The 134,314-nt window shown below is 47.0% G+C and overlaps 1 protein-coding gene, 1 long non-coding RNA gene and 1 pseudogene across 3 annotated transcripts; 2 read left to right on the top strand and 1 right to left on the bottom strand.

Moving 5' to 3' along the window:
- Positions 1-13,909: 13,909 nt before the first annotated feature.
- Positions 13,910-20,686, top strand: LOC122688444. The gene is made up of 2 exons (XR_006339458.1): positions 13,910-16,546; positions 19,088-20,686. It is a non-coding gene; the product is annotated as an uncharacterized LOC122688444 (long non-coding RNA).
- On the bottom strand, positions 19,954-72,267 carry STEAP3 (STEAP3 metalloreductase). Of its 2 annotated transcripts, none has more exons than XM_043894433.1 (5): positions 72,142-72,267; positions 41,250-41,749; positions 39,075-39,602; positions 30,076-30,240; positions 19,954-22,783 (listed from the first exon to the last, which is right to left on the bottom strand). In XM_043894433.1, exons 1-5 carry the CDS (start codon positions 72,230-72,232, stop codon positions 22,502-22,504), a joined length of 1,566 nt encoding a protein of 521 aa, XP_043750368.1. In that variant the 5' UTR covers positions 72,233-72,267; the 3' UTR covers positions 19,954-22,501. The 2 variants fall into 2 exon arrangements, with proteins under 2 accessions (XP_043750368.1, XP_043750369.1); XM_043894434.1 differs by lacking the exon at positions 72,142-72,267 and adding an exon at positions 66,965-67,081.
- Positions 72,268-133,278: 61,011 nt separating this feature from the next.
- Positions 133,279-134,216, top strand: LOC122688584 (annotated as a pseudogene).
- Positions 134,217-134,314: the final 98 nt, after the last annotated feature.

The raw sequence follows: 134,314 nt of genomic DNA, 5'->3' as shown, positions 1-134,314 counted from the left end.
GCCTGGTGGACTACAGTCCATGGAGTCACAAAGAGTTGGACAAGAATGAACGACTAACACTTTCATATTCAAAATTTTCCATTGTATCTATGTACCACATCTTTATTCATTCATCTTCTTTTCTTTAACCTGTGTTATCTCTTTAAATGTTCTCAACAGCCTCTGTGGTGGTTTTCATCCCCATCCCAGGACGAGGAAGCTGAGTCTGGGGTATGCTATGGAACTTTTCCAGGCCACCCTGCTGACAGGGGTGGACCTGGGCTGGGAGACCAGGCCAGGCTGCTCCTAAAACCCAGCAAGGTCTCAGCCATGGCGTTACACTCTCAGTCACTTATTCCTTAAAGGTGAACTCAGGCTTCCTACATTCTCTTTCAGCAAAAAAATGCTGGGTCTGAACATAACTCTTGACAATAAGTCTCAGACTCCGGTATTTAAATAAAAAATGACTTAAGTCTTAGAGATTGATTGAATTTGTCAGCTCTTTATTTCATCAGGTAAACACATTACTTCCCTAAGTAGTAGCAAAGTTCAACAACGCTCCTTTAACATTGTCAATACACAAATGAAAGGAGATCGTGACAAGAAACGCAGGGAGGACATGAGCTCGGGATGATCTGTGTGTGTGTGCGTGTGTGCAAACGTGTGTACATGTGTTTAGTATGTTTCTAAGACAAATGAAAGCTCCTTCATGGAGCCGAGTTGGTAGCATTGGGGAACCACTGTCTTAAGAGTTCCTGCCTAGTGTTTCTGCTGTCTTCTGTTGGCTGGTAATTAGACTATCAAATGTGAAACAGATCGTCAGCCCAGGCTGGATGCATGAGACAAGTGCTCTGGGCTGGTGCACTGGGAAGACCCAGAGGGATGGGATGGGGAGGGAGGTGGGAGGGGGGATCGGGATGGGGAACACATGTAAATCCACGGCTGATTCATGTCAATGTATGGCAAAAACCACGACAATATTGTAAAGTAATTAGCCTCCAACTAATAAAAATAAATGAAAAAAAATTTTTTTTAAATTGAAGTATAGTTGATTTATAATGTGTTAGTGTCAGGTATATAGCAAAGTGATTTGTTATACATATGTGTGTGTATATATATGTGTGTGTGTGTGTGTGTATCTTTTCTTTTTCAGATCCTTTTCATGATAGGTTATTATAAGATATTGAATATAGCTGTACTATACAGTAGGACCTTGTTTTTTTTTTAATTTATCTATTTTATATAAGTAGTGTGTACATACTGATCCCAAACTATGAGTTTATCCCTTCCCACTCCTCTCCCCTGTGGTAACCATAAGTTTGCTTTCTCTTTTTATTTATTTGTTTTGGCTGCACCGGGTCTTCATGGCTGCACACGGGCTTTCTCCAGCTGCAGAGAGAGGAGGCCACTCTCTAGTTGCGGTGTGCAGGCTTCTCGTTGCGGTGACTTCTCCCGTTGCCGAGCACAGACTCGAGGCGCGTGGGCTTCAGCAGTTGAGGCATGCAGGCTCAGTAGCTGCAGCCTGTGGGCTCTGGGGCATGTGGGCTTCAGCAGTTGAGGTGTGTGGGTTCACCACCAGGCTCTCGAGCATAGGCTTAGCTGCTCTCCAGCATGTGGAATCCTCCTGGACCAGGGATGGAACTCGGGTCCCCTACGCAGGCAGGTGGATTCTTACCTACTGCATCACCAGGGAAGTCCAATAAGTTTGTTTTCTGTGTCTGTGAGTGTTTGTGTTTGGTAAATAAGTTCATTTGTATCATTTTTTTAATTCCACAAAAAAGTGATATCGTGATATTTGTCATTGTCTGACTTACTTGACTTAGTAGCTTAGCTGCTTCAGTCCTGTCCAACTCTGAGCGACCCCATGGGCTGGAGCCCACCAGGCTCCTCTGTCCATGGGATTTTCCAGGCAAGAATACTGGACTGGGTTGCTGATTCCTTCTCCAGGGGATCTTCCTCACCCAGGGATGGGACTTGTGTCTCTTACATCTCCTGCATTGGCAAGTAGGTTCTTCACCACTAGCGCCACCTGGGAAGTCCATGATAATCTCTAGGTCCATCCATGTTACTGCAAAGGATATTATTTCATTCTTTGTAATGGCTGAGTAATATTCCATTCTATGTGTGCACCACATTTTTAAAAACCCGTTTGTCTGTCAATGAACAGTTAGGTGACTTCCACGTCCTGGCTATTGTAAATGTGCTGCTATGAACATTGGTGTGTACGTATCTTTTCAAATTGAAGTTTTCATCTTTTCTGGATGTATTGGCTGGTTACTTTTAAAATGACCTCCTTCAAATGATGCTAAGAAGGTGTCTCCCAGTTATCCTGAAATTAATTGCTCTGATTATGGATTGTACTGGCTCTTAGTTTGTAGATTTTTAAAAAGCTGCTTCATAATCATCACCATCTCCAGTGACATGATAAATCCTAGAAAGTGGTGAGCTATGAGAGGGGAATAGCAGTGTCTGTTTTTTTCACTAATCCATCCTAGAACTTAGCACAGTGCTTGGCATAGAGTGGGTGCACAGTAACCATGAGTTAAGTAACTGAATGAATGAATGGTGGATGAAAGAGATAATTACATTTAAAATTTCTTATTCTTTGTGTCCAGAGCTGATAAATTCTTAATGTAAACGTATTTGTAAATTATGAAACAATAATGGGAAAGTACACTATTAACCCACTACTGAGCTTACAAAAAAAGCTTGTGGGTACCTTTCCTATCCCATCCTTCTTGCTTCCTTCTAAATAAAAACCATCCTGAAAAAAAAAACAAAAAAAACAAAAATAAAAACCATCCTGAATTTTGGGTTTCCATTCTGTTGCTTTTTAAAAGAGTAGTTAAAAAAATCCCATATGTGTATTCCACCCTAAATCTCATGTTTACCACCCTTGCTTCCTTAAGATAGTTTTTAAAATCACATATGTATGTAATCTAATCAGAGTGTTGTTTAGTTTTTGCTTGGTTTCTGAAGTTTATAAAAAAATGCTATCATATAGCTTATGGTATTTTACTATTTTTTTTCACTCCATATTATGTTTCTAAGCTTCATTGGAGCAATAGGTGGTTTATTTTCATTGCTGAATAATAAACAGGCCATCATCTGAATAGTACAATTTATTCATGAATTCACCTGTCAATGGTTATTTCTAGTTTGGGTCAATTGTGAACAGTATGGCTATGACCATTCTTTAAAAAAAATGTTTTGGTTGTTAACATAACAGTATACACATATATTCATGTATATGTAGCATAAAAAATGAAAAGTTCATGAATTAAAAGCTGAACACTTTAAATACCCCCATGGCAAGATGACTTACTCTGACCTCAAAGCCCAGGATAGTCACCGCGCCCTCCTCCAGTTGGACTTTGTGCTAATCACCTCTTCACTCTTCTTTGTTGCACGGTCATCATTCCTAAGCACTACAGCTTAGCTTTGCCTGTTTATCTTTTCTTTCTTAAAATGTCTTTTCTAGATCTCCTTTCATCTGTACGCCCCCATCCCATTTCCTATCCCTCCTCTTGCCACTTTGAATTATTAGGCTTTTGTTTTCATCGATGCGTTTCTCTGGCCTGCTTTTATGATCTACAGGGATGCTTTTCTGCTCCTCATTTTTCTTTGAATAACTGTACAGGATTTGACTTCAATCCTTTTCTCTTACTTATGCATACATGATATTAGGTTTCCCGAACTTATAGGAAGGAGGTATAATTTAAGAGTTGTTCTAATTTTACAACTTTGGAGCATCCTCTTCTGTAGTTTTTGTTAAGTATTGAAGAACTCTGGCACCTCACTTCCTGCGATCCCCAGATTACTTTTATCAGGCTCTTCTCCCCACCCCCTTTACTCTATTTCCCTGATCTGCTCCCTGCGGATTCTGTTTCTGGCAGTTCCTCCTCAGTTGCGATTTTTAAAAAACAATTTATTTTTATGTTTTTGGCGGTGCAGGGTCTTCATTGCTGTGCAGGTTTTCTCTAGTTGCGGAGAGTGGGGACTACTTTCTAGTTGCAGTGTTCTGGCTTCTCATTGCAGTGGCTTCTCTTGTTGCAGAGCTCGGACTCAATATTATCAATTTGCAAATATTATTGCCCATACTGTGAGTTTTTTTTTCACTTCTTGGTGATGTTCTTTGAAGTATAGAAGTTTTTCATTCCAATTCATCTATTTTGTCTTGTGTTTCTATGCTCTACATGTCATATTGAAGAAATCATTGCCTAATCCATGGTCATGAAGATTCATACCTATGTTTTATTTCAAGACTTTTATCATTTTAGCTCTTAAGTTTAGGTTTTTGATCCATTTGTGTTCATTTTTATATGTGGTATGAGGGAGAGGTCTAATTTCTTTCTTTAGTGTGTGACTATCCAGTTGTCACACCATTTGTTGAAAAGATATTCTTTCACCATCAATTGGCACCCTTGTTTAAAAGCAATTGACCATAGGTATATGGGTTTATTTCTTAAGTCCAAATTCTATTTCATTGACCTATATGTCTATATTTATGCCAGTCTTATTTCCTGTAGCTTTGTAGTAAGTTTTGAAATTGGGGAGTGTAAGTCATCCGAATTTTGTTCTTTTCAAAATTGTTTTGGTTGTTCTGTGCCTTTTGCAAGTCCATATGAGTTTTATGATCTGCTTATTAATTGTTGAAAAAAAACCCCACAAAAGCCAGATGGAATTTTGATAGAGATTGACTGAATCTGTAGATCAATTTGGGGAACACTGTCATCTTGACAACATTAAGTGTTTTAATCCATGAAGATGGGGTGTCTTTCTGCTTACTTAGAACTTATTTAATTTCTTTCAGTAATGTTTTATAGTTTTCTGTGTACTTAAGTGTACTCACACCTTTTTGTTAAGTTTATTCTTAAGTAAGTTAGTCTTTTTGGTGGTATTATTAATGGAATTATTTAATTTTTATATTGTTTATTGCTAGGACATAGAGCACAACTGATTTTTACATATTGATCTTATATCTTGTAACCTTGCTGGATTGGTTTATTAGTTCCAATTTTTTTAGTGGATTCTGTACAATTTCATATATATAAGATAATGTCATCTCCAAACTGAGATAGTTTCACTTCTTCCTTTCTAATCTGAATGCCTTCTCATTTCTTTTCCTGCCTAATTGCCCTGGACAGAACTCCAGTAGAGTGTTGGGAAGAGTGGATATACTTGTTTTCTTCCCGATCTCAGGAGAAAATCAAGCAGTCTTTGACCACTATGTTAGCTATGGATATTTCATAGATGCCCTCTATCAGGGTGAGGAAGTTCCCTTCTTTTCTTAATCAGCTGTGTTTTTTTTATTTTTAATAGGAGAATAGTTGTTTTACAATGTTGTGTTGGTTTCTGCCATACATCAACAGGAATCAGTCATAGGTACACATGTGTCCCCTCCTTCTTGAACCTCCCTCCCACCTCCTACCCCATCCCACCCCTCTAGGTTGTCACAGAGCACCGACTTTGAATTCCCTGCTTCATACGGCAAATTCCCACTGGCTGTCTGTTTTATATATGGTAATGTATATACTTCAGTGTGACTTTTTCAATTCATCCCTCCTCTCCTTTCCCCACTGTGTCCACAAACTGTTCTCTATGTCTGCATCTCTATCTTCAGTTCAGTTCAGTTGCTCAGTCTTGTCCGACTCTTTGCAACCCCATGGACTACAGCACACCAGGCTTCCCTGTCCATCACCAACTCCCAAAGCTTGCTCAAACTCATGTCCATTGAGTTGGTGATGCCATCCAACCACCTCATCCTCCGTCATTCCCTTCCCCTCCTGCCTTCAATCTTTCCTAGCATCAGGGTCTTTTCCAAGGAGTCAGTTCTTCGCATCAGGTGGCCAAAGAATTGGAGTTTCAGCTTCAGCATCAGTCCTTCCAATGAATATTCAGGACTGATTTCCTTTAGGATGGACTGGTTGGATCCAAGGAACTCTCAAGAGTCTTCTCCAACACCACAGTTCAAAAGCATCAATTCTTTGGTGCTCAGCTTTCTTTATAGTCCAGCTCTCACGTCCATACATGACTACTGGAAAAACCATAGCCTTGACTGGACGGACCTTTGTTGGCAAAGTAATGTCTCTGCTTTTTAATATGCTGTCTAGGTTGGTCATAGCTTTTCTTCCAAGGAGGAAGCGTCTTTAATTTCGTGGCTGTAGTCACCATCTGCAGTGATTTTGGAGCCCAAGAAAATAAAGTCTGTCACTGTTTCCATTGTTTTCCCATCTGTTTGCCATGAAGTGATGGGACCAGGTGCCATGATCTTAGTTTTCTGAATGGTGAGTTTTAAGCCATTTTTTTTCACTCTCCTCTTTCACCTTCATCAAGAGGCTCTTTAGTTCCTCTTTGCTTTCTGCCATTAGGGTGGTATCATCTGCAAATCTGAGGTTGTTGATATTTCTCCTGGCTATCTTGATTCCAGCTTGTGATTCATCCAGCCCAGTATTTTCACATGATGTACTCTGCATGTAAGTTAAATAAGCAGGGTGACAATATACAGCCTTGATGTACTTATTTCCCCAGTTTTGAACCAGTCTGTTGTTCCATGTCCAGTTCTAACTGTTGCTTCTTGACCTGCATACATGTTTCTTAGAAGACAGGTAAGGTGGTTGGTCTGGTATTCCCATCTCTATAAGAATTTTCCACAATTTGTTGTGATCCACACAGTCAAAGGCTTTAGTGTAGTCAATGAAGCAAAAGTAGATGTTTTTCTGGAATTCCTTTGGTTTTTCTTTGATCCAACAGATGATGGCAATTTGATTTTTGGTTCCTCTGCCTAATATGTTACACACAACTATAATAGGTGATACACACACATTGGATTAGGGCCCACCCTGATAACCTCACTTTAATTAATTACCTCAGTAAAGATACACTCTCCTAGTAAGGTTATATTTTCAGGTCCTGGGGGTTAGAAATTAAACATGTGAATTTCAGGGGGGACTCAGTTCAACCTCTAATAGCAAGTGTACACATATTTTTTTCAATATCTGGAAAGAGTTTGTGAAGGATTATTGTTAATTTTCTTTAAACATTAGGTAGAATCCATTTAGTGATGCCTTCTTGTCATGGCCTTTTTTTGGGTAGAAAGTAATCAAAACAATTTTGATTATTAATTCATTGTTTTTTACTTGTTATAGGTCAGATTTTGTTTCTTCTTGACTTGGTATCAATAGCTTGTGACTTTCTAGGAATTTGCCCTAGAAGGCTATCTAATTTGTTGGTGTATAGTTGCTCATAGTATTCCTTTATAGTCTGTTTTATTTCTGTAAAGTTGGTAGTAATGTCCTCCCTTCATTTGTGATTTTACTGATTTAAGGCTTCTGTTTTTCTTGATCAATCTTGTTTATCGATTTTGTTGATTTTTTAAAAGAGCCAATTTTTTTGTTTTGTTGATTCTATTGTTTTTCTATTCTCTAGTTTATTTTCACATCAGTCTTTATCATTTTCTTTCTTCTGCTTTTTTATTTTGGTTTGCTCTTGCTTTTCTAGTTTATTCAGATTATTGATTTGAGGTCTTTAGTCTTTTTAAATATAAGTATTTACTGCTATAACTTTCCTCTAACCACTGCTTTAGTTATATCCTAAGCTTTGGAGAAGGAAATGGCAACCCACTCCAGTATTCTCTCCTGGAGAATCCCATGGACAAGGAGCCTGGCAGGCTACAGCCCACGGGATTGCAAGAGTCAGACATGACTTAGCGACTGAACCACCACAAGCTTTGGTATGTTTCTGTTTTCATTCATCTCAAAATATTTTCTAATTTTCCTTGTTATTTCTTCTTTGACCCATTGCTATGTTGTTTAATTTCCAGATATTTTGAATTCATAAAATTTATTTTTGTTATTGATTTCTAATTTCTTTCCATTGTGAAGAACATACTTTGTATGATTTTAGTCTTTTAAAATTTATTGGAACTGGTAAATTTTATTGGAAGTAATGTATAGTCTGTCCTGGGGAATATTCCATGTGTGGTTGAGAACAAGGTGTACACTGATGTTGTTGGAGTGTTCTACAGATATGTGTAAGTCTGATTGGTTTATAGTGTTCGAATCTTGGATTTTCTTATTGTTCTTTTGTCAGGTTTTCTACCCATCACTGAAAATGAGCTATTGACGGCGCCAGCTATTATTTTTGTTTTTTTTTGGTTTTTTTTTTTTTGCAGATAGTGGAGTGCAGTTTATCACACCGGCGGGCCCAAGGCAGAGTCTCCTCTTAGCCAAGGGCCCTGACCAGCATTTGTGAAAATCTTTTATACCCCATGTGTATGTGTCCAAACCCACCAGCCCAATCCCTTGATGCTTACAAAGGAAGGGTAAATACAATCACAATATCCCCATCATTCACGTGTTATGTGTTTAAACAGATAATAATCAATAAGCCCACGGTTACGTTCCAACCAGTTAATAACCGATAAGCCTGTGCTTACATTCTGATAGACAGTGTCCGGAGGCAGGGGTGATTAGTGTCTGTTTTCTCTTAGGTGATGAGTAACCTGGATGTGATCTTCAAGATTCCCCTGTCTGGAGGGGGTCTTATCCTTCCATTGTCGTTCCCACGGGCACTAAGCAGAGAGTTCAGAGTCCACTGGAGAGGTGGCCGAGCACGATCAGCACAGACAGGCCTGAGATGGAGTCCAGGCCCTATGAATTCCTTCTTCATTCCCCCCTCTTGATGCTCTTAACTCATATTATGAGCATCATTCATAGGGATATATTACAGCCTGGCTCTCCAACTGCCAATTAGGGAGAATGACATCAACCTTCAGGTTACAAAGTTCACAATACATTGTAAAACTCAGGGTCCACAAAGCAGAACTATCAAGGCAACTATAACAGTGGTAAATATAGTTTTCCACCAATCGCTCTTCACCCAAGATAGGACCGAAATCCAGAAAGGAATGTTCTCATTTGACATTGCTTTTACCTGGTTTTTCTTGTCATCTAAAGTAGTCGATACATTGTCAGATAAGTCAGGAATGTATACACAACATTCAGCCTTAGTTATAGCACAGGTCCCTCCTTGAGCAGCTGTGAGTATGTCCAAAGCCATTTTATTATGAATTACCGCTTTTCTCATTTAGATTTGCTCTTCATTTAAGGCTTGGATGGCTTCTGTTCTATCTAGGAGGGCCTGTTTGTGAAATTAGTCAAGGCCTCTACTTTAATCATAATATATTTGTTGTCCCTACAGAGGGTACGAAAAAGGCAGCAATATACTCATACCATTGAAACACATATCTTGTCCACCTAGCATGTAAATAAGGTAGATTTACTGGGGCTTGTTGTAGGTTAGGCTTTTGCTACACTAGCATTTATATCAAATGTAACCCCATGACCCGAGTCTATTGACTGTAGGTCTTACACCAAGAGAGCAAGGAGAGGTTATGATTGACAAGAGAGGAAAGTCTCTTTGTCATCCCAGAAAAGAACAGAGTGGTTTAAAATCTGCTTGGCGGAGCGGTGACACCCACCAAGGAAGTCCATCCTTCACAGACAGAGGCATAGTCCTACATACCCAGAAGTTGTAGGTGTTGTGGAAGTCCGTGTGGGAATGTGCCCATGAGGTGTAAACGTTGTCCTGAGTTGAGACAGAAGTTAAATTCAAAATCACGTTGGTGAGGCCAAGCAGCAGGAGTTGACTGTGCGGCTTCATCCTGAAGGGGCTCGTCCGGGATCTTCTTTTCCTTCTTCTTAAGGATGGTCTTAGTCTCTCGAGGGTCAGTGGGGTCCCTCTGTGCAGTCCACTCAGCGTTTTCTGGGTCTGCGTGGTATGCTCTCTTCACCCTCGTATGATGGATCAAGGGACAATACCTGCAACTTTAACTGCAGTAGGGGTAGTTAGAATAACATAAGGGCCCTTTCACCAAAGGGCTAGCAAATCATGTTTCCAATCTTTGACCCATACTTGGCCACCAAGTGTAAACTCATGAATCTGTTCCCCAACGGGGAACGGCACCCTTTCTTGTACAAACTTAGTTACCCGATTTATTACCTTATCCAGTTCCATCTGCTGTGAAATCCTATCCCCCCTTACCTGAGGCAAATTTGTTGACACCTATTTTATTATGGGAGGAGGCCTCCCATACACAATTTCGTATGGAGAATAGCCTTGGGACTGTGGGGTCATCCTGAGTCTGAGCAGAGCCGTCGGAAGCAAGTCCACCCAGGAGCAGTCAGTCTCTCTGATCCACTTGGAGAGTCTCTTTAAGTGTCCGGTTGGCTCATTCCACCATCTCAGAACTCTGGGCCTATATGCAGTGTGCAGTTTCCATTTGATGTTTAAAGTTTTGCTTACTTGTTGTACTAAATCAGCTACAAAAGCCGGGCCATTGCCTGATCCAATGCTGGTAGGAAATCCAAATCTGGGAACTATTTCCCTAAGCAGGCACCGGGCTACTTCTGATGTTCTTTCAGTCCAGGTAGGAAAAGCTTTTACCCATCTCGGGAACGTACATACCATGACCAGCAGATAATGGTAGTGTCAGTGAGGTTTCATTTCAGTGAAGTCCACTCCCAGGTGGTCAAGGGGCAGCGTGCCTTTCAGCTGAATACCGGAGGATTTTGTCTGAATCCCCAAGAGGCAGCATTCACCTGTGAGCAGGCAGCATGGCCTAGGTGGGTCGCTTGGTGTGTCTGGCTTACCAGAGTGTGTGCCAGCTCCTCCGGTACCAATAATTTGCCACTTGGCAGTTCCCACCCTCTCTTTTCAGTCTTGATGGCCCCTTCTGCTCTGGCTAACCCAACAGCTGTTGTCCTTGTTTTATCAGGCTAGTGCCATCAGTATATAGGACCCAATTAGGGTCTGGAACCTTGAGTCCTTCTTTAAAACAAACCCCAGATACCTTACCTCCTCTTTGTAGATCTGTGCCTTCTTCGACACCCGGTAACCTGCTTCCATCAACAGCTAGAGCAGTGCATTTGTCCCTTTCCAGCATTTTTCCTCGGTCTCGGCAGCCAGCAGCAGGTCATCCCCGTATTGTAGGAGCCGACATCCATACTCTTCTGGATGGAATAAGTCCAGGTCAGAAGCCAAGGCTTCCTCAAAGATGGCTGGGAAGTTTTTAAACCCTTGTGGGGGAGTCCAGATGAGCTGTTGTTTGGTGCTCCCCACTGGATCTTCCCATTCAAAGGCAAAGATGGGCTGTGACGCTGGGGCGAGGCATATGCAGAAGAAGGCATCCTTGAGATCTAGGCAAGTGTAAACTTTAGTCCTTGGTGGGAGGAGGCTAAGTAAGGTATAGGGGTTTGGAACAGTGGTGTGTAAAGTCACAGTAGCCTGGTTGACTAGCCTGAGATCTTGTACAGGCCTATAGTCCTGTCCTCCTTCCCTTTTGACTGGCAGGATTGGCGTATTCCAAGCCGACTGGCACTCTACTAGAATGCCTGCTTGTTTCAATCTATTGATGTGGGGCAATATGCCAGTTCAGGCCTCCATCCATAGCAGGTACCGGCACCCTCTAACCGGGATGGTGCCTGGTTTGAGTTCCATTATCACTGGGGCGTGATGTTCAGCCAGCCTGGGGGGAGGGGGGGTTGTCTTCCACCCAGACCTCAGGGAATAATTGAGTTAGCTCTCTCATGCTGTCCGGCCCACCCGGTTCTGCCTTCAGAGGCTCATGCAACCTCCACTCATCTTGGGTTGGTATTGAGAGAGAGGGCAAATAAGTCATAGAGTCCATCCAGAAGGTGGGCCTCTCCTCAGGTGAGAAAGTCACCTGTGCTCCTAGTTTGGAGAGCAAGTCTCTTCCCAACAGGGGTACTGGGCACTCAGGAATGTAGAGGAATTCATGAATCACTTGGTGCCCGCCCCCCCATCTGACATTTTCTGGGCTGGCAAAACGATTTAGTCATCTCTTCTTCTGATACCCCAGTAACAGCGGCAGTCTTTTTGGACAGAGGTGCCATAGGTTTTGTTACTGCCGACAGTTCTGCTCCTGTATCCACCATGAAGTCAATGTTTTGGTCCCCAACTTTTACGGTTACCATGGGCTCTCAGGGACCTGATATCTCTGAGCCCTGGCAGCCCTAGTTAATTTCCAAGTCAGTAAGCCCCACAACTGCGGGAGCTTCCTCTTCCTTCCTTGCCTTAGGGCATTCATTCTTCCAGTGGCCAAAAGCTCGGCGCCGGGCACACTGGTTTGGCTGTACGGGCCCAGGGCCTCCCTTGGGACTGGCTGAAGGACTGTCCTGTCCCTGGGGCAGATGAGGTTTTCCGGAGGGCCCGAGATAGACTTTCCCAGAGCAGCAGCTTGCACTGGAAGTCTCTTGTCTGTTCTCTTTCGTTCCCTCCAGCTCTCTGGCAGAGCGTGGTCTCTGCTTAATTCCAACGTCTCCCTCCCCCTCTTGTCAGTACTCACCGGGAGAGGCGGGTATAGCTTGGGCGGTTCAGTTGGAGCCGGATCCTGGAAGTGTTGGCCAGAGGCTTCTGTCACCGGGATCGGAGCCTGCCCAAACAGCGGCTCTACGAACTCTGGGAAAGCTGGCGGAGGAGCAGTGGCTGTTGCAGAAACTTCACCTGGCCCTGGATCGGGCATTAAGGCGGCCTCCGGTCCTAGTGAAGCACTGGGAGGCAGGCGTGTCATTATCCAGCACAGGGGAGGGGTCAGGTCATCTCCGTCCAAATCCTGTAGAATTTCCTTTTTTATCATCAGTCAATTTTTGTGCCCTTAATATTTTTCCCTTTCCCTTCTGGATACAGAACCTTGTCCAAGTAGGAGGGTCTCAAGCTAACACTAGGCATGCATGAGTCAATAGATGGATATTGATCCAGGTGTCCTGGCTCTCCTGTGACTACTGTGTAGATTGCTTCCACTATTTTTAAGTTCACGGTGTTCTCTGGTGGCCATCCTGCTCCCATAGGGGGCCATTTGACCTCACAGAGTATGTGGAGGCAGTTAGGCTTCATCTTCACCCCATAGTCTCCTCCTAATCCCTTCTTTAAAATTTTCACTCCAATACAGTTGCCTTAGATTCACTTCCCCCCATCTTGCTTACCTTCTCAGACCTTCTTGTACTTTTCCTTTTCTTTCTGTCTACGAAGTTCTCAGTACCCTATGTACTTCTCACATTTCCACTCAGTGACACTTAAATTACCATTCTGCCTCCTTCCTAATTGGGGTGAGAAGAGCCTTACCTGCCAGACCCCAGAGGGAGAAGGGGGATCAGCGTGTCTTCGCCTGCCGGTCAGCATAGCTGAACCAGAACATCACATGGTCCAAGACTGTTTCTCCCTTAAAGTCCATTCTGCCTTGGTGGGCTTGATCAGGTGTGGATGAAAACACAGATGGGTTAAATATCCCATGACCCAGGCCATCTCAGGAAAAGCCAATTCATACTCACTTCTGTATCCCCCTCCTTCTAGCCTAACAATTCCGAGGGGGTCAAGAATTTCACAGCAGACAGGACACCTCCTGGGGGAGGGCAGAATACGAGCATACAAGGACCAGTTTCCTATCCTAAAAATCCCCTGGTGATCGCTTAGTAATAATTTTCCCCGAGACGGCGTGGAAACACCTCCTAAATGACCATCACAAATTTCCTTCCTAAACCCTAGCATGCTCGTCAACCTGTGTACCAAGCAATCGCCGCCTGCCTATTCCAGGCTCCTGTGGGTCCCCGCTGCTTCTGGTCCCTCCCAGGGGGGTGATCAGGCCCCCTCTTCCACCCTGCTGGGTGGGCTCCTCCTCACCTGAGCGCTCAGTTCCCCTGCTGCCGTCCACTACCTGCCAAAGTGAAGAAACCGGGCTTTGAAAGGCTGAATTCTTCCAGAGGGGCGAGGCGCCTTCCCCCCTCTGGGAGATTCAAGCCACAAAGCCTCGGGGTGGCCTCAAATGAGACCTGTCTCCTCAAAGTGAGGAGCTTCCCGGCCAATGCACCAAATGTTATAGCCACGCGTTCCGGGAAACAAACTCACTCAGAAGGACAATGCAGATAGTGGAGTGCAGTTTATTACGCCGGCGGGCCCAAGGCAGAGTCTCCTCTTAGCCAAGGGCCAGCTATTATTTTTGAATTGTCTAGTTCTCTCTTCACTTTTGACAATTTTACTTCATGTATTTGGGAGGTTATTAGGACATTTATGTTTATAACTGTTATATATTCCTGGTATATTGACTCATTTATTATTTTAAGATTCTGACTCCATTAAATTATTTTGTCTTAAGTCTATTTGTCTTTTTTCTTATAGTCATGACAGTTCTCTTTTGGTTATTGTTTGCATAGAGTATCTTTTTCTATCCTCTTACTTTCAACCTATTTGTGATCTTGAATCTGAAGTGTTTCCCTTGTAGCCAACAGATAGTTGACTCATTAAAACAATCCATTTTGCCTTTTAAATAGAGTGTTTGATCTTTTTACATATAATGTAATTATTTATAAGGTAGGTCTTATGTCTCCCATCTTGCCATTTGTTTTCTATATATCTTCTCTTTTGTGCCTCAACTTCCCCATTATTTATTTTTTTGTGTTAAATGGACATTTTGTAGTGTACCATTTTAATTCCCTTGTCATTTCTCTTCCTATATATTATTTTCTTATTGGTTGTCTTTGAAATTATAATTAACATATTAACTTATAACAATTTAAGTTGGGGTTAACACCAACTTAATTTCAGTATTATACAAAACTTTGCCCCTACATATATATTAAATTCCATCCTCTCTCCTTTGTGTTGTTTATTGTTGTACAAATTACACTGTTATACACTGTGTGCCCGTAAACTAAGATTATAATGATTGTTTTATGTGTTGTCTTTTAAATCAGATGGTAGAAAATTACAAATAAAAAATACCTTTATGTGTTCACCTCTGTCCTTACCTTTATTGGTGTTCTTTACTTTTCATCTGAGCTTGAGTTACTGTCTAGCGTTCTTTTAATTCGGTCCGAAAAAAAAAAAACAACCCTTAGCATATCTTGTAGGGTTGGTTCACTAATGATGAATTATCTCGGTTTTTGTTTGTGAATATCTTCATTTTTCTTTCATACTTGAACACATTTATAATGGGTATTTTGAGGTCCTTTCTGTGAAATTTGATATCTGGTTGTTTCCAGAGACAGCTTTTGTTGTTTTTTATTCCCAAGGTGTATGGGTTACATTTTCCTGTCTCTTGCATGCCTCATAATTTTTTGTTGGAAACTGGACATTTGAGATGATATAGTGTAGGACTCTGGGTACTCGTCTCCCTTCTTCCCCAACCAAGATCTGTTATTTTTGTGTGCCTGTTTGTTTTTTAGTGACTGGATGATTTTAGCAATATTTATTTTCTCCATCCTATAAAGTATGAAGTCTCTGATGTTGTTCCTCAGGGAGTGAAACCAAGCAAGACCCTGTGGGCCTCCCGGGTATAGAAGCATTTCTGTGTCCCCATTCCTTGCTTGTAGGGAACAAACCCCACCCTCCATGACCTTCCCTGTGTCCCAAAGAGCAGATTCAAACAGTTGCTAATCAGGGAAGGGAGGAGATTCAGAGACAAAGAAAGCACAGCCAAGAAACAACAGTGCAGTCTTGGGGCAGGGTCCTGTTTCTACCTCCAGATACACACAGCAATATCCGTAAGCTCTTTATAGAACTAAAACGCCCAACAAATGCAAGATGTCAGCAGTTCTTCATTCTAGAGAAGACCATCTGAAGTCAGATGAAAGGAACCAGAGAAGCTCATCAAGAGATTAGCTGAGAGCAGATGAAAGGAATGCAGGCCCCGCACACACCCTGATCCTTATCAGCAGCCCCACTCTTGAACTATTGCTATGAAACTCCTCACCAAATCCCCCCAGGTTGGGACAGTTTTCAAGGGCAGGAGCCTGCTGTGTCTCCCTTTGCCTGGAAAAGCAGTAAAGCTCTTCTTTTCTAATTCACCCCAAACTCCGTCTCCAAGATTTGATTTGGCATCAGTGCATAGAGGCTGAGTTTTCGGCATCAGAAGACCCAGCTTGGATACTTCCACACTCACCTTGGGATGATGGTGGTATTGGTCGTGCTGTTTCTTTCCCTGACCACACTCAGTTGTTAAACCCCACTAATTGCAAGCTTATTGCTCTATTGTTTCTAATAATGCTCTAGGGCATAAATTGTCCTACAAACTAATCCAATCAAAGTGTGGCTCCTTTGGAAGAATAGTTTCTGAGGTATGTTTGATATTCTGACTGGAAGAGGATTCCTCCCAGCAGTCCTACTCTTTGAGTCTCTCATAAACTAGCTATCCTACAGTTTAGGTTGTGTTTTCTTAAAAATCCATGAATCTCTTTCTCATTGTCTTTCACCAAAACCTTCACTATTCTTGATAGTGCTCTTAGATTTGAAGTTTTCCATGCCCTACTGAAAATGAAATCAGTTCCTTTGGGGGGAGATTAGGAACTACCTATTTTACAGTCTGCTTCTCACCCAGCCGAAATCACTGAGCCAGGGCTCCAGAGCTGCAGGCATGGACAATGACAAGCTTCTCTCTGAATCATACCTCTTCTCTAGGAGCTGAGTGATCACTGGAATGTGCTGGCAACAGCCTGTAGCCGCTTTGGCTTGTCTCTCCTGGCATGAAGCCTTCACATAGGATGGTGCAAGGCAGGTGGGCCCCAGTATTTTCAGCATGCCACATCTGGGCAATAACCTCTATTCTAAATGTGGGGGCTGAACATAAGAAGGGAGCCTCCACCTCTCAATGACACTTGCTTAGAATTAGCTTTGCTGAAAAAGGTCCATCTAGTCAAAGCTATGGTTTTTCCAGTAGTCATGTATGGATGTGAGAGTTGGACTATATAGAAAGCTGAGCGCCGAAGAATTGATGCTTTTGAACTGTTGTGTTGGAGAAGACTCTTGAGAGTCCCTTGGACTGCAAGGAGATCCAACCAGTCCATCCTAAAGGAAATCAGTCCTGGATATTCATTGGAAAGACTGATGCTGATGCTGAATACTTTGGCCACCTGATTTGAAGAACTGACTCTTTGGAAAAGACCTTGATGCTGGAAAAAAGTGAAGCCAGGAGGAGAAGGGGGTGAAAGGATGAGATGGTTGGATCATCTACTTGATGGACAAGCTTTGAGAGCTGGTGATGGACAGGGAAGCCTGGTGTGCTGCAGTCCATGGGGTTGCAAAGAGTCGGACATGACTGAGTGAATGAATTGATAGGCAGCTAGGTATAGGATGTGAAACACTGAAGTTCTGCCTCTCCTAGGAATAGGACCCTTTCAATGGTAGCTTGAGGAGAGGGAGTCCTATGTCCTTGGCTGCAGAAGTCTGGAGTCTTCACTAAGCTGGAAGAGTGAGGAGGGTAGTCTCTGTTCAAAGACTGCCTACTTGTGCCTTTGTTACCAATTTTGGGGTGTGTGTGTACTTGCTAAATCGCTTGTCATGTCTGACTCTGTGTGACCCTACCAGAGGTCACACAGAGGAGCCCATCAGGCTCCTCTCTCCATAGGATTCTCCAGGCAAGAATACTGGAGTGGGTTGCCATGCCCTCCTCCAGGGGATTCTCCCAACCTAGGGATCAAACCTGTGTCACCTGCGGCTCCTGCATTGCAGGCAAATTCTTTACTGCCGAGCCACTGGGGAAGCCCAATTTTGGGAGTTCGGTTTTCTCAAATACATGCACTAAAGCCACCTATGCTCTAGACCTTATCTCTTCTTATACCCTCCAGAACTTTGACCTCTTTCTCTCTCTTCATGAAAGACTCCAGTTCATCTTGTTATTTTCCAGAACATTTACAACATATTCAGATCAGAACCATGGGAAAAAATAACCAACTCTCCTAACCCTCCATTTCTCCAACCCTTTCTCTCCCCTACTTCACAGCCAAATCTTAAAATAGTATCTAGAATAGCCTCCATTTCCTTACTTCTCACTCATTCCCAGACTTTGCTTTATCCCCAACATTCCATTGAAATTCTCACCCTAAAATTTCCATATTTCCAGATTCAGTGGACATTTACTGCTGTTTACCCTACTTGACTTCTCCATAGGATTCAACACTGTTTCCAACATTCACATGAGCACACACACACTCTCTTTCTCTCTCTCTCACACTTCTTTAGCCCTTATTTTAAAATGTTAGTTTTAAAGAGGGTCAACAGTGTTTAGTTGAATATCATTGTGTTTCTCTCAATACCAACTTACTCACTGTAAGATCATTACTTATAATAATTTCTACTCATTATTAGTATTGTATATATATATATGTACACACACACACATTTATATATATCAGTTCACTTGCTCAGTTGTGTCCAACTCTGTGACCCCATGGACTGCAACATGCCAGGCTTCCCTGTCCATCACCAGCTCTCAGAGCTTACTCAGACGCATGTCCACCGAGTTGATGATGCCATCCAACCATCTCATCCTTTCACCCCCTTCTCCTCCTGCCTTCAATCTTTCTCAGCATCAGGGTCTTCGCATCTGGTGGCCAAAGTATTGGAACTTCAGCTTTAGCATCAGTACTTCCAATGAATATTCAGGACTGATTTCCTTTAGGATTGACTGGTTTGATATGTTAGTGTAAATTACTTTGGATTTGTTTCTACTTTATATTTCAGTTAAGACCTTATGTTGATTTAAAGGGCTTCCCTGGTGACTCAGATGGTAAAGAATCTGCGTGCAATGCGGGAAACGTGGGTATGATTCCTGGGTTGGGAAAACCCTACATGTAGTAGTTTATATTATTTCTGAATTTCATTCATAGAAAGGAATTTTCAACATATTTGTTAGAAAAAGTTGGTGCTCGTCTGGTGAGATTGAGAGTTTCTGCTGTAGCAGTCCCAATTTCCTCTTTCTAAAGAGATCCAGTGCAAGTGAGCTTCTGCACTTCCCAGTGTCCCCCTTCATTACTTTTGAAATACATTCAGCTTTTCAAGTAGCTGAATGATAATTCTCTTTAACTAATATGAGTTATTTTGGTTGCTCCCTAGTTCTTATGTGAGCTACCAAAATAATGGATATTTTTTTTCATCTACTTTATCCCTTCTTTTTAAACCTACCTCTCCCAGCCTTATGCGTGGGAAGATGCATGCTTACAAACCTCCAAGTACAAGATTTTGTTTTTCTATTGAAAATTATTTGTAGTGAAGTTTTTTTTCTGGCCGTGGTTCTTATTTTGGAAAACTCTTTTCACAGGCTCAAAATGGCAAGGCCATCTCTTGGTTATTGTTCCCAAGAAATGGTTTTCAACCACTAGATTGCTTTCTGCACATGGGTTTCTTTTTTATTCCCTGGTACAAGACAATTCTGGTGGCTTCAGGAGAAAAGCTTGACTGCGTGACAGGTGGGTGTTCTGTGAACAGTTCCTGTTTGCCTGATGGACCCGGAGGCAGTGTGTGGGCCCACCTGGGAGCACCCTACAAGGAGCACATAGAGGGCGAGACTGAGGCTGGGGGGGTGTTGTCCCCCGCTACTTCGAAGAGAACAGGGTTTGCAGCAGCATCAGCAGTATCTCAGCAGGGCAGCCAGGGAGCTGGAGCCCAGGGGAAGCTTAACGGAGCAGACACACACGGGCTGTGGGCTGTAGACTGTAGCACAGCAGAGTCTAAGAGAGCCATCGAAGCCCCTGTCACTCCGTCCGGGGATCGACACTGTGTGCGGCACTTGGGAACTTATTAAGAAGCACAGCCCTCATTCCCGACCCGCGGATCCAAACCGAGGTGTGGACGAGATCCTGACGCGACTCCTGTGCACATTACAGTTTAGGAGCCCTGCTGCTCTAATCGGACCACAGCACAGACACCGCTTCCTCCAGGAAGTCTTCCTGGTACTCCCTTCACCACCCCGGCACTCTGTCACCTGGATCTCATCTGTGTCCTCACTGGCCTTCTTGCTGCAGGTCTGCATGTCCCTTCTTCAGAGGCGAGTGCTAGCCCAGATCATTCTGTGCTCACCTTGCACACGACCTGACTCAGAGCATATTCCAATCAGAAGGCCCACTACTGGGCCAATGAACCAATGAATGGGCAGGTGATCAATGAGACAGAAATAACAGCCTGAAATTCATGGAAGGCTAGGTGTTTATTTTTGCTGCTTCTCAGACAAGCTCCTCAAGGTAAAAACAAAACACACAGTTTCAATAGCATAGATTTTAAACGTTCAACCTCATACCATGGCATTTCAGGTTTCCAGAGCACTTTGGTTCAGGCACTTTTGTACCCAGAGGCACAGAGAATTTCCCAGGCTGGAAGGGAGTGACTTACTCTCATGGGGGTGCGGTTGTCAGCTGCCTGATGAGGTACGGAAGAACAGCAGATGACACCAGGTCAAGGCCAAATGCACAGCCCACCCTGCCTTTCATGAGCTGATTGTCCGGTTGGGGTGTGGTCAGGCCCTCTGCTGCACCTGCCCCACCCTGAGGAGCCCCTGCAGCGGAAGGTGGGCAGGGAAGGGGAGGGAGCATGTTAGACTTGGCTCTGTGTCAGCGTCTTTGGTGTAAGGAAACACCCCAGGCCCAGGGAGGGCCGGAGAAAAAGGGCAGCCAATACTGAGTGGGGCTGACAATCCTTGGTGAGTCCCAGCTGCCCGTGTTCTCCCTGCTTCCTATCAGCAGGAAGTTGATGGGCATTTTTGTCAAGCAAATGCTGAAATCTGTGCTTCGCCCACTGCCTTTCCAGCGAGCTTCTCTGAGGCCAAGGCTGCCGCGCCATCAGGGCCCATCTGGGAGGCAAGCTCATGCCGCCCGGCTCTTGAGCAGCAGACGGAAGACATCCACAGGAAGCAGGCAGTTTCGTCTGCACTGCTTTCCCTCCATCAGTCACTGGCCTAATGAGATATGCTTGCACTTGGCTCCTTTTTTTTTTTTTTTCTTTCCTTTTCACTCAAGGACCCTAATGCGCTCCACAGACATGAGCTCATGCAGTCTCCATGGGGAGGCAGGAGCATTCGTTCTGTGGCACTCCTGGGTCAGCTTTTGCCAGCTGACTTTCTTTATTTCATGAGATGGTTAGATACCATCACCAACTCAATGGATGTGAATCTGAACAAACTGGGAGATAGTGAAGGACAGGGGAGCCTGGTGAGCTGCAGTCCACAGGGTCGCAAAGAGTCGGACACGACTTTGCGATAGAACGACAGACAACGGGATGCCCCCTGGCCTGGGAGACCTAAGAATATAAGCATGACCAACACCCCCTTTCAGGGTACATCTCACTGATGTCTTCCATCAGGACCGCACCCCTTTGTGTTCAGAGATGACACGTCATCCCGATGCTGCCAGGGGTTGGGGGCTTAGCCGAGAAGAGCTGTTTCTCTCCACAGGGGAGATAAAAGGTTTCAGTATCAATCAGTGAGGGACAGCATACAATCCAAGGACACATGTCCTGTGACCTCTCTTGTGCTTTGGGGCAGCAGTGTTTCCAGTTTGTAGCTTTGGTGGAAAAAAGACCTCCCACCTGACCCCCCATAGCTATTTTGAAATATAACCCTGCATTAGGAGGAACTTGGAGCCAGTATAGCTTTGGGGTGTTCAGAAGGCAGGTTCTCTGCCTGGTGGCAGCAGGAAATTTAAAGAGTCCCCAGTGTCCCTCCACAGGACAATCCAGTGAGGACTATCCATCCTTCAGCCCTCTGGCTGGGGCCCTGAGAAAGGCAGGCCTTGTTTCCCCCTCCCCCTTGAACCAACTTTTAGAGGGTCTGCTCCTGGGGAGACGTTCACACTAATGATTTACAAGCTGAGAAGGCACACTGGTTTAAATAACAGTCATCACCAACTTAAAGAAAAAAAGGTACACTTGTTCTCAAGACGGGGTTCATTAGTGGCTCTGCTAAGGAGGTGACTTCACACTCCCACAGGAGGATCAATTTGCAGCTGGTGGGGTGATTTCTGACTTTTAGGAAAAAAAAATCTCCCCAGCTCAGGGAGGATTAGGGGTAGCAGCCTCAGCCCCAGTCGCTCCCCCTTCCCACCTCCTAACCTGGCAAAGGATGAAGCTTCAGGTGGCTCTCTGGGCACAGACCTGGGCTCACCCCCACTGCCCTCAACCCCACCTGGCCTTCTGCTGCAGCCGAAGGAAGGGCGGCACCCTGCCCCCTGGTGACTGGTCAGCCCTGTGCACTTGGATTGGGCTCCAGGCAGAGCCCCTGTCTGCCCTGCCACCAGAGAGCCTCAGCTCTGCAACCCCTAGGGAAAGGAGCAAAATGGGCGGGGAGCAGGGAGGCGCACACATGGACGGAATCAAAGTACCAGCCTATCATTGCCTGTTCTGTGCCAAGTCTGCTCAGCTCTCTGCAGATGTCCCAGGTGTGAGCTGCCCTTCTCCTAACGTCTGGCACTGGCTTTCAAATCTACAGGTTGAAATCTCAGGGACTCAACTTTTGAGCTAAGTAAGTATAATTGTAAATTTTTTTTATCTATATGAAATACATGTGGACACATATATATCACACACAGGCGTGTCATTCTGAATATTACCGCACACATCCCAGGAATCCAGACCTCGGCCCACCAACTTGTGTGTGATTCTGCTGTCCTGCATGATCGAGAAGTCCTGGCAGACTCCGGGCACTCTCCCGCCTGCGTCTGGTTCCCCGGAGCTGGGTGCAGGCCCGTCACACGTGGCTTGTCTTCTGGGCCAGGGCGCGGTCCACTGGCAGTGTGAGCCTGACGGAACCATCCTTCTCCCAGCCCCTCCGGATCTTGGTGAGTCTGCGGCTGACGCACGGCAGGAGAAACAGGCCTTTGGCCAGGATGACAACGCAGGGCACCAGGAGGGTGAGGGTGAAGGTCGGCGGCAGGAAGAACTTGTAGCGGCTCTCCTCGAAGGCGCGCGTCCAGCCGTAGGTGAGCGTGTGCAGCGTGCTGAGGACCAGAGCCACGAAGCCCAGGGTGGACTGCGGGGGAAAAGAAGGCTGCAGTAAGGGGGCGCATGGACACAGCGATCCCGCCAATGACAGAGGGCAAAGACGCAGGGTGGCTTTAGTGGGGGTCTGGGTTCAAATCCCAGCGCCGTCGCTCACTCTCTGCATGATCTTATTACTACCCAAACTCCCTGAACCTCGGTTTTCCCAACAGAGAAATGGGAACAATGCTCGTATGCCAGTGTGTGTAAGAACCGATCGACTCGTGAGGATTCAATAAAACAACAATGCTTTTCCCCAAACTGTATTATTCATACCTCCAGTGGCTGCCAAAGGACTTAAGATGGAATTAAATTCAAAGAAGTTTAAAAACACGTTAGCGGTTTTGTGTATATATTCATACATGTAGAGTAATAAGTGTCTGCTAGCATATAAAAATCATAATTTCACAGATAATATTTGGCATAAGATAAGGCCAGGAAAAAAACAAGTGGATTTTAAGTTGATTTAAAGATAAACACAGGGTCTTCCCTGGTGGTCCAGTGGTTAAGAATCTGCCTTGCAATGCAGGGGACACCGGATCGATCCCTGGCTGGGCAGCTGAGATCCCACGTGCCGTTGGGTGGGGTATGGCCAAAAAAAAAAGAAAAGATAAAATAAAACACAATGGAAAAAGTTCCCTTGGCACTAACAGTGAAGATGGCTCTCAGGAGCCTCTAGGCTAGGTGTCTTCACAGTGTATACAAAGCCCATAGCACCACAAAGATGCTGTCTGTGGGTACTGGTCCCTTACTTCCTGCCCGTGCTCTGAGCTATGAACACCCCAGGTACAAACCCTACCAGGATTAGTCTCCTGCCTGGACGGAGACAAGTGATGTTGAAGAGATCAAGACCATCACAAATCCGAATGGACACGGTCCAGGCCACCTTACAGCAGAGCATCCCACCCTTGAGCCAGGTGTGGGCTTTTGTGGGTCAGTTCCAGCCGCGAGCAGCTCATCACCCCAAGTGCTATACAAACATGACTTTCTATGGGGACCATAATGTGAAAATAGTCAAGAAGTGCTGATCTGTAACTCCAGCCTCTGGGGATCTTTTTGCAGGTAGGGTTTCTTGCAAACTACAAATGACGCCTTCCAGATTTACTGTTGGTGCCAGTCTCAACTGACACCGTGACCCTCGGCAAGTCTCTTCATTAGCCTCAGAGAGAAGGAAGTGATTACAAACGCTGAAGTCAGAATTGTGGGGAAAGCGCTGTATTGATGCAGCATTCTGCAGCCCCCAGACCTGGCAGACAACAGTGCAGAGCAGAGGGCACCTAGCATTAGGGCTTTGTAGACGTGGGGAGGAGGGCACGGGGTGCTGAGAGAGTGTGGTGGGAGAGACCTGTGTTCACTGCATAAGGAAGATGCAATGACCCATCAAGCGATGAACACACATGCACTTTCTCCAAGGAGACACTGCAAGGGTCTAATTGAGATGCGGCGGCTTGATGGTACCTGAGAGTGCTTTTTACAGGTTGGCTTTGAGCTTTCCACGGAGAAGCTGTAATTGGCCTCCTGGATTTCCTTCCAGCCCAGCTTGTCAGCATCAATCCAGGGGCTTGGCTGAGAGATGCTGTCTTGTTTGCAATGCCCTCAGACATGGCTCTAAGTGGGTCTGATTTTACTACCGTACCTCATGCTTACCCCTCCCTGGCGTGGGCGGCGCTTTGCTTATACCGGCTCCAGTGTAAACCCAAGACGGTGAACCTCAGTGACTGGTTCAGAAGAATTGCTTGTAATGCTTTCACTAAAAATAGTAATAATAAATATTTTCTAATGGCTATACATACAAGTTCGTAACTAGGTTCGCAAGTATAACATTTTAACCCTAAGTAAAATACTAGCTGGGCTCCCCTTGCAGCTCAGTGGTAAAGAACCCACTTGCCAGTGCAGGAGACGTGGGTTTGACCCTGATGGAGGAAGATCCCACATGCCTCAGAGCAACTATGCTGGTACACAACAATTACTGAGCCTGTGTTCTAGAGCCCAGGAGCAGCAACTACTGAGCTCGATCCCTGGGTGGGGAAGATCCCCTGGAGAAGGAAATGGCAGCCCACTGCAGTATTCTTGCCTGGGAAAATCCCATGGACAGAGGAGCCTGTCAGGCTACAGTCCATGGGGTCGCAAAGAGTTGGACAGGACTTAGTGACTGAACAAGAAAAAAAATACTAGCTGCCAAAAGATCCCATCTCTATTCTTCCTTAGCCAGCTCTGGTTCTTCTTGGCTTTGTGACCACTTCAAGGATCTTTTTGTCACATCCTTGACAACTTCTTGGCTCAGTAGAGCCTGTTGGGAAAGACCACGGTTGGCTCTGTGCTACCCACAGCTACTTCAGGTGTCACATGAAAAAGTTGGCCCCCAAATGGGAGGCTTCTTGACTGTGAGTTACATGTAACCAGAGTCACTTCCAGACCTGTCAAGAATTCCAAATCTCCTAGCAACTTCTGAACCACACTAGCTTTTTCTAAGTTCTGATCTATTGATAATGAAGACTCGGGTTAAAGAAGTTCCCAGCATTGAGAAAATATTTGGGATTAATATCCAGAATACATAGAGAACTCTTGAACTCAACAACAACAAAAACAAACAGCCTAATTAAAAAATAGGTAAAGGACTTGAACAGAAATTTCTCCAAAGAAGATATATGAATGGTCAGTAAACACATGAAGAGATGCCCAACATCAGGAAAATGTAAATCAAAACCACTCCACATCCATTAGGAGGGCTATTATTCAAAACAAAACAAGAAAAGTGTTGGTGAGGATGTGGAGAAATTGGAACACTTGCTGCTAGTGGGAATGGAAAGAGTGCGGCCACAGCAGAAGATGGTAATGGTGATCCCTCAGTGAATTAAAAAACAGTCACCATGTGCTCTGGAAATTCCACTTCTGGTATATGTCCCAAGTAGCTGAAAGTAGGGTCTTGAAGAGTGCTAACTACAAGCACAGAGTCCTCACCACTAGACCACAGAGTAAGTCTCCATCAGGAATAAATCTTCAACTAGCCTTCCAACCACCCCGATATTTCCCAAACAACTTCCAAGTCCCAAACCAGTGCTCTCCTCACTCAGATGAACTCACTGGGTTTTGCTGAGATGGCTGGGATGTGCCTTTTCACAGCCGGAGACTGTTTTCAAATCTGGCTGCATAGTAACATCACTTGGGGAGCTTGGGGAACATCTTAATGCCCAAGCGTCAGTCCTAGGAATTCAGATTAAATTGGTTTGGGATGGGGCTCAGACATTGGTAGCTTTTACAAGCTCAGCAAGGATGCTGTTTGCAGACAGGACTAAGAATCACCAGTTTGGGAGACTTTCCTCACCTGAGACCGTCTAGCTCCAGGCTGAGATGTCTTTGTGGCCCCTCTGCTCAGGCTATTTGATGCAGGTGGACCCGGTCCTCTCTGTTCCTTTGACAAAGACCTACCCAGGGCCTGAATGGGCTCACACTCTGCACTGTGATGCCCTCCCAGATGCTGCAGCAGTGAGAATCCACCCTGGCCCAGGAGCGAGTCCTGGCAGGCCCAGTGAGGCCTAGACACCTCCCTTGGTGACATGTCCTGGGGCTCCAGTGTTTCGCCCATGCTCTCCACTGTCCCTGGCCCTGATTTGGAGAGTGATGGACTGTGCTGGGCAAACAAGACATGCCCTGGGAGACAATAAAGACCTGCTCCCGTTCAGACATCCTCTTCCCTTCACCATCCAGAATCCCACGGTGACGGATGGCAGGAGGGCCCAGCCTCGGGCTGATGGCTCACAGGGAGGGCTGACAGCCAAACACCGGCCAATGACAAAGGGCCTTTTGACATTCCAATCCCAACGAGAAGCCTGGATGACTCCAGCAAGTTTGTTTCCCTAAAACTCACTCTCCTTGGGAACAATTTAAAAACCCCAGAACAACCAAAGGGAGGCATGGTCTTGCGGCAATTAATGACTCCCACAACAAGCTAAGGCCATTTCTATTAGATGTAAGCTTGTTAGTGGGAAAGAAACCACCAGGGTGTTGCTGGCTCCTGCCAGTGCCCAGTTACTGTGGTGGGCAGGGGCTTTGGACCGTTGCTCACAAGGCTGGGATCAGAGCAGGCCTCCGCTATTATCTCAGGCAAGTGGCTAGAGGGGCAAGGCCACAGGAAGCTCCTCTAACTATGGGGCAGAACCGAGGTGCTAAGAGCTGAACCCTAGTTCCTTTTCCAGTTGAGCTGCACTGACCTGGTATTCTGCAATCTGACCATGTTTAACTGGCTTAATTAGGAGCAGTTGGCACAGCCCAAAACAACAGCAACAAAAACATCCAAACAAAACCCCAAATTAAAAACTTTGAAAACAGTGTCAGGAACGTACACACAGGTCAACTTGTTGCATCCACACACTGTTCTGATGGCTTGCAGCTCAGTAAATCATTACAGACCCAGGGGTCAGGCCAGGCCCACTGGGAACCACGTTGTCTCCACAGTCAGTTTCCAGGCCGTGGTGACAGTCATTCTTGGCTGGGGAAGGAAATGTGGTCGGGGTACTCCTCGTTATAAAGCAGTGTGTACCTTACGGAGAAGCTCACGTCAAAAACTAGACAGCCACCATTGGAGGCATGTGTCATGCACTATACACGTCCTCAACACAGATTCTCCCAATGACTACAGGAGGCGGACACAGACAGTCAGGACACAGTCTGGATGCTCGGAGAGGCTCGGAAACTGTCTAGCGGTGCAGGGCTGGTAAGTAGTGGTCTTGGGACTGAAACCCAGGTCTGCTGGCTCCACCATCTCAGACTGTCACACACCACATGGCATGCACTCAAGTCACTCAAAGAGCTTATAAAGACAGATTCTAGAGCCAACCCATAGGTCGGGGTAGTCCTGGGTATCTGCATTTCTAACTTTTTGATGTCAGCTCACCATAAGAATCGCATTTTCATTACCGCCCAGTACACAATGACATCTATCCACATATGTATCTATAATTACTGAACTGATACAACTGAAAAAAAAGATGTCTGTGCTTAGAACATGTGAAGTGCCCTGACATTTTGGGAGACATTCTACTCTATTTCATATTTAAAAAGCTTGTTGTAGACCAAAAATTGATTTCATGACCCATCAATGAGTGTCCACTGCAGTTTGCAAACCTGCCTTGGACCATTCTAAGGCCCTCAGGGGAGTCTCTTGGCCTCCCCTGAGTGCTGAGTGACTCAACTGTTCAGTCTTTTCCTGCTTCCTACTGGGCTCAGAAATGGGCAGTTGGTGGCTTAGTGATCATGGAAATGTGGCCACATGCCCTGAGAATAATGGCGAATCACTTTGTATGTGTGTTTTACACATAGTCTTGCACAGTGAGTCGCAGTATTCACTCTGGAGGGAATTCACTTCACTCCACAAGAGTGTAAGGTAAGGCTTAGGGAGCGCACATGATCTGCCCATGGTTCCAGAGCTGGAACAACTCTGTTCCTTCTCCATGTCAGCCCTTGGGAGATAAAGCATTTGAGGACAGAATGTGGGCACTGGATTTCCACAAGTAAAACCCTGCCTTTCCACCCCTCTCTCGGCCTTCCACCCCCCTCTTCCTGCAGCATCAGCAGGACTTTCCTATTTGTATTTCAACTCTTCAGCATGTAAAGCAGAGCGGCTGCTGAGGTCCCTGTCAGCTTTTGTTAACAAAACCAAATCCCCCGGCTTTCTCTGGCAGCAGGAGCCGGGGCTTGTAATCTATGGCTGCTTAAGGAAGCAACTTTCTGGTGAGGGGAGCAAACTGCAGTCTGTTTTAATTGTGGATAAACCATGTACCCCGGCAGACTCCAGGCAGGAACTGGAAAATCCCAGATTTGGGTGTTTGACACATGAGGATTAGTGGCAGATAAACAAAATTCTTTCTTCCCCTCTTTTGCCAGCATGTCGTCAGGCCTGAGCATTCCTCCAGAGACCTTCCAAGATGCGCAGAGCTAGTGACAGTCAGAAACTGACATATAAAACACTGCAACTCCGTCTTGTTCTAGGCTGTGCACGCGTCCCCAGTTAGGGAACAATTAACTTGGATTACATAAGAGTACCGCACCATTGGTGTCCCTGTTGGAATCTCATGCTGTGTCCTTGCTGCACAGAGAAGATATGCAACAGATGTTTGTCGGCAGTGGGGGTGGGAGTGATAGCTGTTCCCTGCCCTGATACCACGTCCATGTTAGAACCCGGTATTAATCAGCACTCTTCACTGGAGTGGGTGAGCTAGCGTGTCAGTACCGGGGGCTGACCACGTGCTCTGTATAGAGAACAGTGGGCGATGCCAGAGGAATGCAAATGTCCCTTCCCAGTTGTCCTTAAAATTAAAATATGGCTATGCCTGGCTTTAGAGGATGAAACAGCAACCCACTCCAGCATTCTTGCCTGGGAAATCCCACAGACACGGGAGCCTAAGGGGGCTACAGTCCATGGGGTCACAGAGAGTCAGACATGACTGAGCATCTGGGCATATGCACACGTGCATGCCTGGCTTGTTCGCAGGTCTAGCACAATGCTGGGTGCAGAGTGTGTGTTCAGTAAACACTGAGAGAATAAATGCATGAAGAACCTTCGCCACTAGTAGCAGATTCCTAAGTGTGTTCTGTAGAGTGTAGATAGCTGTTATGTGGGTGGTGGTGGGGGGGGGGGAAGTGGGGTAGGGAGGGTGCTACGACTCAAATAAGTCGGCTGAACAGGGTTTGCTTGTGGTAGACATTAATTTGATGTGCCAAAGTGCATTGTGACTAACTCAGGGGCAGCGGATCTTTTCCCAAATGTATTTGACCCCACATGTCCTTTTCCATAGAGCGGTGTCCTTTAGAAAATGCTGTGGTTTATTTCTTATAAATTGGAGACCCTCATGCCCACTTCCTATCCATTGTGCATGACTCAAGAGGTCAAAGGGAATAACAGGGCCCGGTTGAGCAGAGGGTGCTGGGTGGGCCGCTAGATTCACTCAAGGGCTCGCTGACTCCCTGGCCAGATCAGCGACATGTCCAGTGACTCCATGTTATGGGATTTTGTTTCAGAAGCCCAAGAATTGCAGAAACTGAGAATGTGTAGTCCAGGGTTCAACGTTCTGCCATCTGTTTTTTTCACATGCCTAAATCTGGCTTCCCCAGATGTGGTGAAGATGAGCTGGTCCCAGGCAGCCCCTTTCTCGGGAGACCCGGGTGAACCTGCCAGGCTCCCGGGACACCGGACTGAGCGGTTCTGTTGCACAGATTATGAAAACCCAGGCAGCATGGGGATGGGAAGGCGCGTGCGCGGGAGAGGCAGGGCCCAGGCTCCCTCACCTGGACAAGGTTGAACTCCCTCCAGCTGAGTGAGTTCGCGATGGACGGCAGTGAGGTGACAGCCAGCAGGGACAGCATGCCGAGGGCCAGCACTCCCAGGGACACGTAGATCTCCATCCGCCACACTTCCTCCTCATTCCAGAGGTGACTTTTATTGGTCAAGACCTGGTACAGATGGAAGGAAAACCATGAACACTGTGGCCAAGGTCGATGCCCTGGGATTTGGGCCAGTGAGGAATTTGGGATGGGAGAAACACAGTAACAACCAACATTTCTACTTTCCACCTCATGTAATGTGTGTCTAGCTCTGTTTGAAGCGCTTTGCAGGTATCAGCTCACCTGATCCTTAGAACGACCCTGTGAGGGAGAGTTCATTACTGTCCCCGTTTTTCAGATGAGGGAAACGAGGCACAGAGATCAAGTTACCTTGCCGTGGTCACACACACCTCAGGAGATGGCAGAGCTGAGCTTAGGAGCCAGGCAGCGGGCTCCGAAGACATGGCTCCCTTCCCACAGCTTTCACAAATTTGCCTGGGGCCAGTCAACCAGAGCAGCCACGAGAGCCAAGAGTAAGGAGCCAGAGAATTTGACAAGACACAAAGAACCTCCAAACACGACCATCTCTCAAGGTTTTCGGGTGCCCAGGTCCCCCAGAGGAGGGATGAGCTCTGCGAGCTCAGAATCCCATCAGCGAGGCGGGCTGCTGCCCCTGCTGCCCACCTCCCCTCCCAGCCTTCTCACCCGGACCCTTGGTCCCCCAAGCTGCCCCCATCACTGGTTCATACTCCAGACACACAGACACCAAACCCCTCAACGTTTCCTAACTAGCCCCCAGCTCCCATCTTCCCACCCAGCTCCTCATTTCTGGCTGAGGAATATAGCTTTGACTCAATTGTGGAGTCCCATACTGAAGTCACAGGTGTGAGGCCTCTGATGCAGAGCCCAGATCCAAGGTCACCTCTGGAACTGACTGAGCCTCATTGTAACCATTGCCAAAACCCGCCCTGATCCTTACTGGCCAGATTCCTGACTCCAAATTAGGCAAAAATGCCCCTCCTCCCAACCCCTCCCCACTGGTACTCACCCTATTGTGCCCAAACCAATCACCTGATGCCACCCTTCCAGCAGGAATTTTCTTTGTCTTGAGGCCATAAAAATTGGCTACCAATCCATGGAAAGCATCAGCTCTCCCTTGAGCTGACCAGCTGTTCTAACAGCGTCCCATCCTCTCTCCCTGGTCTGTCAGGAGGTTGGCCCACTGTGCTCACCGCCCCCACACTACCTCAACTCTTTGTTCTTAATAAACTCACTCCCATCTGAAATGCTCTGTGTCTGGAAGTTCTTTTCCAACCTGCCCTCGGACTGCCATGACATCAACCACTGCTACACAGCAGAGGCCAAATCCACTCACCAAGCAGACCCATGAGCACTAAGGAAGCACCTACTGTGCCAACATCCATCGGATCATCAAAAAGCAAGAGAGTTCCAGAAAAACATCTACTTCTGCTTTATTGACTGCACCAAAGCCTTTGACTGTGTGGATCACAACAAACTGTGAAAATTCTTTAAGAGATGGGAATACCAGACCACCTGACCTGCCTCCTGAAAAACCTGTATGCAGGTCAAGCAGCAAGAGTTAGAACTGTACATGGAACAACAGACTGGCTCCAAATCAGGAAAGGAGTACATCAAGGCTGTATATTGTCACCCTGCTTATTTAACTTATATGCAGAGTACATCATGAGAAATGCTGGGCTGGATGAAGCACGAGGTGGAATCAAGATTGACGGGAGAAATATCAATAACCTCAGATATGCAGATGACACCACCCTTATGGCAGAAAGCAAAGAAAGAACTAAACAGCCTCTTGATGAAAGTGAAAGAGGAGAGTGAAAAAGCTGGTTTAAAGCTAAATATTCAGAAAACTAAGATCATGGCATCTGGTCCCATCACTTCATGGCAAATAGATGGAGAAACAGTGGGAACAGTGACAGACTTTATTTTCTTGGGCTCCAAAATTACTGTAGATGGTGATTGCAGCCATGAAATTAAAAGACGCTACTCCTTGGAAGAAAGGCTATGACTAGCCTAGACAGCATATTACAAAGTGGAGACGTTACATTGCCAACAAACGTCCATCTAGTCAAAGCTATGGTTTTTCCAGTGGTCATGTATGGATGTGAGAGTTGGACCATAAAGAAGGCTGAGTGCCGAAAAATTGATACTTTTGTACTGTGGTGTTGGAGAAGACTCTTGAAAGTCCCTTAGACAGCAAGGAGATCCAACCAGTCCATCCTAAAGGAAATCAGTCCTGTATATTCATTGGAAGGACTGATGCTGAAGCTGAAACTCCAATACTTTGGCCACTTAATGTGAAGAACTGACTCATTTGAAAAGACCCTGATGCTGGGAAAGACTGAGGGCAGGAGGAGAAGGGGATGACAGATGAGATGGTTGGATGGCATCACTGACTCAATGGACATGTTTTGATTAAGCTCTGGGAGTTGGTGATGGACAGGGAAGCCTGGCGTGCTGCAGTCCATGGGGTCACAAAGAGTCAGACACGACTGAGCGACTGAACTGAACTGAACTGATCTGTGTGCTAGGCCCTAGGCCACAGACAGCAAAGACACCTGCCCTCATAGAGTTCCAGATCCCCCACTGAGCCCCAGGGATGCACCCATTGACGAGCCACTGCAGGCCCAGAGGTGTCCACTCCCTTCCTCCCCACGGGGAGTGCCCTTGCACCTGAGCCCCCTCCAAGCCAGGCTGACAGATCCTCCTATTAAAAATATCATTTCCCAACTAGACCAGGTAGCAGAGTTCCTGGAGGTCAAGGTGTTCTCTCAGAACACTGGGAAATGCTGGTGCTTCGGTTCTACCCACAGGACAAGGAACAGCATTTCCCTTAAGAAACATGACCAGGCTTTAGCAGGCATGTCTCTGCTTTGCAAAACAGAGTCAGTCAGGTTTTTGAGAAACTATTTCAGCAGACGGAAAAAAAAATAACCCCAGTGCAGCTAGGAGATGTAATAATAAAAATGAATCTAGTGGGCTGAGCAAAAATGGTTGAAAAGCTTATGAGAAAAAGTTGAAAGAAACTGAGCCAATGCCATCCATTGAGTACTTTTCCTGCCATTTGTGAAAAACGATGGACTCTGTTCTATTTCAGGGCAGGCTGGCTCTCGCTGGTGTCATTAAGCCACAAAAGGACCAGGAGTTTGCATACCCAGGTTCTCACCCTGACCACGAGTCCTGTGAAACTCTGGGCAACTCCAGCTCTGGGCCCCCATTTCTCCAGTGACAGAGCAGGAAGAGCTCGTGTCTGAAATCCCAGAATTTTACTCCCTCACCAAACAAATGTCATCACTAGCTAGGGAAGGCGGGGCCGGATATTACCCTGAAGGGGGCTGGGAGGTCTCCCTCCTACCTGAGCCTGGTGGAGGCTTACTCACACCTTCCCATGACTAATGACTGCTGCTTGTAAGTCATTCCCATGTTCCGAGTTGTTTGCTCTTCAGATATACTTCATTATTCACTCCCTCCTGCATTTTGGTAAGATTAGGCAGTTAATGTCACAAGAGTCTGGATGATGACACACACCACATTTGCTTGCAAAATGTCTTGTTTTTTCCCTAATATTTCCAGTCAGCAGTGATGCTGGGAAGGGTTTGGGTGAGGCAGGCGAGGGAGTCGTGGGTGGTGAGGAGCCTGTGTGAGCATCTGGACAGTAGGCCGTGGGGGTCTCCTCCAACCACAGCGCTGTTCTCAGGGCTCCCAGCGACCAGGGTCACACGCGGCTAACCGGGACATAGATTCGATGGCTCTCCACTCCCCTAGGGATTCTCCCACGTTCAGAGCTAATCAAGCTGGCTGCCTTGACACGATGAGGACAGCGCGCATCAACAAGAGATGGAACGCTGGCATCCACGCACGACATTTCCTTTCCCTGTAGGTTTCAGGTTAGAGGCAGAAGGGCTCAAGGACAGGAGACCAGAAAGCTCACCATGTCCCAAGAGTGGGTGGTGGTTGGCAAGAGGGTGATGCTGACCTCCAGCCAAACCCAGAGAATATGGTAAGGTGGGAGAAGGGTAAGTCTAGGGTGCTGGTGAGAATGGCTTCGCTGTCCCAAGGCCCGGGTTCCAATGCTGGCTCTGCTGCTGGGGGGCAGTCCTGAGATCCAGGCAGTCACTTTCCAGAGTACCGGCACCTCTCTCTGTTATTGCAAAGACTAAATGGATGATGTGTGTGAAGTGAGAAGCATGTGACTGGCACATAGTAGATGATTAATATAATAAATGGCTGGTGCTGTTGGTCTTAATGGCAGCTGGAAAGTTAGGCTAGTTCTTTCCCCAAGCTCTACCCAGACTTCTCTTGAGAGATGCCTGGTGTTAGCTTCATGGTGGCCAAGCTAACAGTCACTCAGTGAACATGCACTGGGACTCTGTGTTAGGAACCATGGACCTCAAGGGGTGGAAGACCCACCCAGTCATGGGAATCTAGGCTGGGCAGACATGTCAATGAGTGATTACACAGTGATGCAAAAGAAATATCATAGATATGTGGCCCAAACACAACAGATTACGGAGGTGGGAATGGGAAATGGGAGAATGGCTGGAAAGGCTTAATAGAGGTTGGGTTTTGAAGGAGGAATAGGAGTTTGTCAGACTCCCAGGGTGTCCCAGGTTGGGGCATCCAAGCTGGAGGAATGAGCTCTGCCCATTCAGAGAACAATATGGGACCTCATTGTGACGTGTCAAAGAAGCACTGGGGAGATGAGGCTGGGGACAGAGCCCAGATGCATTGTGAAGGGTCTGTCCTTATCCTGGGTCACCGAATGCTTTTCAGCAGTGACGTGATCACATGTGAGATCTAGACAGTTCTCTCTGACAGTTTAGACTAGATTTGGGGTGAGGGGAAGAAGAAGACAGTGTGTGCATAAAAACATTTTCTTTGATATTAATTTTGATCTTAAAATATATTTCTAAGGCACCATACAAGTAAATCAGAAAGCACTAATAAATGAAATGTGATTTACCATGGAAGTAAGTCAGAAAGTGCTAGTTACCGCTGGTAATACTGTTAATACTGTCGATAAACATGGTCTCAGAGGTCTTCTCTGCGGCTGGTATACAGCTGCGTCTCCAAATCTGGGGACTTGGGGTTAAAGGAAATCTGTGTTTCCTATGCCCAGACTAGCGTGCTCCTGTCCCTCCAGTCGGGCAGCCAAGGTGGTGAGTGCCTGCCTCCTGCAGGCCCTGAGAGGGCAGCCCGAGGGCAGACTGGGAAAGTCACCGGTCACAAACTGCCCCCAGAGCCCTGCTGTTAGGGGCTGAATGCAGAACAACCTCAGATGCCCAGTCTTGGAGCCTGAGGGCACGGTTGACCCGCGGACTATCCAGTATCTGAACCTCCAGGTTCAGGCAACTCATCATTTCTTGGGTGTGCCTCCTACTTCTGGGCTGCTCTGCTGTTAAACGCCACCCCCACCCCCCCGCCCCCAACCCCGACATACCCACAGCAGCCCTGGCTCTGCCCTTCAGAACACTGCAGAACAAGGTTCGGCCCCTTCGCGTGACTTTGCTATCTGTCTCTGATCCCATCCTGTGGGAGTGATGGTTGCCTGGCAACCTCCACTGGGGCCTGCAGCCTTACAGGGCTTTGAAACTCAGGGAAAATGACCTTGTACTTGCCCCTCTGTGCCTTGGTATTTGCATCATGGCAAAACTATATTAACATAATATCAAGAAGAGATGTGGGGACGTCCCTGGTGGCACAGTGGATAAGAATCTGCCTGCAAGACAGGGGACATGGGTTTGATCCCTGGTCCAGTCGATTCCACATGCTGCAGGGCAAAGAAGCCCGTGTGCCATAGCTCCTGAGCCCACACTCTAGAGCCTGCAAGCCACCGCTGAAGCCCATGAGCCCTAGGGTCCGGGAGTGACAACTACTGAAAACGGAGCGCCTAGAGCCCGCGCACCGCAACTGCTGAGCCCGTGAGCCCAGAGCATGTGCTCAGCAACCAGAGAAGCCACTGCAATGAGAGGTCTGGACACGGCAACAAAGGGTAGCCCCCGCTTGCCTCACCTAGAGAAAGCCCACGCGACAACAAAGACCCAGCACGGCCAAAAATAAATACATGAATGAACCAAAAACAAAACTAGAAAGCGCCTTTGCAGGGCAGAGAATCTGGAGAGTGGCAGTCAGAGGTGAGCGGGGGAAGGGGCAGCCAGGGGTTTGCCTCATGCTCTGCTGGGAAGGGGGCATCACCTTCTTCCCTACCCGCTGCCTGGAATACCTGCCACCCAGATCTCCCACCTCCTGGGCAGCAAGCACTGTGCCATACCCCAGGGAGCTATGCAGGACCTCCTGCCCAGGGGAGAATATCAGAGCGCATCAAAACCACCAGCACTGGGGAAGTCCTCCATCTCCACCGGGGTGCTGAGAACCGAGGAGGGTCTATGACTTGCTCAAGGCCAAGCTCTTTGTTCCCATCAGTGATGCTAGAGGACAAGAGTCCAGGGTTCTGGGCCGCAGGCCTGCATGCCACCCTGTGCCAGCTAAGGGGAGGATGAGACTGTCTTATTTCATCCTGTGGCCTTAGGGCCTGGTAGAGTAGAACTCAGTGAATGAATGAGCTCTGGGATCACTTACTCAACTGGTAATTTGGACGTGTTTTCCCTGTAGAAATTACATGGGCATGAACTTGGATCTGGAAGAGAATGGCTGGATCTGCATCCCACCTCAGCCCCTTACTGGCTGTGTGACTTTGGCCAAGTAACTTAAGCTCACCATGCCTCAGTTTTAGCACTTGTAAAACAAGGGTAGTACAGCATCTGCCTTATAGAGATAAAGGCTAAATGAATTCACACTGGGTATGTAAAGCTCTTAGAATGCTACTTAGAACATTGTAAGCTCTTTTTAAAGAGTGTGTGACCATTATTTTTCCCTTTTTTTCTCGTTCCCAGCAGGTGTCTTGCTTTTGCACCTGAAGTCTGGGTTCCAACTTTCTCTTATGAAAGCCCAAGCCTACAGATGCAATGATGCCAGGTGTCCATGGGTGGAGAAGGACAAGGGCATTTGAGAAGCTGCAAGCAGGGAAGCAGGAACCCATGTGAGTAGGGCTGAGGTCTGTGGTTCCCAGGAAGCGGGCCCACCTTGCCCCACAGTCCTGCTCTGGGAAGAGGCCAGACCTCTGAGCAGATGGCTGCATGGCAGAGGTACCTGGGGAGGGCACAGCCTCCGTAGGACCCCTGCTTCCCCAGCAAGAACAAAACTGCAGTTGGAACCACGGGTGGATGAGAAGGGTCTCATTGGATGACTTAAGTGTCCTGGAGTGCGTAGGACCCACACACCAGGCCAGAGGCTGAGGGCTAGAGGTAGAATCAAGCAGGTTAGGGAAAATAAAGAAAAGCAGTGTTGCTTGCAGACCTGAGCTTTGGAGTCAGAACCAGGCCCTGTGAGTTTGTAAACCAGGAGGAAGCATCTGGGGGGCCTATTTCTGTGGGTACAGGTACCAGGGGAGGCTGCCTGTGGTGCTGTCTGGCTTGGCCTGAAGGCCCTGCATTCCCAGGAATCCTGATGGCAAACGAGCACCATCTGCCTTTCCTAAATGCATAATTAATGTGCCCACCCCTCCAAAAAAAAAACATATTTCTGCAGCCTTCCCCATCTCAGATGACGGTAACTCCATCCCCCTAGGTATTCAGGCTAAGAACCTGAGCACCTCATTTATCCCAAGTCTATTACAGCAATCCTGTGACTCAGGCTTCAAAATATGCCTTCAGTACGTTCTTGCCCCTCTGCTGCACCCACCCCATTCCAAGCCTCCCTCGCCTCTCGTCAGGGTTCCTGCATAGCCTCCTAACTGATCTCCCAGCATCTTCATCTGATCAAGTTAGAAGATCTTCTATCTTCTCCACCTGGCAGCAGAGTGAGCCAATTAAAACCCCGGATGGATCATCAGTCCTCTACTCAAAACCTTTCGTTGGCTGAGAGTCTAAGGCCAAAGCCCTTCCTTGCCTTCAAGGCCTCCCTGGTGTGGCTCCAGCCTCCCAGGTCTCACCCACCACTGCCTCCCTGGGCTCCACCAAGAGGTCCTCTTTGCTGTTCCTCAAAGGTGCCAGGTAGCTCCTCTCCTTCCAACCGGTGCTCACATATCACCTGCTCCAGCACTCCTACACCACCCTTTAAGGGTGCACCCCACCCTTCTCCCGTTTTCTTTTCCTCCTTAGCAATAGGCACGTGTGCTCAGTTGTGTCTCTTTGCGACCCCATGTATATAGCCCGCCAAGCCCCGTGTCCATGGGATTCTCCCGGCAAGAATACTGGAGTGGGGTGCCATTCCCTCCTCCAGGGAACCTTCCCAATCCAGGGATCGAACCCACATCTCCTGCATTGGCAGGCCGATTCCTTACAACTGTGCCACCTGGGAAGCCCTCCATAGTGATAACTACCTTCTAAATACCCTCTGTAACTTATAGCTACACTTTAAGTCTCCCTGACTTGGGCGCATAGAGACTTTGATGCTTTGTTCACCGATACTCAGAATCTTGGACAGCAGGGTGTGGACACGGCCCCGTCTGGCAGGATGGTGCTGTGTGCTTAGTCATGTCTGACACTTTGCAGCCCCCGCCAAGGTACTGAAGGCCCACTTTGAAGCTGGAGTACAAAGAATCACTGTAATAGACGTGGGATACCTAAGGTGGTCGAGGATGACACTGGGAACCTAGAGGGATGGAGCTGCCCTCAGTGTGGCCCACCAGGCCCCTCTGTCCGTGGGATCCTCCAGGCAAGACTACTGCAGCGGGCAGCCATTCCCTCCTCCGGGGGATCTTCCCAACCCAGGGATCAAACCCCCAACTCTTGCGTCTCCTGCATTGGCAGGCAGATTCTCCACCGCTGTGCCACTGGGCAGAACTGGCAGATGACAAGTGGCGGGGTGTCCCTAGGGGACAGCCGGCACCATGACTGGCAGGAGACGACTCCCAAGGGCCGTACCTGCTTGAGGGCCAGGTTGACCAGGTCGTAGCGGTGGGAGCGGCGCAGCGGCAGGCAGAGGCTGTAGAGCGCGTGCAGGGCCGCGCAGAGGAAGCTGAGCAGGCCGATCTGCTTGCGGTGCTGCAGCCAGTGGTCCAGCCAGTCGGGGAAGCGCTGGTATTTGGTGCCCCGGCGCAACTGCAGGGCAGCGGCCAGCACGCCGGGCAGATAGACCAGCGACAGCAGCACGTAGGCCACGCAGGGCAGGGTCGTGTTGACCACGAACACGGGCAGCTTGTAGAACTTGTTCTTGCCCTCCTGCACGTAGGGCTCCAGCACGTCCCGGACAAAGTTGTAGGCGTAGAAGAAGATGAAGAGCCCCAGGGCCAGGAGAGCGGGCACCTTCCAGCCTGGGAAGAGGCGCAGGGGCATGGCCTCCACCTCCCGGGCTGAGGCCAGGGACCCCATGTCCACAGGGGTGAAGCCCATGGCCCGCACCATCTCCAAAACAGTGTGCTTGGCTTCCGGCTGGTCACTGCAGACGGGCACCTGTGGGGAGGGAGGTGGGAGGCATCAGATGGGGTCCCTGGGTGGGGCCTCAGAGAGCCTCCTGGCCAAACTCCTCTCTATGTAGCCGAGGAAACTGAGGCCCAGCAAGCTGCCAGGTAAGGTACAGCTGGAGCAGAAGGTGGCCCTGACTCCCAGCCCAAAGGCCTTTCCTCGGGTCCCTGTGGTCTCCCTGTCTCTGACCCAGCAATGCCCACTACTCAAGGATAATGGCCAACACTCATTCAACAGTGAGCATCTCACCCAGCTCATAGCCATCAGCACCCACAAGCAGAACGCCCATCTAGGCAGCCCCCAGGAGCCCTTGGAAGAGGCGCCTCGAGGACTCTGGCCTGCCCTGGGGGTTGCTCAGCAGCTGGGCTTTGCATGTGGCCCAGAACGTGCTGCTGTGGCTGCGGCTGCATCCCTCAGGCCACAAGTGTCCTCTCTGACCACGTCCTCTTGCCCCTTGCAGCTCTCAGCCAACACACGAGGCATTCCGCAAGCCAGCCCCCGCCTTGCAGCCCACTGCTCCCCTCTGTGAGCCCCCAGGCAGGTCCGCTGGTGTCCTCTGACCCCAGACACTCCATGTGTCTTGCTGACACTGCTGTGGTCACCCGCTCTACCCACACTGACTCAGGACCTACCGTGTGCCAGGCTTAACACGTGTGATCCCTCAGCGTTGCCACAAGCCTGAAAGTAGGCACTATTGTCACATTTTTCAGGGGAGGAAACTGAAGTTTGGGGACATCATTCTCACCTCTGTGCCTCAGAAGGAACGCGTTTCTGTGCCTGATGGCATGAGGCAGGGCCAAGGCCAAAGCTGACCTCAAAGGCTTCCCCAGCCAGCTGCTGGTTCTGCTCCCTCCAGGCCCTGCTAGTCTACATTCAGCCACTGTCCCTTGTCTGTCCACATATGAGAGTCCCAAGATGCAGGCTGTAAAGAGGACCCTCCAGTTAAAGGGGCTGGGGACCTGTGGGCTCACCCACTGCCTGGCATGGAGTTGGCAGAGGAACTGTCTGAGCTGGACTCATTGGAAGAGGGCATCATACACATGCGGAGCCTGGCATCCTTCCTCCAGGAAACTGCAGGTGGCCTCTTGACATTAAAAAACCATCTTGTCTTGGTTACAGCCTCTCTTGCCAACAACTGTATGTAGCAATGGCTGTTTTCTGGAGCCATTTCCCACTTCCAGAAAAACCTGCTGTTAACTATTCTGAGAAATCTACTCAGTTCTGGGAAGCCCTTGGAATAAACGGGATAAAGTTTGGGACTTGCCTGCTTCCTCAGGACCTGCAACAGGTTCTTCTTTCTAAGTCCAACCCTAAAAGCAAAATCTCTCTTCTTCTTGACTCCAGATAGTAAAAAGAAAGCCATCAACCTTTTCCTCCTTACCTTCTTGGAAATCAAATTATCATAGAAGAACATGGAGTTCCGGTTCAAACCCCAGCTCACCAAGCTTTAGGACTCGGTGTAAGTGAACCCATTAACAACTCTGCACCACATGTCCCTACTCTGTGGAGTGGGACTTTGCAGTCCTGTGAGATGAGCTGAGATAAGGTACACGAACAGCCTGGTACTCCAAGGGCCTTCAGTGACAGTTAGCCATTTACATTTTTTAGTATGGCTGGCATTCTTCCAGCACTCACCTGCCTATTTCCATCCCTCGGACCAGACTGCAGGGTCCAGGCAGAGATGACATTGAAGGCCTTGACCACTGCGCAGGTGGGGAAAAGGGAGGCCAGGTACTCAGCATTGGACTCATGATGCTGAAGGTGCTCCCGCTCCGTGGGATTGCTCACGTCCACCAGGATCTTGCCAGCCAACTGGTCACTGAGGCCACACAGTGTGGAGTAGTGTTCCCGGAACATAGCCACGAAGATGACCTCCGGGGAGCCCACCGCCTCCTCCTGGAAAGTCACCCGCGCTGCTGAGGGAAACAGCCCAGCCATGCGTTTGGGGTTGCGGCTCCCCACCACCACACTGAAGCCGGAGCCCAGCAGGCGGGTGGCCAGGGAGCGGGCAAAGTCCCCGCTGCCCAGGATGCCCACTTTGGGAACCTCACTGGGGGCCTCAGCAAGGCTGCCATCACTGTCCACCAGCTGGTGGCTGATGAGCGGCTTGTCCATCTTTCCTGATGTCCTGGTGGCTAGAAGAGAAAACAGGAAGTTGGTCAGCAGAGGGCTTGTGGACTGCCCCTCCTACCAGCTCCCTCTCTTGTCCATCAGAACTGCATGATGGTCCAACATCCACCCAACAGGCCTTTCAGTGTTAACATGTGCCAGCATGGGGCCACAAACTGAGTAAGTCCCAGCCCCTTCCTCAGGAGCTCACAGATTCCAGAAAAGCAGAGGGAAGGACCTCTGCGTTCCACTCTGTCCTTTGTCCTGAATTATTTCCTTGGTACAAATTTGTGAGAGCGAGCGTGCTGAGAAAGAAGGGTATGGAATTTCTATGATCAATGCTATGCATGTCTTTTCAAAACTATTATGCAATAGTCAGTGTTACTATCCAGGAGTGACCCCAACCTCAGCATCATTGGGTTTATCAGATTACCAGGAAGGGTAGATGATATGTTCCTGTGCTTATTTACATTCTGCACTTTGGAATGGTATCTCTGATGCTCTTCCTTAAGTGAGCAGCTTAAAGGTAGTGACCTCATCTTATTTGACTGTGGATCTCACCATTTATCACAAGGCCTGGCTCAGAGCTGGTGTTCAGTGTTTACTGAACAAATGAACGAACACCCGAATTCTACTCTCTGAGGGTAGGACTGGAGTGGGACTTGACAGGGGACGGGACCTAAGATTGGGCCCCTGAATTTGGGCTACAAATTTACAGTAAACTTGGGTGGGAAACTTATTTAATTGTCACCAACTTCTAACTGTAAGTTGCTATTTTCTTCGGTAGAACATAAGCAGCAACACACTAGTATTGGCCTATCTGCAGCTTTGTTACCAATAATGACCAATGTAACATCACACGTTTAATTGTGAAAGAGCTCTCCAAATATGATCTAAACTCATCATTAATTTAAAATTATGGTAGATAGAACACCTAAATACATAAAGCAAATATTAATATACCCAAAGGGAAAACAGCAACAACAAGAGTAGGGGACTTCACTATCCCACTTTCAATAATGGATGGATCAGACAAAAACAAAGTCAGCAATGGAAACATTGAACTTGAACTATACTTTAGACCAAATGAACCCAACAAATATATAGAGAACATTCTATCCAACAGCAGCACAACAGACATTCTCCTCATATGTCACAGAACATCCTCCAGGACAGAGCATACGTTAGGTCATAAAACACATCTTAACAATCTTAAAAAGCTGAAATCACATCAAGTATTTTTCTGACCACAATGGTATGAAACTAGAAATCAATAACAGGAGAAAAATTAGAAAATTCACAAATATGTGGAAATTAACATACTCCTGAATGACCAATGAGCCAAAGAAGAAATCAAAAGAGAAATTAAAAAAAAAAAAACTATCGGAAGCAAGCAGAAATGGAAGTATAACATACCAAAAAGTATGAAGTGAAGCAAAAGCAGCTCTAAGAGGAAAGTATAGCTTAATGCCAAAATGAAGAAAAAAGAAAGATCTCAAACAACTTAATTTACATCTCAAGGAACTAGAAAAAGAACAACAAAGTCCAAAGTTAACAGAAGGAAGGAAATAATAAAGATCAAAGTGGAAATAATTGAAATAAAAGCTAGAAAAACAATAGCTCTTTTATATTACTGATCAAAGGTTAATATTATAATACCAAAAAAAAAAAAAAATCAATGAAGACCTGGTGTTCTGAAAAGATAAAATTGAGGAACCTTTAGCCAGATTCACTAAGGAAAAAAAACCAAATAAAATAAAAAAGAAAGAGACATTATAACTGATACCACAGAAATACAAAAGATCATAAGGGACTATTACAATTATATGACAACAAATTGGACAACACCAAAGAAATGGATAAATTCCTAAAAAAATACTATCTACCAAGACTGACTCATGATGAAATAAAAAGTCTGAACAGGCCAGTAATGAGTAAGGAGATTGAATCAGTGATTTAAAAAACTCTCTGACCTAGCTGACTAGATAGATGTTGAATCAAAGAAGAATATCTGTAATGATTTTTTTTCCATTTATTTTTATTAGTTGGAGGCTAATTACTCTACAGTATTGTAGTGGTTTTTGCCACACATTGACATGAATCAGCCATGGATTTACATGTGTTCCCCATCCCGATCCCCACTCCCGCCTCCCTCCCCATCCCATCCCTCTGGGTCTTCCCAGTGCACCAGCCCAGAGCACTTGTCTCATGCATCCAACCTGGGCTGGTGATCTGTTTCACCCTTGATAGTATTCTTGTTACAATGCTCTTCTCTCAGAACATCCCACCCTTGCCTTCTCCCACAGAGTCCAAAAGTCTGTTCTGTACATCTGTGTCTCTTTTTCTGTTTTGCATGTAGGGTTATCGTTACCATCTTTTTAAATTGCATATATATGCGTTAGTATACTGTATTGGTCTTTATCTTTCTGGCTTACTTCACTCTGTATGATGGGCTCCAGCTTCATCCATCTCATTAGAACTGATTCAAATGAATTCTTTTTAATGGCTGAGTAATATTCCATGGTGTATATGTACCACAGCTTCCTTATCCATTCGTCTGCTGATGGGCATCTAGGTTGCTTCCATGTCCTGGCTATTATAAACAGTGCTGAGATGAACATTGGGGTGCATGTGTCTCTTTCAGATCTGGTTTCCTCGGTGTGTATGCCTAGGAGTGGGATTGCTGGGTCATATGGCAGTTCTATTTCCAGTTTTTTAAGGAATCTCCACACTGTTCTCCATAGTGGCTGTACTAGTTTGCATTCCCACCAACAGTGTAAGAGGGTTCCCTTTTCTCCATACCCTCCCCAGCATTTATTGCTTGTAGACTTTTGGATAGCAGCCATCCTGACTGGCGTGTAATGGTACCTCATTGTGGTTTTGATTTGCATTTCTCTGATAATGAGTGATGTTGAGCATCTTTTCATGTGTTTGTTAGCCATCTGTATGTCTTCTTTGTAGAAATGCCTGTTTAGTTCCTTGGCCCATTTTTTGATTGGGTCATTTATTTTTCTGGAATTGAGCTGCAGGAGTTGCTTGTATATTTTTGAGATTAATCTTTTGTTGCTTCATTTGCTATTATTTTCTCCCATTCTGAAGGCTGTCTTTTCACCTTGCTTATAGTTTCCTTTGTTGTGCAAAAGCTTTTAAGTTTAATTAAGTCCCATTTGTCTATCAAGCTACCAACAGTATTTTTCACAGAACTAGAACAAATAATTTCACAATTTGTATGGAAATACAAAAAACCTCAAATAGCCAAAGTAATCTTGAGAAAGAAGAATGGAGGAATCAACCTGCCTGACTTCAGACTCTACTACAAAGCCACAGTCATCAAGACAGTATGGTACTGGCACAAAGACAGAAATATAGATCAATGGAACAGAATAGAAAGCCCAGAGATAAATCCACGAACCTATGGACACCTTGTCTTCGACAAAGGAGGCAAGAATATACAATGGAAAAAAGACAACCTCTTTAACAAGTGGTGCTGGGAAAACTGGTCAACCACTTGTAAAAGAATGAAACTAGAACACTTTCTAACACCATCCACAAAAATAAACTCAAAATGGATTAAAGATCTAAATGTAAGACCAGAAACTATAAAACTCCTAGAGGAGAACATAGGCAAAACACTCTCCGACATAAATCGCAGCAGGATCCTCTATGACCCACCTCCCAGAATATTGGAAATAAAAGCAAAGAAGAATATCTATAATGATTTAAAGAAGTTTCTAAGACACTCCTCCCTTTCCTAACTACATGCCTCTGTGAGGCTGGATTTTCTTCATACATTTCACCAAAATATTGCCCCACACTGAATGCAGAAACATGAGAATCCAGCTCTTTCATATTAAGCCAGCCCTTAAGGAGATATTAAAAAACATAAGACAATGCTCTGTTCACATTACTTTTTGTTTTGGAAAATCTCATTTTCATGAAAATATCTCACTATTTTAAAATAAAATGTATTTATTGTCACTATTTTAAAATAAATTAATAAGTAAAAAAACAAAAAAAATCCCCAAAGCCTCTCCCAACAAAGAAAGGCCTAGGACTGGATGGCTTCACTGGTGAATTCTTCCAGAGATTTCCTGACAAGTTAATGCTAATTCTTTCCTCACTCTTCAAAAAAACTGAAGAGAAAGGAACACTTTCAAGCTCATTTTATGATGCTATCATTATTCTGATACCAAAGCCAGATAAGGACACTACAAGAAAAGGAAATTACAGGCCGATATCCCCAATGAACATAGATGCAAAAATCCTCAATGAAACACTAGGAAAGTGAATTCAGCAGCACATTAAGAGGACCCTACACCATGATCGAAGTGGGATTTATCCCAGGGATGCCAGGATGGGTCAACATCGGCAAACCATTAAATGTGATGTGCCATAATGAAAGACTGAGGGATGAAATTAATATGATCATCTCAATAGATGCAGAAAAAACATTTAACAAAAGTGAACATTCTTTCATGATAAAAACTCTCAACAAGTTAGATACAGAATTAGGAATGTACTTCTGTATAATAAAGGTATATGACAAGCTCACACGTAACATCATACTCAGTGGTGAGAAGCTGAGAGCTTTCCCTCTAAGATCAGGGACAATACAAGGATGCCCGCTCCTGACCACTTCTATTCAACATAGAAGTGGAAGTCCTAGTTAAAGCAATCAGACAAGAAAAAGAACAAAAGACATCCAGATTGGTAAGGAAGAAATAAAATTGTCTTTATTTGCAGTTGACATGATCTTATATATGGAAAACTCTAAAGACACCACCAAAAAATTATTAAAACTAAGAAATTAATCCAGTGAAGCTGCAGGATACAAAATCAACATGCAAAAATAAGCTGTATATATACCAACAATGAACTATCTGAAAAAGAAATTCACTAAGCAATCCCATAGTGAAGTCGCTCAGTCGTGTCTGACTCTTTGCTACCCCGAGGAGTATAGCCCACCAGGCTCCTCTGTCCATGGGATTTTCCAGGCAAGAATACTGGAGTGGGTTGCCATCTCCTTCTCCATACAGTACCATTAAAAAGGACTTCCCTGGTAGTCCAGTGGTTTAGAATCTGCCTTCCAGCAGGGGGTGCTGGTTTGATCCCTGGTCAGAGAACTAAGATCCCACATGCTTTGGGCAACTAATCCATTTTCCACAACAAAAGATCCCGTGGGTGCTGCAACTAAGACCCAATGCAGCCAAATAAAACAAATAAATAAATATTTTTTTAAAAGAATAAAATACTTCGGAATAAATTTAACCAAAGAGGGGAAAGATCTGTACACTTAAAACTATGGAACACTGATGAAAGAAATTGAAGAAGATGCTAATAAATGAAAAGACATTCAGATTCATAGCAATCTATACAAAAATTCCAATGACATTTTTTAGATATAGAAAAAAAAAATACTAAGATTCATACAGAACCACAAAAGATCCCAAATAACTAGAGCAATCTTGAGCAAGAAGAACAAAGCTGGAAGCATCATACTTCCTAATTTCAAATTATTTTACAAAACTTCAGTAATCAAAACAATATATTACTGACATAAAACAGACATAAATCAAAACAGAATAGCCAACCCAGAAATAAACCCATGCATATATGGTAAAGAATACGCAATAAGGAAAGGATAATCTCTTCAATAAATGGTTTGGAAAAACTGACATCCTCATGGAAGAGAATGAAAGTGGACCCATATCTCATATCATATACAAAAATCAACTCAGAATGGATTAAAGACTTACACTCCAAAAAAAAAAAAAAAAAAAGACCTGAAACTGTACTACTGTCCTAGAAAAAAACTTGGGAAAAAGCTCTTGACATTGGTCTTGTCAATGACTTCCTTTAGATTTGACACCAAAAGTACAAAGATCAAAAGTAAAAACAAACAAGTTCAGTTTGACTACATCAAACTAAAAAGTTTTTGCACAGCAAAGGAAAAATCAACAGTCAACAACATGAAAAGGTAATCTACGGAATGGAAGAAAACATTTGTAAATCATATATCCAATAAGGGGTTAATTTCTAAAATATTTAAGGAAATCATACAACTCAATAGTAAAAACCCAGTATCCAATTAAAAATGCAAAGGAATTAACAGACATTTTGCTAAGGAAGACATACAAATGGTCAACAAATATATAAAAAGATACTTAACATCACTAATCGGGAAAATGTAAATCAAAATCTCACACCTGTTAGGATGACTAGTGTCAAAAAAGCCAAAAGATAGTCAGTGTTGGCACACATGTAGAGAAAAGAGAACCCTTGTGCACTGCTAGTGGGGATGTAAATTCATACAGCCATTGTGGAAAACTGCACAGTGGCTCCTCAAAATATTAAAAATAGAACTACCATATGATCCAGCAAACCACTACTGAATATTTACCAAAGGAAATGAAATCACTATCTTGGAGAGATCTGCACCCCATGTTTATTGCAGCATAATTCATAGTAGACAAGATACAGAAGCAACCTCAGTGTCTGTCTGTGGATGAATGGATAAAGAAAATATGGTGCATGAGTACAATGGAATATCATTCAACCTTAAAAAAAGAAGGAAATCTTGATATTTGTATCAACATAATGAACCTGGAGGACATCATGCTCAGTGGAATAAACCAAATACAGAAGACAAATACTGCATGGCCCCACTTATACGTGGTTCTGAAAAACCCCAACCTAGAAGTAGAGAGTAGACTGGTGACCAGGAGAAATGGGGAGATATTGGTCAAAGGGTAGAAACGTTCAGCTATGAGTGTGTGTGGGAGGTCTAATGAACACTGTGGTGACTATAATTGATAATGGCACACGTCACGGGGTATTGTGGGAATGAAGAAACCAATGTGTGTTAAGCATCCCGAACAGTGGTCTCTCAGCGCTTAGCCAGCACTGGGCGATGGCGGCTCTGGTGATGAAGCAGACCCTGGATGCCACGCTGTCCCGGCGGCAGGGATGAGGTGACAGAAGGATGCAGTGACCCTGCCCGTGCCTTTGCACCCAGGGGAGAGGGGCGAGTGGTGACTGGGGCTTTGCAGGCGGCCTGAGATTCCCAGGCCAGCATCAGGGATTTGGGCCAAGATAACTGTACATCCCTCCCTAGGGACCCCAGCCTTCCCCATGGCCAGTCGGAGCTGGGACAGGTACCCCGGGGTCTCCCCAGTCCCTGCCCCAGCCACCAGGAGACACCAGTGCCAGAGCAGGCTGTGTTCCTACGGGAGGGAGAGTCACACGCTGAGGCCTCCAGGTCACCTTCATGTTCGCTAATGATTTGGAGGATCCCAAGCAGGTCCCCTCATGAACAGAAGCCTCTCCTCTGGCTTTGCTCTCCCCTTCTCCTTCCCATCTCCTGAGCAACTACCACATGCTGAACACTCCTCAGAGCATAAAGATGAGTAAGAAATGCTCCCCACTCCAGTGGTTTATAATTGTGTGTGTGTTGGGTAATGTAGGCAAAGAAGGGATAGGGCTTCCAAAGGGGCAGCCAAGACAACTTCATGGCACACACAGCCTCTGCTGGTCCTTGAAGAGCCCCAAGTGACCTACAGCCTCACAGTAAACATGCACCGGCCCAAAGAGAAGTCAGTGAGGCCTGGACTTGGAATCCTGTCTGTGTTTATCCCCAGACTTAGCATCACGAGGTGGGAGGAAGTGTTCAGGGCTGACACTCAAGCTTCACTGCTTGGAACCTCATTTGTATTTGCTTCCCGTCAGGGATCTGAGGTGACACAGCGGAAGCTGAGGGAAGCCACAGCCCCAGACTGGGGGACCTGGGGCTGGTCCCCGTTTTGCCCTGAACTGACCCTGAGACACTGGAACATCTAGGGACCTATTAAACATCCCAGACTGATCGTCCTCAGGGGCCCTGCTTTGAGCCTCAGGGTAAATGGAAACTAAACATGAAACACCTCCAAAGCGCTTCTTGCTACCAAGATTTGGTCCTTGGGACAGGAAAAGGCCAGCCACCTGGGCGGAGGTGCTAGGTTCTGCTCATAGCCACGCCGAGTGCTCACTGCCCAGGTGCTTCTGCACTTTAGTCCTCTCACCTTTAAAATGGGGACACAAACTGTATCTTTCTCCAAGGATTGTTGTGAGGGTGAGACTAGTTAACAAGAGCTCAGAGCCACCTTTTCTGACTGGTGCTGTGTGTACATGTATGTGTGTGTGTATCCATGTGTACCACCCTCTGAAGTGCTTCATGGGCCTCTCAAAATTCTTCAGCCTTCCCAGTGCCCAGCCTGAGGCCTGCAGCTGGCATGATGCGGGCAAGGGCAGGACATGTGGTAGGATCCTGGAGGCCCCAAAGGTCTAGCGGAGTCCTTGCTGCCTGTCCCTGGGACCCAAAGGTGAGAGGGCCTGACCCTGCCTGGGCCCTGGCTCCGCTGCTATTCTATTTACAGATCTGGGGGGTGGAAGGGAGGGGATCAAATTGCAGCTGGGTTGCAGCTGGGGCCTGCTGCCCGCACACACACACCTGCCCGCCTCCCCCTTCAAACTGTGGACAGAATGACACGCGGGCCCGGTTGTGCAGGAACTGGCACAAACCACAGTTCCCAGTCCCCTCTGGGTCTCTGCCCTGCTTGCTGGGCCTCTCCTCCTTCCTGGCAGGGCCACAACATGGGTTGTTTGTGGCTGGGAGCCAGGCCTGGCCCACAGGCCTGCCCGCCAGCTTCTGTCTGCTCTCGGCCAGGCCTTCAGAGGTGGGCACTCAGGGCCTGGACGGCCCCTTCTACACGGGCTGCACACACCGGTCAGACCCCGGGGGTTGGAGCAGGCTGCCCACGAAGGCGTCGCCTTGGGGCTGGATGTGGGTGGGGGCAGGGCTGCCAGCTTGGCACCCTGCAGCTGGAGGCTCTGCAGGCCAACTGGGATGCCAGCCCCTCCACCCCCAGGGCAGAGGCTGACTTAGCTAACAATTCTGACCTCATTGACTGCAAGGGGAATATGCCACAATTCTTGCCCTCAAGTGGCCCACCGTTGTGTTCAAGCTTTATTTTTAAATTTTAGCATTAAATCTGGGGGGTGCACATTCCTGTAACTCTGTGTGTGTGTGTGCTAAGTCACTTCAGTCATGTCTGACTCTTTATGACCCCATGGACTGTAGCCTGCCAGGCTCCTCTGTCCATGGGATTCTCCAGGCAAGAATACTGGAGTGGGTTGCCATACCCTCCTCCAGGCAATCTTCCCAACTCAGGGATCAAACCAGAACTGCTCTATTTATTTATAAATTAAGTATATTTTAGTATGATTTGTGCATGCTAATGTTATATACAGAATAAGTCATATATAAACACACATAAATGTAAAGACATAAGGCTAAAAATTTAAACACAAACAGAAGCTCTAAGTTTTCTTCCCACTCCCAGGGATGATCCCTGACAACCCTGGGGAAGTTCACACCCTCCAGACACTGGGGTCCAAATGGAGTGACAGGCACAATAAATATGCAACTGAACACGGCCGCCTGGGAAAGGGCCCTGCCTACAGACAGGGCAGCTTGGCAGCTTCCTGCAGGAGGTGGGCCTGAGCTGAGCCTTGCAAGATGTGCAAGTGAGCTCAGAAAAGCCTCTTAGAAAGATGAGCCTGTGTGAGAAAAGGCCCAGGAGCTGAAGAACAGGGATCCACAGACAGCTCGTGGCCCTGGGTCAAAGGGAGTATGTGCTCACAGCCAGTACCCAGGAGTTGGCAAGACATAAATGAAAATGCAAATTCTTGCCCAGAACTTAAAAAAAAAAACAAAAAAAAAAACCCTAAAAAGCCATAGAGATGAACAGCATGGCTCTCAGAGGCTGAAACTCTAGGCTCCATCCTGACAATCTCCTCATCAGGAGACACCGGACAAGTTCCTTCAGCTTCCTCATCTGTGAAATGGTGGAGGGCTGCCTGGCTTCCCCCAGTGGGCATGGGGTGGTTGAACCTGGTACACACCTGGGACCTTGCCTGTGGTTAGGGACCTAGGGGGCTTCTCTAGGTCCTTGTCTGTTGGCGTCCCCATGCCTTGCCCCAGTCAACTCTGGGAAGGTAGAGATCACCATGCCTGTTCCATGGCCCGACTTCTAAACCCAGCCTTGTGTCTGACAGATTGCAGATGTTCCACGCATATTTGTGCCGAGAGATACATATCACAGGAGCTTCCAGCTTCAAAGCTTACTCTGTCTCAAAGGACAAAAATTTGTGCTTTGGGGGCAGAAATCCCTCCAAAATGCAGTGCCTGTTTCAAGAGAAGGCAAGCACATCCTCACCCAGAACCCAGAGATCAACCTGAGCCACAAGAAGAGATGTTCTTGAGTCTCGTCTTGCTTTTATAGAACTGTGTTATAGGCTTATCTCCCCCCTCACTGGCAGGACATTTATCACAGCTGTCAGCCTGCTTGCCTCTTAATTAAAGCCCTCCCAGACCCTGCTAATTGGCTATGGACAAGAAATACAGACGACACACTATCAAGAAAGTGGAAGGACAACCCGCAGAATGAGAGAGCAATTTTGGAAGCCATATATCTGAGGCGGGACTTGTTTCTAAATATATAAAGAACTCTTACAACTCAATATTAAACAGGAAGCCTATATAAAATTGGGCAAAGGATTTGAGTAGACATTTCTCCAAAGAAGATTCACTGGTTTTCAAGAAACACAAGAAGATGCTCAACATGATCAGCCCCCAAGGAAATGCAAATTATCAAGAAAACCATGAAGTATCACTTTATACCCACTAGGATGGCTTAACCAAAAAAAAAAAAAAAGAGAGAGAGAGACAAAGATAAAAATTGTTGGTGGGGATATAGAGAAATCAAAACCTGCATCCACTGCTATTGGGAAAGTAAAATGGTACAGACACTGGAGAAGAGAGTCTGGAAGTTCCTCAAAAATTTAAACATAGAGTTTCTATATACTCAGCAATCCCACTTCTAGGAACACAGATACCCTAGAAAAATGAAAGCATATATACACACAAAAATGTGTGCACCAATGTTCCCAGTAGTGTTTTCACAATAACCCCAAAGAGGAAACAACCCATGACCACCACTCATGAATGCATAAACAAAATGTGGTTTATGCACACAATGGAATAACATTCATAATACAAAGGAATGAAGTACTAATACACACTACAACATTATGAACTTTGAGAATATTATGTTAAATGAACGGAACCCGTCTCAAAAGGCCACATATTGTATGATTCCATTTACACGAAATGCCTAGAAACAGGCAAGTCTACAGAGACAGAAAGTAGATGAGAGGCTGCCAGGAACTAAGGATGGGGGTGGGGGGGGGAAGGGGTTGGGGAAAATGCAGAGTGACTGCTCACTGGTGCAGGGTTTCTTTCTGGAGTGATGAAAATGTTCTAAAGTTGACTGTGGTGATGGGTGTACAGCTCTGAGCATATACTAAAATCCACCGGGGGGCTTACTGTAAATGGATGAATTACATAGTACATGAATTATAGCTCAATAAAGTTGTTACAGAAAACCCTGAGACGCTACCCAGCCTGTCACTATGCGTAAACTAAGAGCAAACGTGCTTTGGTGAGGGTTTAAGGACACCTCCTGAGTTAATGCATGGATTTTGTGACACCAGTGTTGGTGATTCTGCAACCTTCCCAAGTTATCTCCTAGTTGTTTTCAAAACTTGAGGTTTCTAGGCCCCAGGACATCTAGAAAAGTGAGGCTTGTGTAATCAAAACTATTCACTATTGCTGTAGGGGAGATGGTTGCTGTTGTTTAGTTGCTCAGTTGTGTCTGACTCTTTGCTGTAGCCCACCAGGCTCCTCTGTCCATGGAATTTTCTAGGCAAGAATACTGAAGTGAGTTGCCATTTCCTTCTCTAGGGGATCTTCCTGACCCAGGGATCAGACCCATGTCTCCTGCATTGCAGGCGGATTCTTTACTACTCAGCCACCTCGGAAGCCCCAAAGGCAGATGGTACCATGGGCTAAACGGCCCTCTTGGCTTCTGAATGGGCCTTGCAGCTTTTGCCCACACGGCTACTTCTCTGCATTCCACCCCATGTCAGCAGACAGCTGTTCCAGAGCCACAGTGGATGGCTGGCAAGGAAGGGCGCTGGGGCCTGAGGCTCACCTACCAGCTCCTGGGATGGGTCAGCAAATAGGGCACATGTGTTCCAGTGAGAGGGGACAGGCAGGCATCATCTGCTCCTCATCCAAGTAGCTGAGGGTCTATATAAGGACCTACAGTTGCCAATCTGCCTGCATTAGGTCCAATACATTCATCTTTCCCCACCAAACTCATCCCTTCCTTAATTAGGCAGAAGATCGGCCCCTGAGAGCCATCAGTGGTCACTGGGAGGTTGCCTAGCAGAATGTGGTCTCCTAAAACATCTGGATTTACTCAGGATCAGTCACCTTAGGAAAATGCAAAGTGGGCCAGCAAGAACACAGGCAGTTATGGAGTCATATTTCAGCTGCGCCACTTATGAGCTGGGTGGCCTTGGCAAGTCTTTACCTCTCTGAGCCTCAGTTTCTTCATCTGTACAATGGGGTGATGTCACTTACTTTAATGAAACAAAGTAAGGATTACAGGAGGTAGCAAAGTACAACGATCTGAGCCTGTTAAAACTCACACAAGTTTCATGTTGTTCCTCTCTGCCTAGGATTTTTAAAAACCTTTGATCTGTGTAAAGCAGAAATAAATGCACCTAAATCAATAAATGGTGTTCTCTGCTGAATGGAAAATTTTACTCTAAAATTTTTCTAAAAATACGCTCTGAGATAATGGTCTGGATATCTGCACACACTTCTCACTAAGACAATTGGAGGAAAAGTCATGCTGCTCTTTGGGGCTCAGGAAGAGGGAACGGGATGGTCGAGCAGGGAGGGGTACAGTGGAGAGAGGCTGGCGGTCAGGGGCAGGGCCCCAAGGGTGCTCTGGGACCGGGCTTTGCTAGTCTCAGCACCAGGCTCCCTCCCAGGGATGGAGCTTAAGCCACTGGTGTTGACAGGCCACCAGCAACCCTTACCAGCAACCCCAGCTCCTAGATCAAACCCCGCCAGCAGCCACTCTGCCTTCATGCTCTTTGAGAACAGCCCTTTCACACTGACAGGATCTCTCTTTCCTGCCTTTGCCCTCCCTAGACTCCAAGGGCAAGAACAGTCAAATTCACTTCTGTAATCGCAGCACTTAGCCCAGTGCCTGGCATGTACTGGGTCAAGCCTGAGCTACACTGGAGTCATCTGGGGGGCTTGGTAAAACATACCGCTGGGTGGGATTTCCCCGGTGGCTCCGTGGTGAAGAGTCTGCCTGCCAATGCAGGGAACGTGGGTTTCAACCCCTGATCCAGGAAGATCCCACATGCCGTGAGCAACCAAGCCCATATTCTGCAACTACTGAGCCCACGTGCTGCAATTACTGAAGCCTGAGCCCTAGAGCCTGCGCGCCTCAGTGAGAAGCCGCCTCAGTGAGAAGCCCATGCACCACAACTACGGAAAAGCCAGTGAACAACGAAGACCTAGCAAGGTCAAAAATAAATACATAAATAAAATTATATAGATAAACCATACTGCTGGACAGGACTTCCCTGGTGGTTCAGTGGTTAAGAATCAGTCTTTCAAAGCAGAGGACGCGAGTTCAATCCCTGGTCAGGGGAACTAAGGTCCCACATGCCAAAGAGGAAAGAAGCCCGGGAGCTGCAAACTCCAGAGCCTGCATGCCACAACTAGAGAGTCCGTGCTCTGCAACAAATGGTCCCAAGTGTCACACAGCCAAAAAAAACACCCACGGCCGGACTGCGTCTCCAGGATTTTTGATGCTGCTGGTCCTAGGACCACAGGCTGAAAACACCGCAGCAGATGCTCACAAAAGTCTGGGTGACAGGTGAGTGAATTAACCAATCACTCACACGTAAGAACCACTCCTGATCTGACTTCTTCCTTGAATTCTTATGGTCAGGCCTAGCCTTTAGGCCACTCCTTCATAAAGCCTCCCTGACTCCTGAGACCCCAGGTATCAGTAACTCTCCTATACTCCTCTCAGTCTTGAGGGCCAGGTGCGCCCCATCCCTGCACACATTTTGGCCTCCGAAAGCTGGCTCCTTCTGGTAAAGAGAAGGCAGTCAAGGCTATGGTGGCGTTGCCCACTCAGTCAATGAGGCAAACTCTCCAGGCAAACGGCTCCCATGGCCCCCTGCCTGTCCTGTGTGCGGGTCACCAGGCCCACTGCAGGCTGAGGGAGAAGACAGTAGTGAAACCAGGAGACCACACAGATCCTGTGGACCCAGGAGCCCCCAACACATCGACGGGGGTGATCTCCCCAGAAGACTTAGTTTCCTGAAGGACCAAGAATTCAGATGGCCTGAAGTCATATCCATATCCATGTATTCTTTCACTAGGATTTGACAGCCAGGCCTGGAGGGAATGCTCACTGGCACAGTTCATCACTACCCACCGTCAGCACAGAGGCAGGAGGGTGGTCAGCGCTGCTTGCAAGGGGGAGGGAGGAAGTCCCGGTGGTCAGCACCAAGGTCAGTGGCCTGAAGCAGGGACGATGCTAGCTGGGGCCTGTGCCGCACGACCCCCATTTATGGGGGTACCCCCCATTATGATGGGGCCCCATTTACACCGTCATCCATGTGAGCAGTGCCCTTGGAGCTGAGCAGTGCACATCATGTGCGGACATAAAGGTTGGTCCTGCCAACCCTGGTCTGAAAAATTTCCTCATTTGTCATTCCCTGAATACCCACTGCGTACCCAGCAGGTGTCCTGGCTGCTGCTGCTGCTAAGTCGCTTCAGTCGTGTCCAACTCTGTGTGACCCCACAGACGGCAGCCCACCAGGCTCCCCTGTCCCTGGGATTCTCCAGGCAAGAACACTGGAGTGGGTGCCATTGCCTTCTCCAATGCATGCATGCATGCTAAGTCGCTTCATCGTGTCCGACTCTGTGCGACCCCATGGACAGCAGCCCACCGGGCTCCCCCATCCCTGGGATTCTCCCGGCAAGAACACTGGAGCGTGTTGCCATTTCCTTCTCCAAGTGTTCTGGCAGGTGGCTAAAAAGACGGTTTGTCCGCTTGAGGCTCTTAGGGGAAAGGTCGGCTACGCCCCGCAGCCAGGAGAAAAGTGCTTGAATGAGGGCATGCCCAGCACTGTGGGAGCCAAGGAGGAAGGCCTGCCTCTGCCCAGTGAGGCCAGGGTGCTGGCACGTGGAGGCAGCCAGTTCCCTATGGACTGGTTAAGCCAGCCAGGTTGGAGGCTGTCAGGCAGTGGCAACTGAATCCGCCACCTCAGCGATGGGGGCTGGATGGCTTCTCGCTTTCCAGGGACACTTGGTGCTGCAACTCCTGGGGCCAGATGGGTCTTGGGGCTGGTTGCTGCCTCCACCCTTTCCCCTTGCCATGATGCGCATCTGCACATCCAGAAATGGGCCCACCTGGCCCTGGAGGCTCCCCTGCCCCTGCGGAGGATAGAGGAAGGGAAGGGGCAGGTCCCCAGACTTCCGCCAAGCAGCTCAGCCTGCCTCACATGGCCAGGTTCTCAGGTTTGGGGTGCATGTTTCCTGGCTTTGCCCAGCTGATGGGCCACCTTTTCCAGGAAGCCTCTGGGGTGCCTGACCCTGACCCTCAGGGGCCTCATCCTCTGTACTCTTAGGGACTGTGGGACTCAGCCTCCACTCTCCAACTGCTGTGTGTGGGGACGGTCGTCACGCCACTCCATCCCAACCACCTGCCACAGGCCAGCTTCACACAGAACTCTGACTTTTGTTAGAGGTCTCTGAGAACTCAAAAAACTGGTCCAGGCAGTCCTGGGAGCACCTCCTGGCTTCCTCCTGGGCCCTGAAGGATAGAGATCTTGGCTCTGTGACTCAGTCTGCACTCCTGTCACATCACCACTGACTACACATACCGGTTTGCTGTCTATCACCCCACCTGACTAGGGGCCACTCTGGACTCATTTCTGGGTCTCTAGCATCTGGTCTGGGGCCTAGCACCACGGAGGTGCTCAATCAGTGTTTGTGGTTTGGATGACTTCACTGCTAGATTCTGTGCCCGAGGGCATGTGCTTGGGAGTGAGCCCTGGCTGTTCACCCCAGAACCTAGCTGGGGTCCTCCTCCACCCGGAGGGGATTAAATCATACGATGAGTTTTGAATTCCTACTGTAGCTTGCTTATACTGTTAGAACTGGCCAGACATTTCACTGTTTGATGAACTTAGTCACACAGAAGACTAATGCATGGCTGCACTCAACCACTGCAGAGAGACAGAATGACACAGTTTGACTCATGCAACTCTGGCCAAAGTAGGAAACCAAACACCACATCTGAGGCACATCAGGGTGCAGCCTGGTAAGGACAAACCCAGGGAAGGAGGCTTCAGGTATGCTGGGCCAATGGCTCCAGGGTCCATGAATCTCTGAGCCAGGAGGTAGCAACTGTTCAGAGCGATCTGCCCAGTCTCCATCAGGGAACAGTACCTGGGGCAGGTGAGGCCCAGCTGTGGCTTCTGGCAGATGAATTCCTTGGCTTTTCCCAATCAAGACCCACCTGGCCCATGGTCTTGACTCTGGATATCCTTCCTTATGCTTTTTCCTGATCAAGTCACAGGCTTAATCTCTGTGCCTGAAAAGTCTTTTCCTTCCAAACGACAAAATTCAAGGTCCAGCAGAAAGGCCAGTCCTCTGTGAAGCCCTCACCCTATCTCCTCTTCCAGGCGGGATTAACCTCCCTCGCCTGGTCCCCTTGGCTCCCTGCAGCATGCTAACAGGATGGAACCAGCATATAATGGTAGGAACTTTCTCTGAGAGGCCCAAGGGGTGGATGGTGGCAGAGTTCCCAGCCTCCGTAAATCTCCATCACCCTTGCCCATGTGCTAATGTTAATATTAAAATGAATACACTTTGATATGAATAATTCACGTTTCCCAGTCTGGTAAAGTGAATAACAGCTCCTACAAAATCTTTCCCATTTTATAAATCTGAAAGAGACAATCTAAGTACCAAGCTGGCTACTTGTTATGCAAACAGATACGGTTTTCAGGGAAGTCCCCTAGTTCCTCCTTCCCTCCACATGACTGCCCCTAAAGCCACGTCATGTAGAAATCCCGGTCTCCCGGGGGCTATGAGGTCCGCCAGCCCTTCCCTACTGAGATGCAGTTCGGAGGTCACAGCCCAGCAAGTGTCTGGCACATGCCACATCAGCAACAATCAGGAGTCAAAGAAGAGACGATGAGGTGGGTTCTGACTCACACGCTGGAGAGACTTTAACTGTGGACTTGTACACTCAGGGTATCACTGCTTCCATTTCACAGGTGAGAAAACCGAGGTCAAGTTAGGACTTCCTGAAGGCCCCTAGATGGCTCTTGCCTTGGCCCCATCCAGTCTTGCTCGTGGACATGGGCATGAGTAATAGCCAGTCATCTGGTCTACACGGGGCTCTGAGGTGGTCTTGGCTTCCTCTTTGCTCTCCCTCCGCCCAGACTCATACTTTCCAACCTCTCATTCTGAAGTTGCTTCTGCAAATCCAGGGCTGCGCTCTGTCCTCAATTCTAAACCACAGCAGCGCCGGCCCTCCCTCCCTCATCTCAGGTTGAGGGGTCCAGGGGGCAAGAAGGAGGTGCTACCTGTGTCCATTTCCCCCCCTCAACCCCTCACAGCTGACCTGATAGGAGATAGCATAGAAGAGGCCATCTCAAATACAGGTTTAAAAGCTGGGTCACAGACACACACATCTAATTGGTGCATTTCTATTTTTTTCTGTGGGCATTTTCCCTTTCTGATGGACTCTAACAAACATTTTACTGTTATATTTCTTGTAATACTGCCTGGAATCATTATTTAGACGTCATTAAAAAATCATTATATTTTTAAAAGGACGGCTGAGCAGTTCCTACAGAGGAGAATAACAGTAAGCAGGGGTGCGTGCACATGTATACACACACCACCCTGTCCACACACAAAGACACATATGTGCAAGTTTGGTTGGACAGAAAAGAGAGGTTTATCACCATACCGCCTGCAAAACAGAAGTGAATGAATAATTTATAGGGCTTTTTACAAACATTTAGATTTTTGAAACATTCTAAAAAAAATCTGGTTCGACTACTTACAGCCGCAGTTCTCTGATAAACCAACCCAGAAGTGGTTCCTAATAAGTAAAATTTACAATTCCCAAATGGACCTGCCTTCCACAGAAATATATCATAAACATTAACCTTTTTTTTTCTTTAACACACCAGAGCCCACAAAGCCGGTGCTCATATTAACTGAAGGCATTGTATGTGATAACTCCTTGAACCCTTTACTCTGAAAAGGCTTCTGGCTTCCTGTGCAGATGATAAGATTTCCCATTGTGGCAAGAACATCACCAGATGGTGCTCTTGGTGCCAGTTCTAAAACGGGGGCTCCCCGAGACGCTGGGGCACAGTCCAGCCGACCAGGATTGGAGGGGCTGCCGCGAGGGCCCCACATGCTGCCCAGGCCCTGGGGCTCTGCACCCTCTAACCAGACTCACCCACGACAAGCCGATGCGAGGGTCTGACGCATGCGTCCCTCGACAGCCCCACTGTGATCTGGCCACCCGTTCTCCCTGGGGTCTCCCCCTGACCTAAGCTGCCTGACTTCGGCTTGGAAGACAGAACTCAGGCGGATGCTCAGAAGGCGTGGGACTGCCAGGGACTCTGGTTCCCGGCTGCAGGGAGTGAGCGGGGCAGTGACTGATGCTTGGTTTCAGAGTGCACTGCGAGCGTGTGGCTCTGGCTTGATACTTCCTGTTCAGGGAGGAAACCTCCCTGGTGATAATTAGTGGCTCAGACTCAAGTCTCTTTGCTACAGGAACTGAGGCAGGACAGCCAGCAGAACCCAGGATACATAAAATGAATAAATGTCATCCAACGCGGGGCAGACTGCCTCACCACAGGAGTGTGTGTGTGTGTGTGCGTGTGTGTGTGTGTGAGAGAGAGAGAGAGAGAGAGAGAGAGAGATGCCTTTACTTCTCAGATACAAAGCCAAACGTAATGGCTGCAGAAAATGGAAATCTACCAATTGCTGCAGGGGGTAATTTATTGCAATCACTGTGGTTGTCATTGGCTTAGTGATAATTCTGTCTATATTCGGTGCCAACAAGGCTTCACAGTCGTCTTTACTAGCTAGCTGGTGCCTCTCTCCAGTGGGGAGACAGACAGAAGGACAGACAAAAAGACAATACTGTTCAGAGGACATAGCCTGGACGGGGAAGGCCTGCCTGTGCAGTGACCCTGGAGGCCAGCCCACACCAGCAGCACAGGGGGAGGCCAGAGGTGTGGAAGCTTTTGTATCCCTGAAGTAGACTATGCCAAGTTCAGTCTTCTGACAAGTCCTTTGGATTATTTTCAACTTGGAAAACTGGTGATTTGGGGAAACTAGCTCTGAGGAAGCAGGGGCATCTGTGCCTTTGATGACCAGAACACACACCCTGGTCTCTAGACAGGTTTACTCTTATTACCAGCAACAGGTCAGGGCCTGCATGGTTCTCTGCTGAGGCTCCTCTGTCTCACCCTGTGGGCAGGGAGGGGCACTGTGGAATGTCTCCAGAGTCCAGCCAAGACCCAGCAATGCAAGGGCTGACTTTCCCCTGCTCAAGTCATCTGCCGCCCCTCCTCCCAGTCCCCGTGCTCCCCTCTTCTGCCAGAGCCGTCACCTCCACCTGAAGTCTGCATCCTCCTGTGCATTCACACTCCTCTTCCCTGAAGATCGAGTCTGAACCCTTGGGCATGCAAGGCACCTCCATGCGCCCCCACAGCCCCCCACCCATCTTCCTCATTCTGAGTACAGAAGCAGCTGTCCTCACGGGGGATCCAGTTAGACAGATCTAGGCGTGCATTCAGGTTTGACCACGTACCAGCTATGTGATCTTGGGCAGGCTACTTTCCTTCTCTGTTCTGACGGTTAAGTAAGACAGTAGGAATGAAAGCTCCCAAACCTGCATCTTAGAACCGCTATTTTGTACACATGGCCTGTGTTCTGCTGTGGGCCGCGGCCACATGCAGCCCTGGACTCTTTCTCTTCCTCTGCCTAGGAGCATTTCCTATCGTCATTTGGGTTCCCAGTTGACTGTAAGTTCCCCGAGGGCTCACTCCTGTGTACCTACACAGCTCCTTGGGGAAGCTGCCATCAGGAAACCTCACTTCCTTCTGAAAGCAAACCCTCCAGGCACGAGCTCCAGGCATGAGCAGCACCTCCGTGGTTCCAGCTGTGATGCCCTCCCCCTGGGGTTCTCCCCAAGCCCCTAGCTGTGTCCTGAGCTCCCCCAATCTTGTGATTCCCCCTCCCGTCACATGTCGCACAGAGCCATGCCCGATCTGAATGTTCTAGAAGAGCTGTAGCAAAACTGTTGTTGTCGATTACTCGGTCTGTCACGTCTGACTCTTTTCGACTCCATGGACTACCCGCCAGGTTCCTCTGTCTATGAGATTTCCCAGGCAAGAATACTGGAGCAGGTTATCATTTCCTTCTCCAGGGGATCTTCCTGACCCAGGGATGAAACCCCCGTCGCCTGCATTGCAGGCGGATTCTTTACCATTTGGGCCACAAGGGAAGTTCACAGCAAAATCACGAGAGGACAAAGGCCGCCAAGCCAGAACTCACAGAGCAGTCAGATCTCCAGCCTTCTAATCTAGGAACGCCAGGAGGGCAGGGCTTTCCCAGATCGCACCCCCTGAACTCTCATCACAAGCCTTGGCCACCCGGCTCAGCACATCTTGTTTCTTCCCTAAAAATTCCAGGCCACCTGACTTCCAGCCACTGTGGAGCCTTCTCTACAGACACCCACAAAGGGCCTGCTCTGACCTCCAGGAGAGGCTCAGCCCCACAGCAGGTCATGGCTCATTTGCCAGACCTCCACCCCACCGTATCTGTGCAATACTGACCCGTGTACACGTCTGGCTGGGCACCTGGGCTTGGCACAGACCCATTTGATTCGAAAGGCCTGTTGGGGTGACTCCACAGGCACTGTCTTTGGCCAGCCTGTCTTTCACACAATCTACCTGCAGGGCCCATCTCACAGGGCCACCTGAAGCCCCTTAACATCCTCAGCTGTGAGCCCTGAGTAATTCACCTTCAGAGAGACCTTCACATCAACACAGGGCATGCTGTCACCTCCAAGCCCACTGGTCAAATCACAGGCTTCCCCTTTCCACAGCCTGACAGCCACCAGAAGCGCTGGTTGCTATAGTCATGGGTCTTCCCATCACAGACGGCACACAGGCTCTGGGAAACATACGGTCTGCACTTGAACCAAGACAGCCTGCTCCCCACGGAAGACTTAGGAGGCCCATTCACCAGCCCACAAACTCCTTTACATTTACCTTGACTGATTTGATAGTCTTGGGGCTGGGTTTTTCACAGTTTAATCTCCTAATTGGATAGCTCTAAAAGGCTTAAAAATGTGCACTGTGCTTCGACCCCATCTGGATCTCATTAAGCAGAAGCGGGAGTGAGAAGTTACTGCCTGATTGCAGACCAATTAGGGCTCACCTGTTGCACGTTTTGCCAGATGACAATGGTGACTGATGAGGACAGACTTATTGGAAAGAGCTGAGCATCAGATAATTCTCCAGTGACAGTGTTCCATACCTGAGGACGGGGGAAATCTTTTGCTCTGGGTTGAAGAGACAACGCAGAGGTTTATGACTCTGCATAAATTTGCAGCCACTGATCCCGCCAGGGCAGTGGTCAATACCTCCAGCTCAGGGAGGAGCCATCTTTGGTTTTGAATCCTGGCTTCCTTGCATTAGCTGTGGAACCTGAGCCTCAGTGCCCCCACTCATATTCAGAAATACGTGGAGGGTGTTGGTTTTCGTGTGATTATAAACGACAACCTACACTCATCCTGCTAGAAGTGGGACTCAAACCAGGTCCTGAGTGCCTGACACCAAGTTAGTGCTCAGTAAATGTTGAAAGAAGAAACAATTAGGCAAAATTTGGACAAGCAGTTATAGTCAGTGGTTAGGAGAACAAATCTGGTGTCAAAAGAGTGGAGTCTCATGTGTTCTTGGGAAAGTCACAAGGCTGGGAGAATAGCACTGTCTATTTCATAGGACAGTTGGAAGGTTCAAGTGTGCTCACACCTATAACATGCTTGGCACGTGGGAAGCTGACTATTCACTGATGATGACGATTGCATTTCAGTTATGAAGTGGTGCTCACTGCACGCCAAGGCCACGAAGGGCTGACATGCAGAGGTCTGGGAATGGCAGATCAGGTTGGACAAGTAGGTGGGCCCAGCGGTGGGGCACAGACGGGGGGAAGTGAGACTTCTGTAGCCAAATGTTTGAAAACCACCTACTGTGCCTTGCCCCCACCCCTTGCCTTCCCACCTCCAAGTTCTGTAACCCAAACTAAATTCAGGCCTGGGCTCAAGACCAGGTCTGCAACATAGAAGGGGACCATGGAGACCATGCTCTAGTGAACAGAGGGGCTCAGACAAGAGGAGCAATGAGCCCGTAAGGTTCCCAGCTGCTTTTCACACTCAAACCCTGGGAGAATGGGAAGGGGTCTGATATTTATGGTACTCCTAAACCTCAGCACTATCACAGAGCATCCTCCCCCAGCAGGCACTATTGTTCCTGTTTTATAGGAATACCAGGTCCCAAGCCCTTAGCAAGGCCTTATAGATGAAGCAGGTTCAGAGAACGGAGGCCGTGCTTCAGGCCACATGTTAAAGCGCTGTGATGACTGCAAAGCCAGGCACCTTCCTCTTCAGTCAGCCACTCCACTGCTCAGGTTTGCAGCTATGGACTTTAGTCCTTGCATTTCCCCTTTTAACTATCTGAAGCCCTGCCCAACACTCTGATATATCCTGCAAGGCAAGGGCCCTGAGTTAAGGACAGAAAACATGGAGGGGAGAGGAGTTCATCTGTTTGGCATCTCTAGGCCAAAGAGGGCATACCTATGGTCCCAGTGTGACCAGGTCTGGTCCTGGGGAGCTCAGCAAGCTTGAGGCTGTCTGTCCAACCCTCCAATGAACAAATGGCCTGGCCTGAGCTCCCCGCAAACTCTGAGGCCAGGGTCACCACATGCCAACTCCAGGCCTTCCTTCCCCAGGCCTGGCTGAGGTCACTTATCCATCATTCAAGGCCTCCTTCAGGAAAACTTTTCTATCCCAGTGATAGCCCCTGCCCCACGAAGTCCACTCATCCATCAGACATTGCTTAAGTGTTGTAGGGGAGAGTCAATTGACTCCATGTTGGATCTAGTTCTTTGACTTGCTTTTCATCACTTTTGTTGTTATAGTCATACATTAGGGCCTGCTTCAGAGAACCCTGTCCCTCTGCCTGACTGTTAATCTAGAGCGCCCTTATTCAGCTCCTAGGGAGACAATCTGATCCTGTCCACCAGTGAATGGCTATAAGAAAGAGGAGAATAAAAAAAAAAAAAAAAAGAAAGAGGAGAATAGCATATCCCTTTCCCAAGGCTGGCCATTCCCAGAGATGTTTTGCAAGACTGATGGCCTTTTTTACTTTACTTCCTCATTGCCTCTATTCTGCTTTTTTGTCTTAGTTCCTCACCGCTTCTCTCTCTGGTTCTATAAAAGAACCTAGCATCCAGACCCTACAAGATGGTTTTTTGGAGGTATTAGTCTGCCATCTTCTCCGTCAGCCGGCTTTCCAAATAAAGTCATATTCTTTGCTTTAACACCTCATCTCTCGGTTAACTGGCATGTTGTATGGAGACCAGAGTGAACTTGTACTTGGTAACAAAAGCACCTGCTCCAAGCTGGCCCCTCTGGAGGCCACTGGGGATACAGATGAGGGTAGAGATGACTTAGATATGGTCTCAGCCCTCCAGGAGTCCTGACTAGATGCTAGGGGAGTTCACTCTGCAGAACTGGACTCGGCCAGCTGTGGGTAGGACCTTGTTGTTGTTTAGTCGCTTAGTCGTGCCTGACTCTTTTGTGACCCCAAGGACTGTAGTCTGCCAGGCTTCTCTGTCTGTGGGATTTCCCAGGCAAGAATACTGGAGTGGGTTGCCATTTCCTTCTTCAGGGGATCTTCCCAACCCAGGGATTGAACCCGGGTCTCCTGCATTGGCAGGTGGATTCTTTACTACTGAGCCACCAAGGAAGACCTGGGTATCTCTGTTTTTAAGAAACCATGCAGGTGACCTAGGGGCACACCCAGGTAAGACTCTTTGGTCTTGTGGGTTTTCTGGCCCCAGCCTGGGATTCTTCAGTCTGCCACAATCCTCTGAGAGCCTGACCTGTCTCTCCCAGTAGTAGCATCCTCTCCGCTCTCAAGTCAGATAACTCTGTGTACAAATCCTACTTTTGCAACTTAGTATTCGTGTATCCTTATAAAATACCCATGCTGCCTGAGGCTCGGTTTCCCCATCTTAAATGAGATAATAATGGTGCCTTTCCATACTGAGGATTAACTGGAATACCGTGTGCAAAGCAAGAATTCTGGTGTAGATAATGCACAATAAATTTCTGCTATTAATCATATCATCACTGGACTCTGATGGACAGAAATACTTCCCTGTATTTCCAGGGTCCCTATCCGCAGCCTGTGTCTCAGAGGCGGCCTTGGAAACCTCTGGGGCCTCTCCCCAGAGCCCTCTGCCGGGGCTCCAACAAGACCTGTCTGCATTTTCCCCGAGGACCCAGCCTCCTGGTCCTCAAAGGACATACTAACTCGTCGTACCCTCCCCTTCATCTATCCCAGAGTGAGCAAAGTTCCAACCACGCCTCTCCGGGCAGCCTGCCCCCAATTTCGGGGAAACCGGTAAGTTTGCCAGGCAAGAGCTCCGCGGGCAGAGGACACGGGTCAGCCCAGCCTCTTCCTGGTCAAGGTCGGGAGCCCCCGCCCCTGCCGCCTGCCCCGCCCGGGGCAGCCACAGGGCTGGGCGGCCTGCCGAGAAGATCCCGCCCGCCGCTCCGGCGCTCCCCTGAGACCGCGGGCGGGAGCAGCGGGGAACTGGGGACCGGTGGACTCGGCGGGTCCGCGGGGTGGGGCGCGGGACGCAGCATCCCGGGGAATTAGCTCGGTCCCTTCAGTCCCGACCCCGGCGCCGCGCGCACCCGGCCCTGCCCACCTCGGGTGGCGCACGAGGTTGGGAAGGAAGGCACAGAGGGAGCGGAGGACCCAGGACCCGGGTTCGCTGCCGCCGGGCACACGTGGCTGGGTCCCAGTCGCCCAGGTTTCCTGCATGCGTGGGGCGGCCCAGGCGCAGGAGGCTACGGGGCAGCCTCCGGGGCCGGGGTCCCTGGCAGGGCGCAGCCCCGCGGCGACCTGGGCGAGGGGTCACTCACCTCTCAGGCCCGCCGCTGCTCGGAGCGGCGGCAGCAGACTGTCCGCGGCGGCGGAGGCGGTGGCCCGGCCCGGAGGCTCCTCCTCTCCCGGTGCCCCGCCCGTCCGCGGGGCCGGACCTGCGGGGGAGGAGGCCGCCCGCCTGCCGGCTGCTGCTGCTTATCCGGCTTGGCCACCTCCCCCGGGACCGCAATCGGGGAGCTGCAGGGTCCTTGGTTCTCTCCCCCCCCTCCCCGGTCCTGCAGCTCCAGCGGTGGCGGTGGGCGCCAGGGACGAACGACCCTCCTCTCCCCCGGCCTAATGTTCCTAAACTTCCGGATCTGCTCCTCTATCTCCCTCATTAAAATGGGCAACTGGTAACCCGGACCAGCAGGGCGTCTGGAGTCCAGAGTAACTTCTGGGACCGGCTGGCTCCCTTCATCCGAGGGACACCTCAAATCCACGTCCATTTCACAATGCCAGGTCAAGTGGCAGGCCAAGTTCACACAGGTGGGAGTCGACGCCAAGGCACCTGTTCAACCTGGCTTCCTTCTATCCTGCAAGGGGCGCAGCCGCAGAGGCCCCCTTCTCCACGAGGCTGCATCCAGGCCTCCATGCTTCCGTTGCTCCTCTGTCCTTGGTCTACCCTTAGCGCAGACCTCTGACCCTTCTTCAGAGTCCTCCCTTCCAGGGCCTGGGAGTTGGGGAGGGAGCTAGTCTCCCCATCTAGACTTCCTGGGCTTGAGACTACCACCCTGCCCTGAGACAGACAGGTTCCAGCTCTGGGCGCTGTCCTCCACTCCCCCATCTTGGTGGCCTCCCAGCACAGCCGAGAGTCAGGTATGAGGTGAGGGTGTCTTTCAGTTAGCTTTCTAGAGGTGTGCGCCTTCATCTGAAGCCCTTTCTCACCTGAAGTCTCACATCACGGACTGCTGACCACCATTCCCCACAGGTGAGGACGCGGGGGATCTGATGGTTGTGGGGCACCAATGTCGCGCATCTTCTGGGAGACTGACATGGGGTTACCTGACCCCTGGGACTCTCTCTGGATTAGTCCTGTAGGACATATTCTGCTAGACCTTGATAAAGAGCTTCAAATTACTCCAGGATCCCAAGCTGTTCTGGGGAGATAAGTCCCAGGGAGGGGCTATCTGAACCTGGAGACTAGAAAGGCAGGGGGCTGGGCCTCAGGAATGGCCCCACAACTAGACCTCAGGGAAAGCAATGAGGGGGAGAGGCAGAGCTCTGGCCAGGTGGCGGGATGAGAGTCCTGTCCTCCGTCCTCTCACTTCACCAGCATCTGGTGCTTCCTCACTTCCATAGGTTTCCTCTTGCATAAAATACCCACCTGCCCCAGCTCTCTGCTTTGCCAGACCCTGAGGCCCAGCTTCTCTACCACCTCCTGTCCCACCCTGCCCCAGGAAAACATCCTCTCTGAGCTCTGGAGGCAGTTCTCATAGGTCCTTTGTGCATTCCACACTCAGGGAACCGCACTGTATCAGTGTTCCGAGTGCTGGGGACACAGTCACCCCATGCCTGGTTCTGGCCCTAGGATGGCAAGTTGCCTCTGCAGTGCCTTTGGGGAAATAGGAACGAGCATGTAGCCTTCTTTGGTGCCCCTCACATGGTGCTCTGCACACAGTAGATGCTCTTTAAATATCTGCTCTGTCTGATGAGGGTCTCTGAGGACCCTTCCTGTTACTCCAGAGGAGTTGGGGCACAAGGAGATGCAGCTTGGGAAATAGAGACGCTGAGAGCTCTTCCAATATTCTCAAAGGATCTAACATCCTTCCAAAGAGACCTGGTAGGCCTCTGAGGGGCTCCCCATGAGTTGGAGAGAGAGCAAAGGCTGGGGCAGCAGAGAAGCACAGAGGAATGTCCTAGTGGAGCATGAACGTGCACAAGAGAACAATGAGGGGCCTGAAAGGCACAGGGAGGGAGGTGAACCCCGCTGAGGCCAAGCCTTGGTGGGCAGAGCACGGTCCACGCCGTCGGCCTTTGATGCTCGGCCCGTCTGTCTCACCTGACGTGGGGCCTAGTGTGGGTGAGAGCTGAATCGGTGTTTCCTGGAGCCCGACTCCCGGAGGCAGGGGAGCCATCTCCTGAGCTGGGAGGGAGGATGGTGCGCTGACATTGGTTGAGCACCTCCTCTGTGCCAGACTCGTGTCCACGGGCAGGCCAAGGGCAGAGTGGCTGGAGCCATCCTTTGGAGACATTTGTCAGATCATGTTACTCCTTGGCTCTAAACTTGCCCCTGGCTCCCTGGTCTCAGAGTCAAAGCAACGTCCTTTCTATGGCGTCCAGGCCCAGCCGGACCTCGTCTCTGGTTCCCTTCTCTCTGCCCCCACTGGCACGCAGGCCTTCTCCCTCCCTCCTTTGGATCCTTGAGAAATAACATCACCTCTGTGAGACTCACCCAATGATCTGCATCCCTCATCTGGGTACCCTGCCCTATTTCTTTTCACTTAGCCTTTTTCTCCTTCTAGTGTGTGTTAGTCACTCAGTCGTGTCTGACTCTTTGCAACCCCATGGATTGTAGCCCGCCAGGCTCCTCTGTTCATGGGATTATTCAGGCAAGAGTAATCCCATGCCATTTTCTACTCCAAGGGATCTTCCCAACCCCGGGATTGAACCCATGTCTCCTGCATTGGCAGGCAGATTCTTTACCACTGAGCCACCAGGAAAGCCCTCTTTTCTCCTTCTAACACACTATAAGACACACCTTCTCTGTTTGCTGTTCATTAATGTGCTCAAACAGAAATGTAAGCTCCTTCAGGGCAGGGAGTTTTATCTGCCTCTTTCACTTCTGTATTCCCAGTGCCTGGATCAGAGCCTGGCACATAGTCGGTGCTCTGTAAACAGCTGTTGAATGAATGCTTGGCCATTCTCAACCTTCTGCACCTCCCAGCATCTCTGGGAAGCTTCGCCCAGGGCTTCCACCCACCTCTGGTCTCCTTTGCTTGCCCCAGAGCTAGCACTGCGGTCACACAGGAGGTGCTCAGTACATGCACTGCTGGGTATCTGGATATGGAGCCCTGCATGTCAGTCTCCTGAGATTGCTCTTTTTCCTGCAGACAAGGCTACTACTCCTTTGGCTTAGAAGATGAAAGGATCCAGGAAGAGAATCTAGGTTTATCTCCTACTTGGCCCAGAGAGGAGAAGGACATAGTTCAGACTCAGCTTCTTGGATTGATCCAGCACTTATAAGCTTGGACAGAACACATCCATTTCACAAAATAAATACTCTAATTGACTACTAAATCAAGATGGTCACTAGAAGCCATGTGCAAGATGTATTCTGACAGCCTGGCTCGGAGCCAGGCCACCTGGACCTGGATGTGCTCAGGCTGGGCTGCGGCCCCAGGAAAGGCACCCCTGCCGTCCCCTGCCCAGCCCAGGCCAGGTGAGACTCCCCAAAGCAAGACTCTGGGCAGAGGGAACTGCTTCCTTCTGTGAGGTAGGGAGTGGGACTGCAACTCGGGGAAGCGATTTCAAGGGAAAATGGAGGGGTTGTGTCTTCCTCCCTGATGACCTTGTGGATAAAGTATTGGAACCACGCAGAGGTGGGGCAGCTGCTGCAGGCATCGGGCGGGCTGTGGGGGACAGGCCCTGGAAAGGGAGGTAAGCTGCAGAAGTGTGCTCAGGGCCCAGGGTTTAAGCTTACAGCCTCCTTCATGTCGTGGGTTATTTCAAGCTGATGTTGTAAGGCATTATAAGGTGTGGCTAACAGGGCCCTCAACCCTCTGCCCCTGCACCCAGGGCTTGGCACTCCGGTGTAAGTCTCGCCCTGCTTCTAGTCCTCTATCGCAACATGAGCTCTCCAAAGGAGAAGCTCTCTGAGTTCAGTGGAATGAGAGGCTGTATCCACAAGAGATTTAACTGTGGCAGCACAAGAGCATGAAGAAGGTTCTAGAGGCAGGTGCTTTTAGGGGAAGGGTGGGCGGGAACAGCCATTTTGCTAAAGGCGCTCTGACACATGGTGGGTACTTAGTCTCTGCGTGAGCCGGGAGTCATGGCTTGGGACTGGACATCAGTGGTCGGTGGGAACTACGGCAGCACTGCATTACCTTCAGCTGGGGAAACCGCATAGGTGCACAACTAGAGAAGTCTGGGCTTTTAGCTCCTTGCTCCAAGTATGGTACACGTGGTACCCTGGGAGTTTTTTAGAACTGCCCACCCCAGATCTAAATCAGAAAGGCATTTTCAAAAGACTTGCCAGAGATTGCATGCATATTAAAGTTTGAGAAATGCAGGTCTACAACACAGGTGAGGAAAGGGACAACTTGCTGAACACCCAGGCCAGTCTGACCATCAAAAACCCGTATTGGAATATGCATTCACCCTGATGGTGTGGTGCTTTAATACCATTCTCTTTGCTTTCTCAAAGGCTCTTGTGAGCCAAATAGCCTGATTTCATCTGCTTCTGAATTTTTAGAAATATGAAGTAAATGACCTGTTTCTCACAACGCTCAATGCCTATTATATAAAGCTCTAAGAAAAAAATATAAGACTAGTATGCATTTTCCTTTCCAGTTGCTGATCCTATTTCCCTTTTTACCATGGCGACTAGGATGAGTCAGACCCATATTCATGATTATCTTATCTTTACTAAATATATTTAATGAAAGTCGCTCAGTTGTGTCTGACTCTTTGCAACCCCATGGACTGTATAGTCCATATATTCTCCATATAGTCCATATATTCTCCAGGCCAGAATACTGGAGTGGGCAGCCTATTCCTTCTCCATCAGATCTTCCCAACCCAGGAATTGAAACGGGGTCTCCTGCACTGCAGGCGAATTCTTTACCAGCTGAGCTACTTTAAGTTCTACTTTATTTTTACCCCACGCCACGACTTCCCATGTCTTATTTACTATTAACCTTATTGTGAAGCTCTTCTTTATAAGCTGTTCTAAATTGCTTTTGGAAAAAGCCGATTGTTTAAGAAAAATAAAGAGGTAACATCTGTGTGTTATAACGGCAAATTCATTTCTCCCTGGGCGACCATTACCCTTCCATTCCCATCCTCTGCTGGATTTTTGAGAAGGTGGAAGGATTGGGAGATGGATGAGTCTGCCCGAAGTTACTAAGAAAAGAAAGCTCGACCAGCTAGGTGGCACTGGGGTGTCAGCGGTGGGGTACGGTGACACCCATATTATGCTCCTCCCTGCTTTCTCCCTGCCCGTCCACGCCCAACTCACCTGATTGGGGGTGCAAGGGGCTGTCCTCCATGTCAAGGGACTCACTGCAGCCCAGAGCAGGGGCTCTGCCCGCCAGCTGCCCACTCTCCATGAGCTGCTCCTTCTGCCCCTGGGCCGAGCCTGGTGGCCAGGGCGCACTCGGCTCACTCAGCTCAGTGTGGGCGGAGTGTGGAGTCAGCCCAGACTGCTTAAGTGCAGGAATGTCAGAGCCCCTCCTGGCCCAGGCTGGGTCACTGACCTCAGGGTTATCTCTACATGCACTGTGGTCAGCAGCCAGATAAGGCTTCCTTCCAGGCCTGGGGATCTTTTCATCCTGCCTAATTCTCTGCTTCCTGGATATTGGCTCCCAAAGGGAGGAGGGTAAAGAAGTGACATTTTTGAAGTCCCACCGCCTGTTTAACTTATACGCAGAGTACATTATATGAAATGCCAGACTGGATAAAGCACAAACTGGAATCAAGATTGCCAGGAGAAATATCAATAACTTCAGATATGAAGATAACCACCCTTATGGCAGAAAATGAAGAGAAACTAAAGAGCCTCTTGATGGTGAAAGAAGAGAGTGAAAAAGCTGGCTTAAAACTCAACATTCAAAAAATAAAGATTATGGCATCCAGTCCCATCATGGCAAATAGATGGGGAAACAATGGATACAGTGACAGACTTTTTTCTTGGACTCCAAAATCATAGCAAATGGTGACTGCAGCCATGAAATTAAAAGACCCTTGCTCCTTGGAAGAAAAGTTATGACCAACCTAGACAGCGTATTAAAAAGCAGAGACATTGCTTTGCCAACAAAGGTCCGTCTAGTCAAGGCTATGGTTTTTCCAGTGGTCATGTATGGATGTGAGAGTTGGACTGTGAAGAAAGCTGAGCGCCGAAAAATCGATGCTTTTGTACTGTGGTGTTGGAGAAGACTTTGTGACCCCATGGACTGCAGCACGCCAGGCTTCCCTGTCCATCACCATCTCCCAGAGCTTACTCAAACTCATGTCCATCGAGTCAGTGATGCCATTCAACCATCTCATCCTCTGTTGTCCTCTTCTCTTCTCGCCTTCAATCTTTCCCAGCATCAGGGTCTTTTCAAATGAGTCAGTTCTTCGCATCAAGTGGCCAAAATATTGGAGTTTCAGCTTCAACATCAGTTCTTCAAGAGTCTTCTCCAACACCACAGTTCAAAAGCATCAATTCTTTGGTGCTCAGCTTTCTTTATAGTCCAACTCTCACATTCATACATGGCTACTAGAAAAACCACAGCTTTGACTAGACAGACCTTTGTTGGCAAGGTAATGTCTCTGCTTTTTAATACGCTGTCTAGGTTGGTCATAACTTTTCATCCAAGGAGCAAGCGTCTTTTAATTTCATGGCTGCAGTCACCATCTGCAGTGATTTTGGAGCCCCCTCAAAAAGTCTGTCACTGTTTCCATTGTTTCCCCATCTATTTGCCATGAAGTGATAGGACCAGATGCCATGATCTTAATTTTCTGAATGTTGAGTTTTAAGCCAACTTTTTCACTGTTCTCTTTCACTTTCATCAAGAGGCTCTTTAGTTCTTCTTTCCTTTCTGCCATAAGAGTGGTGTCATCTTCATATCTGAGGTTATTGATATTTCTCCCGGTAATCTTGATTCCAGCTTGTGCTTCATCCAGTTCAGCATTTCATGATGTACTCTGCATATAAGTTAAATGAGCAGAGTGACAATCAGCCTTGATGGACTCCTTTCCCGATTTGAAACCAGTCTATTGTTCCATGTCCAGTTGTAACTGTTGCTTCTTGACCTGCATACAGATTTCTCAGGAGGCAGGTGGTCTGGTAGCCTTTGACTGTGCAGATCACAACAAACTGTGGAAAATTCTTAAAGATCATTAATCTTAGGCCCATACATCTGGTAAAATGGCCAGAGGGCATGAAAGAGGGTGGCGACTTAATCCAAGGATCAAGAGAAACCATAAAGATTTTAAGTATCTTGACTTAAATTGATTGGTTTAAATTGACTTTAAATTGATTGGTTAGAAATAATGGTTATTATTGGTTAGAATAATAATTGCTTAGAAATAATTTGAGGAAGGATATAAAGACTGCTCTTAGTCCTACCGTGGGGGCACTTTTTACCCCCTCTCAGTGTCTATGCTGAGAGCTTTGTACTTTCCTCCACTTGCTACCGTGAGTGTCTGCGGGTTCGTGGATTGCATTCTTCAGCTCTGCAAACGAGACCTTTGGATGCCCATCTCAGCATCTCTGACTCAATGGACGTGAGTTTGAGCAAGCTCTGGGAGATGGTGATGGACAGGGAAGCCTGGTGTGCTGCAGTCCATGGGGTCACAAAGCGTCCAACAAGACTGAGCACCTGACAACAACCTCAACAGCCCTGAGGCAAGGACTGCTCCACGTTTAAATCACGCGCTTTAAGCCCCATCAAGGCCTTGTGAGGTGAATACAATGGGCCACATTTTCAGATGCAGAAAGCATCATGCAGTGAGGAAATAGAGCTGGGACTTGAACCAGGTCTGCCTCAGCCACAGGTCTTTCTGCTCTGTCTGCCTCACAGGTGCATGGCTCCTGTGGGCAGTGGCCAGCACACCTCTGTGCTAAGGGCTGGGGTCAGCCTAGTCAGGGGCAGAGCAGGAGAAGTCCATGTAGTGTGGTCAAAGGGAAGATGGGTCTGGATGGGGAAACACTTGCAGCCCTGCCCCTCCTAGGTGGAGACCTGTGAGCCGCCCCAGCCTCTCAGAGGTGAGGCTCCACCGATGAGATCTGCATAGCCTGGAAGCAGGTCTGTGAAATGTCAGGTAGGCTTTTAAGAGTCTGGTTCTATCCAGTGTACCTCCTGATATCACTGATGTGCACAAGTGGGCCATCATCCTCAGGGTCGTGTAAACATTTGCTATTCCCTGGCAGCATGCGAGAAGCTAGGTCCCTGCAGGACAAATAAGGGAGATTGTGGCCCAAGTCCTGATATATATTCCAAGAGCCAAGGCCACAGTCAGCTGGATCCTGGGGACTCCAGGGAGGAGAGGGACCAGGGATTGGTCTTTAGAGGCATCTGCAGGACAAAGCAACATGCTGACCTGACTTCAGATTGAACCCAGGATTCAAACTTGGTGTCCTCAGCTGCAAAATGAGAGCGTCTATCTTCTTCAGGTGATTGTAAAAATGAAGTGATAAATTGCCAGGAAAATGCCTGGCATGTAGCAGGTGTTCATTAAAAAGTAGTCAATCAATGAAGACAAAAAGGAAGAGTGAAGTGGGCAGACCACTGAAAAAAGTCATTTCCGTAAGAAATGCACTTCCTAGCAGGCCCCTTTTCTCCCCCTTGGAAAAGTCTTCTCCCTTTTGTGTCCTGATCTAAACTCTCCCTGTCTCTGAGAAGCCCTCAGGGAACTAGCTCTCCATTGAAATCATGCCAAAGACCCCCAGTGAATGCCAGTTTCCCCACTCCCCCTCCTGTCATAGTGGTCAGGGGGCACTGTGGGCCCTCTAGTCAGCTTCCAGGCTGACTGTGGAAATTTCTTGCCCAGTTCCCTGCCCCTTTCAGCTTAAGGTATCTGAAACTTCCCCCAATGCCTTCTGAGTCCTGTGAACAGGGCTTGCCCTGTGCATGATCTGGGGGTCCTTGAAAGATGCTGCAGCAGGTGGGTCTGGGGACAAAGGGGACAAATGAAGAGAGGCCTGATTTGCCTTTGGGTGAAAATTGAGGCTTTGTCCTACTGGCTGTGGGGGCCCAGGAAGATTTGAAGAGGCATGAATGTGTGTGATAATAACAGCTAAGAGTTTTTGAGGCATGCTATATACCAGGCCCTGTTCCTAGGACGTTAACCATGTTAACTCATATAATCCTTGCATGGGCAGTGTCAACTACAAATGGGCACTTGCCCAGAGTATTGCCAGTGACTGAACAAGGGCATTTGCCACCTGCCTCTGTGGAGATTGAACCCTGCGCTGCCCAGGAGTTCACCTTCAACACTCCCTGAGGGGAATTTAGGGTGGAGTGCTCCAGGGAACCTGGTGGGACAGGTCTTTAGATAGGTGGATATTTTAAGGAACCGATTTTATGATCCCAATCCTTGCATCTCTTCATATCCAGAAAAGCACTAAATCCCTTCATGATGACATGATCCTGGCAACTAGCAGAAAACCTCTTGTGAAGTAGCATTGATGGCATTGAACTCTCCTTTCACATAATTTTACAGATTGACCTTCCCCCACTACCTCTTTGGAGCAGTCTCTCAGAGCTATCTGAGATGCTGTCTCCTGGGCTGCAGTCCTCATTTTGCCCCAAATAAAGCGTAACTCACAACTTTCAAGTTGTGCATCTTTTTCTGTCGACAGCAGGTCATTCAAAACGGCTGTTCTCTTTCTCTCTGTATACCCCTTCTTCAACAAGACCTCCTTCATTCACATACCTACCTAATCCTTTTAACTACTGAGCTTAATGAGTCCCTGGTAGCTGATGAGCCCGCCTGACGTCAGCAGATAGTAGCCTCCTTTTCCTCTGAGTAGCAAAAGCTGCTGTCATGTCTCACTCACCATCTGTCACACACAGTGGGGGGGTCTCTCCAGGACCCTCTGCAGAAGACCTCCTGTCCAATAAACCACAGCTGTCTCTGTCACTGTCTCTGGGCCCTTTCTTTGATCTTGAGGCTGGGCATCTACAAGGCTTGCAGATCCACAGGTACAGCCCAACAATCTTCATAGAACATTCTCCCCATCTTCAAATAGGAGACAGGTATGGGGAGGTTACATCACCTATTGCATTGTATTGCTAGTCTCTCAGTTGTATCCAACTCTTTGTGACCACACAGACTGTAGCCTACCAGGCTCCCCTGTCCATGGGATTCTCCAGGCAAGCATACTGGAGTGGGTTGCCATTCCCTTCTCCAGGGGATCTTCCTGACCCAGGGATCAAACCTGGATCTCCTGCATTGCAAGCAGATTCTTTATCATCTGAGCTATAGGGACATCCCTACATCACCTACTTGATGTGAAATAGCTCAGGAAGTGGTGGAGCTGGGATTGAAAGCCGATGGGTATATTCTGGTGCCCACCCCTTACCACTTCCTTCCTGTCTCTTGAAAGCCTTTGGGTGGTGGATCATAAAAGGCACATGAGAGGCTGGGAGGGGGTGAAGTGTACTTAGGGGACAAAATAAGTCTGGTAAATCTTGTGCGTTCAGAGCTCCTCAACCAGGGCTAAGGGCTGCATGTTTAATCAGAGTTCAAAGCAACTGCCCAAGTGGTCCTCTGGCTGGGGCTAAAAAGGGCATTCAAAAAGGTCACTGAGCCAAAATCAAATCTCTTGCTTTCTGGAATCCAGGAAGGGAAGTGACTGAGGACTTATGACCAACCCACTGACTTTGACACCTGGAGAGAATAAGGCTTTTGATGTGACAAGGCTTTTGAAGTTGAATCCTGAGCCTCAGTTTTCTTATCTGTAAAATGGAACTGATGATAGCAGGGGAGTAAACTACATGCAGATGGTAAAATTAGGCCTTGAACACACATTAAATCCCCAATCCGCCCTCACCTATATTCCTTGGTTCATTGTCCTTCTCTGTCCCAATCAATCCCCTGGATTCCAGAGCTTGGAGGGATGGAAGGAGGATGCTAGGACCCTGGGTACCTACTGCCCATTGGACCTGGCCCAGCCCTGGCTGGAAGACCTGAACTTTGTGGCTGCAAGGCCCAGTCTTCCCTCAGCTCTCCCCTCACAACCTTTCCTGACTTTCCAGAAACCCTCATTCATCAAAGGTGGGAGGCAGGGTTGTTGTTCAGTCACTCAGTTGTGTCCAACTCTTTGCAACCCCATGGACGCAGCACACCAGGCTTCCGTGTCCTTCACTATCTCCTGGAGTTTGCTCAAACTCACATCCATTGAGTCGGTGATGCCATCCAACCATCTCATCCTCTGTCACCCCCTTCTTCTGCCCTCAATCTTTCCCAGCATCAGAGTCTTTTCCTATGAGTTGGCTCTTTGCATCAAGTGGCCAAAATATTGGAGCTTCAGTTTCAGCATCCAAGATTGATTTCCTTTAGGATTGACTGGTTTGATCTCCTTGCAGCAAGAAGAGCAAGGGACAAAGGAGGAATTTTCCCATTTCTGCTCCAGACTCATCTGGCTACTCTGATTCCGGAACTGCTCTGTGAGGCCTGGAGCCTCTTGGGCATCTTCTTCAGCTCTACTGGTGTTGTTGTTCATGTGCCTGATGGAGAGTGAGGCCAAGCAAACCAAAACGGAGTTTGGAGCAGAGAAAGTTTTATTGCAGGGCCAAGCAAGGAGAGCAGACAACTCATGCTCAAAAGACCTGAACTCCCTGACTGTTGTCAGGGAAGAGTTTTTTTTTTAATAGTGAATTATTTGCCTGCACCGAGTCTTAGATGTAGCATGTGGGTTCCAGTTCCCTGACAAGGCATCAAAGCCAGGGCCCCTGCACTGGGATCTTGGAATCTTAGTCACTGGACCACTAACTGTAGGAGAACCCAGGGAAGAGTTTTTATAGGAAGCATTTGGGATGAGGGCTGCAGGGTGCATGACTTTTTTCAGATTAATTAGTGGTGATGTAAAAGAGTGGTATTCCAGGAATCTTGAGCTTCACACAGAAGGAGTGGGGGCTTACTTTCTGTGGAACTACTAACTCAAAGATGTTCTGTTCAGTCGCTCAGTCATGTCTGACTCTCTGGGACCCCATGGACCGCAGCACGCCAGGCTTCCCTGTCCATCACCAACTCCTGGAGCTTGCTCAAACTCATGTCCATAAATTCGGTGATGCCATCCAACCATCTCATCCTCTGCAAAGAACTGACTCATTGGAAAAGACCCTGATGCTGGGAAGGATCGAAGGCGGGAGGAGAAGGGGATGACAGAGGATGAGAGGATGAGAAGAGATGTCTAGTTTTTCCCATTCTATGGTTTGCCTCTATTTCTTTGATTGATCACTGAGGAAGGCTTTCTTAACTCTCCTTGGTATTCTTTGGAACTCTGCATACAAATGGATATATCTTTCCTTTTCTCCTTTGCCTTTTGCAAAGATGTGTATCAGACTGTTATCCCTTGAGGAGGAACTAGGACTCTGCCTTATCACCGCACTAATGTTTCTTGACTGCTTTTTCTCTGATTCTGCATTTCCTCACTTCCCTAATTAGTAACTGTTTGAATCTGCCCTTTGGAACTCCAGAAGGTCTAAGAGGTGGAAACCTTTCTCTAGAAATAAAAAATAGTAGAAAGGCTTTTGTATGTGGGAGGGCCTTGCAGAATCATGCTCAGTTTCAATCTTCCCTGTTCTTTGATACTCCTCTGTCTTGAGGAGAACATGAAAAGGAATAAGGTTTTGGTTTGAGAGGTATGAAGCTGGCAGAGGAACTGGGCTTTGGGGGAATTCAATTTCAATGGGTCCACAGGCACACCAGCTCCTCTGGTTCTGGTTCCAGCTCTGCTGCAGACTCTGTGATCTCAGCTGAGAACTTTTCTCTTCCTTGGGCTTCTGTTTGCCCAGATATAAAATGGGGGAGGGGGTTCAAATGCTCTGAGAAGCCTGAGGTTCCTGCAGATGCCTCTGTGGAGTGGGGGACTAGCCTAAGGGTAGGGCTCCAGGCTGTGGCCTCCCCTCAGCTAGAGCAGAGGTACCCTAACCTGTCTGAGGGTGGCATCAGGTTGAATGGCCTTGGATTAGACATCCTGAAAGTCCTCTCTATGTTTAAGATTCTAATATGGTTAAATTAAGGCAGCTGAGGAGTGGGGAAGGATTGGAATTGCCAAGACCTGCCTTTCCCAGATCGTGGGAACTTCTGGTGGTCCTGACGGGGGTTCAGGGGCAGCAGGCGGGGGAGGGGAGGAGTGGAAGTGCAGGCCTGTGGGAGACATTCTCTGCTGGGGCGGGGCAGAGGGTCTGGGTGCTCTCTTGACAGGAAACCCAGGGGACCGCACCTCTGCTGGCACCCTTTCCTGGAAAGCAGAGATGCAGGAATGAAATAATTGGCTACAAGACGCAGGGATACAGTGCTTATGCAAATTTATGCAAACACAATGCAAATGAACCTGGCCTTAGGCTGGGTTCCCTGGGATGGCAGCTGGTTGGGGTTGGGGTGCTTCTCCTTCACTTCTGACTTTGCCTTAGGCCTCTGAGAATTTCACAGACAGAGGCCCATAGCCTTCCCTTTGACAAATCCTCTTCTCAGCGGGATTAAGACAGACACACACACACAAAAAAAACAAACAACTATGGAGTGCCTACTGTGGGTAGGTCCTACTGTATAGGAAGATGCCAGGGCCACCAAATGGACAATAGAGAGGAAGTTTCCAGGCAGTCTGATTTGGGACAATGTCCTCATTCCATAGAAAAGGACAGTGAGGCTTGGGCAGGTGAGGTGAATTTCCCCATCACCCAGCTAGAAGTGACAGAACTGGAATTCAGTCCAAGGCTGCCTGATTCTGACTCCATGCCCCTTCACCATGACAGCATGTAGCATGCTATCTACAGCGCTGTGCTACCTGACAACTAAATACTATTGTGTGTGTGCATATATGTGAGAATGAGCCTCCAGAGCCTGGCAGGGGGACCCAGGCTGCCTAACATGGTAGCCCTGGGCCACCTTTCCATTCCCAGACTAGAGCTTGGTAGGTGCTTGATGAATGTTTTCATGAATACATGGAAGTTCATCTTTAAGTACTTAAAGTCTATTTCAGCTACTCAAGGTATTTGTTGCTCTTAAGTCAGCCTGGTCTAGAGTGAGACTATGTTGCTGGTCAAAATCTTGGCTATCTCTGCCCACTGAAGCTGAATAAAAAATTCAGAGACAGAATTTGAAGGAAATAGAAAGGTGGTTTTAATTCCCAGCTGGTGGAGAGGGGAGAACATTAGACTCATGCCTCAAGAACTGTGCTCCCCCTCTGGGAGGAGTCAGGGGCTTATACAAGGAGAGGAACAAAGGCGTTAGGATCTTGACTTCTTCTTCTTGCATTGTTTCAAAGACAGTCATAGGCTGGCATCAGGAACTTAGTAATTGAGTCTGGAAGTTTGGTGGCTCATTGGCCTTCCTTCTGATATGTAACTACAAGGAGAAGGGTGTTGTAAGGGTAAACACCAGTCACAGGATGTGTTTAGCACAGAGTCAAAGGAAAATAAGTGTGAACTGTAGCTCCTGAAGAGTTCAGTTCAGTTCAGTTGCTCAGTCGTGTCTGACTCTTTGTAACACCGTGGACTGCAGCACACCAGCCTTCCCTGTCCATCACCAGCTCTCAGAGCTTACTCAAACTCATGTCCACTGAGTCAGTGGTGCTATCCAATCATCTCATCCTCTGTCATCCCCTTCTCCTCCTGCCTTCAATCTTTCCCAGCATCAGGGTCTTTTCAAATGAGTCAGTTCTTCGCATCAGGAGGCCAAAGTATTGGAGTTTCAGTTTCAACGTCAGTCTTTCCAATGAATATTCAGGACTGATTTTCTTTAGGATGGACTGGTTGTATCTTCTTGCAGTCCAAGGGACTCTCAAGAGTCTTCTCCAACACCACAGTTCAAAAGCATCAGTTCTTCAGTGCTCACCTTTCTTTATAGTCCAACTCTCACATCCATACATGACTACTGGAAAAACCATAGCTTTGACTACATGGACCTTTGTTGACAAGGTAATGTCTCTGCTTTTTAATACACTGTCTAGGTTGGTCATAACTTTTCTTCCAAGGAGCAAGGGTCCTTTAATTTCATGCCTGCAGTCACCATCTGCAGTGATTTTGGAGCCCACAAAAATAAAGTCTATCACTGTTTCGATTATTTCCCCATTTATTTGCCATGAAGTGATGGGACCAGATGCCATGATCTTAGTTTTCTGAATGTTGAGTTTTAAGCCAACTTTTTCACTCTTCTCTTTTGTCAAGAGGCTCTTTAGTTCTTCTTTGCTTTCTGCCATAAGGGTGGTGTCATCTTCATATCTGAGGTTATTGATATTTCTCCCTGCAATCTTGATTCCAGCTTGTGCTTCATCTAGTCCAGCATTCCTCATGATGTACTCTGAATATAAGTTAAATAAACAGGGTGACAATGTACAGCCTTGATGTACTCCTTTCCCAGTTTGGAACCAGTCTATTGTTCCATGTTCAGTTCTAACTGTTGCTTCTTGACCTGCATACAGATTTCTCAAGAGGCAGGTCACGTGGTCTGGTATTCCCATTGCTTTAAGAATTTCGTGTTAGAGGCAGAGTTAGAGGGCAGAAAAGCAAACTTCGAGACATGCAGAGTTAAAAGCAGTTAAAGTAAAAAAATCTAGGAATGTTCTGGCCTGCTCACTGTTCTCTTTACCTTCTTTGTTCTCAGGAAAGGGAAAGAAAAAAGCTCATTTCTTTTTTTTTTCTTTTTCACTGCAATAACTACAACATGTGGATGGCTAGGGATGTGTTTGTTCTCTTGCTTCAGAGAATGGGTTTCTATCAGCTGGTCAAGTCATGGGGAAAGAAGCTAATCTGGGGGGTGGGAAAGCAGGGGGCCTTAGAATTGGGCAAGGAGGTCCCCCACTGGGCCAGAGAGTGCTAATCTGAGTGTTCAGGTAAGGAGGAGCAAGAGTTCCAGCCAGTGGAGACTGAGTTGCAACTTCCTTCTTCCCATCTCCAGCCTTTCCCTGTCCCAGTTTCATTTCTAGGGGATCACGTGGGCACAGTTGAGAACTGAGTTGTAAGGTCAGTAAGTTGTAAGATCATGAAGTGAGTGTGAGCTATAAGGTTTGCATGAGCCAGGAGTGCTGGACTTAGGTTGTCCTCAAACTTTGAGGGACGTTTTGCTCAGAGTCATGGTTGGGCCTAGTTGTGCTGTAGGCAATCAGCAATCCCATTCCTTCTCCAAAGCCAGTGGGGTCATCAGTGGTCCCCAGTGGAGAGAGCTGTGCCCACATGAGTGCACATGTGACCATCTCATATGGTCATTGGCAAATGTGGGGGTCAGATCAGAGGCTAGAGAAAGGCCTCATGTAAGAGCCTTTGGAAGCAGTTTTCTGGGAAATCTGTCTTTGTTCAGACACTAAGTCATGTCTGACTCTTTGTGATCTCATGGACTGCAGCACACCAGGCTTCCCTGTCTTTCACTATCTCCTGGAGTTCGTTCAAACTCATGTCCACTGAGTCAGTGACACCATGCAACCATCTCATCGTCTGTTGCCTCTTTCTCCTCTTGCCCTCAATCTTTCCCAGTGTTGACTAAGCAAGATGTGCAATGTGAGAGTTGTGAGTTAAGTTTTATTTGGGGCAAAATGAGGACTGCAGCCTGGGAGATAGCTCCCCAGTTAGTTCTGAGAGACTGCTCCAAAGAGGTAGTGGGGGAAGGTCAATATATAAGATTTTGGTGAAGGGGGAGTTCAATGCCATCAAGCGCTTACTTTACAAGAGATTCTCTGCTAGTTGTGAGGATCTGATTCATTATGAAGGGATTTAGTGCCTTTCTAGATGAGAAGAATAGGCACAATAAAAGACAGAAACAGTATGGACCTAACAGAAGCAGAAGATATTAAGAAGAGGTGGCAAGAATATGCAGAACTATACAAAAAAGATCTTCATGACCCAGATAACCACGATGGTGTGATCACTCACTTAGAGCCAGACATTCTGGAATACAAAGTCAAGTGGGCCTTAGGAAGCATCACTGTGAACAAAGCTAATGGAAGTGATGGAATTCCAGCTGATGGAATTTCAAATCCTGAAAGATGATGCTGTGAAAGTACTGCTCTCATGGCGCTTGCTCAAAGTGGCTACAGGACTGGAAAATATGGAAAACTCAGCAGTGGCCACAGGACTGGAAAAGGTCAGTTTTCATTTCAATCCCAAAGAAGGGCAATGCCAAAGAACATTCAAACTACTGCACAGTTGCACTCATTTCACATGCTAGCAAGATCATGCTCAAAATTCTTCAAGCTAGGCTTCAATAGTACGTGAACCAAGAACTTGCAGATGTACAAGCTGGATTTAGAAAAGGCAGAGGAACCAGAGACCAAATTGCCACCATCCGTTGGATCATAGAAAAAGCAAGATAATTCCAGAAAAACATCTACATCTGCTTCATTGACTACCCTAAAGTGTTTGACTGTGTGGATAACAACAAACTGTAGAAAATTCTTCAAGAGATGGGAATACCAGGCCACCTTACCTACTCCCTGAGAAATCTGTATGCAGATCAAGAAGCAACAGTTAGAACTAGACATGAAACAACAGACTGGTTCCAAATCTGGAAAAGAGTATGTCAAGACTGTATATTGTCACCCTGCTTATTTAACTTCTATGCAGAGTACATCATGAGAAATGCTGGACTAGATGAAGCACAAGCTGGAATCAAAATTGCCAGGAGAAATATCAATGACCTCAAATAAGCAGATGACACCACCCTTATGGCAGAAACCTAAGAGGAACTAAAGAGTCTCTTGAAGATGAAAGAGGAGAGTGAAAAAGCTGGCTTAAAACTCAACATTCAAAAAATGAAGATCATGGCATCTGGTCCCATCACTTCATGGCATATAGATGGGGAAATAATGGAAACAGTGACAGACTTTATTTTCATGGGCTCCAAAATCACTGCAGATGGTGACTGTAGCCATGAAATTAAGACACTTGTTCCTTGGAAGAAAAGCTATGACAAACCTAAGTAGCATATTAAAAACAGAGGTATTACTTTGCTGACAAATGTCTGTATAGCCAAAGCTATGGCTTTTCCAGTAGTCACGTATGGATGTGAGAGTTGGACCATAAAGAAGGCTGAGTGCCGAAGAATTGAGGCTTTTGAACTGTGGTGTTGGAGAAGACTCTTGAGAATCCCTTGGACTAAAAGAAGATCAAACTACTCAATTCTAAAGAAAATCAGTCCTGAATATTCATTGGAAGGACTGATGCTGAAGCTGAAGCTCCAATACTTTAGCCACCTGATGCAAAGAGCTGACTCGTTGGAAAAGACCCTGATGCTGTGAAAGATTGAAGGCAGGAGGAGAAGGGATGGCAGAGTATGAGATGGTTGGATGGCATTGCTGACTCAATGGACATGAGTTTGAGCAGGCTCTGGGAGATGGTGAAGGACAGGGAAGCCTGGCATGCTGCAGTCCACGGGGTTGCAAAGAGTTGGACACAGTTGAGCTGCTGAACAACAAAAAGGATTGGGACCATAAAATCTGTTTCTGAAAATGTCTAACCATCTAAAGACCTGTCCCACCAGGTTCCCTGGAGCACAGGGTGCCTACTCCACCCTGAACTCCCTGAGTGAGTGTTGAAGGTCAACAGCTGCAGTATCACAGGGTTCAGCCTCCATAGAGGCAGATAACAAGGGCCCTTGTTGTTCATTGTTGACAATGCTCTGGGAAGGTGCCAATTTGTAGTTGACACCAGCACCAGGGTGTCTGCCAATCAGTCGGCTCTTCTCATCAGGTGACCAAAGTATCGGAGCTTCAACTTCAGCATCAGTCCTTCTAGTGAATATCCAGGGTTGATTTCCTTTAGGATTGACTGGTTTGGTCTTCTTGCTGTCCAAGGGAGTCTCAAGAGTCTTCTAGAGCACCACTAGTCAAAAGCATCAGTTCTTTGGCACTTAGTCTTCTTTATTTCTGGGAAATACTCAGAAATAATGGGGGGCGGTGGCAGGTGTACTTTGAGAGGGGCTAACCTTCTGGGTAGATGGTGGTAGGAACTCGTATTACAAAGACTTCAGCCTAAAAAGCAAGGGCACTTCCTTTTGGGATCACAGGCTGATGGGCTCAGAGACCCATATATCCCACCCTGGTTTCTGGCGTGCAGACTAGTCAAGCATGGGGTGGAAGAAAACCCAAAGGCTGGTATGGTGGTGACAGAGGAATGGGCAGAACTGGCAGGGGCTGGGGAATCCAGACAGAACTGATGGCAAGTGTGGGGTCCCCGGGCCCAGCATCCAGCCTCCTTTTACTGCCAACCTCAGAGCACTGAGATTTCCTCCCAAGCAGTGTTTAGTTCAGAATTTGACTGGAGCTTCCCTGCTGGCTCAGTGGTAAAGAATCCGCCTGCCAATGCAGGAGACACGAGTTTGATCCCTGATCCTCGAAGATCCCACATACCACAGGACAGCTAAGCCTCTGTACCACAACTACTCAGCCTACACTCTAGAGCCAGTGCCCCAAAACAGTGAGAAACCCACGCACTGTAACTAGAGAGTGGCCCCTTCTTGAAGCAACTAGAGAAAAGCCCACGCAGCAATGGAGCAATTAAAAAAAGAATTTGACTGGTTCCCTAACTAAGACACAACTTTTCACTTCTCCAGGCTTTTCATGCAGTGAAAAGTGAAAGTGTTAGTCGCTAAGTTGTGTCTAACTCTTTGCAACCCCATGGACTGTTGCCCGCCAGGTTCTTCTGTCCATGGGCTTCTCCGAGCAAGAATACTGGAGTGGGTTGCCATTTCCTTCTCCAGGGCATCTTCCCAACCCAGGGATTGAGCCCCAGTCTCCTGCATTGCAGGCAGATTCTTTACCATCGGAGGCACCAGAGAAACCCCATTTCATGTAGGGACCAGGTGCAATTACTGGTAAAATAACATGCCAACCCCCAAAGCAGAGACTCAAGTTCTTGGCAGAGGGCAAGCCGCAGTGACTGGCAGAGTAGTGAGCCCGGGTGCGGGGGCAGCTCAGGCTTCTTGCCCAAGCCGGGCAGAGGTGGGGGTGCCTGAGCACTTAGGCAAGGTTGGAGGCCCAGTCCATTTCCTAGACCATTAGCAAGGCGAATGACTGTTGAAAAATTAACAACAGGCAAGGGTAATGTGCTTTGAAGAGGAAAAATCTCCTTAGAGCAGGACGTGGGCCCGAGAGGCTGGCCGTGGTGGGCGGAGCTTTTGGAAAAGAAAAGAGTGGAGAGATATGGAGTTGGCCTCCACAGCAGCCTTCCTCAGTAGTGTGATTGAGGGAGTAACCCCAAGGGCTGGGGCTTCTCTTCCATGGCCCCCACTGAGCCTCAGATCTGGGAAGACTTCCGTGACCTCTTTCAAGGCTCTGCTCTCTCACCTCGGGGGTGTCCCTCCCACCCCGCCCCCATGGCACATGCTCTGAAGCAAGCCCACCTTCTCCAGTCAGCCCCCAAATGTGTTTCCTCGAGGCAGAAGTCCAGGTGGTTGTAAACACTCCTGGGCAGAGATCTCACCTGAGCTGGGGCAGGAAAGCAGCTGATGCTCCCTCTGCTTGGCATGGGGTCCCCTTGCCTGCCAGCTGGCTCTCCTGTGCATGTGCCAGCTACCCCACTTCCATTATTTCTAAAGTCTTCCGCAGCCTTCCAAGATGCTCCTTGCCATCTGCCCATTGCTCAGATGAGAACACTGATCCGCCAGCAGTGAGAGCTGAGAAAGCCACGTGGCAGGCAGTGCTTCAAGCAGGCCAGCGCAGTGCAGTATGGATCTTGAATGTGTCTTCAACCCCCTCCCCTTGCTGAGGGAGGTAGCACCCGAACCGTAGGTTTCTTCCAGGCTCAAGTTCAATTGGCAAATGTCCACACCACCTGCAATCCAATAGATAACGATCCTTGGCTCAAGAAGACCTCCTGGAGAAGGAAATGGCAACCCACTCCAGTATTGTAGCTTGGAAAATCCCTTGGATGGTGGAGCCTGGAGGGCTACTTTCCGTGGGGTCACAAGGGTCGTACACGACTTAGCGATTAACCCATCACCACGTCATATGTGAAAGCTTTTGATGGATGGTTGGTTTGTCAAATGGGTATAAAGCTAGGGCTTTCAGGCTTTTTCTCGGAGTCATACAATCTGGCCCAATACATACGTACTTATATATAGGTTATAGATCCATACCTGAGACAAATGTGTGAGGAGACAAAGCATATCCTCACCATGTGTGGTAAGGTCTGATATTTAAACTTTTATTCTCTTCCACTTCCTTAAAGAAGAAGCTTGTTGACCCAATCCTCTAATAAAGATGTAAACTGAAATTTGCCAACACTGGCTGGTGGCCACGTGTCCCTGGCCAGGAAGGGGTGCCGCCAGTGTGCTGTGGTCGCTATGGCGTGGTGGTGGGCTGTGGCCTTTTGGGGTCTGCACACTGGGACCTGTGTGAGAAACAGACGGGAGACTGTCCAGCCACATGCATCTCAAGCCTGCATCCCAAGGAGTGCCTGGGGTCTGAGGCATCCACCCTGCATCTCAGGGGGACCCAGATCGCCTGACCTAGCTGGGTGCCTTTGACCTTAGTCACTCTGTTCTCTGTTTCTTATCAGAGCACTAAAATGCTGGCAGCTGATAATGCCCACGGGCTGTTCTAGCTTGACCATTCTGGGATGGCTCCAACTTGAACTTGACTTTCTAGGCTGTAAAACCATGCCCACTCAGGGGCAAGCCACCAGAGGCTGAGTGGGGCTGGCAGCAGTCCAGGTGCAGGGAGTGGGACTGGGGTAGGGGTGGCAAGCAGCGAGACTTGAGGCCTTCTGTTATTGCCCTGGGCACTCAGGAGGCATCGCGGGTGGGGAAACGTGGACCTGTCATTCCCCTCTTTAGTGGGCTCCTCCACACCTTCTAGCATTTGGGATGCAAGAATGTAGTCCTAACTACACACCCAGACACCCTAGCCAAGCTTCATACTAGCTCGCCTTGTTCTCAGAGCTCTTCCCCACTTACTGGGCAGCTTCACCTCTTTTCTGTTGGGTGTTTCTTTAATAGGAAGAATTGTATTATTCTTAAACACAGGCTACAATCTGAGTGTCCTGGGCCAGGAGGAAAACAGAATTCATCTCAGGGAGGGAAAGAGAGAGAGGTCTGCCCCTTTGGGACTCCACCTTGGCCATGAAAGTCAAACTCCTGTTTAATCCTTCACCTCACGCCTAGGAAGGAGCGCAGGCATCAGACTAATGGAAGATAAATTTTCCTTTCCTCTTTTTTTTTTTTTTAAAGTATTTTGATTTATTTGGCTGCACTGGCCCTGGGTCTTTGTTGTTGCATGCTAGCTTTCTCTAGCTGTGACGAGCTGGGGTTACTCTTTGCTGTGGTGCGTGGCTTTCTCACTGCTGGGGCTTCTCTTGTTGCAGAGCACGGGCTTGGTAGTTACGAAGCATGGGCTTAGTTGCCTTGCAGCACATGGAATCTTCCTGATCAGGGATTGAACCCATATCCCTTGCATTGGCAGGCAGATTTTTAACCACTGCATCACCAGGGAAGTCCAAATTTTCTTATATTTTAAATAACAGGAATTTTGCATTTCAGGCCATTTGCCACTTGGGAGAGAGGGTGAGGAGCCAGAGCTCAAAGTCAGGCAAAAGGACCGCTCCAAGGCCCCTCAGTGGTCCTGCACTTCTGAGCTGGGAGCAGACGAGGCCCTGCTGTAGTCAGAGAGTCAGAGGGGAGGTGAAGGGAGTATGAGATGGGGCAATAGGGCAAGGGACAGACCCAGTGGGCCAGTGCTGAGACCCCCACCAGGCCATCAGCAGACATGGACACATACCTGGTGAGGACTGTGGAGAAGACAAAGGCACCCCACTCCAGTACTACTGCCTGGAACACCCCATGGACGGAGGAGCCTGGTGGGCTGCAGTCCATGGGGTCATGAAGCGTCGGACACAACTGACTTCACTTTCACTTTTCACTTTCATGCATTGGAGGAGGAAATGGCAACCCACTCCAGTGTTCTTGCCTGGAGGATCCCAGGGACGGGGGAGCCTGGTGGGCTGCCGTCTATGGGGTCGCACAGAGTCGGACACGACTGAAGCGACTTGGCAGCAGCAGCAGCAGTGAGGATTGGCAAAACCCCTGCCTTCAGGCCATCATTGTCTGGCTGGGGAAAAAAGACAGGATTCTTCCAAACAGTTGGTGAGGCCAGGACCTTACATAATCCAGCTGCACACCCACTGAGCAACAGATGACAATGTCAGAGCTAGAAGAAGCTTCAAGGAGCCTCTTGTTAATTCCAGTCCAACCTTCTCGCTTACAGAGAAAATTGAGGTCCATGTATTCATTTGTTCAACAACTATGCCCATTTTATTATTGTAAAATGAGAGAGAAGTTACTAGTCTTCAGAAGGCAGCCAATGTTTTGGGTGATTCACCAGGAAGTCCTAGAGGACTGGATGGGGTGGGGGGTGGGCAGGGCCAGCTTGGAGCACCTCTGCTGACTTACCGTACCACTTGGAGGGTGATTCCCAGTTATTTTGGACACATCAAGGAAGACCTGACCTTTGCTGGAGTCTTGGCCGTCCTCCCTCAGTTGTTAATGGGTATTGATCTACAGATGAATTCTCGAGTACAAGAGATGAGGACTCTTTAAAGAACAAGCATCAGTTCGTGTAGAATTTGGAGTCCTACAGTAATATGGATACTGTGTTGGTACTTTTGGTTCGGCTTAACCTTGAGCGATTCATCTTTCCTCTCTCTGAGCCTAAATTTCCCCATGTTTTAACCCAGCTAGAGTCTTCCAGAAAGGCAAGCTTTGTTGAATGCATGAACCAACCCACATAACAGTCAAATTTAGAAAGATGGTAACGATGACCCTATATGCGAGACAGCAAAAGAGACACAGATGTAAAGAACAGACTTCTGGACTCTGTGGGAGAAGGCGAGGGTGGGATGATCTGAGAGAATAGCATTGAAGCATGTATATTATCATATGTGAAATAGATCGCCAGTCCAGGCTCGATGCATGCGACGGAGTGCTCGGGGCTGGTGCCCTGGGATGACCCTGAGGGATGGGATGGGGAGGGAGGAGGGAGGGGGGTTCAGGATGGGGAACACATGTACACCCGTGGCGGATTCATGTGAATGTATGACCACTACATGTAAAATTCATGACCAATTCATGTAAAACCACTACAGTATTGTAAAGTAATTAGCCTCCAATTAAAATAAATAAATTATTTAAAAAAACACAAACACACACATAAGAAAGTAGCCTTGGAGATAATCTTACCTTGTTTAAAGATGGGGAAATTGAGTCCCAGGGAGAGAAAGCATGAATTGCCCTCCAAACACCTATAAGCAAGTGAAGGAGGCAGACGTGTAACTAATAAATACAAGGTGACAAGTATTAGAGCAGGGATGTGTGCCAGGAACATAAGCATAATGAGAGGGGTGATGAAATCTATCCAGGCTTCTGTGGATGGCAGGGAGTAGGCTGGAAAAAGCCTTAAATTCCCCCAGATGCCACAGAAGTGTCTGTTAGTATCATATTCTTTAATTTTCAATTTTTTAAAAATTTATTTTTAACTGGAGGTTAATTGCTTTGCAATGTTGTATTGGGTTCTGCTGCACAATAACATGAATCAGCCATAAGCATACCTATATTCCCTTCTTCTCGAACCTTCCTCCCACATCTACCCCCAATCCCACTCCTAGATCATCACAGAGCACCAGTCTGAGCTCCCTGTTATCCAGCAACTTCTCATTAGCAGTCTCATATTCATTCTTTCCTCCCTCTCTGCCTCTGTCCCTCCTTTCCCTTCTATGACCTTGAGGGTTCTGGGCTGCCCACAATAGACCTGTGTTCTGACTGTCTGGAGCAAGATATGGGTCCTTACAGAATCGAGGGAGGCAGGGAAATGAGGGAAATGAGCTGGGAATGAGCTGGAACCATAGGCCAGCAGGAAGACAGCTGAGGTCACGTGACAGGACTCTGTGGCCATCAGCACGGACCCCAGATGCCACTACTGGCCCTTCTGCTTCTGCTGCACCCCAGCCATCTGCCCTGCCCTGCTTCCAAGTGTCGCTCACTCTAGTCCAAATCCCTGGTAGGAGATCCTTTCATCTGAACTTTGGGCATCATCTTAGCCATCGGCCGCCCAGGCTAAAGGGGACAAGTCAGGGCCTTTCAGCTCTCCTGGAGGAGGCAGGGCTAACCTTCTCCAAGACTCACACGGTGGCCCATCCCTGAAACCTGGGGAAGTGGGCCAGATATTGGGTTCCTCCTACTCTGTGTCTGTCCTCTTCTGGCCTCCCTGCACTCACCCTACGTAGGATGTGGTCCAAGCTGCGAAGAGCTCATGGCCCATGGGAAGGCAGCTGGAGACTGAGTCCTCCCCACACCCCAGGCTGGGCCCAGGGCTGATCTCTTCATTCCAGGAGTATCTGAGAGGTGAGTCTGGCCCAGTAGGTCCCTGCATCTCCAGAGAGCATCGGTGAGCATTCTGACCTCTGTGAGCATTCTGACCTCTGTGTTCTGATGCATTCTATAGATGTCAGGACCAAAGAGAACTTGATCAGAAGAGGACACTTCTGCAAAGTGGCGAGTGCTCACTGCACCCCCAGACTCCGAAGTGAGCGGTTGAGGATCCCAAGGCCTCAAGAGGACCTGAATTAGCACAGTCTTCTTCCTCTCCTCTCCCTCCACAAGCTCCTCTCAAGAAGTGACTACCCGAGGCATCACCTCCCTCCTGTCTGTGCTAGATGAGACCGTCACACACAAAAGGTGATGCACGTGGGTCTGCATCTGTGTTTTCTTCCTCGGTGGTGTATCTTGGTGATACACTGGCCCTCCATGTCAGGGCATCCAGAAGTCTCATTCTTTGTGATGGCTGCAGAATGTATGCCTTATTTATTTACCTGGCCCCCTTTGGATAGAGAGTTTGATGGTTTCCATGCTTTGCTCTTATAGGATTTTTTTTTTTTTGTATGTGTGTGTGACTGTATTTAGGCTTCCCAGGTGGCTCAGTGGTAAAGAATCTGCCCGCCAATGCGGGAGACCCAGGTTCGATCCCTGGGTCAGGAAGATCTGCTGGAGTAGGAAATGGCAACCCATTCTAGTATTCTTGTCTGGAAAATTACAGGGACAGAGGAACCTGGCGGTCTATAGTCCATGGGACTGCAAAGAGTTGGAGATGACTGAGCAGCTGAGCAAGCACACATGCACGTGACTGTATTTGGAGGAGAATTTCCTAGGAGTAGAATGCCTGGATTAACTCGTATGCACATGAAAAATGTCATCAGATATTGCCAAATTGCGCTTGAGTAGAGGCTGTATCAATGTGCACTCCTAAGTGTATGTACGAAATGTATGAAAATGGGTTCTGCTTCCATACCTCAGGGTATCTGGAATGTGGGGAGGGAGGAGAGGTGACGTGTTTGCTCATCAGAAACCACCAAGATAGCAATGCCTGGTACATGGCTGGGAAGATATTTTCATAGTTCTCTGGCTGTGTTATAAATGTTAATTTTCTGAATGCAAAGCATTTTGTCAGGGTTTTTCCGTTTTGATGGCGGAATTGGTCTCAAGGGCCTCCCTCAGCCCTCGGGGTGGTGGCTGTGAGCTTTCCTCCAGCCGTGCGCTCCCCTGCATTTCAAACTGATTGGCCCTGTGGCAAGTTCATTGCTCAGCCGACAGGAAACGGCAGTGGCCCAAATACATCACTCTGGAGCAAGCATTCCTTCACTTGCTCACTAGCCTGCATCTGTCAGTCCTTCTGTCCATCCAGCTATCTGTTCATCCATCTATCCATCTATCCCTCTCTTCTTTCATAAAACATTTATGAGTACCCGCTCTGAGTTAGGCACTGGTGTATGTGCTCGGAGAGCTACAGGGTGATGGGAAGGGATGTAGAAATGCAAAAAACCAATAATACTGTGATGCAGAGGAAGACTGGTTATAGTAGATCCACTTATTACAGGGCTGCCCTGTGCTGGGCTTCTGTACCCGGGATGCAGAAATGCTGGAGGGAACCATCCTCTTCCCCTAAAGAGATCAGGGTCTCCCAGGGATGAAGGGTAGTCATGATCTCCTAGTATCCAGGAAATGCCCTCCACATGTAGGAGCACTGAGGAAGGGATTTTTTCTTGCTGGGGGTGAAAGAATATCACATTATTTTATTTGCTTTGCATGCTAAGTCACTTTAGTCATGTCTGACTCTTTGCGATCCTATAGATTGCAGCCCGCCAGGCTCTTCTGTCCACGGGATTCTCTAGACAAGAACACTGGGGTGGGTTGCCATGCCCTCCTCCAGGGGATCTTCCCAATCTAGGGATTGAACCAGCATCTCATTATGTCTCCTGCATTGGCAGGTGGGTTCTTGACCACTAGTGCCACCTGGAAAGCAAGTGGCTGCAAGCCCCCATTTGTCAGGATAGAGGAGAAATCCATAGCTGCCATGCTCTAGGCCGGCCTCTGCCCGGGTGAGCATTCAGGGGTCAGCACTCTGGTCTTCTGCATCACTGGTTCCTCTAAGTTCCATCTCAGCAGGAGTGGTTCCTCTGCCTCCATGCGGACTGAAGCTGGGGGTCTTTACTAAGGTGGGGAGCCTCAGGATGTAAGGTCAGCATCCCTAGGGACCTCCCCTACGAGGTCTGTCATCTGCTGTGGGAGGCGTTCAGATGAAAGCATGGGTTCCGGCCATCTCAGAGACTGCACTTCAATTCCTAGGTCTTGGGGAAAACGAAATCTTCCCTTCTCCCTGGATTCCAATCTTGCTGAACTTAAATGTCGCTCCCTTCCAGCGAAATCAGTTCGATCAACTTGAGCACGGACTATGAAAACAAGAGCCTTCTGGGCATCATCTCCCTGGGTGCCTGGGCAGCTTCTGATCTCAGCTGGCTGAGCAACACACAGCAGGGAATCAGAGGCCTGGTCCCTGTTCTGTATGGGGAGGTGAACATCCCTACCGCAGTGTGGAGGATGCGGCTCTGACCCCCTCAGATGTGTTTATCTGTGCCTGTGCGCCCATCACCCGGGGTACAAGGGCGTGTCGTCTAAGGCTCTGTGCCTGTGACTCTGAAGCCTTCAGGCTTTTCAGCCACACTGCCCGCACACATGCACAGGGGGCCGAGGGCCAGACTAGAGCTGGTCTGTGGAGGCCTAGCCACCCTACCTCAAGTGGTGTAATTGACGTTGAGCTGAGTCTAGAATTTTGCCCAAAGCACAATCTTCTTCCATTTTTTTCTGTTCTGCTCCTCCCACCCACTTACTAGTTTCTCCTGGGAGCACTTTCTTAGCCAGTCTCATGAACTCCTGTCTCAGGGCCTGCTTCTGGGGAACGGACCCATGACAATCAGTGGGGCCAAAACAGAGATATGGACTCTTCCTGGTGCTCCCCTTGGGAATGCAGTGAATGTGTTCTTTCAGGGCAGAGTTTCACAGCAGAAGGGACTCCTGAACCCACCCAGCCTCACTTGGCTCAGTTGGGTAGACCAGATGACCAGCACAGGCCAAGGAGAGGCAGCTTCCCAGGGTGCAGGTGAGAATAGTATAATGTTCTACTGCAGACTACAAGCGCAGGCCCCAGTGCAGCTCAGCTGCCCTGCATGAATAACCCTAACCACCTTGGTTTCTAGCCCCTTTGCCCAGTGTGAGCAAAGCCAGACTCCAGAATAAGAGAAGGGAAATCCCACTTAGACCAGTAAATCCACAGAGCTGGGTGGAGTCTCCTAGGTGACTTTGTCTTGTATGGCGAAGGGGCTACAAACCAAGGTGTGTGGCCCTGGGGCAGCTTACTGTCTGCAGGCCAGGTGCAGGGACCCGATATTCCCGAGTGCTCAGTCACTCAGTCCTGTCTGAACTGGAATGGGTTGCTACTTCCTCCTCCAGGGGGTATTCCTGACCCAGAGACTGAACCAATGTCTCTTACGTCTCCTGCATTGGCAGGCAGATTCTTTACCACTAGCACCATCTGGGAAACCCCTGATGTTCCTAAAAGAATGAAGAAGGCTTGATAGAATGAGCTGTGAAGGATGAAGGGAGGTCACTAGTGAGAAAGGGCAGGCATTTGAGGCAGAGGCAGCCCCTTCTTACATACTGTGTGACCTTGCCCAAGTCGTTTGTTCTCTCTAAGCCTGGCTTTCCTTTTGTGTAGGATGAGGGCAGAAACAGCACTTAATTCCTAGGGTGTCGTAAAGATGAACTAAGCAGATGAAGAGCTTAGCACAGGGCCTGACCCATAGCAAATGCAGAGATAACATGAGCTATTATTGCCATGTTTATATGAGGAAGAGCCGATGGAACTGAAGATGTTTGGATGGTCTACTCGACAAAGACCTATATCTGAATATCAAGACCCAGACCAAATAGGATCTCCTACTGTCCTCTTATTTCTTCTCCCTTCAAAATAGAATTGGCCATCACCTCTTTAGACATCCTCGTGTGTGCTCTGGAGTGGATGCGGTGCTGTGTTACCCAGACCCCCTTTCTAGACAGAGGCACTTGCTTCTCCAGCTGCCTGGAGTAAGTATTGGCTGCAACGGCAGGATCACTGCAGTCCTTTCTGGCAATTGCCTTCAGCTGGAGCCAGACGCCCTGCCTAAGGCCCACACCCTTGCTGGGAGCGGCCCACACTCTAGGGCTTGGGAGCAGGGTAAAGGCCAGTCTCCTTGCCTCATTTGAGACAGCTCTGAAGGGCCGTCCAGCTCAGAGTTCCTCATAGAATTAGCTGAGGACTCCACTGTGACTGCAGCTCAGTATAAGCCTGCCCGCTGTCCAGTCTTGCTTCCGTCATTCCGTCATTCCCTTCTGCACGCAAACCGAAGACACACCTTGTACATTTTCTCTATGTCTGTTTGTTTCCTCCAATAAAACTGGGGCCATGTGTTCTCCACCCCAGGGTCCCCAGCACGTAGCACGGAACAATGGTGTATTAAGATTAGTGCAGGTGCCATCAGAGTCCAGAGCAGAAAACGCCCAGTTAAGACGGGTGGCTTCCAGGCAGAGGCAGCGCCTGAGCCAAGTCCAGTCCCAGCACTTTGTGATCCAACTCGACGGGCCAGTGAAGCACAGAGGTCTTGGCTCAGATGAGGGGTTCCAGGACTAGTACCCATCCCCAGGCTGCAGGTTCTTGCAGAGAGTGGTGATTACAAGCTCCCAATGGCCTCCAGGTGACACCTAGGCCTCAGGATGAAGGCTGAGGATTCATAGGGAGGGACGTGTGAGCAACCAATCCATCAGTGCAGAGTCCAGCAAGGGGGATGGAAGCCAAGCTAAGCCTGGACTCTCTAGCCTGTGTGGGCAGGAAGGGGGGGCCCAGGTATCTCCAGTGCCACTGGTTGCAAAGACAGTGTGGGAAGGAAAGGTGAAGCATTTGCAAACACACATCTAGAGCTGAGGAGATGTCTGCGGAGAGCTGTTCAAACAGGGTGGACAGACATGGGTAGAAATAAGAGTTGGAACTTGAAGCCAACTAGTACACGTAGAAGAAGAGAAGCAGGCTAAAGATCTGACCTGGGGTGGAAGAAGGGATGGGGCCCTGATGGTCAAGAGGGGTGGATCGGGGGAAGATACATAGAGGAGAGGCAAAGAGATCTCACAAGTCAGAGGGGTCAATTGTTACTTGGATATCAAGGAGGTTGAGGCCAAGGGAAGCCACGGGTTGGTTTGGGGAGACCCCTGGTGGCCTGCAAGAGGCTGGTCAGGGCAGGGCTTGAGAGCACAGGTTTTAGAATCAGAGCTGGGTTCAGGTCGTAGTTCCTTTACTTCCTGCCTGTGTGACCTTGAATCACTTAACCTCTCTGGTTTCTATGCCTAGATCTGTAAAATGTGGTTGTTACAAAGACTAAAAGACACAATAGTTAGAAAAGCACTTGGCACAGTGCTTCGCCGTGGTTATTTCCAGCCACTGACAACTCCTGTGGAAGGTGAGGGCAGAGAGGTGAGTTTGCTTGAGAGGGGGCCAGGGTGAGAAAGGCTTTGTAAGGCTGGGAGTGGGGTTGCTGCTGTGTGGATGGGGCCAGGAATGAACAGAGCTGAAGTTTCTAACGTGGGCCGGGGTAGCTGATCCTGGAGGTGTGGCAGGTACGCAGAGGCAGAGAGGGGGGAGTGTGGAAGCATCCTTATGTCCCTCCAGGCTCGGAGGAGGCAGGGCCCTCATTGACAGCGACACGAAGCCATTTCCCCTTATCATGGGTCTGCTTATGGCCATAAAATATGGGATGACACTAGATTTGGCCATCAAGTAAATGGTATAAAGAAATAATTGGAAAATGGATCTGGAAGGAGTGGAATTTTCCCCTGGGCTACTTCTGTCTGTGTCTGCTCTCTGAGTAATCTGCAGAGCCAGGCAAGTAAGTATGTCAGGCTTAGGTGTGCTGAGAAACTTTACCTTAAAAAGAGCCTGAAATTACCCATGACAGAGGAAGAGCCTTTGTCTCCTGAACAGAAGGAGGAAGAAAGACCTTGAATGTTCCCTGGGGGGTGGGTGGGGAGGGAAGGATGTTAAATGTTAAAGGGGCACCATGGTGTCTTCCCTGGGTGGGCAAGACTCACAGTCCCGCCTGGGGAGGGGTCCATGTGCTGGGATGGGGGTTGGCGGAGAAGGTGGCTGCATAGGAGGAACACATGCTTTTGCCTGCAAGTCAATTCATCCATCTCTTGGACCTTGCAATTCATGACCTTACTCCCAACCCTTGGCACACTCCACAAACCAGAGCTCTTGCTTGGACTCTTGGGGGGAAGAAAAGTGAGGTTACTGATATCTAGGACAGCCCTGGGAGGAAGAACTGGTTTTCCAGTGGATAGAGTGTGAAGAGAATAGAGGGGAACCCTCCTTTTCCGTACCCCCAAGTCTTTCACAAAGAACCCACAGTATCGGATGGAAACGCCACTCTGCTGTGCCTCTCTGGGGCTTTGACCTCGTTGTCCCTCATCCCGTCGTCCCCGGGTGCTTATGGCCCTAAATCCCACTCACCCCTCCCATGGTCCATTGTCCAAGGCACTAAAGTGTTGTAGAACCGTACTTCCTCCTTCTGTTGTGCCGTCTGGGCAGGAAGCACTGTTTCAGGTACCGTTTTCTCTTCCTGCCTCCAAAAACAATTCAGGAGCAGCCCCATGAGGGGCTTCCCAACTCCAGTCAAGCTCACAGGACAGGACCCCAGTTTTCCCATCTCTGGATGAGAAGAGCATCTTCCACAGCCTGTTGGACTTCCATAGCATCAGCCTCACTTCTGACACTTGTTCAAAATAGAGATTCCTGGGCCTTGCCCCAGAACCCCTGAGTCAGAATTGTATTTGGAAACCCGGACACTTGACTTGGGGTTTCCCAGGTGGTGCTAGGGGTAAAGAACCTGCCTGCCAAGGCAGACTTAAGGGACTCAGGTCTGATCCCTTGGTTGGGAAGATCCTTGGAGGAGGGCGTGACAACTCACTCCAGTATCCTTGCCTGGAGAATCCCATGGACAGAGGAGGCTGGCGGGAACAGTACACGGGGTCACAAAAAGTCAGACATGACTGAAGCGACTTAGCACACACGCATACTGGACTTGAAGGGAGAAGTCTCTACTTAGAGTGTTGTACCCCCAGCTAAAGGCAGATTGCCTTACAAGAAATGGTCAAATGCCAGAAAGTTACAAAACACTTCTCGGCTTTACAAAAAATGGAAAGTATGAAAATTCTCCAAATAAGATATACAAGAATTTGTTGCTGCTAAACACTGACAACATAACAATTAATTCACTGGAAGATAAAAGTGGAATGAGCAAATCGGTAATGAAGAAAGGGAGTATTTCTACAAAATCCATTTTTATTCATTTCCATTTGATGTCCATCAAAATGAATCATTGACCATGTAGCAAATAAATAAAAATGTGATACACTTGTGCACATGCATTAGTGGCTTTGTGTGCAATAAAGGAAATGGAAGGAGAGGAAAAACTGGAGTAGAGTCATCAGGATGTGGTAGGCCCCTCCTGCCTGCTGCTGGAACACACAACTCTATGCCCACCCTCCCTCCAACTGTGTGAGCTGTGTCTGGCATCCTCTTTGAGTTTGCATCTGTGCTTATGAAAGGTTTTACTGAGTAATGCATGCCTCTTCTTTGAAAACCTCACCGTAGAAGCATCTTACTCTTCCCTTGTCACATTAATGTGAAAGTTTTTCTCAGTCCTGACCCCATCCTTTGGTTTCTCAGGGCACACGGCCAGTGCAGGGACCTTCTCAACTGCCCTCCCAAAAGAGTGAAAGGTTGTTGCTGAACGATAAGACATGGGATTCTTGGCCTCCGGAGGAGACGAATTCAATCCGGGGCCAGAGACGAGGCTGGATTGCTCAGAGCTTTTGTGTAATAGAGTTTTATTAAAGTATAAAGGAGATAGAGAAAGCTTCTGACATATGCATCAGAAGGGGGCAAAAGAGTACCCCTTTGCTAGTATTAGCAATGGAGTTTTATACTCTCCAATGAATCTAAAGAATGTCTGGAGGTTGTAAAGACCTCACCAGACCTACTCCCATAATTTACATTTTAAGATAACAGAGTTGCCCAGAAGGTTTAATCCAAAGATTGTCCTCAGGCAGGATACATCCTTGTAAAGACCAGACCTACTCCCATAATTTATGTTTTAAGATAACAGAATTACCCAGAGGGTTTAATCCAAAGACTGTCCTCAGGCAGGATACATTATTGTTATATAGTCACTTACAATCTGAGTAAGTAGGTTGGGCCATTTGGCGGATCCAACTTGTAGAAAGAGTCATAGCTTAAGACAACATTTCCATAAGAAAAAGAAATGTATTGGTTAACTCAAGGTTTGAGAGTAGTTAGCTTCAGGTGAAACCAGGTGTCATGGCAACACAACATTTTAAGAGAAACCTCCTCTTAAATTTGTATAGAGAAGAAAACGATATCACTGGTTTGTTTCCTCCTGCCGCTTAAGAGAGATAAAAATGTCTGGCATTTGCAGCCTCTTTCTTCTGTTTGGAGACCCCTGGCCTTCCTGCCTGTTACCCTCTCAAGAGGTACCCATTTTTCACCAAGGAGCCTGTGGAAAGCGCCAGCAGGGTCTTGTTCTCCAAATGGTTCTCCAAATGGTTGCCAGACGCATCAAGTGGGAGAAGCCATGGATGAGATGTCTGAGATCTGTGGCAGGGTGTTAGTCCCCGTCGCCTTGCTGGTTGGAGCCCTCATGGGTCCTCCACCGGTTCCTTGGCCACCCCCAGCCCTCTCCCCAGTGTTCCTTCGAGGGGTGCTCCATTACATTACCCCTAACCATCCCTCTAACCCCTGTTCTAAATCCCACTACAGCCCTGACCTAGCTAGTTCCTGCCCCACTGTAGTCAGGTTTCATATCTCCCCTCTTTCCCCGCCCCCCCCCCCCCCCGCCTTTTTTAAATTAGAGGAAAATTCATAGTTCATTGGTATATGGACATTAACAAAACCAGGCAGTCATGTAATCATCCCATATAGAAGGTACAGGACGGTTGCCCTTCCCCCAGGATGCCTCATGCTGGCCCTTTGTAGTCACTTCCTCCCCTGGCCTCTGCATGCACGCTAAGTCGCCTCAGTCGTGTCCGACTCTGTGCGACTCTTTGGACGGCAGCCCACTAGGATTCTAATTACTGATCTGTTCCTATAATTTGGTCTTTCCAGAGTGTCATAAATGTCCACGATATTTTCCAAACTGTCACAGCATACTACAATGTGCACTCCTTTGAATCTGGCTTCTTTCACTCAGCATAATGCATTGAATTTCATCATGTTGTTGAATCTATCAGTTGTTCATTTCTCTTTATTGCCGAGTAGTATTTCATTGTGTGAGTGGAACATGATGTGCTCATCCATTTGTCAGTTGAAAGAAGTGTTGGGTTGTTTCCAGTTTTGGGTGATTATAAATAAAGTCATTGTAAACACTTGTGTGTAAGTTTTTGTGTGAACATATGTTCCATATCATATGTTACCTAGGAGTGGGATTTCTGTGTCATTTGATAAATTTTGTGTTTCATTTTATAAGAAACTGCCAATTTCTTCTCCAAAGTGACCATACCATTTTGCATGTATGTATACACAAACAACATGAGTTTGTATGTATGTATAGCAAGGAGATCAAACCAGTCAATCCCAAAGGAAATCAACCCTGAATATCCTTTGGAAGGACTGATGCTAAAGCTGAAGTTCCAATACTTTGGCAACCTGATGCCAACTCATTGGAAAAGACCCTGATGCTGGGAAAGATTGAGCGCAGGAGAAGAAGGGGGCAACACAGGATTAGATAGTTGGATGGCATCACTGACTCAATAAATATGAGTTTGAGCACACTTTGGGAGATGGTGAAGGACACAGAAGCCTGGCATGCTGCACTCCATGGAGTTGCAAAGAGTCGGACATGACTTCGCAACTGAACGATATACACATATACACATATGTTTTTATTTGTATATACACACACACAAAGCAATGAGAGAATCATTCATTTGCACGTGTGTGTTTATACACAAGTATGTATGTATGTAATTTATTTATATTTGTGTGTTTATATTCACAAGCAATGTACCAGAGCTCCAGTTCCTCCTCAGAAGCTATATATTTTTTTAAAAGTCATTCTATTAGAGCAGAATCATCTTTCATTGTGGTCTTGGTTTGCATTTCCCTAAGGCTTCCCAGATGGCATTAGTGGTAAAAACATGCCTGCCAATATAGGAAACATAAGAGATCCCTGGGCTCGATCCCTGGGTTGGGAAGATCCCATGGATGAGGGCATGGCAACCCACTCCAGTATTCTTGCTCAGAGAATCCCACGGGTAGAAGAGCCTGGTGGGTTACAAAGAGTTGGACATGATTGAGTGACTAAGCATGCAAGGATTAATGATGTTAAGCATATTTTTATGCTTATTTGTCAGTGGTGGCTCAGACTGTAAAACGTCTGCCTACAACGCGGGCGACCCGGGTTCAATCCCTGGGTTGGGAAGATCTCCTGGAGAAGGAAATGGCAGCCCACTCCAGTGTTCTTGCCTGGAAAATCCCATGGACGGAGGGGCCTGATTATAGACGACAGTCCATGGGGTCACAAAGAGTCGGACACGACGGAGAGACTTCACTTTCACTATTTTATTTGATGAAGTGTCCAAATCTTTGGCCTATTTAAAATTGGGGGAGTTCCCTGGTGGTTCAGTGGTTAAGAATCCACCTTCTAATGCAGGGACACAAGTTCAATTCCTGGTCAGGGAACTAAGATCTCGCGTGCCACAGGGCAACCAGACCTCAGCGATATAACTACTGAGCCCACACACTCTGGAACCTGTAAGCCACAACTAGAGAGTAGCTCACAGGCTGCAACAAGAAATCCCACATGCCACAATGAAGCCCTGACACAGCCAAAAATAAATGAATATGTAAAGAAATAAGTACATACAATAAATAAACAAAATTGAATTGCCTTGAGTCTTGAGTTCTTTCTATATTCTGAAACAAGTTATTTTTATGAAATGTGTTTTGCAAACATTTTCTCATACTCTGGATTTGCTTTTTTTAAATTCTCTGAACAGTGTCTTTCACTGAGAAGAAGTTCTTCATTTTTAATAAAGTCTCATATATCAGTTGTTTTTGGTGAATCATGGTTTGGTCATCATGTTAAGAAATCTTTGCTAGCCCAGGATCATGAACATTTCTCCAGTGTTTTCTTCTATTAATAGAAATTTTTATAGTTTTAAGTATGTTTAGGCCTCTGTTCCATTTTCCTTGAGATTTTCTATGTAGACCATCTTGTCATCTGACAATCAGAATATAAGCTCTATCTCAACTTTTCCAATCTCTGTGCCTTGTGTTTCTTCATCTCACCCACTGCGCTGGCTAGGAACTCCAAGTAATATTAAATAAGAGTGGTGAAAGTGGACCTCTTTTCCTTGTTCTTGATCTCAGAGGAAAGCCTTCTGCTTTTCATAATTAAGCAAGACGCTTACTTTTTTCCTAGATGCCTTGATCAGGTTAGGGGTGTCCCTTTCTGTTCTTAGTTTGCTGAGAGTTTTCTCTTTATTATGAATGGATATTGAAATTTGTTACATGCTTGTCCTGCATCTATTTTGATTATCATATATGTTTTTTGTTTTAGTCTCTTGAGTTGGTTAATTACTTTATTTTTGAAAGCTGAGAAAACCTTGTATTCCTGGGATAAATCTTAAGTGATTATGATATGGTATCCTTTCCATATCGTGTTTAATTCAATTTGTTAATATTTCATGGAGGATTTTTGCATTTATGCTCATTTTTTCATTCCTGATTTTGGAAATTTCTGTCTTATTCTCTTGGTCAGTTTGGCTAGAAATTTAATTTTATTGATCCTCTTGAAACAGTTTTTGGTTTAATTAATTCTATTATTTTGAATTTGTTGTTTCAGTGAAACAACCTGATTGTTTTTCATTTTATCTGTATTATTTTTTCCCTCTATTGGCTATAAGTTTAATTTGCTTTAATTTTTGTAGTTTCTTAAGGTGGAAGTTTAGAGTATTGATTTGAGACCTCGTTTTTTTCCTAATATAATCATTTAATGCTATAAATTTCAGTTATAAATATTTTCAAATTTGCAATTAAATTTTTTTCAATTAAAATATTTTCAATTAAAAATATTTTCAATTTTTTTCAATTAAAATATTTTCAATTAAAAATATTTTCAAATTTGCCTATTGATATCATGTATGACCTATGAATTGCTTTAGAAGTGCATAGCTTATTTTCCACATATTTGGAAATTTCCCAGATATTTTTCTGTTATTGATTTCTAATTTAATTTTATTAGTTGGCTCAGAGAAGATACTTTGTATAATCTCAGTTCTTTAAAAAGCTTCCCTCCCTCCCCAAACAGTCTAGAGTATGTTTTATTGTGGTAGGTGTTCCATGTGCAAACAAAAAGAATTCTGCTGTTGGGTCCATTAAATCAAGCTTGTTAATAGTGGTATTCAGGTCTTCTATGTCCTACAGATCAGTTGCTCAGTCGTGTCCAACTCTGTGACCCCACGGACTGCAGCATGCCAGGCCTCCCTGTCCTTCACCAACTCCCAGAGCTTATTCAAACTCATGTCCATTGAGTCTGTGATCGCATCCAACCATCTCATCCTCTGTTGTCCCCTTCTCCTCCTGCCTTCAATCTTTCCCAGCATCAGGGTCTTTACCAGTGAGTCAGTTTTTCTCATCAGGTGGCCAAATTATGTCTTTACAAATTAGCTGCCTGTCTTTTCTAGTAGTTAATGTGAGAGCAGTGTGAAGTCTCCAAGTGTAATTGCGTATTTCTCTGTTCAGTCCAACCAATTTTCCTTGCATGTATTTTGAAACTTTGTAGTTAGGTACATACATATTTAAGGTTTAATTGATCCTTTTATCATTATATTATGTTATGCTTTGTGCATAATATTCCTTGTTCTGAAGACTACTTTGATATTAATGTAATCATTCCAGTTTTCTTTTGATTGCCATATCATTTTCTATTCTTTTACTTTCAACATACTTATGTCTTTATACCTGAAGTTTTTTTTTTTCTTGAGAACAGTATATGGTCAGGTCTTTAAAAAAAATTCTATCTGATAATCTCTGCTATTTAACTGGGATTTATATCATTCATATTTAGGATCACTATTGATAAAGGTTAGATTTAGTTCTACCATTTTATTATTTTCTATTTTTCCCCCTTCCTACTCTTTTTTTTTCTGCATTCTTTTGATTATGTGAATATTTTTTAGTATTTGATTTTTTCTGAGAGAGAAACTCCTGTTTTTATTTTTTCTTTGAGCATTTATTTAATTTTAATGGGAGGATAATTGCTTTACAATATTGTGTTGGTTTCCGCCATAAATCAATATGCATCAGCCATACATATGTCCCTTCCCTCTTGAACCTCCTTAGTATTTGATTTTATCATATTGAATTTTTATCTCTATCTCTGGTTTTTTTTTCCCCCTTTTGGGTGATTTCTCTAGAGGATATAAAGTATATAACTGTGTCAGTTTCCTGGGGCTTCTGTAGCAAATAACCACAGTCTGGATAGATTTAAGGACGGAGGTTTCTTTTCCCGCAGTTCTGGAGGCTTGAAGTCCGGGATCAAGGTGTGGGCAGGGCCGCGCTCCCTGCGAAGGCAGCACAGAGGGGTCTGTTGCAGCCTCTGGCTTGGCTTGGCTGTTGCTTGGCTTGAGGCAGGGCAACTCTAACCTTCACATGGCATTCTCCTTGTGTCTCTATCTTTGGGTCCAAATTTCTTCTTTTTTCTAAATTCGCAGTCATATCAGGTCAGGGCCCACCCTAGTGACCTCATTTTAACTTGTTTACTTCTATAAAGAGCTTATCTCTTAATAAGGTCACATCTGGGGATTTCAACATACAAATTCTGGGGGACACAGTTCAACCCATAGCAATAAATAACCTTTTGTAGTCTATTTAGAGTTAAATATTTTACCATTTCAAATAAAAGGTAAAGTAACTATATAAGTCCTTGACCCTCCACCATTGTATAGTTATTGTGTGTATTACATGTCTTACATGAAAACTGCTCCAGAAACCACTGTAATTTTTGCATTGAGCACTCATGTATATTTTAAAGAACTTAAGGGGGGGAAAATACTTTATATTTATATAGATATTTCTGTTTGTTTTGCTCTTCCTTCATTCTTGAAGTCCCCAGTTTCTCTTTGGCATCATTTCCCTTCAGCCCAAATAATTTCCTTCATAGCAGGGCTGCTGGTGATGAATTCTCTTAGTTTTCCACTACCTGAGAATATTTTTATTTTGCCTTCATTCCTTAAGGATAGTTTCACCGAATATAGAATTCTGAGTTGGAAGGTCTTTGCACTTTACAGAAGCTGTCTTACCATCCTTTGACCTCTGTGATCATTCAAATGTTCTCCTGTAAGTAATGTGTCATTTTTTTCTGACTGCTTTTAAGATTTTTTGTTTAATCCTTGTCAGTAGTTTCAGTTTGACGTGTATGGCTGGTTTTCTTTGAGTTCATCCAGTTTATGTGCTTCTTTTCATTTATGTCTTTTCCCAATTTGAGACATTTTGACCGTTATTTCTTAAATTTGTGGTGCACCGCTATGTTTTCCTCTTTTTCTAGGACTTCAATGACACCAACATTAGATCTTCAATATTGTCCCACAGGTTCCTAAAGTTCTGTTTATCTTTTCAATCATTTTTCCCCCATTTCAGTTCTTCAGTTAGTATAATTTTTACTGACTTATTTTCAAGTTCATTAACTTCTTCCTTTGTCACTTCCATCTTGCTTATTGAAATTTGTCCAGTGAGTGTTTTATGCCTGATATCATATTTCAATTTTCTTACAGTCTCTATTTCTCTGATGAGCATTTTTCCATTAATTTAAGTGAGTTTACCACTCAGTGTTGTTATTACACTTGCTTTAAAATCTCTGTCTGATAATTACAATATGTGCATCACCCATTGATGGCTTAGTCGCTAACTCGTTTAGTCGCTGACTCTTTCGTGGCCCCATGAGCTGTAGCCCACCAGGCTCCTCTGTCTGTGGGGTCTCCCAGGCAAGGATACTGGAGTGGGTTGCCATTTTCTCCCCCAGGGCATCTTCCTGACTCCGGGATCAAACCTGTGTCTCTTACTTCTCCTGCATTGGCAGGCAGGTTCTTTACCATCTGAGCCACCAGGCAAGTCCATCATGCATTGCCTCACTCCATCTAGGGCACCACAGAACTCACCTGATTATCCTCACCATTCCCCATTCCAGACATTTTTAGCCTTTAAAAAAGGTTTTAGCAGCTCAAGACCCAGCCTGAGTCAGAGAGGCCCTGTCAACAGCTTCCCACAGAGCAGACTCAAAACACCAGAACTTACAATGCTGCTGACAGTCATCATCTGGTAAATCTCACTGTCCAGGAAGGCTCTGTTCTTCTTCTGAAGTTCCTGTTTCAACGTCTCCATGTTTGGGCCTTCTTCAAGATCTGAGAGAGTCTCACCAAGATGGCCACCGACTGGGTTGAAAACTATTCCTCCTGGAATTGGGGCATATGAGTGAATTACCCCGGAAGACCTGGACTGGAAGACCTCAGGCAGCCACACCCGGTCCAGCCCTTGCCTGTCAGCCCTTTGCTTTTTGAGAGCCCGGCTGCCTGAGTTCAGGTCCCATTTCAGCCAGCCTCCAGCGTGTCCTCAACCTTCTTGCTGGCAGCTTCTGTTTGTCTCAGAAGTTCAGCAGCCATCTCTCCAGGAGAACAGAGCCATCGGGAAGGCTGCTGCCTAATTCTTTTTTAACTTTTCATTTTGTATTGGAGTGCAGCTGATTGACAAAGTCGTGACAATTTCAGGTGGACAACAAAGAAACTCGGTCATACAGATACTTGAATCCATTCTCCCCCATACTCCCCTCCCATCCAGGCTGCCACATGACACTGAGCAGAGTTCCCTGTGCTATACAGTAGGACCTGGTTGTTTATCCATTTAAATCGAGCCATGCGTACATGTCCATCCCAAACTCGCTAACTGTCCCTTCCCCCAACCCACCCCATTCCCCCCTCCACCTCCCACCTCACCCCGGCCTCACATTTTAACTTGCAGAGAGACCACAGTCTCCACCACAAATCCTTTCTCTGTGAAACCAGGAGATCTTGCTCTCTGCCTTCGCTGGAACTCTGTCCTGGCTTGCTTAGACTGTATCTCAGCAGCTGGGGAGACCGTGCCACCGAGAGCCCAGCAGAGAGGAGGGGCTGGTAAGGAGCCCAGTGAGAGAGGGATCTAGGTCTGGTGGGCGTGGCTCCGGGAAATCTGTTCACCCCCACCTTCAGTGGTAACTTCCCTCTTGTGAGCAGAGAGCCCTGAGCTGACACATCCATGAGGAAAGCTGAGTGAGTGATGTGGACATGTCCACAACACCCTGACTCTCTGAGGACCCCAGGACCCTCTGCTTTAGGCTCCTGTTTATCCTCTGTTTCCAAGGATAAGGCAAGAAGGTAGCAGGGGGCTTCTTCCTTGAGCCGCTTTTGTGAAACTTGAGCTATTTGTCAGAGATTTTTGGGGGACTCAGAAGAACGCTTTGTGGGGAGCTCTGTGGTGAGCCCACCCACTTGGGACCCTGTCCCTCCTGGCAGTCCACTCCCAGTCTCTTCACCACCCACCTGCTGCTTACTTCCCACGCCATCTCAGTCCCATAGTCACACGGCAGCTTCAGGGCCAGGCGCTTGGTGCAGAGGGCCATCAGCCTTGGTCCCCGCCCTCAGGGAGCACACACCCTGATTCACTTCGGAGATGGCCCTCAGGGGGTTCTGTGCTTCCAGCTTTCTGTCGGGAGCAGTGGTGCTCAGAGTGTGCTCCCATGACCAGCAGCATCGGAATCACCTGGATACCTGTCAGACCTGGGAATCAGGTGGTCAGGGGGTAGAGCCCAGCAAGCTGTGTTCTAACAAGCCCTTCATGTGACCCACCACTGCTCAAGGACTGAAGAGGAAATGAGAAAACAGAACTAGGAGCGGCTGGGGGCTGGGGCAGAGGCATCTGGACAAAGCCTGTCAGCTGGAAGGGCTCCATCTCATGGTGCCACCCTGTGGTCTCTGCACACGAACTACTGCACAGTGGAGGTACGTTCAATGCAGGTTCCCTCTGGGGCCTTGTCCCCCTGCCTATAGCCTGAGTCTAGGGACAAATCAGGATCTCAACACTCCATATACTTCCTACCTCTAAGCCCCATATCTGTTCCCCATGGACTGTCAGTTAGGAGAGATCTAAATCTCCTGGTCCAAACATCCAGAGAAGGAAAGGCAGTTAGTCCTGGACTCACCGCAATTTAGTTCAGTTGCGTAGAGGATCCTAATTTATCTTATCTTGAACTCACCCACTTAAGTGAGGACAGCCTGGAGCCTCTGGATCCAAGCCCTTTTGCATAATCAGGGTGTTGAGAATCTAGGCAAGGAGAATGATGGGAGTGGGGATGGATGGTGAGAAGGAAGACAGGGAAGAAAACAGGTGGAAACAGCTTACGATCACTTGGCCAGCCCCCACTGGGAACATCTTTGTCTGTGTGGATAGTCCAGCCTAGAGGCTCAGAGAGCAGGTTAAGGTAAAATCAGATGGAACCTGGAGTCCAAAACCTGCTGGGGAGTCTCAGTGGCTTAGGCCATTCCTGGATACTGTCTTGGAGAAACCTGGGTAGACCGAAGACAGCTTGAAAGATTCAGACTCACAAAGGACTGGGAGAATCATCAGATCTGAGCATAGAGAACTGAAGGGCAGATTTCACTGAGCAGGAATGTGTGTGTGTGTGTGTGTGTGTGTGTGTGTGTGTGTGTTTGTGTGTGTGTGTGTGGCGGGGGGGAGTCAGGGAGGAGAAAGTGCTGGGTCCTGGAATCACAGAGTTCCTCTGCTGGAAGCTGAGCAGCTTGCTGAAGAAATTTAGCAAAAGTTGGCCTTCTTGTCTTGTCCTGCATCTGTGACACCCTTTGTCCACCAGGAGCATTGCCACCTACACAGACAGCAGGGAACTTTGCTTGAACTCTGATTCAAATACAGCCAATCAGGGATTCTGATCATCATTACATAGCTGTGTTATTTCCCAGAATTCACACTTTATCAGACAACAATAAAGAACTTGAACTCTGATTAATTTAGAGAACTTATGATGGACATGGTCTCCATTTAGCTTCTTGAAAGATTGAAGATAAAACTTGTGGACATTCCCTCACTGGAGTCTCGGAGCTGTAAGTGCTGGGGACTGTAACAATAAGGGAGAAGTCAGGGATGACTCTAAGATGACTGATCTGGAAGAACTGTGTCCTGAGAGGCTGGTATAGGGCACAAGCAGGACTAGGGGAATGCTGAGTTTAGCTTTAGAGAAAAGTAGAGATGAAGGAGGAATGTTCAGAAGGAAGCCTACAGGGAGCAATGGGGAAAGACTTTTATCTTCTAATATCTTGTTAGAAGCCATACTGCCCTGAATGGGTCTGATCTTCTCTAAAATCTGAGTGACTACATTTGCAAGATAATATCAGTCCTGGAAACAGATATTACTGGAGTCATTGCAAGCAGGTGGCAATCTTAAAAATGGGTAAACTCCCCAGGGCAGTTTTGGAAGCCTTCTAGGAATTGGTTGTGGGTGGATGGGAATGCCAAAGTTGAGAAAGAGTTGTTTGCTTTCTCAGTCCAGGCCTCCATCCCAATTCACCCAGTGGTAGCAACCTGGGTGCTAAGAAGATGAATATGAAAACATTTGGAGTGTTATGAGTTGAATTGCATTTCCTCAAAAGATACATTAAATCTGTAAACCCTGGTACCTGTTAATGTGACCTTATTTAAAAATAGGGTTCAGATGAGGTCATTAGAATGGTCCTAATCGAACATAGGGCTTACCCAGTGGCTCAGTGGTGAAGAATCCGCCTGCCAATGCAGGAGACACAGGTTCCATCCCTGGTCAGGAAGATCCCCTGGAGAAGGGAATGGCTACTCACTCCAATATTCTTGGCTGGGAAATCCCACGGACAGAGGAACCTGGCAGGCTAGAGTCCATGGGGTCACAAAAAGAGTTGGACATGACTGAGCGACTGAACAACAATCCAACATGACTAGTGTCCTTATAATAAGGGAGAAATTTGGACACAGGGAGAATGCCATGTAAGAGTGGAGGCAGAGATTGGAGAGATGGGGCTGAAAGTCAGTAATGCCAAGGACTGATGGCCACAACCAGAAACTAGGAAGAAACAAAGAAAGATTTTGCCAATATTTTGATTTTGGACTTCTATCCTCCAGAACTGTAAGGTAATAAATTTCTGTTTGTTTAAGCCATCCAGTGTGTGCTGCTTTGCTAGGAAACTAATAGAGGGATGACTTCCTTTTTCTGAAAAGTGCTCTAGTCTGCCCCATGCAGAGTGAAATAAAAATGGCTAACATTTATTGATCACTTACAGTTATACTAGGCACTCTTCTGAGCATTTCACACGATTAACTCAATTTTAGAACGAGACTACTCTTTTTTTAATTTTAAAAATTATTCTGTTTCGGTTGCACTGGGTCATCGATGCTGTGAGTGAGCGTCCTCTGCCTGCAGCAAGCAGGGGCCTCCCCTCACTGTGGTGCACGGGCCTCTAATTGCAGTGGCCTCTTTTGTTGGAGCGCATGGGCCGTAGTGTGCGGGCTTTGTAGTTGCTGCAGGCGGGCGCAGTCGTTGTGGTGTGTGGGCACTAGACCGCAGGCTCAGTAGTTATGGTGCATGGGTTTAGTTGCTCTGAGGCATCTGGGATCCTCCCAGTCCAGGGATCGACTGTGTCCTCTGCTTTGGCAGATAGATTCTTAACCACTGGATCACCAGGGAAGTCCAAGGCTGTTCTAATTATCCCCAATTTAAAGATGTTTAATGTGAAGGTAAGTGGCTTGCATAAGGTCCCCCAGCTAGTACCTGGCAGAGTTGGGATTTGAACTTAGTTCTCTGTGATTCCAAACCCTTTGCTGCCTTTAGATCAAACTGGCTTTCCACTAGTGCTAGCTTGCTTTTAATCCCTGCACATTATACTTGACCCTGTACCAGCTTAGTCCTAGTCTGGGGACACCCTTGAGCACCTGGATAGTAAAAATGAGACGAAAGATGTGACAAGATAGAAGTAAGGAGAAGATGAAGGCGGAAGAAGAGGGGGAAAAGGAGAGGGGGAAATAGAACCTCTCACCCAGCTTCCTCAGAATCAGGAAGAGACACATTGAGGAGAGACTGACACAGGAAAATAAAACATCAAGAGGTGTGGTGGAGCATGCCAGTGAATCCTGAAGCAGGGGTATGGAGAAGAGCTGGGCAGAGAGCAGCCAGCTCGGCAGGAGAAGGCTCAGAAAGAAGACAGGCCTTAGTGATGCAGAGAGGGACAAGAACTGCCCCCAAGCCCTCATTCTCTCTAGGTAGTTTGAAATCTATCCTAGTCTTCAAAGGCAGTGAGCCATCTTCTTCACAAAGTCTGATAAACACTCACCGATTTAGTCCATAAACACCTGTAGTTCTTGTTCCTGAGATCTGGCTCATGAAGTAAGAACAAATCTCACACTGGTCCTCTCAGGCTTCTCTACAGTAGAAGTCTCCAAGAGGTAGGCTGCGTCTGTGACAGCTCCCTAAATGCCCATTACTTCCTTCCTCTATAGTTCCAGGCAATGGTCCCAGTGTTGTTCAGAATAACTTTCTGCTTCTCCACCTACTCTTTTTATCTTGGTCTACTCTTTAAAAAAAAATTATATATTTATTTGGCTGTGCTGGGACTTAGTTGCAGCATGTGGGTTCTAGTTCCCTGACCAGGGATCAAACCTACGCCCCCTGCATCGGGAGCTCGGAGTCTTTGTCACTGGGCCACCAGGGAAATCCCTCAGTCTCCTCTTGATAGAGGAGCCCTGTTGGCACTAGAAACTCTAGTGACCAAGTTGAAGGCACTCAGTTCTCCACTGCCTGGACCACCATTGCTTCCCATCAGGATAATAACATCCTCAATCACTACTAATAAATGTTGTTTAAATAATGCAATAAAACAGAATAAAGAAATACAGGTATAAAGAAATGGAAAGAAAAGACAAAATATTATGATCTATAGGTGATTGTATCATCTTTAAAGAATTCACAACAAATATAAGGAAAGTTTAAAATTAAAACAATGACTAGATATAAAACCAACATAGAGAAACCAATAGCATTTCTATATACAAGCTATAATCAATTAATAAGACAATAGGAAAAAATACAGTCAAAACTACAGTTAAAAAAAAAGCAAACAGCAAAAACCCCAAAACTATAATGTGTCTTGGAATTACATTATTGTTTTCCTTGGAAGAAAAGCTATGACAAACAGGCAGTATATTAAAAAGCAGAGACATTACTTTGCCAACAAAGGTCCGTCTAGTCAAAGCTACGGTTTTTCCAGTAGTCATGTATGGATGTGAGAGTTGAACCATAAAGAAAGCTGAGCGCCAAAGAACTGATACTTTTGAAGCAACCTAGATGCCCATCAGCAGATGAATGGATAAGGAAGCTGTGGTACATATACACCATGGAATATTACTCAGCCGTTAAAAAGAATTCATTTGAATCAGTCCTAATGAGATGGATGAAACTGGAGCCCCTTATACAGAGTGAAGTAAGCCAGAAAGATAAAGAACGTTACAGCATACTAACACATATATATGGAATTTAGAAAGATGGTAACGATAACCCTATATGCAAAACAGAAAAAGAGACACAGAAATATAGAACAGGCTTTTGAACTCTGTGGGAGAATGTGAGGGTGGGATATTTCAAAAGAACAGCATGTATACTATCTATGGTGAAACAGATCACCAGCCCAGGTGGGATGCATGAGACAAGTGCTCGGGCCTGGTGCACTGGGAAGACCCAGAGGAATCGGGTGGAGAGGGAGGTGGGAGGGGGGATCGGGATGGGAAATACGTGTAACTCTATGGCTGATTCATATCAATGTATGACAAAACCCACTGAAATGTTGTGAAGTAATTAGCCTCCAACTAATAAAAAAAATAAAAATAAATAAAAAAAAAAAAAGAAAAAGCAAAAAAAAAAAAAAAAGAACTGATACTTTTGAACTGTGGTGTTGGAGAAGACTCTTGAGTTCCTTGGACTTCAAGGAGATCAAACCAATCAATCCTAAAGGAAATCAGTCCTGAATATTCATTGGAAGGACTGATGCTAAAGCTGAAGCTCCAATACTTTGGCCACCTGATTCGAAGAGCTGACTCATTTGAGAAGACCGTGATGCTGGGAAAGATTGAAGAGGGAGGAGAAGGGGACGACAGAGGATGAGGTGGTTGGATGGCATCACTGACTCGATGGACATGAGTTTGAGCAGGCTCTGGGAGTTGGTGATGGACAGGGAAGCCTGGCGTGCTGCTGTCCATGGGGTCACAAAGAGTCAGATGCGACTGAGTGATTGACCTGAACTGATCTTGGGTTTAACCTAGCCAAAAATGCATAACAACTCTATGAAAAAATTTTTTGAAGTTTATTGAAGAAATTGAAAGAAGATTCAAATAAATGATTTAGAAGTTTCAATATTGTAAAAAATTGTTATTCCCAAATTAATCTATAAATTTAATATGATCCTAAATGATACTGCCAACAAAAATTTTAACCACCACTTGGCAAATTGACATTAAAATTAATCTAAAAGCTTCAGTGGGCAAAAACTAGTAGGATGATTCTGAAAAATAAGAATAGTGAGGAAAAGTGAATGTGTCGGATAAGAAGACCTGTTACACCCTTTCCTTCCCCTGCTATGTCGTATGCCTGGTGCTCTGTCTGTCAGCTTAGAGAGGTGTGATGGGGTGGGAAGGGGTAGGAGGTGGGAGGGAGGTTTGAGAGGGAAGGGACACTGTTTTCCTATGGCTGTTCATGTTGATGTATGGCAGAAAGCAACACATTGTAAACCAATTATCCTCCAATTAAAAGTAATAAAAAGAACTGTTCCAAAGTTATTAACCCTCATAGTATAATACTGAGCAGTTTTAGGCAAATGGATAAATGGAATAGGATAGAGATGCTACATATACATGGGAATTTGTTATGTGTTAGAGCTTGGCATCATACATCAATGTGGTAAAGACAGACTCTTAATAAATGATATTGGGATAACTGAATAGCCACATGGAAAAAAATTAAATTAGATTTTAACCTCATACTGTAAACAAATGAAACATTCCAAGCACATTAAAAACTTAATTGTTAAATAATAATATTTAAAAATATTATAAATGGAAAAATGGGATATGGGAGTCAAAAGGTACAAATTTCCAGTTATAAAATAAGCAAGTCCTGGGGATGTAATGTACAGCATGACAAATACATAATAATACTGTACTGCTTATTTGATAATTGTTAAAGAGTGTAGTTTTTTTTTAAGGGAGGGGATATATGTATACAGATAGCTGATTCATTTTGTTGTACAGCAGAAACTAACACAATATTGTAAAGCAACTATTCTCCAATTAAAAAAAAGAGTAAATCTCAAAAGTTTTCATCACAATAAAAAAATTCTGTAACTACGTATGGTGACGGATGTTAACTAGAACTATTATGATAATCATTTGGAAATATATACAAATACTGGATCATTCTATCATACACCTGAAACTAACATAATGTTATATGTCAATGATACTTCAATAAAATTATTAGAAAATAATACAGGAAAACACTTTTATGGTTTAGGGATAGGAAAGACTTTTAAACAAAACTCCAACTTGAAGAAAAATTTACAGGAATAAACTGGTAAATTTGAAATTAAAACAAACAACTTTGCCACGTCAAAAGAAAACACAAAGCTGAAAGATAAGTAATAAAATGAAAGAGCATATTGGCAACAGATATAATAAAGATTTGACATAGCAAATATATGAAGGACTGACTACCACAAACCAAGAAGAAAAAGAGCACTATTTGATAGAAAAATGAGCATCAGATACAAACAAGCAATCATAAAATAGGAAGTACAAATGGCCAGTAATTACATAAAGAGGACAAACCTCACTAGTAATCAGGGAAATGCAAAGAAAAATGATGGTGAGAGAAATTTTCAACCAACGTGTCAGTTAACATCTGAGTTGGACAGTATAGAGTGTTGATGAGAGCAGGTGTGAAGAAGTGGGTTCTTTGTGTACTGATACAGGAAACATATCTGATATAGGATGCTTCACTGGTGGCTTAGATGGTAAAGAACTCACCTGCAATATGGAAGACCTGAGTTCAATCCCTGGGTTGGGAAGATCCCCTGGAAAAGGGAATGGCAACCCACTCCAGTGTTCTTGCCTGCAGAATCCCCATGGACAGAGGAGCCTGGCAGGCTACAGTCCATGGGGTTGCAAAGAGTCAGACATGACTGAGCGACTAAACATACAGTAAACATAAATTGTACAAACATAGAAGACAATTTCACTTTAATAACTAGAAATGCTCATACCTGTGACTCTGCATTCCATTTCTAAGACTGTAGCATAGAGGCAGATGCACAAGGTGTACACACACATGAGAAACTCCAGAGGTGTTTATACAGCATGCTTGGTGATAGGAGACCCCAGTTCGATTCCTGGGTCAGGAAGATCTGCTGGAGCCGGGATTGGCTGCCCATTCCACTATTCTTGGGTTTCCCTTGTAGCTCAGCTGATAAAGAACCCGCCTGCAATGTGGGGGACCTTGGTTCAAGCCCTGGGTTGGGAAGATCCCCTGGAGAAGGGAAAGGCTACCCACTCCAGTATTCTGACCTGGAGAATTCCATTGACTGTATAGTCCATGGGATTGCAAAGAGTCGGACATGACTGTGTGACTTTCACTTCATTTGGTGACAGAAGAAAGCTAAAGTAACCTAACTGTTCATCAGGAAGTGAATGGATAAAGTCAATAGGGCACATACACTAGTAGAATGCATTCACTGGACTTAAAAGTTAAAAGCAGTGAACTAGATCAATGGCTCTTAAACTTTTGGGCTCTAGACCCCTTTGCCATTTTAAAAATTACTGAGAACCTCAAAAAGCTTTTCGGAGAAGGCAACGGCAACCCACTGCAGTACTCATGCCTGGAAAATCCCATGGACGGAGGAGCCTGGTGGGCTGCAGTCCATGGGGTCGCTAGGAGTCGGACACGACTGAGCGACTTCACTTTCACTTTTCACTTTCACGTATTGGAGAAGGAAATGGCATCCCACTCCAGTGTTCTTGCCTGGAGAATCCCAGGGACGGAGGGGCCTGGTGGGCTGCCGTCTATGGGGTCGCACAGAGTCGGACACGACTGCAGTGTCTCAGCAGCAGCATCAGCAAAAAGCTTTTATGTGGGTTGTGTGTGCTGTGTTGTGCTGAGTCACTTCAGTCGTGTCTGACTCTTTGCGATCCCCTGGACTGTAGCCCTCCAGGCTCCTCTGTCCATGGGGTTCTCCAGGCAAGAACACTGGAGTGGGTGGCCATGCCCTCCTCCAGGAGATCTTCCTGTCACAGGGACTGAACTTGCATCTCTTTTGTCTCTTGCTTTGGCAGGCAATTTTTTACCACTAGTGCCCCCTGGGGAAAAGGAAATGGCAACCCACTCCAGTATTCTTGCCTATAGAATCCTGTGGACAGAGGAGCCTGCTGGGCTGCTATCCATAGGGTCGCATAGAGTTGGACACAACTGAAGCGACTTAGCAGCAGCAGCAGCAGCAGTAATGCCCCCTGGGAAGCTCTTTTGTGGGTTATATCTACTAATATTTACAGCACTGGAAATGACAAGGCTGAGAAAGTTTTAAAATACTTATCAATTCATTAAAAATAAGCCCATTTAATGTTAACATAGTGTTTATAATAATATAAGCAACATTTAAATGAAAAATAGATATATTTTCCAAAGCAGAAAAAATGTAGTGAGAAGAGTGATATTGCTTTATATTACAATTTTTTTCCCCCAAATCTCTTCAACTTCTGGCTTACTAGAAGACAGCTGGATTCTTTTTTTTTTTTTTTTTAATTTTTTTATTTTTTATTAGTTGGAGGCTAATTACTTCACAACATTTCAGTGGGTTTTGTCATACATTGATATGAATCAGCCATAGAGTTACACGTATCCCCCATCCCGATCCCCCCTCCCACCTCCCTCTCCACCCGATTCCTCTGGGTCTTCCCAGTGCACCAGGCCCGAGCACTTGTCTCATGCATCCCACCTGGGCTGGGGATCTGTTTCACCATAGATAGTATACATGCTGTTCTTTTGAAATATCCCACCCTCACATTCTCCCACAGAGTTCAAAAGTCTGTTTTGTATTTCTGTGTCTCTTTTTCTGTTTTGCATATAGGGTTATCGTTACCATCTTTCTAAATTCCATATATATGTGTTAGTATGCTGTAATGTTCTTTATCTTTCTGGCTTACTTCACTCTGTATAAGGGGCTCCAGTTTCATCCATCTCATTAGGACTGATTCAAATGAATTCTTTCTAATGGCTGAGTAATATTCCATGGTGTATATGTACCACAGCTTCCTTTTCCATTCATCTGCTGATGGGCATCTAGGTTGCTTCCATGTCTTGGCTATTATAAACAGTGCTGCGATGAACATTGGGGTGCACATGTCTCTTTCAGATCTGGTTTCCTCAGTGTGTATGCCCAGAAGTGGGATTGCTGGGTCATATGGCAGACAGCTGAATTCTTATACCTACTTCTGCATTCAGACTATTGCACTTTCATATATAATATAGTTTCTTGAAAACTCCACTATAGACTTGTGAGAAAGTAAGAGTGGAAAAAGGCGAATAAATTCTTAGTGTGATTATGAAAGTGTTTGATCTTAGGGACCTCCAGAAATGGTCTCAGGAACTTTGTCCCCAGACCACATTTTGAGAACAGTCAAGTAGATCAATATAGACTTATTTTTAACAGTATTTTTAATTTAGTGTTTTAGCTTGGTTTCCACCAAACAGCTGAAGCAAATGATTACATTTAGGTATTTTACTTTGGGAAGTGATTTCTGGGATTAGGAGTTGAGGGACTGAGAAGAATGAAATGGGGAAGCAGGAAAGCCAACACAGGGGTGTGTTATTAAGTTGATGACTTGTGGGCAGCTGAGGCTCAGGTTAATTGGGGATCCCCTGAGAAGCCAAGTAGGATATACTATAAAATCATCATGTGTCGGAGATCTGGAAGTATGGATTATTGATCCATACTTGACCCATCTCCCATTGGTCAAGGATTGCCTAAGGGAGGGTTAACCAGTGCACCAAAACACCTGGGGCGGAAAGGAAGCCATGTGAGGTGCAGCTGAGGCAAAGTTGTCAGGCTGTACCTGGGAGCCCCTGGTTGCCATGCAACTGTTATGCAGAAGGCTGGCCAGGACAATGTGAGATGAGGCCTCAGAAACTCAAAAACATTCAACACATTGTTTGGGAAAACCAGGTTGCAGAATAATACATACAGCAAGATACCATTTATGGAAATAACAAAACCACCAAAACAATAGTAAATATTTTCTGGGCATAAAATAAATTCTTTTAAATGGATTTACACAAATATGTGTGTATGTGCATATGTATATAAGCATGTGTTATGTGCATACATACAAGATTACTACTAAAAAAGTATTGGATTTTTATATACCTACTTCAGAGGAAAGAGATCTAGATTGGAGATGGGGTTGTCTCAGAGTTTTTTCCTGTAATTTTCTAACCTGTCTTTATCCTCCAAGCTTTAAAAACAGAGGATTACATAGAAATTTGCTGAAGTTAATGGACAGAACTTGTTTGTTTGCCCCCTCTCTTCCTGTGGGACAAGGAAGCAAAGGGAGCAAGCCAAGCCAAGGGACCCTGAGAGAATAGCTCGTGGGGTCTGGGCTGTGTATGAGGGGAGGATGGCATGTGTCTCTTTTAGCTGAATGACCATCCCCACAGAGAACAAGAGTGACTGACCCATGAGAAATTTGAGGGAAGCCCTGGCAAGTGTGCCTGAGAATTTGGGATGAAACCTGAGTAGACTCTTGCTTCCATTGTGGAGAATTCTATTTTTTTTTTTTTTTTTGATTTAGGGCATTAAGTGAGCTTTTTTTTTTTTTAATCTCAGTTTTATTCACTTATTTATTTTTACTTTACAATATTGTATTGATTTTGCCATACATTGACATGAATCCGCCATGCGTGCACACGTGTTCCCCATCCTGAACCCCCTCCCACCACCCTCCCCACCCATCCCACTGGGTCACCCCAGTGCACCAGCCCCGAGCACCCTGTCTCATGCATCGAACCTGGACTGGCGATTCCTTTCACATATGATAATTTACATAAGAAGGAGATCTGCCTTGGAGCAGCTGTGATGGTGAGCAGGGAGGGCCAGTGCTGGGAAGCTACACTTTCACTCTTGGGCAAGGCAAAGATTTGCTGTTTCCCAGGAGCTAAATGGAGCTCCCAGAAGCTGGGCTAAGCTGCCCTCAAAAAAGCCCACTTGTGAGTGTGGCCTGCTGGGGGGAGCGTTTCCCCAGGAAAAGGCTGTGAGGGTGAACCAAAGATCAGCCAGCGAGCACATCATTCTCGCTGATGAACTTCTTCTGGAGGACAGACATCCCCTGGGTGTTTTGGGGAGGCGATTCCTCCAAACCCACTTGGAAAATGACAGTGTTAGTCACGCCATCATGTCTGACTCTTTGTGATCCCCATGGACTGTAGCACCAGGCTCCTTTGTCCATGGAATTCTCCAGGCAAGAATACCAGAGTGGGTAGCCTTTTCCTTCTCCAAGGGATCTTTCCGACCCAGGGATCGAACCTGGGTCTCCTGCATTGCAGGCAGATTCTTTAGCATCTGAGCCACCGGGGAAGCCCAGTTGATTTGGGGGACAAATCACCCACCACCACTCCTCTAAGCCTGGCCCCTCTCTCTCACCTCCTTCTTCCTGGCCTTGAACCTGGAAGAGTCAGGCTCGGGAAGGGAGGGAGGTAGAGACGATGTGAGAGAGCAGGCCTATCCCTGCTTCTGCACCACAGGGGTGGTTTGAGCTGGGGGAGGGGAGAAGCTGACACCAGACTGAGTCCTGATGCAGACAAGGCTGCACTTTCATTCTTAAAAATACTACTCCACTTCTGAAAGCTCAATATGACGGAAAGGCTGTGGGACTAGGAAAAGTGCGCCGACAGAGCAGAGCTGAAAATATAGCAGTGGGAGAAAAAATAGAGCTGTTTTTCTCTGTGCCCACTGAGTTCTGCCCATTCAGTAAGTCAGATATTCTTATTTGCACTAAAAAAAGTACATATATATGTTCAATGCTGAAGCAACTACGTCCAAATGTTACCTGTGATTAGCAAACTGCACGTTACCTGTTCAACCTCTGTGTTTTCTGTTGTTTAGTCGCTAAGTTGTGTCCCACTCTTTTGAAACCCCATGGACTGTAGTCTGCCAGGCTCCTCTGTCCATAGGATTTCTGAGGCAAGAATACTGGAGTGGGTTACCATTCCTTCTCCAGGGAGTCTTCCGGACCCAGGGATTGAACCTACATCTCCTGCATTTCCAGGCAGATTCTTTACCACTGAGACACCAGGGATGCCCTGGTGTTTGTGTTTCTTACAGAACCCTAATTTTGCTCTTGTATCATCCAGCTCTGAAGTCACACGGACCAGGAGAGCTGGTTGGTCTAAGCCAAGGAGGCAATACCATTCCCTAAGTATGCTGAAGCTGAAACTCCAATACTTTGGCCACCTCATGCGAAGAGTTGACTCATTGGAAAAGACCATGATGCTGGGAGGGATTGGGGGCAGGAGGAGAAGGGGACGACAGAGGATGAGATGGCTGGATGGCATCACCGACTCAATGGACATGAGTTTGAGTAGACTCTGGAAGTTGATGATGGACAGGGAGGGCTGGTGTGCTGCGATTCATGGGGTCACAAACAGTCGGACACGACTGAGCGACTGAACTGAAGTATGTTCTTGAAATTCGTGGGGACTTTTATGTTGGGGAGGAGGGCCTGCAGTAGGTACTGAACGAGAGAGTCTAGGAATGCCAGCTGTCTTACAGTGTATGGGACAGTCCTTGAGAAAAGGGCCCTGTATTCCATGCGATGTTTTGATATCCTATGAGACATTGATGCAGGTCAAAAATGCATTTCTAAGACTGGAACTTCATCCATTTGACATATATATACTCTAGATATCTCTCCATGTGTTTTTTAAATTAATTTTTGTTGGGGTATCGTTACTTTACGATGTCCTGTGGTTTCTGCTGTACACCAAAGTGAACCAGTGGTCCATATGCACGTAGCCCCTCTTTTGGGATTTCCTCCCCATTTAGGTCGCCGCAGAGCACTGAGCAGGATTCCCTGTGCTGCAGGTAGGTTCTCATTAGTTACCTGTTTTATACACAGTGGTGGATAGATGTCAATCCCGAGCTCCCATTTCATCCCCGCTCCCTGGTCTGGGCGTGTTTTTAACATAACCTGACTTTCCTAGGAATGTAACTATGGTATAAGTCAGGGAATGACTGCATTGTGTTTTGTTGAAAGGTTACCAAGAGTTGCTCACCATGTTGGGAAATCATGCTGTCAATGGCAGTGGCCTTGTGCTAGTTGAGTCATCTCCTGCATCTATCATCTGCAGCCTTGGCATTTCCATGTGTAGCTGCCAGCATCTCACTGATTTATCACAACCTGCTTGATAAAACTACTGCCTGTGTCTTTGCTTATTAAGAGATATACTAATTTGTTATAAATTATTAATGTCTTCTTTACAAGTAACATTTTGAATCCTTTTAAAAATACATATTTAGGGGGAGTTCCCTGGTGGCCTAGTGGTTCGGTTTCTGGGCTTTCACTGCTGTCCTGGGTTCAGTCCTTGATTGGGGGGAGTAGAGATCCTACAAGTACGGTAGTGCAGCAAAATATATCTATATATTATATATATAATAGATACATACATGTATGTACATATAAAAATGGTTATCTATGACTTTTGTTTCTGGGCTGAAGAACATTTGTTATAAGAATGATTGTTTTCACAAGGGCTAGCTGAGTCTAAGATGTTTTACGTATTTGTTTTTGGCTGTGCTGGGTCTTCACTGCTGCTTGGACTTGCGTTGCAGAGAGCGGGGCTACTCTCTAGTTGCAGCGGGCAGGCTTCCCGTTGCCGTGGCTTCTCTGGTTGCAGAGCACGGGCCCTAGGGTGCACAGGCGTCAGCAGCTGTGGCATGTGGGATCAGCAGCCTCAGCTCCTGGCCTCTGGAACACAGGCTTAGCCATTGTGGCACATGAGCTTAGTCCTTCCGAGGCATGTGGGATCTTCCCAGACCAGGGATTGAGCCTGTGTCTCCAGCATTGGCCGGCAGATTCTTTTTCACTGAGGCACGAGGGAAGCACAAGTCTAAGATGTCTGAGGTGGCCCCTTTTCCTTACTAGTGACGTGGAACACTTTGTTAATGGGGGCCCCCAGTGCGTTGGCCAAAAGCTATACAAGTTGAAGGAGAGGCCTTCAATCAAAGAGTGGAGAGGAGTTGATGAAGAATTCACATGTAAAGAAGTTGATGGGGGACACTAACAAGCTGGTCAGCAGTACATTTGATGAAATGAGACATCTTATGAATATCCTTTGATCAAAGTGATTTCCTGTTGTAGAGCCCTCAAACCCTTGAATGCTCTGAATTTTGTATGACCACTAGGACTCTGGGTGAAGGAGCTTAGATAGTTTCACATGAAGAATATGTATCACCTATATACAAAATATATTCAATATATCAAAAACCAAGCCAAACTAGTGGCTAGTTTGGGTGTGGACATGTGACATAATTTGGCCAGTGAGATATATGGGTACATCTGCGGAGGGACTTTAATGAAGGGAAGAGATGGCATCTTTTCTACGTTAGGGAATTGTTTTCTTTTATCACATGCCTGGCTCTTAAGAACAGGAAGCCTGAGAACTAAGTCTACACGCTTAAAGAGTGGAGTAGGATAGAAAGAACCTGGTCTTTGGTCATATAGTTGTGCCATTAAGTAACCAAGTCTAGGGCCACCCCTCGTTTGCATTTAATCTCCCAGTAAACCTGCTGATATGACGTGAGACTGATTAAGTGTCATTGCCATTTCTTTTGTTGATAATATTTGCCTTCCCAGCCAAAATAGAACAAACTAAACCAAAATCTCCTTCAAAGGAAAAAAGTAATAATACACATGACAGAAAAACCAAACACTACAAAATGTTTATAATGAAAAGTCAGCCCTTTTTTTTTTTTTTTTACCAGTCTTTCTGCTCCTTCCACCAGCCTGTTCACCGCTTTCCCAGAGGCAATGAATGTCACCAGTTTCTTGTGCATTCTTCTAGAAATATTCTATGCATATACAAGTATATATGCTCACACACCCACTTCCTTTTCAAATGCATCATCATATGTTATAAATTCTTCCCTTTTCCCTTTTTCCCCTGCCATGTGATTATAGAATTAGGACAGCAATTATCTTTGATAGTTCCCTACTTGGAGGCTAATTAGAGAAGTCATCTTCTTGGCATAGTAAAGTGGAAAACTTTGTAAATAATTTTTTTTTCAACCCATTTTGACTTTTATTTTCTTATGCTGTCATTTTACTTTCAAAATTTCCATGTGTAATGATCTTTATAGAAGTAAAGTTCAGGGGCTTCCCTGGTAAAGAATCTGCCTGCCATTGAAGGAGACATGGGTTCAATCCCTGGTTCAGGAAGATCCCACATGCGGCTGGGCAACTAAGCCTGTGTACCAAACTGCTGAGCCAGTGCTCCAGAGCCCAGGAGCCAAAACCACTGAGCCCATTCACCACTTCTACTGAAGCCCACACATCCTAGCGCCTGTGCTCTGCAATGAGAGGCATCTCCGCAATGAGAAGCTCACATATTGCAACTAGAGAGTAGCCCCAGTTTGCCGCAACTAGCGAAAAAGCGTGCATAGGAACAAAGAGCCTGCACAGCCAAAAAACAAAGAAAGAAAGAAAGAAAGTTCAGATCTTTTAAGAAAATAAAGCTTCTTGGAAGAGGGGAAATTGCCAACACTGTTGCTGGGAGGGCAGAGCAGCCTGGAAGCAGCATCCTCCTGTGTTCGCCTCCACCCGAATCTGAGGTATCCAGAGGGTCTGCGGAGGTGGGGATGGGGCTGGTGGCAATGGGGAGAGCCCCGGGTATGGAGCTGCTTCACCCCTCAGAGCCTCAGTTTCCTCCACTGTAGATCTCCTTGGCCTCCTGCCTCCCTCCACTATTCTTCCATTTTAAATAAAGTCACACAAAATGTGGGAGGGAAGGGATAAATCAGGAGCTTGGGATGAACACACATGCACACTACCATATAAAAGACAGATAACCAACAAGGACCAAGGAACTCTCCTCAGTATTCTGGGGTAACCTACATGAGAAAAGAGTCTTAATGAATGAATTATACATACGTGTATCACTGAGTCACTTCGGGTTCCCCTGAAACGAACACAGCACTGTACATCATCAGCTGTATTCTGATAAAATGAGTATTCCAGTGGGTCTTTGTTGCTGTGCCCGGGCTTTCTCTAGTTGTGGCCAGTAGGGGCTCCTCTGTTGCGGGGTGTGGGCTTCTCACTGCGCTGGTTTCTCTTGCTGTGCAGAGAGGGCTATCGCTGCATGAGCTTCAGTAACTGTGACTTTCAGGCATTAGAGGGCAGGGTTGGTAGTTGCGGCGCACAGTTAGTTGTGGAATCTTCCAGGATCAGAGATCAAACCTGTGTCCCCTGCATGGACAGGTAGATTCTTGTCCCCTATACCACCAGGGAAGTCCTGCCCATTTTAAAATCAGGTTGTTTGGGGTGTTTTTGCTATTAAGTTTTATGAGTTCTTTATATAATTTTCGTATTAGCCCCTTATCAGATACATGGTTTGCAAATATTTTATCCCAAGCTGGTTGCTTTTTCCTTTTGTCAACCGTTGCCTTTACTGTTAGAAATTTTTAACTTTGATGTGATCTCACTTGTGTATATATATATATATTTTTGCCTGTGCTTTTGTTGCCAAATCCAAGAAATCACTGCCAAATCTAATCTAGAAATTTCCCCTGTGTTTTTCTTTTAAGAATTTTGCAGTTTTAGGTCTTAAAGTTAGATGTTTAATCCGTTTTGAATTAATTTTTCTATCAATATATGGCGCAAGGTAAGGGTCTAACTTTCATCAAGAGGCTTTTTAGTTACTTGATGAAAGTGAAAGAGGAGAATGAAAAAGTTGGCTTAAAGCTTAACATTCAGAAAACTAAGATGATGGCATCTGGTCCCATCACTTCATGGCAAATAGATGGGGAAACAGTGGAAACAGTGTCAGACTTTATTTTTTTGGGCTCCAAAATCACTGCAGATTGTGACTGCAGCCATGAAATTAAAAGACTCTTACTCCTTGGAAGGAAAGTTATGACCAACCTAGATAGCATGTTAAAGAGCAGAGACATTACATTGTCAACAAAGGTTGGTCTAGTCAAGGCTATGGTTTTTCCAGTGGTCATGTATGGATGTGAGATTTGGACTATAAAGAAAGCTGAGCACAGAAGAATTGATGCTTTTGGACCGTGGTATTGGAGAAAACTCTTGAGAGTCCCTTGGACTGCAAGGAGATCCAACTAGTCCATCCTAAATGAGATCAGTCCTGGGTATTCATTGGAAGGACTGATGCTGAAGCTGAAACTCCAATACTTTGGCTACCTGATGTGAAGAGCTGACTCATTTGAAAAGACCCTGATGCTGGGAGGGATTGGGGGCAGGAGGAGAAGAGGACAACAGAGGATAAGATGGCTGGATGGCATCACCGACTCGATGGACATGAGTTTGAGTAAACTCTGGGAGTTGGTGATGGACAGGGAGGCCTGGTGTGCTGTGATTCATGGGGTCACAAAGAGTCTGACACGACTGATCTACTGAACTGAACTGAACTGAAGGGTCTAACTTCATTCTTTTTCATATTCAGTTTTCTCAACACCTTCTATTGAAGAGACTCTCCTTTCCCCATTGTGTGGTTTTGACACCCTTGTTGAAGATGATTTGTCCATATATGCAAGAGTTTATCTCTGGGCTGTTTATTTTGTTCTGTTGGTCTACATGTCTCTCCTTATGACAGGACCATACCATTTTGATTACTGTTGATTTGTAGTATAGGAAGCGTGAGGTCTCCAACTTTGTTCTTTTTTCTGGATTGTTTTGACTTTTGGGTATCCCCTGAGATTATGAATTTTAGGGTATTTTTTTTCCCTGTTAGAAGTGTCATTGGGATTTTTGGTATGGGCATTGTGACGATATTGAGTCTTTTAATCCAGGAGAGAGCGTTCAGCTTTTTAGTCTAATCTTTCATGTGTGGCTTGATGAGTGGTGTTGTGGGTCACTGGTCCTGCAGTGTGGGTTCCTGTGATGATATGTTTTTGCTCAAAAGGAATCTTGGGAGGCAGTATGCGATGAGTCTGTATTCACAGAGCTGCCTGCAGCCTCCAGATGGTCCAAGAATGGGGCAGAGGGTGGGTGTGGGCACAGTGTGTGGAGTGGCAGGAAATGACCTTGATAGTGGATGCCTGCCTCCCTACAACGTGGCTTAGCCTCCCTGCTTTAAGATATTCTTACGTTCCAGGAGCTGGTGAAGAGCCAGCATGTGCGGCGATCTGTCTGGGTCACCTCCTCTTCCTACTGCCCAGCGATGGCCCCAGCGCAGAGCAGAGTGCCTGAGATGTGGTAGAAGCCTGGTCACACAGATGACCTGGGAGAGGGCAGCACAGCACCCGGTCAGCAAGTGATGGTCACTCCTCTCCTTCACCCGCCTCTGGAGGCCAGTCTCTGAGGGCGAGAAGGCCTTACTGGAGAGAGGCAGGGGCGTGAAATGCAGAGCCCCTGTGCTCATTTTTCTGCAGAACCCAGAGGCTTAGCCTGGGCTGGCCAAGGGCAGCGGAAATAGTCACTAAGTGGATAGGAGACTAAAGCTTTTAATAGGACTGGACATCTGCTTGAGATGTCCTGCAGGGACAGAATCTGACTGAAGACAAGGATGGAGAAAATAAAGCCTTTTTATGCTTTATCAGGGCTTCACTGGTGGATCATATGGTAAAGAATCTGCCTGCAATGTGGAAGACCTAGGTTCAATCTCTGGGTCAGGAAGATCCCCTGGAGAAGGGAATGGCTACCCACTCCAGTATTCTTGCCTGGAGAATCCCATGGACAGAGGAACCTGTTAGGTTACAGTTCCCAGGGGTGCAAAGTGCTAGACGCGATTGAGCACATCTTCCTCTTTAACATATAACTTTTGCATGTGCTTTATAATGTCTATAATTTATTAATCCTCTAGTCCATATACAAAAAAATAAGTAGTATGTTAAGGACTGTCCCTAAACATGTAAGCCTGGCTCTGCCTCCTGGAGAAAGGTAGGGAGTGCAGGGCCCCGCCCTCTGGGAGAGAAGCACTTTGCAGGTGAGCATCTGGGATGCTCCGGAGTAGAGCTTCCCACCTGAGCCCCAGGTGCTGGGAGGCTCTGGTGGCAGAAATGGTGGCTTCCTCTAACCTTGGAGGAGGGGGCAGGTCACCTCCAGGTGAAAACAGCTTGCCCTTTGACCTCCGTGTGCCTTGAGATGTGAAAGCTGGTGCACTGCCCAGAGACTTGAGGGTCCAGATGTGTGCGTGAGTTGGGTTTACTTACAAGTCCTGGGACCTTAATAGGAACCATTTCCATGCGTCAAGAGTGGAGGTGAGGAAACCCTCCCTAGCACTGGGTGAGTGAGGCAGAGTCTTCACCACTCTGAAAGGGGGGGCGGTAGACATGGACTGATCTGGGGGTGGCCGAGGACAGCCAGGTAGAAGCCTTCCAAAGGGTCCTTGCCCAGGATGGAAAGAGAGCAGACAGCAGAAAAACTGGGCACGTTTTGGAAATTACATCAGAGAAAGCAGAGATAACCAGAGGATTAGATCATGACAGTAAGAAGCTTCCAGTGGGCTTGAAGAAGGCTTGAGGGGAAGAGACAGGAGGATGGCTGCTGAAGCACATAAAGTTTGTTCCCTGTGGGGTGGTAATGGCTGAGATGTCATGCCTCATACTGAGCTTCGAGTCTTCCTCCTTTATCAGTGTCCAAGAGAAATGCTGATGGCCCATTAGACCTGGACTGGGAATCACGAGCCTCCACCCCCACTAACTCATCTTGTCTTTTCTCTGTATACAAAGAGCTCTGGGTTCAGGAATGGAAAGGAGCTTTGTCTTATTTTGACTTCTTGCTGAGAAGGTCCAGTATGGCTACCATTTGGAGCCATGAACTTTCTTGTGGCTTCACTGACTCTTTAGAAGAAGGTGTTCTGTTACTGGTGTGGAAACTGAGGCTGATGAAGTCAACATCTGCTCCTTGATGGTGAACCCCAGTCTGCTGAATTCCAAAGTGCCCCCCTGTACTTCTCAGTTCATGAGCATTCCCAAAGCATGGTGCCCAAGCCTCTGGAGGTAAGTGAGAAGATTATGGGAGAATTTTTTTTTTTCATTTATTAGTAATAGTTTTATGGTTTTCCATTTAGGGTAAGTATTTTTGAACAGGTGAAAGTATTTAATTAAAAAGGAGTTGAGGACTTCCCTGGTTGTCCAGTGGTTAATCTTCCCTGGTCTGGGAAGATTTCTCATGTTCTGGGGCAACTAAGCCTATGTGCCTCAACTACTGAGCCCATGCTCTAGACCCCATGTGATACAACTACAAAAGCCCGTGTGCCCTAGAGCCTGTGCTCTGCAAGAAGAGAAGCCACCGCAATGAGAAGCCTGTGCACTGCATCAAGAGAGGAGTCCTCACCTGTCGCAACTAGAGAAAGCCTGGGCATGGCAATGGATACCCAGTACAACCAAAACAATTTTATTTATTTATTTTTTAATCAATTAATTTATTTGAATTGGAAGATAATCACTTTACAATATTGTAGTTGTTTTTGCCATACACTGACATGAATCCGCCATGGGTGTACATGTGTTCCCCATCCTGAACCCCCCTCCCACCTCCCTCCCCATCCTATTCCTCTGGGTCATCCCAGTGCACCAGCCCTGAGCACCCTGTCTCATGCATCGAACCTGGACTGGCGACCTGTTTCACATGTGATCATATACATGTTCAATGATATTCTTTCAAATCATCCCACCCTCGCCTTCTCCCACAGTGTCCAAAAGACTGTCCTACACATCTGTGTCTCTTTTGCTATCTCGCATATTGGGTCATTGTTACCATCTTTCTAAATTCCATATATATACGTTAGTATACTGCACTGGTGTTTTTCTTTCTGACTTACTTCACTCTGTATAATGGGCTCCAGTTTTATCCATCTCATTAGAACTGATTCAAATGCATTCTTTTTAATGGCTGAGTAATATTCCATTGTGTATATGTACCACAACTTTCTTATCCATTTGTCTGCCCATGGACGTCTAGGTTGCTTTCATGTCCTGGCTATTATAAACAGTACTGCGATGAACATTGGGGTGCACGTGTCTCTTTCAGTTCTGATTTCCTCGGTGTGTATGCCCAGCAGTGGGATTGCTGGGTCGTATGGCAGTTCTATTTCCGGTTTTTTAAGGGATCTCCACACTGTTCTCCATAGTGGCTGTGCCAGATTGCATTCCCACCAACAATGTAAGAGGGTTCCCTTTCCTCCACACCCTCTTCAGTATTTATTGTTTGTAGACTTTTTGATAGCAGCCATTCTGACCGGCGTGAGATGGTACCTCATTGTGGTTAACCAAAACATGTTTAAAAGGGAGTTGATATAAACATTAAGTGAACATTAGTACAAGTGCTATAAGGACATACAAATATCAGGATACTTCTAGAAGAATCTTGCCGTGCTCTCCTGTCAGCTTTCCTTTCCAGGACAATTGGCCTGGGGTTAGCCTGCCCCCATCATTTCAGGATTTATCTTCCAGTGATTGGATTTTCTTACTCCTCTCTCAGTGAAGGGAGCCGTCATCACCTGGGAGTTGGGAGGGAGGTGGTCCATTCATGGAGGACATCTCCTCGCTATCCAGATCTGTTCTCTGACAGCCCAGCTAGGTCAGATGTTTGCTTCCCCCATGACAAAGATGACCTCAGAGATGGGAGGGTTTTCCCCTGCCCCTCATCCCAATCCTTGGTCTGGGCTCTGAAAACACTGCAGAGAGATGATCCTGGGCTGGGGGAAGTGGTTACAGTTCCTGGACCAGACCTCACAGGGCTTGAGGGTATGTAAAGATGCCTTATCATAGCAGGAAAGGAAACTGGTGGAGCAAAGACCATACCTATCTAAGATCATCACTCTAAAAACAACTTCTGTCATTACCCCCATCTTATCTGCTCTTGTTCACATGCACGTCTTTAATAGAGTTTTAATTCATTACATACCATTTTGTATTCTGTTCACCCCCTGGCCCCAAAGCTGACCATGTGCGTGTGTGCTAAGTCACTTCAGTTGTGTCTGACTCTTTGTAACCCCATGGACTGTAGCCCGCCAGGATCCTTTGTCCACAGGATTCTCTAGGCAGGAATACTGGAGTGAGTTGCTCTGGCCTCCTCCAGGGGGTCTTCCCAACTCTGGGACTGAATCTGTGTCTATCATTGTCTCCTGCATTGGCCAGCAGGTTCTTTACCACTAGTGCCACCTGGGAAACCCAGAGCAGGCCTCACCTCAGCCCTTCATCAGGCTGCTCTGTCATTTCTGTGATGACCATTGTGATCTTGTACTATTGTGATCTCCCTCCAGTGGGTCTTCAATCATCGACTAAATCTCCCTGGATGACCACACTAGGACGGCTCCAATGTTTCATAATTATATAAAAGATTGCAAGGAACTGCGTTAACAAATGTCACTTTAAAAATATTTTTAACCATTTTTTAAGATAATTATTTGCGTCCCCTCTTATTACTTCATCCTCAGCCCCTCTTGATTTTCTTTGCCTCTTTTCTGGAAATTTCTTCCCTTTTCCCCTCGACAGCAGCCCTCTCTCTTCTTCCTGCCTGCCCTGTCTCCGGCTCCCCTATCCACATGGCTTGATGAAAAAAAACAAAACAAAACTGGATATGGAGTCAGAAGAAATGAATTCAAGGTAGGATTTGTCACTTTCCAGTTGTGTAACCCCCAGGCAAGTCACTTGATCTTCCTAGCTCTTGTTTTATTTCTATCTTTAAACATAAGAAAAACAGAGGCTGAGCACAGAGAAATTTTAGGGCAGTGAAAATACTCTGTCTTTACTCTGATGGTGGATAACAGGCCTTATCTGTTTGTCCAAACTCATAAGATGTACAATACGAAGACTGCATCTTCAGGAAAACCATGGACTTTGGATGATCATGATGTGTCAGTGTAGGTTCATCATCGGTAAGAAGCACACGATTCTGGTGGAGGATGTTGCTAATGGGGGAAGCTGTGTACATGTGGGGCAGGGGCACACGAGAAACCTCTGGACCTTTCTCTCGGTTTTACTGGGAACCTAAAACTGCTCTAAAAATAAAGTCTTTAAAAATACGTAAGAAAGGGGCTTCCCTGGTGGGTCACTAGTAAAGAACCCACCTGCCAGTGCCGGAACATGGGTTTGATCCCTGTAGCAGGAAGATCCCACGTGCTACAGAGCAACTAAGCCCCTGCACCACAGCTATTCGGCCTGCATTCTAGAGCCTGCGCTCTGCAACAAGAGAAGCCAGCACAGTGAGAAGCCTGTGCATCGCAACTAGAGAGGAGCCCCCTCTCACTGCAACCAGAGAAAAGCCTGCACAGCTTCCAAGATCCAGAGCAGCCAAAATGAGCAAGCAGATCCAACCAGTCCATCCTAAAGGAAATCAACCCTGAATACTCATTGGAAGGACTGATCTTGAAGCTGAAGCTCCAATACTTTGGCCACCTGATTCGAAGAACTGACTCATTAGAAAAGACCCTGATGCTGGGAAAGATTGAAGGCGGGAGGAGAAGGGGATGACAGAGGACAGGATGATTGGATGGCATCACCGATTCAATGGACATGAGTTTGAGCAAGCTCTGGAGATGGTGAAGGACATGGAAGCCTGGTGTGTTGCAGCCCATGGGGTCGCAAAGAGTCAAACATGACTGAGCACCTAAACAACAACAGCAAAATAAATAAAATTATTAAAAAATATGTACGATGGTCCTCTGATCCCAGTCAGTGGATCTCAGCAGTCATGGCCAACCACATCGTGCTCTACACTGGCACAAAGATGCCCATCTTGGGGCTGGGCACCTGGAAGTCCCCTCCAGGCAAAGTGATGGAGGCTGTGAAGGTGGAGATTGACCTTGGGTACCATCACATTGACTGTGCCCACGTGTACCAGAATGAGAAAAAGGTGGGGTTGGCCCTCCAGGCAAAGCTCCAGGAGAAGGTCATGAAGCAGGAGGACTTTTTCATTGTCAGCAAGCTGTGGTGCATATTTCACAACAAGGACCTGGTGAAAGGTGCCTGCCAGAAGCTGAAGCTGGACTATCTGGACCTCTACCTCATCCACTGGCCCACAGGCTTCAAGCCTGGGAAAGACTCTTCTCATTGGATAAGGACCACAATGTGATTCCCAGTGAGAAAGATTTCGTGGATACCTGGACAGCCATGGAAGAGCTGGTGGACAAAGGGCTGGTGAAAGCTATTGGAGCCTCCAACTTTAACCATCTCCAAGTGGAGAAGATCTTAAACAAACCTGGCTTAAAATACAAGTCGGTGGTTAACCAGATCAAGTGCCACCCATACCTCACTCAGGAGAAGTTAATCCAGTATTGCAACTCCAAAAGCATCATGGTGACTGCCTGTAGTCCCCTCGGCTCTCCTGACAGGCTCTTGGGCCAAGCCTGAAGACCCTTCCATACTGGAGGATCCCAGGATCAAAGCCACTGCCCAGGTGCTGATCTGATTCCCCATGCAGAAGAACTTGATTGTGATCCCCAAATTGGTGACACTTGAATGCATTGCTGAGAACTTCCAGATCTTTGACTTTGAACTGAACAAGGAGGATATGACCACCTTGCTCAGCTACAACAGGGACTGGAGGGCCTATGCCTTGGTGAGTTGTGCCTCCCATGGGGATTATTCCTTTCAGGAGGAGTTTTGAAGGAGTTTTGAAGCTGTAGGTGCCTGCCCTTGACCAGGTGACCTGCTGTCTCCCATCCCACTCTTCTTGTGTGTAGCGTAATTTGGCCCATGTCCCTCAGTGGTGGGTCAGCGACTTCCAG

The sequence above is a fragment of the Cervus elaphus genome, chromosome 33, assembly GCF_910594005.1.
Source record: "Cervus elaphus chromosome 33, mCerEla1.1, whole genome shotgun sequence".
Classification (NCBI taxonomy): Eukaryota; Metazoa; Chordata; class Mammalia; order Artiodactyla; family Cervidae; genus Cervus; species Cervus elaphus.
This window is presented reverse-complemented; position numbering and strand designations above follow the sequence as displayed.

Coding starts and splice junctions, on each gene's coding strand:
- STEAP3 (XM_043894433.1), bottom strand. CDS start 72,232: ATGGAGAGTGGGCAGCTGGCGGGCAGAGCCCCTGCTCTGGGCTGCAGT. Junction 41,750..72,141: donor CCCCTTGCACCCCCAATCAG/GTGAGTTGGGCG, acceptor TTTCTCTTCTAG/CCACCAGGACATCAGGAAAG. Junction 22,784..30,075: donor GGGAGTTCAACCTTGTCCAG/GTGAGGGAGCCT, acceptor TTTCCCCCGCAG/TCCACCCTGGGCTTCGTGGC.